Here is a 117311-nt window from a genome sequence, read left to right as displayed (position 1 = left end):
ATCGTGACCCATCGAGTAACAGCATTTACTTCTTTAGCAGTTTGAGCTACAGGAGTTTGTCTGTTGGATCGGACCACACGGTCCAGCCTTCGCTCCCCACGTGCATCAACGTGCCTCGTCCCCCCGCGACCCTGTCACCGGTTCACCGCTGTTCCTTCCTTGGAGCACGTTTGATAGACACTGACCACTGCAGACCAAAAAAATCCCACAAGAGTTTTGGAGATGCTCCGACTCAGTCGTCTAGACGTTACATTTGTCTAACTCTCTCAAATCTTTAAGCCCATTTCTCCTGCTTCTAACATCAACTTTGAGGACAAAAGTTCACTTGATGCCTAATAAATAAATCTACCCACTAACAGGTGCCATGATGAAGAGATAATCAGTGTTCTTCACTTCACTGCTCATAATGTTATAATGGCCTAATGTTATGCCAGGTGGTGTACACATAGTTCAGCCAAAAGTATTGAGACGCCAGCCATTTCTGTCCATATGCAATTCTTCCCCAAACTGTTACCACACAGTTAAAGGCACATAATTATAAAGGATGGGTGGGAATGAAGTTTTAACTTGAACTAGGAGCTCCAAACCTGTTCCAGCATTCAGCCAACTCCATGTAGATCCAATTCATCCCAAAAGTTGCTGAAGTCGGAGCACCTTTAAGTTGAAGTATTTCCACTTTTACTTTAACTTCGGTACATTCCAAAGTCAAATATCATTTTGTTTTCTCAACTAGATTTTGCTAAATCAGTCATTCTTTTTTTATTTATAAGCAGATAAAAACTTAACTGGCCTCAGCAAATCTCACAGAAGCTAAAATAGAAACATCAGACAAGCTTGTGGACATCTGAACCAAATAATCTGCGTTGAAGGTCAGGGGAAAAATGTACCCTTAGCATCTGGTTGTTCCCAATTTCTCGACCTCTCAAGGCCATTTTCCCATCCTAGTGAAGTTAAATATATCCTAGTGATGAGTACATTCGGCCAATCTGGCAACATAATAAAGCAGGTCTACATGGCAGGTCCTACATTCAAAGGTTTTACAGTCCCTAAGGGAGGCTGCAGTGGGGTGGGTTGCCATGTTGTGCGTTTTAAACGATTGATTGAATTCTGTAATTTATATAGCATTACCACGCATAATTAATAAACAAACAAATAATAAATACATTTAATAAATAATTCATTCATTCATTTCATAGGTTATTTATTTGTTAAATTATACAATTTATATTTATATGTTGAAGTGTCAGAAAAAGAAGAAAAAAAGGAAGATCTGGTTGATTTGATGTACCTCACAGAACCATAAAAAAGGGAACAAGGTGTGGGTTACACTAAGGGTTCCCAACCACAGGCCATGAACTAGTACCGGGCCATGAATTGTTTGGTTCCCGGCCAGACAGAAGAGACTCTCTGAGAGTGTCAGCAAAAAGAAATCAAAATTTCACAAAAAATACTAATAGATGGGTTCATCGCAACAGGGGATTCTCACGATCCTATCCTGCTCTGTATAATATGGGGCTCAGAGCTTCTACTGATTTTGCATATTAGGTTGACTTACAATTATATTATATATGTATAATAGCAATACAATTTGCACGTTAATTTGGTTAGTTATATGCGTGACACCTCAATCGCCCAGTCTGCGAATGAGCGGTCTTGGATAGAACTGGTCTGTGGTGCAAAACAGTTTGGGGACCTCTGGGTTACTCTGGAGTACAGGGGGTATGAGACAGTGCTCGAAGTGAGTCTTACGGGGTCCCAGTTGTTGTGTAATTCATATATTTATTAAATGAAATAATCTTGGGGGGAAGTCTTTTTTTTACTTGTCATGGGGGTCCCTAATGCCTTATGGGCATTATAATTAGACTTGTCATATATATATATATATATATATATATGATTTAAAATATATATATATATATGATTTAAAATATATATATATATATATATATATATATATATATATATTGAACTCACTAAACTTTTAAAAAATAAGGGAAGAACTGGTTGAGCTAATGAACCTCTAAGGAACCATGAAAGAGAGAAGATGGTGTGGGTTACACTAGGGTGAAAGAAGAGGGATTAGGGGAGAAAACTTGCCAACCCTATATATTGGCAATCTGGCAACCCTGGGTAGTAGGCGTGCACGGAGAATAAGGGAAATCTGACCCAGGTGCTGCTACCATTGCACTGCATTTCACTCCGGAGTGAGAGAGAGAGAGAGAGAGAGAGAGAGAGAGAGAGGGAAGAAAGAGGGAGAGCTGCTGCAGGAAACTCAGTGCACCTTCTTCATCACCATCTTCATCCTCATCATGCCCGAGCCGGAGGCAGAAACAGCAGCAGCAGCAGCCACTTCTTTCCTGTAGACTGGAGGATTTTCGCCCCGCTGCCCGCATGGGTCCCGAGCAGCTCCTGGGATTAATTTAAAGGGGAAAAAAAAGAACAGAGTTTCCCCTCTTTTACACCAGGTGCAGAGAGGAGCTTCTCCTGCCATCATGGCCGGCCAGGAGTGGACTGACTGGTTCGAGCGTGAGGAACTGATCGGTCAGATCAGCGACATCCGAGTGCAAAACCTCCAAGGTAGGTGTGCGGCACTCCATCCTTCTCCTTCTCCTCATCCTCATCCTCATGGTGGATCAGCGCACAAAAAGTTGCATGGAGATGTTCTCCTGCAAGCACAACCATCACCGCGGGCATGCTTCAATCCACAAGTTGTTATAACGTGTGCAAGCCTATCTTCAACTCTCATCCACACGCACACACACGCACACACACACACACACACAAAACACTCCGCACGTGTGATCGATATTACCGTTATTATCGTACTGCGATATTTTGACGGTATCTCGGGTGTCTAATTAGTGGTTGCCATAGAAACCTAAATTAGTGGGTGGAGGCTACTTTTGTCGAATCACATCACGTGCCCTGGGACCGCCCTTCACTCCTACTGGTAGTCGCAGCGGCAATTTGCATAAACGTTGTGACGTCACTCTTACTCTCAACAAATATAAGGTCTCGCTGCGAGATGATGTTTGAACTTTGATCAACGAGAAATCGTGGTCTGTTTTTTGGGCAACATTTCGAGAGTCGGATCACATACGCTCTGCGGTAGATCGCAAAAACAAATCTGGCGTCGGACACACCCATATCTGATGGGTCACGGTTGCTCTCGCTTGTGGCGTTGGATGTCTCCGGCTCTTGTCCGACGTCTGTTTTTGGCATTGAGTCGCTGTAGATACTTTCTGTAAACCAGAAAGTTAGATAAAGTGGCATGGTGTGAAATAGATCGTCATGTAATCATAAATGACTCCTCAAATGATACAGGTCATTTTAAATGACTCCTCAAATGACACATGTAATCATAAATGACTCCTCAAATGACACATGTAATCATAAATGACTCCTCAAATGACACGTGTAATCATAAATGACTCCTCAAATGACACGTGTAATCATAAATGACTCCTCAAATGACACATGTAATCATAATTGACTCCTCATTGAGTCGCTGTAGATACTTTCTGTAAACCAGTAAGTGTAAAATAAAAATCTAAAATAGATCGTCAAGAAGCCACACCCACTTTATAACTTTAAAGTTGGTTAAAATGATAATTTGCCACGTATGATAATATTGCGAACATTACTGTAGTAACAGTTTGAACCAGAAAGTAGAATTTTGTGTGTTTTATAGGAAATGTAACTATAAACATTTCCTAAAACGTTAAATCGACTTATCAGATTGCGGGACCGGAACTAACCATTTTCGGGGATTTTCTGTAAAAGAGCTGCTCTAGCAGTAGATTAAATGGCAGTACTGAAAAGATCTGGATACTAAGAGGTACATTTGGATGTTGTAGAAGTTAACTGTTGAGCTCATTTTGGATGAAAACCAACGTATGAATTCAGATTCGTTTTTCTACAGGACAAGCGTTTTACAAACGAAAACGTGCGGTTAACTCCTTAAACGACTCCTCAAATGCTACCCTTTTATTTAGATGCAACTTGAAAGCGACTCATTAAACGACACACTCAGAGTTGCTGAAACAGCACACTTTTATAGTATACGACTCCTCAAGATCGCAACGTATTCTCACTCGAATGAGTTTATGACTTCATAATTGATCCATTTGAAACTGTAAATGACTCTTTAAATGGCACACGTACATTCCCAAATGACTCCTGTTTTCTTACATTCCTCATGTGACACAGACTCACTTTTTGTAAATGATTCCTTAAATGAAACATGGACTTTTGTAAACGACTCCTCAAATGACACACGATTTTCGAAATTAACTTCCTCTAATGATCCTCTTACATTTCCAAACAACACCTCAAATGAAACCCATAGCAGTGTAAATTTGTAACCATGGCAACAAGACGGTTATGGACGGATGACCGAGGACAATCCCATTACGTACAAACATCCAGATCATATTTACAGTGTACTGATGAAGCTGTTTGTGTTATTTCCTGCTCTTCTTGATACACAAGCAGCACAATGAGCTTCCAAACAGTTATGACCCCATAATATATATATATATATATATATATATATATATATATATATATATATATATATATATATATATATATATAATAAAATATTGATCAGTGCTTTGTTTAAAGAGTTTTGCTTTCTGTGGCGTCATGTGATACAAGAAAAGTTTCCCAGGTAGAAATGAATCGGGCGGATTTTACAGTAAAGCTGAGTGTCTGCCGTGGCTTTACTCCGTCTGGCCTCCAGCGTCTAGCCTCCTTCTGTTGTTCGGCACGTAAACAAATCTTAAGAAAAATCCGGTCGCCCTCGCCCACTGTAGCTTCACGCGTTCGGTCTCACGTGTTTCATTAACGCCTACGGTGTTGCACCTCTGAGGTGTCGAGTTTGTGTCCGGATAAACTTGCGTAATCACTGCGGGAGTTAATCTGAGGATTTAGCTTTTGTTCGGCGTGCGCTTATAATCAGTTATACGATACGTAACAACGTTATTTTCATGGCTTCTGTACAAGATTGTTCCTCTGACAATCTTCTGTTTGGCGTGAGAGAAAGAAAGAGAGAGAAAGAGAGACAGATGTGTTGGTGAGATAAAGTCTGTGTAGGCTGCATGACTGCAGGAACCAGTCTATTAAGTTTCCTTTTTTGGACAAGTTTGTAGGAAGATCACATGCATCCCAAAGTCCAGCAAATTTTAATATGTAATTTCGAAAGGGCTCTGTTTTCATTCGGCTTTTGAACTATCATGAGGCTTGGATTAAAAACCAACATTAAGTGTCTGCTGAAGTGACCTTCCAGTTTCTTTTCAGGAAAATCAAAGAAAGTGTATTTCAGTAATTGCAGCTCTTTAAACGAAAGCGAAACTAAAATATCTTTTTCTTACATGAAGCATGAAAAGAGTTTGGAGCTGGGAATGACCTCAAATGATGCACGTTTAATCGTATATGAATCTGTAAATGATGCATGTATAGTCGATATGACTCCTCAAATGATTCGTGTAATCATTAATAACTACTCAAATAATACACGTGTTATCATAAATGACTCCTCAGATGACACACGTGCAGTCAAAAATTACTTTTTAAATGATACATGTAATCATAAATGACTCCTCAAATGACACATGTAATCATAAATGACTCCTCAAATGACACGTGTAATTATAAATGACTCCTCAAATGATACATGTAATCATAAATGACTCCTCAAATGATACATGGACTTTGTAAACGACTCCTCAAATGACACACGATTTTCGAAATTAACTTCCTCTAATGATCCTCTTACATTTCCAAACAACACCTCAAATGAAACCCATAGCAGTGTAAATTTGTAACCATGGCAACAAGACGGTTATGGACGGATGACCGAGGACAATCCCATTACGTACAAACATCCAGATCATATTTACAGTGTACTGATGAAGCTGTTTGTGTTATTTCCTGCTCTTCTTGATACACAAGCAGCACAATGAGCTTCCAAACAGTTATGACCCCATAATATATATATATATATATATATATATATATATATATATATATATATATATATATATATATATATATATAATAAAATATTGATCAGTGCTTTGTTTAAAGAGTTTTGCTTTCTGTGGCGTCATGTGATACAAGAAAAGTTTCCCAGGTAGAAATGAATCGGGCGGATTTTACAGTAAAGCTGAGTGTCTGCCGTGGCTTTACTCCGTCTGGCCTCCAGCGTCTAGCCTCCTTCTGTTGTTCGGCACGTAAACAAATCTTAAGAAAAATCCGGTCGCCTCGCCCACTGTAGCTTCACGCGTTCGGTCTCACGTGTTTCATTAACGCCACGGTGTTGCACCTCTGAGGTGTCGAGTTTGTGTCCGGATAAACTTGCGTAATCACTGCGGGAGTTAATCTGAGGATTTAGCTTTTGTTCGGCGTGCGCTTATAATCAGTTATACGATACGTAACAACGTTATTTTCATGGCTTCTGTACAAGATTGTTCCTCTGACAATCTTCTGTTTGGCGTGAGAGAAAGAAAGAGAGAGAAAAAGAGAGACAGATGTGTTGGTGAGATAAAGTCTGTGTAGGCTGCATGACTGCAGGAACCAGTCTATTAAGTTTCCTTTTTTGGACAAGTTTGTAGGAAGATCACATGCATCCCAAAGTCCAGCAAATTTTAATATGTAATTTCGAAAGGGCTCTGTTTTCATTCGGCTTTTGAACTATCATGAGGCTTGGATTAAAAACCAACATTAAGTGTCTGCTGAAGTGACCTTCCAGTTTCTTTTCAGGAAAATCAAAGAAAGTGTATTTCAGTAATTGCAGCTCTTTAAACGAAAGCGAAACTAAAATATCTTTTTCTTACATGAAGCATGAAAAGAGTTTGGAGCTGGGAATGACCTCAAATGATGCACGTTTAATCGTATATGAATCTGTAAATGATGCATGTATAGTCGTATATGACTCCTCAAATGATTCGTGTAATCATTAATAACTACTCAAATAATACACGTGTTATCATAAATGACTCCTCAGATGACACACGTGCAGTCAAAAATTACTTTTTAAATGATACATGTAATCATAAATGACTCCTCAAATGACACATGTAATCATAAATGACTCCTCAAATGACACGTGTAATTATAAATGACTCCTCAAATGATACATGTAATCATAAATGACTCCTCAAATGATACATGTAATCATAAATGACTCCTCAAATGACACGTGCAGTCAAAAATTACTTTTTAAATGATACATGTAATCATAAATGACTCCTCAAATGACACATGTAATCATAAATGACTCCTCAAATGACACGTGTAATTATAAATGACTCCTCAAATGATACATGTAATCATAAATGACTCCTCAAATGATACATGTAATCATAAATGACTCCTCAAATGACACGTGTAATCAAAAATGACTCCTCAAATGACACGTGTAATCAAAAATGACTCCTCAAATGATGTGTGTAATCATAAATGACTCCTCAAATGACACGCGTAATCATAAATGACTCCTCAAATGACACGCGTAATCATAAATGACTCCTCAAATGACGCGTAATTATAAATGACTCCTCAAATGATATGTGTATATCATTTTATCCCCCCATTTTATCATATGAAAAGTTGCAGCCTATCGAATCGCAGGTGAAACATCGCTTGTGCCTCTCGTGTGGATCCCATAGCAACACGACAGCTACCGATGGATGAACGAGGATAGACCTGTTAGGTTCAACCCACGTGCTACGTATAATAGATGGCAAACGTGTACATATATTACTAATATACAAATATATAATAACATTTCTAGTGTAATTTTTTACCTTTTTTATTAAGTATTTTCTCGATACATTATATTTCTATACATTTCACACAATTGCACAAGCTTATTACGTGCACACACACACACACACACACACACACACACACACTAGAGAAGTGAGAATGCTGCAGAGAACACTTGCCTCAGAGCGGATTGTGTAACCCACACTGCACACTGAAAGAGCATCAGCCTCTGCAAAAGAGCTGGAATTTCAGCGCAGTATGTTCCCACACACTCTAGCCTCTCGAGAGGAGGTTGGGACTCGGAGTCTGTACCGTGTGTGTGTGGGTTTATGTGGAACTCGGTCCAAAAAATACCCTCCGTGAAACATCAAAAGCTTATCACATGTTAGAGTTGTAAAAGATTTCTCTATAGGAATGCAGCCTCATCTAATGATGGCATTGGTGTTCCCATTTTCACTTATTTCACTTATTTACTTCTCAAATGATACGCATGTATTTGTAAATGACTCTCCAAATAATACATTTGTAAATAACACCTTTAAATGATACACATACATTTTAAATGACTCCTCAAATGATACGTCTATTTGTAAACGACTTCTCAAGTGATGCACCTATATTTGTAATTGACATCCTAAATGATGCACATACATTTGTAAATTACTCCCCAAGTGATAGACATACATTTGTCATTTGACTCCTCGAATGATACATGTGTATTTGTAAACAACTCCTCAAATGATACACACATTTTAAACGACTCCTAAAATGATACATGTACATTTGTAAACGACTCCTCAAGTGAAACACCTGTATTTGTAAATGACTTCCCGAATGATACACATACAGTGGTAAATGACTCCTTAAATGATACATGTGTATTTGTAAATGACTCCTCAAATTATACGCATACATTTGTAAATGACTCTCCAAATAATACATTTGTAAATAACACCTTTAAATGATACACATACATTTTAAATGACTCCTCAAATAATACGTCTATTTGTAAACGACTTCTCAAGTGATGCACCTATATTTGTAATTGACATCCTAAATGATGCACATACATTTGTAAATTACTCCCCAAGTGATAGACATACATTTGTCATTTGACTCCTCGAATGATACATGTGTATTTGTAAACAACTCCTCAAATGATACACACATTTTAAACGACTCCTAAAATGATACATGTACATTTGTAAACGACTCCTCAAGTGAAACACCTGTATTTGTAAATGACTTCCCGAATGATACACATACAGTGGTAAATGACTCCTTAAATGATACATGTGTATTTGTAAATGACTCCTCAAATTATACGCATACATTTGTAAATGACTCCTCAAATTATACATGTGTATTTATAAATGACTCCTTAAATGATACACATGCATTTGTAAACGATTCCTCAAATGATACGTGTAATCATAAATGACTTCTCAAATTATGTTTAATAGTAAATGACTCCTTAATTAATACACTTATATTTGTAAACGACTCTTCTAATGATACCAAACACCTCCTCAAATGACAGACAGACAGACAGACAGACAGACAGACATATAGATTTAGGGTTTCATTAAGGGATTCCTCATCTTCTCTGACAATTGTGGACCCGGATGTGGCCTTCTGCTCTTATGGCTCATCCTCCTCAAGGACTCAACATGTTCATTCTGAGATGCTTTTGATGCTCACCACGTTTGGAAAGCCTGGTTATCTACATTATCAGAGCTTTCCTATCAGCTTAAACCGGTCTGATTGTTCTTTTAGGTTATGAGATCCACGGTTTCTTGAACACTCAAACCACCCTGTCTAACATCAACAACCGTTACAGTAGCCGAAATCAGATTCTGATGTGTGATATAAATGTTAGCTTCTGGGTTGGATTTGGATGATCAGATAATTGCAGGAATGAGCAGGCTTACTGGTGTTCCTTTTTTCAAAGTGGACAGTGTATATCATGTTTTGACTTAAAAAAAAAAGATGTGAGAAAATATAAAATAGATGAAACCTGCGTGTGTTGATAGAGATCTTAAATGTGTGAATGAAACTTATGAGCTGTTTCACTGCAAGAACTGACTTGTTCAGCTACATTTTATCTTTACAACAACGATGAGACTGAAAAACACATCTCTTTTGAATGCTGTGAATTTGTGAGGTGATAAAAAAAAAAAGCTGACACTTAAAAAACATTCATAAAGACACACAAAACCAAATAAATAATCAATTTTGATTGGTAAAGAACTCCTTAATTAATACACATACATTTGCGAATGACTCCTCAAATGATATACGTGTATTTGCATATGACTGCTAAAATAATATACGTGTTTTAATATGACTCCTTAAATGATATACGTACGTTTGTAAACGACTCCTCAAACGATACACGTACATTTGTAAACGAATCCTCAAATGATGCATGTGTATTTGTAAATGATTCTTCATATATATTATTTGAGGAGTTAAGAATTATGAGTCGTTTACAAGCTTTCTATGTATTTTTTTATTTATTTATTATGTAAATGAATCTTCAAATGATACACATGTAGCTGTAAATGACTCCTCATTTGATACCATTAATATATAAACAATTCTTCAAATGATGCTCTTACATTTCTTTATCCTCTGTCTACTTCAAGATAGATAGATAGATAGATAGATAGATAGATAGATAGATAGATAGATAGATAGATAGATGGCTAGATAGCTAGATTGATGGAATCACTTTATGTATCCCAGAGGGAAATTTACCTCGTATATCCCTGGTATTGAGACTTCCTTGTATTGATCTGTAGATTGGGGTTAAATGCAGGCACTGTTTAAAAATCTGTTCTTTTGTCTGCATTTCCTCAGAGGATCCACACAAACGCGGTTTCCCCTTTGGATTGAATCATTAGTGAAACAACATTAAATTGGGTCGGAGAGCTGTTATCTGTAGGATTTAAGATGCTCTTCATCTGGGTCGTTAGTGGTCCAGAGGTTAATGCTCATCTTGGCTCTAGAGGTTCATTTACTCTAGAGCCTGTTTCACGCCGTGTAGTCTCGGTGTAAATCGAGGTTCGATTACAATGTGGGGTTTATATAACCAAATTTGTCATGACATCTATACTTTATCCTGGTTTATATGTGTAAATTAAGCTAGTTTGTTGGCTTGGTGTTGGCACTAGCTTGCTATTCCTCATCTTAATTGGTTGCTCGCTAGAACAGAGCAATCTGAAGCGACTGAATTGGAAGCAACTGAACTCAGCGCTCTGTTCAACTGTGTTTAATATGTCTTTCAGGATTTCCTTGTCGATGTGTCCTGACTGTTTAATGTTAGCGTGTATGTGAATCAGCAACGAAACCTGCTAATCATTGGTGTAAAATTGAATTAAAACTTCAACCACCCCCTCAGTCGCTAAGTGCTACCACCTCTTATCTGTGGAATAGATGTCATCTAGACTCGAACTCTGCCTTCTCATTTGCTTGCACATTTCACAGTCTGCTTCACAGTCTGCTGGGGAAAAGCTCGTGGACATCCTTTGTAGCGTTTGGAAGTCTGTCCGGATTGTAACGTCGGTCACAATAACTACATCCAAAATGACCTAGAAACATATAGAATTGAGTCTAGCTAAGTTGAAGGGGAAAAAAAACAAGAAATCCTACCTGAGAGAAAAAGCTAATTTGTCTTCCCAGATGGCAGGGCTTACAGTTTTTCATCTGCTAAATGTCACACTGTTGATTTGAAGTTTCAGGTTATGAATGTAATGTCTGTTATGAGATCCAGACATTAAGATGGCAGCTTTTTAGGAACAAGGACTTGAGTGGTCAGATTTGAAGGACCACTCAAGGATCATTGTTAATGCTACAACCACCTAAAGAAATCACCACTTAAATTTTCTTTCGATTCTCCTGCAACCCAATGTAAAGCTTTTAGCATTTTAAGCTTATGGGGACTACCTAGCCGGGAAATTAAACCTGTCCAGTGTGTGTGTGGGGTCATTTTGTAACCACCAAGATTTCCCATAATTCCCTCCACACACAATTTTTGGCTCTTAAACTATTTTTTTGTAATCAAAACAAGCTTTTTGGGGACCTTAATTGCCAATGCTTGTGGGGACATTAGGCCATTTTTTAAATATATGTAATATATCTCATATATATAAAAAGTCAAAATAAAAAAACCCAAAAAATAATATATATTATATATATACTGCGCTTTGTTTAATAACACTGGTTGTAATTGTGAGGACCAAAAAAGGTCCCCACAATGTCAAATCTGTCTGATATTCCTATCTTTGGGATGTTTGGTTCCCATTAAGATATACAAATGTCTTACATACTATTTGGCATAGTTAGTGTTTTTTTCTAGCTACAGGTATTTTTTGTTTTGTTTTTTTTACAATCAAAAACAAGTTTTCCTCATAGGCACATTTGGGTTGTTCCCACATGGAACAGGAAAAACAGTTTTTGTTTGTTTAAAAAAAAAACAAAAAAAAAAAACACCTGCAGCAGTTATTTACACAAAACATAAAAATGAACTACACCAATTGAGCTGAAAGGTGTTTGCTTGTTGTTGAAATATTAGCTATTGCCACACACAAAACATGGAAATAATACATTATTAATATTACATTTATACATGGAAAGAAGCAAAACCAAAAACTAAAGACGTTGGTTTTTCAGACCAATGTCCCCACTATGCTAAATATGTTATTCCTATCTTTGTGGGGACGTTTATTCTACACTGAGATATAAACACGTATACACACACAAACACAACCATACAAACGTCTATTCCGAGGGAGTTTTTCAAAAGCCAACTTGTAGTGACTGTAGGCTGCATTGTTCACGATTCTGGACTGCGTATTCGGACGAAGCCTTTCCACCCCTGTTTCTTCCACTCTCTTTCTGTTACTCCATCAATACTGTCCTGTGCTCCACACCTCCCACTCCGGTGTCCAGTCGACACTGAGCAAAGTCGATTTTCTCTTCCCGTCCTCCTCCAGAAGTGTGCAGTGTTTGTTTAAGTCTCGTAAAACCGCCGCCAGAGCGTAGAACTGTTGAGTCATCCACGTTGTTTGGACGGCATTGGGACACAGTTGTGGAAAATAATCTATTATCTAATCCTCTGCTTCTTGGAAGCACAAGGTTGTCTCAGGGGAGCACGGTTGAATTGTTCTTCCTGCTGAGATGCGATGGAAATCCCAGAGAGCTGCAGTGGTGCACGGTGCACTTTATCATTCCGAACCCTTCCAGTGCTACACGTAGTTACTGGAGAAATCTGTTGAATTTTATGATGGGAAAAAAAAGAACAAAACAATTCAATGAAAACTGTTGCTGTTGTATTGCGGTGGTCTTAAGAGACACTGGGACACCTGACTTTTTCAGCCATATGAAGTTCTTCCTCAAGAGGATACCATAAAGATGGAGGATGCCGAAGCGTGAATTTTTCCCTGAAGACTCAAACCTGTTCCAGCATGACAATACCCCCTGTGCATAAGGCTAGCTTCATGGAGATGGCATTTTATAGATAATTAGCTACTAAAATCAGGATTGAGGATATTGTCTTGTGATAGTTTCTTTTTTTTTACAAGCAGGAAGTCAGAAACACACTGACCTGGAAACACACTCACTAGCTAATTATCTCTCGGCCATGTGGATTTGACCTCATGTTGAATGTAAAGTCTGTCTAATTTCTAATACGGAATATGTGTGAGAATATATATAAAAACCTTTATACACACACACACGTACTAAATGCTGCATCATCATCGTTATCAGTGACCAGACGGAATTTCCCAGTGTCCATTAAGTGGGTGTGTCGTCTAAACATCTACTGCTCACAGCTGCATTAGGATGTGGATATGAATATGAAAACCTCTGTAGCAGAGCTATTATATAAGCTGTGTGTGTGTGTGTTTGTGTGTGTTATCAGACTGTATTTCTCCTCGTGTTCTCCCTCCGCCAGTTTATCTTTAACATCCACCTCCACACCGATGCAGACAAGAATTCACTTGAAAATGTACAGCCTGATGCCTTCTGTCGCTCTTTCGTTGCATTTTGTGCCATTTTAGCCATTTCTGTGCAGATTGTTTATGCTGTGATTGTGCTATCTGGCAAATTGTTTAATTATTGGCACCCTGACCCAGTGAATCACTTCACCCGAAAGCAAAATTATTCACATCAGGATCTTTATTTATATCATATATCATATTATTGAAATAAATGCAAATAAATTATTAATTCCTGAAAAACTACCCCCATGAACTCTGTTGTCTGTAATCAAGTTCTGTTTCCAGGGGGTATAAATACGAGGTTGCATACAAATGAAAAATCCCTTTGTTGTCCATTTCCATGTGGGGAACAACAGAGAACTTCTCAATAAAATATATATACTTATTAAACCAGTTATTCATAGCATTAAGTACATTTACAGAAATGAAATTTACCTCTACCATGAGGTTACAACTTGGGGGAAAATTTTGATTTGAATCTGATTAAGCAAAACCTTTCCAAAGCAACACAGAAATGCTTTTTGGGGACCTTACTTGTCATTGCTTGTGGGGACATTAGGCCATTTTTTTTTAAATATACTGTATGTAATATATCTCATATATATATATAAAAAGTCAACATAAAAAAAAAATATATATATATATATGAAAAAGGTCCCCACAAGGTCAAATCAGTCTGAACACACACACACTCAATGTTTTGCAATGACTCGAGTATTTGAACCCTACAGCAAATCTTTGGTGTGTACTGACCTGGCAAGTCGACATGCGCAAACCTATGAATAGGAAAGTGTTACACGGTTTAAACGAAAGAGTAAACAGAGACATTTCAAGATTTAAGCTAAAATGCAACCATTTTTATGTTTGTTTCTGCTTAAAATATCACTCTTCTTCTTTTATTTATGTGGTTCTTCCCCAAACTGTTAGCACAGCTCTGGAGGCAAACAATTGTATGGGATGTCTTCGGACTCTGTAGCATTACATTTTCCCTTCACTTGAACTAAGAACCCCAAACGTGACATGACAATGCCCATGTGCACAAAGCCAGCTTCATAAAGAGAGTCTTGAAAGGTCTGCTATTGCGCTCTAACCTGCACCCCAGGCCTCTTCACCCTACATCAATACCTGACTTTAATAACACCCTTGTGGTTGAATGAGCACAATTCTCCACAAGCACGCTCTAAAAATATAATGGAACATCTTCCCAGAAGACTGGAAGTTATTATAAGAGCAAATGGGGATTAAATGTGGAATGGGATGTTCCAAAAAAATCTTATGGTCTGGTGTTCACAAATTTGTGTTTATATAGTGTATATTTGACGTGCCAGAACATACAAATAATAAAACAGAACAGAACAAATAAATAAACTAAAAATACATTTAGATGTGTGTGTGTGTGTGTGTGTGTGTGTGTGTGTGTGTATATATATATATATATATATATATATATATATATATATATATATATATATATATATATATATATATATAATATATATATTATATATATATATTATATTATAATATATATATAATAAAATTTGTGTGTATGTTGTGTGTGTGTTGTTGCAACATGGAATGATTCAAATTTTCCTGAATGGTGCCAATAGTTCTGGTGGTTGATGACTACACCAGTGATCTCATTCTTAGGTACATGTTAATACGTCTTGAGCCTTTGGTTGGTAAACCTGTAAAGTCAGTGTGATGTAAGAGTTGCTGAGGTCAGCGTTACTTTCGGTCATGTGAGGACAACATGTAGCACTTTTATTAGATGCAGGTGTTTCTACCAGCTGGAGAAAAAAAAATGCTGTCAATGCTACTGCATAAGACCGAGCTCACACACTGGTGTGTTTTTCTCTCTCTCTCTCTCTCTCTCTCTCTCTCTCTCTCTCTCTCTCTCTCTCTCTCTCTCTCTCTCTGGTGTTTGTGTACACCGCTAAATCATTTAATTCAAACCAAAGAAACTCGTTGTAGAGAATATGTTAAGTTTGGATTTTTCATGGTGTCCTACTGATTCCTGTTGGTGTCAAGTATATACTTAAAGGCATCCATTAGGCAGAAAAATCCAACCAATCGAACGCAACCACTAAAACCAGTTCCACCACTAAAACCAATACAATTTCAATTACAACCATTACAAATTTGATAAGAATTGTTGCCAAAAGGTGTTCCTTAATGACATCAACTCAGCTTAAAATGTCAAAAAGAAAGGGAAACCCACAGGGCGATACCATTACCAATAAAATGACAACAACCAATGAAATTCTCATTATTAACCATTACAAATTCTATGGGGATTTTTCAGCAGGGATGGAATAGATTGTTCTGTTCCTCTGTTTCTTCTTCACTTGTTTTTTCCCTCTCAGGCCATAAACTTTTGCTTATATTAAAAGGCCTGTAAAGTTGATTTAATTGATTATCTCAGAGTACTTTCCACTTTACCACCATAATATCTCTCTCTGTTTTATATATAATTAGTAGGCAATTTATAAAAAAGTCTCACAGAAGAAACGCTGTTTTTTTCTTTCTCATTGTATGCATTTTTTTAACGACTTCACTATATCTAATTAGCCAGATAGCCACATTTTTTGCTGAATGAAAAAGTGGGTGAACATATAAAAAAAATAGGAATCACTAATTTTATTTGTCACATACCGTAATTTCCGGACTATAAAGCGCACCCATATATAAGCCGCACCCACTGAATTTTACAAATATTTTTATTTTTTACATAAATAATCCGCACCTGTCTATAAGCCGCAGGTGTCTACACTAATGTACTTTACACAGGCTTTAACGAAAGACACGTTACACACGGTGTAACGGGTGAAATATGTTGCGCTTCCTTTAGGAGCATAGCGGTATTTTGGGAATAGCATGCCACTGCATTTTTCCGCTATTACTGCGTGTTCAAGATGAGGATTATGTCCATATTATTTTCTGATGTTCATTTCTAAGTTTCTTTGACTAACCCGTAACGCTGTTGCCAAGAAAAATGAAAAAGCATGAGTTTTGGAAACCTGTCTGTGCTTATATGATTTCTGCTGCAACTGGAGTTAGCGAGCTCTCCCTTCACCCAGACTCAACGCGTTACAACGGCTTGTATCTAAACAGTAGCCTACCAAGAAAGTCATTGTTCACTGTCTTCCTCCTTCCTTTCACAACTATTTCTCTCGGGAGTTTATCTTTTGGTATCGTTGTGCGTTTAAAAATCACCCGATGGATGTTTTTCTCCCGATGCCGTGCAGCTCAGAACACAGGTGAGGTGCGTTTTTTTCTTTCCGTTCGGAAATTTTATTGGTCTAATGTTATGGGGTTCAGTTTTTGCTTGAAGTTTGTGCAAATGGGAAAAACCCAGGAAAAATCTCAACACATTGACTGTAAATTGTGGTTACTAAGAACAGGACACTCGTATGTAAACTCTTGTCTAAAGAGGCATTGTCAAAGTCCGTATTTGGATAAAAAGAATAGCAGGCTGAAAATGGCTTCCTCTTTTTCTAAATATGAAATAAGTGAGTGTCAAAACCAGAAAACAGGGAATCATGAAATAAGGCACGTTTCACAACAAACACGTTTTGGACTTAATTCTAGAAATGCATGGTAGGACACAAAACAGGTGAACACATTAATCATAAAATGACAGGATAATGGTAAAGATAGGACAAAATGGGGTGGAAATTGCGCCAATTATTTATGTAGAATGGCCTGACCCATTCTACATAAATAAAATAGCAAATAAAGATAGAGCTTATGGCTAGCTTTCTGTTCTTTGGCTTTCTCCCGCTAGTTTGTATTCACCCCTATGTTTAGCTAATGCTTGCTACATCATGCACGAAATGCGCTTGTATTTCCTTTCGCGTTGTAATTCATGTCTGACTGAAACTAATTATGGGAGATAATTAATGATTTTGGGTTTTTTCCATTCTTCGACGTGACTGGGTCAAATCGAGCTGCTTGTCTTTCCGTCAATCAAAGACTTGTCACCATTACCAGCACAGATGCCGAAAATCCCACTAGCATTGCTGCTTGCTAGTTAGTATCACAGTCCATGGAGTGTGAAGTGACTCAGCATTTTTTTTTTTTTATTTGATAATAGCTACCCATGCTTCAGGGGTGCCCAAATATGGATTAATACTGATTAATCATAAACAGTGAGGTCAGTCAGACTCACCATACACATCTTATCCAAATAAATCTTGTTTTAATGTGGTATTTCCTTAAACAAATTATGCTCTCTGTACACACTATGACCATTTAGATAAGACGGCACGTACGTAACCACTGTTTACAAATTCTTTTTTGCAGCAGTCATGTCAAATTTGTCTTATTTTTTATCTCGTACCAGTAGCAGGAAAGCAACAGGGAATATGCAGTGTCTATATTTGAGAAAGCATTGAGACAAAATCTTTTGTGTGCTTTGGTTGTATGCTCAAACAGCTCAGCAGAGACACTGTGGAACCGTCGTCGCTTTTCCCGCACCAGACATTTGCACGCACTTAATTTATTTTCCTTGTCCTCTTTTGAACACTCGAGTACATCCACTCAGCTTTCTTCCGCCTCACTTGGGCCGCTCTGCGCTGAGACACAGCAGGCAGGAGTGTTTGCTTGAGATTTTTCTTTCCTTTCATAAAGACAGGGATAAAGTGTCTTTCTGTCGAGTGCCAACTGGGCTTTGCTTTCTTGAAAGCACCAGCATAACACCAGGCCTGTTATTCCAGGGTAGGATCAGTACTACCTGTATATAATATTTATACTGGGGCACATTAAATTAAAGTAAATGTAATTGAAGTGGCACATGAGCTCAGAAGAAAATAATACACTACAACGTTTTTGGACACCTACCCAAAAGATTTATATGTGCTTTTTGAGTATTTGCTCTTTCAATAACTTCCCCTTTTCTGGGAAGATGCTCCATTAGATTTTGAAGTGTGCTCTTCTGGAGATTTGTGGTCATTCAGCCATTAGGATGTTAGTAAAGTCAGGTGCTGATGAAAGTGAGGTTGAGGTCAAAGCTTTATAGCAGGTTACTCAAGATCTTCCACACCAAAGCTGAAAAGTTTTGCTCAGGGGCATCGTCATGCTGGTAGGATTTGGGTCTCCTAGTTCAAGTGAAAAAAAAAAAAACATAGTAGTAATAGTAGCGCACCCAAATACATGCCTCTAAATTTGTCATAACAGTGTGTGGGGGAGAACCACATAAGGCTGGAAGATGCAAGTGTCTCAATACTTTTTTCCATATTGTGGATCTTAACCTGTTCTGGAACACCTCATGGTCTTGGAGAATGTATGTAACCAAAAAGCATCATGAAGACCAATTTCTGGAAGTAACAATGTTTGAAATGCATCCCAAAATGTGTAAGTTCAGCAAATGTGGCATCGGATCACTAAAAAATCCAAGCATTACAAATTCTATGAGGTTTTCTTTGTTTGTTTTTAGCAGGTATACAATTAAATCTAGATACTCAATGGTATCCCAGTGGTGCTTATTGGTGTCTGGTAGCTACTATATGATCTACAGGTTGCCAAACGTGTTTTAAATGCGGTCACCAGATGAACGCAATTCCCAGGAGATACCCACAGGTTTACACCAATACACTTTGCATTAAAACCAATACAATTCCCATTACAAAAGATTCCAAAGCAAACCAAATGCTATTATGGATTCTATCAGGATTTCAGTTTTTTTCCTTTATAGTAGTGATGGAATTGCGTGTAATGAGGTTATTGGTTGGAGCAGCATCTTTGAATCCAAAGGGTAACCTCAAAGAAGATGGAGAGATCAATAGCTTAGACTGGTCAGGCCTGTTTACAGAACAATCATAGACTGGACCCTCTACAAGTAGCATGTTGCATAAAATTTCTTTTGGAGATTTCGAAGAAGCATGTTGAGCCACAGGACAAAAGGTTTGTCTGGTCTGAGGAGAACAAATGTCCATGACTGGCACAGTGAAGCATGGTGGTGGAAGCGCCCTGCTGAGTTTCCTTTGGTTTAATCTCTGACTAATCCCTTCGTTACTCGGGCAATGACTTGTACAGCCAGCTGACTAATGTCATAGTAGCGTCCGGGCCTTTTTCTTTCCATCTTTGGAAGCAACTTTTTTTTTTGATCGTTTTCAGCTTTGGGGAACAAATTTTCCATTTTTGTCTTTGTTACACCAATATATATAATTACATCATCCCACTGAGTGTGTGTGTATGTGTCTGTTCCTTATTTGGAACAGCCTAAATTTAAGGAAGTGCACTTGGGCCAGAAACAACACTAACAATAGCTGGATTGAAATATTTAAACGCTAACACGTGTCACAGTCCTATAATGTTTTAACTATAGGCACTATCGCTATATATAGGCACAAGAGGACAAGACTTGGCATTTGGGGCTCAGGAGGGTCAGGCTGCGCATTAAAATGAAAGTTTATTTTATGAGTCATTCTGGAAACTTCTTTTTTTTCCTTCCTGGAAGAGTGGCATTTGCGGAGAAAGGGTTTGCTTTTTTCTAAGTAGATTTAAGGTAAAAAGGAAGAAAACACATTGGGGTATGGCGTAATAGGAAAACAATCAGTGGTGTGATAAAGCAGGGTTGCTGTTAATGCTCAAGTGTTTATTTTCTTGAATTTGAATATGCCAAATTGTTTGTTACTCATAAATGGGAAAGCATGCTGTTTTTTCTGAAAGACTTTCTTGTGGTGGAAAACATTCTCTTACAAAGCGCTGAAACTGGAGACTCCTTCCACAGCAATAGTATATCTGAATATTGCGCAATTCTAGATATAGATAGATATCGCTTGACTCCGTTTTTGTTTTTATTTATTTTCTTTTTCATTTATTAATTTTTTTGTACATCATGCACGTGTAACCCAAGTTTGCAGTTTCTCATTGTGTTCCCTTTTGGGAACCACCGAAGTGATCGAAGTGTTGTGAGAGCTAACAAAGCCCAGCGCTCGGCTGTGTGCGCTGCATGTAGGTTTTGTTAGTCTAATCTTGCAAATCATCACAGACCTCAGGCAGCCATGGTGAATAGAGTAGATTTAAGCTCAATGCAGGAAAAAAAAGGGGAAAAAACCTGCGTGTTGTTCCTGCTTTTAGGTCTTTGATGCAGATGTTTAATTTGCAAATGGTGGAACAGTTTTATTTGATACACAACATGGGGAGTACAAGTTTCCGAAGGTCCTGTTGGATAAAGATCCTTGCTTGTAGATGTCCGGATGAGTGCCTGGAAATACGTTTTAATGCTTTTTCCATAAGGAAACATCACATACACGTTGGTTATGTTTTTATACACACCAGTGATCTATGATTTCACTTTTTTACATGGACTCATGTTACTTTTTCTGTCCAATCATTTTCGAGCATTCTGTTTTCATCAATATTTTAGCTGAGTGGTTTAGGCTGTGGATTACTAAACAGAAGGTTGGGGGGTCAAGCCCCCGTACCAACAAGCTGCCATTGTTGAGTCCTTGAGCACGGCCCTTAACCCTCTGTGCTTCAAAAAAATTAATTTTTACTGTGATGTAATGTACATATAATAAGTAAAATCCCTCCCTCTTTCAAAAACACTTGCACTTGTAGGATAATAACCAATAATGAGTGGTTTACCTTCTTCTTCTTTTTCTTCTTCTTTCGGACTTATCATCTACCTCTTTCAAACCAACTACCTGCATGTCTTCCCTCACCACATCCATAAACCTTCTCCTTGGCCTTCCCCTGTTCCTCTTTCCTGGTGGCTCCATCCTCAGCATTCTTCTACTGATATACCCCATGTCCCTCCTCTGCACATGTCCAAACCATCTCAATCTCACCTCCCTCACCTTGTCTTCAAAATGTCCTACATGTGTTGTCCCTCTAATAAACTAATATTTTGTTAATTGCTCTTATTACTCCAGTTTATTATTTTACTCCAAACTCTTTAAAGTGTTTTTAAACCATTTTTGAAATATAATTAATAGAAAATGCTACACAGAAACTTCTATCATGAAGTTTACATAAAAGAATATAATAAAATCTGTATTAATAATTGAAAAAGAGAAGAAAAGGATTCTGGTGATGGAGTAGTGCTCTACAGCTATAACTATACAATAAATGTGCTATTAACTAAATGAAACAAAATGTATAATAAGCATTATATAAGAGAACTAGGGCATTTCAGAAATGCTACTGAAGAGAAATGCTGTGTGCTTTATAACGTCCTTGACGTTATAAAAGTTTTTGTGAGTTTCCACTCAGTGTGTGCAGCATGAGGAATGTGTGTACACTGTTTGTGTGTTTTGTAACTCTGTGTGTGTGCATGGCCATTAGCCAGGCCTCTCCTCTTGTCCGCTTGGTCATTGTTCCATCATGTCATTTGCACCAAGCTTATTGATCTCAACCAATGGAGCGTCTTTGGGTTTTTTTTTCTCCCCCATTTTTCTTGAAGCGAATAATGAACGAATGAAGGAAGCTCCGGCTGAACTGGTGCTCCCACGAGGATGGGTCTGTGTCCTGCGGTGTTATTTATTTTACATGCTCTGAATGTTAATGAGGAGCCTCTATAGTAGAGCGAGACAAAACTTGAGTGTCAACACACTCTATTAAGACGAGGACGGAGTGGACGGTGCCAGGCAGAGTGTATAATGTGTCGCATGGTTTCGGGTTTAAATTCAGATAAGTGCTGAATACACAAGGATATGACCTTTGCCCTCGGGGCTTGACACACTCCCAAACACTTGCTACAATACACTAAATGCTACATGTCTGAATTCAACGATGTTTCAAAGCATTTTTGGCATTCAGACTGACTCTGAGTAAACGAATTGTCATCAACCAATTGCTAGAGCTTGCTAATGATAAGGAATTACAATAATAATAATGACCACTTCCTGTTTATTTCAAAGCTTTTCCTATAAGTTCAAGCAGATTTTCTTCAATTCTTTCTATTCTGTGACATGTTTTTCTGCTTCCTGTAGTTGAGAGAGAAGTCGTTCAAAAGAGGACCTTCACAAGATGGATGAATCTGCATCTAGAGAAGGTTTGTATGAGTCTTATCCTGCATCTATAAATAAAAAAAAAGGAGACTGGATTAGATTTGATCAGCTGACATCATATGATATCATTACATTTGACCTAATGGTGGCTAACAAGCAAGACACTCAAGATTTTAGTGACATATATGGCCAAATGCTATATGTGGTTCTTTCCAACCACACATTTGGGGACATACAATTTCAGAGGATGTCTTGAAATGTAGTAGCATTTTCCTTCACTTGAACTAGAAGACCCAAAGCTGTTCAAGCATGACAATGGCCATGTGCACAAAACCAATTCCATGAAGATCTGCTTTACATGAGCTGGAGTGAAAGCTCTTGAGTGGCCTTGCTAGAGAACTCTGAACTCAACCCTGTTAAACACCTTTGGAATGAATTGGAATGGCTCCTCAGGCCTCCTCACCTCACCTTTATCAGTACCTGACTTTGCTAATGCCCTTGTGGCTGAATTAGCACCAAATCTCCACAAGAACACTCCAATATTTCCATCTTCCTGGAAGAGTGGAGATTATTATTATTATGGGGAGAAATTTTGGGGATTATTGAAATTATTATGGAATAGGATGTTCAAAAAGCACATGCTGAAGTGTCCAATAACTTTTGTCCATTTACTGTGATTTCCATAAAGCAAAATGTAGTTTTCGACTGGGAATTTCGAATTAGATTGAAAAGTTGACATATATAATGTACATATGTACATACTTTACCTCAGATTTACCTCAGATTTACCTTATAACCCATCTAGTTAGCTGACAATAGCAGTCAGTGGTGTGCCTAGCTAGCTGACTAGCACGTGTTGTATGTCTAAACCTTTAAGCAGTGTTTTATACTAAGCGGTACAACAAGGAGAAACTAAAAAGAGGCTAGCGGTGAGATCATGATAAAGTTTGTGTTTAAATTTAACACTTGAGTCCGACCTTTTTTGCCTCAGGGACACAAAAAATCAGGACGTCTAAAGGAGATGTAGGCCATTTCAGTCCTACAAGTGAGGCACAACTACCGCAGCGACACACAATAACAGGAAGTACACGTGTCTCTTCCCTCTGCTATGAATAATAAATGAACAAAATGGAATTGACATTAATGATTTATTAGGCGATTGGTGAAAGTTACATCTTTGACAGAATGCTGCGGTTTCTACTTTTTCCCCCTCTCCTCATTAGATTTCCATCGATCTTGTTTCAGGTTTTCCCCTCCCCCTCTCTCACTTTTTTTCATTTTCCCCCGCAACATTTGCATTACACTTTGCTAGCTGCGGGAAACCTCGTGACATCTCGTTAAAAAAACCCGGTCCCTTTTGTTCTCTCTGTCCATCAACTGTTCGGTTTCTAGTGTTTCAGGCGGTGTTGAGAAGGCTGCCATTTTACGCCATGCTCCAGACTGACGGAAAGCTCAGAGTGATGAATTCTTTGTTTTGCAGAACAATAAGTCTCTATTGTGTGGCCCGGAGCTTGGCTTCTGAACATGACGATGACCCACTAATTAACAATCACACATTTGTCTTTATTATTCTGTCTCTTGAGTACTATTCACTGCTAAAGATTCTGGAAAGTTCTTCCCAAAAAAGTGCCAGGAAGGGCACTAGGGGGTGCCACATTTAGCCTGAGGCGGCTTTAGCTGGTGCCTTGCGATGAACCAATGTCAAATACGATGTGTTTCACTTTCCTGGAATCCATTTGACAGGAAACAAAGCATTTACTAACTATAATAATAATAATGCTCTGTCCTCAATGGACATTTCTTGGTCAAACGATAAAGGTATTCAAATTCATTTGTGGCCATGTTTTTTTTTCCCCCTTCTTGGCCGTTGTTGCGTCATTTTTGGATGCCCCAAAGATACAACATGCAAAACTTTCAGCTTGCTTGGTTGGAACAAATATTGGCATAACACTCTGCTGGAAAACATTTGCATTAAAATTTGAAGACTAGGAATGGGTGCTAAAAGGCAGCTCAAGGTTTAAGACATTGGACTGTTGAGCCCTTGAATAAGACCTTTAACAAGCTCCTGCTTCATTGTATAAATTAGATTTTTGATATAGTTGCTATAGATGAGGGGGCATTTAAAAAATTTCTTAAAATGTCGATGTAAGTGTCTAAAACTAGACATTGTGTCCACATGGTTTAGATTTTTAAGCATTTATCTATTGCCTTGAGAAGTCTTTGCCCTGATATTTTATTAGTTCTTATGCCTTTTCTTGTGTGTCCTACTTATTATATGTTAAATTGTCTTTAGAATGAGCATTTAAATGTTTGTAAAAAATTTACTATACTCATTGTACAAACGGATTTAGATCATCACAGGTCACAGTGTACGTCTAAACTAGTTTTTCCTTACTAGCTTTCTTCCTGTTTAAAATCTAATTGAAGTGTTTTTCAGGAATAACCCTGTGTAAAACGGAGGGATAGATTGGTTGGTTTTTGCAGTTTTGTGGAGGAAAATGTAAAGTATATCCAAATTTACTTCAGGAGTTCAGACCTCAACATAAATACAGGTATAAATAAATGTTAAGAGTAGAGGAATGGACCAAACCTTTTCCTAAACCATGTGAGTGTCTAAAAAAAAACTTCTACTGAAGATGTTTCCTTCACAAATTATTGTTGTAAAAGTGTTTAGCTTTTGTTAGTTTTTTTTCCCTCTAGCTATTTTCTTAATGTTGGTTTTGGTTAGCACGTAGGAGGGAACCACATAAGTGTAATTTCGACCTAATAAATAATAACCTAGAATTGATGGAGTCCTGTGACTTTGTCTCACAACTGTATTGGTCACTACAATGATGGATCTCTATGATCACTGTGATGTATAATGTGGTTAGCAGGATTAGCTTCAGGGAAAAACAACAAGTCTTTACAAATCAAAGTGGTTCTTGGACCCCTAAAAACTGCAGTAGAAATTACTTTTTTTTATTTGATTGATTATGTGCTTTGCTGTTGGAAATGAAATGGAGAATTCTGACTATCCTGGGCAAACCCTATGCTATAATGTAGACGATCTAGGGTTTATAGGTCTAGATATGTGCCTGATTTAAAAAAACGGTCATTACATTTCCTTTCTTTTTTCTGTAGTGTAATCCTCCGCTGATTGTTAATGATCTTTTCCGTGACATCCGAGATGGCAGAGTTCTCATGGCCTTGCTTGAGGAGCTGTCCGGATGCAGGCTGGTGAGAATCTGGCTTAATTAATGGATTGGAGAACCAAAAACTAGCATATACGTCATCAACAAAGATAGAATCTTTAGCTCAAAAAATATATTTGATTGATCAATTGCTAGGGACATATTAAAAGGTTATTGTTTTTTTTTTCAGCTCCATGAATTCAAACCATCCGCACATCGTATTTTCAGGCTTAATAACATAGCTCGGGTATTGGCATTCCTAGAGGAGCGGAAAGTAAGTATTGAGTCACATAAGCTCATGAATAAGTATTTCGTAACATGTCGGTGAAAAACACCCTGCTGGCATGATGGCGTGTGATGAGTCACTTATCTGTTCCAGGTAAAGCTGGTAAGCATCGATGCCGCAGACGTTGCCGATGGCAATTCGTCCATTGTGCTTGGGCTAATCTGGAATATCATACTCTTTTTTCAGGTAAACAATATCATAAGCTTATCTCTCTTCGCTTTTTGGGTATCGAGTGGTAAATGAACATTCTTCATGTTCAGTGAAGTAAAAAACAACAAAAGTCAGACAGGCAGTATCCTAAAGTTCGGAAGTCCTAAAAAGCCATGCATTATAATTATAATTATAATTACATTATAATTATAAATATATGTCCTCTCATCCTTTTTTAGGGAGGTAGTAGCTCAGTGGTTAAGGCATTGGCTTCTTAGGACTTCCGTAGTAATAAAAAAGCTAATAAAAAAACAAAAATCTGCCTTTGTCTTGCTTTAATTAATAAAACATTTGATCGTTTATTTGATTTGACTAATGCTTTTTTTAATATTGATCAATGATGATATTTCATGCAATGTTTGAATGGCTTTTCCCCAGATAAAAGAGCTCACAGGAAATATAAGGCACCAATACCCGTCCACTTCCAGCCTGTCGTCCATCCCGACCAGCTCGGACTCGGACATGTCGCAGTCCAGCACGCCATCCGACGAGAAGAAACCTTCCGTCGTCGCCAGGGATCACGGAAAAGCCATAAAGACCCTCTTGCACTGGGTCCAGAGACGTACCAGGAAGTGAGTCTTCTCGAGTATGTTCTGTGGAACAGTCACTTGCTGTGTGTAGTCCAAACCTCACTACTATACTTCCTATCATGCTTTTTTTTCAATAGATATGGTGTAGCAGTCCAGGATTTTGGCAAAAGCTGGACAAGTGGTCTGGCTTTCCTTGCAGTCATCAAGTCTATTGACCCTAGTCTGGTGGACATGAGGAGAGCTCTGCTCAGATCGCCCAGAGAGAACATCGAAGAGGCCTTTAGGACGGCGCATTACAGCCTGGGCATCCCACGACTTCTGGAACCTGAAGGTACCTAAAACATTTGCTGTGATTTCAAAAAGCTACTGCAACAGTATCAATGGTTTCAGCACCTGCTCTGTAGTAAAGTGAAATCTCTTCATCTTCTCAGATGTCACCCTGAATCGGCCTGATGAACAGTCTATAATGACATACGTCTCCCAGTTTCTGGAGCACTTCCCAGGATTTGAGGAGGTAAGACCCTGTAAATATCATCGAATCAGATTCTAAATATCAAGTGACTTGTTTAAAATGTGATTTACGTGCTGTCCGATTGCTGTTTCTTGAAGGACGATCCTTCGGATATCCTGGAGAGGAATAGGATCAGTGCGCGGATGACCGAGCCCCCGGTTAAGAATGGAGTTCAGAGGAAGCGAGAAAACTCCAGTGTAGTGAAGAGGGACTGGGTTCCACCTAGGCCCAAGATTTTTATCTCTTCAGTGGTTAAAGAAGAAGAACAGAAACGTCCTCCTGTCCCACTTCAAACAGTAGATGACCGACCTTGGGACAGCGAGGACTCGTCAGTGGGTTCGAGCCCTAGCACTACAGAAAATCGACCTCCGATTTGCCCGCTGGGCCTGAGTAAAGGTTCTTCCTCTCCCATGAGCTCCCCTCAGGTGTCTCTCATCGACTCGGCTATGGAATTTCCAGAATCGTGGGCTGAAACGCCAAGTGAGCTTCCACAGTCATGCAGCAACGACTCTCTCAGAGATTCCACCTCAGCGGGCGATCTGACCTCGCTGGGTTCTCCACTGGAATCTGAGAAGGGCCTGCAAGATCAGGTAGATTCAGAGTTGTTCATTGATGAGGGAAACTTCTCGCTCAGCTTAGAGGCTAGATCCGCATTGCTCTCTGAAGAAGAGGATGCTTATAGGTACATTTTAGATCTTAAGGAAGAAGAGTCTGCCATTGACGTGCCCACTGACGACATCATGAACAACTCTAACGCTCAAGAACCCTGTCCTGAAGCAAATCAAGTAAAATCTTCTGATCCCTCTAATGGGGACGGTGACTCTGGATATTATCCGGATCAGAAGGATATCCCCACAACTCCACAACTGTCCCATGACCCTGATGAAGCCGTTGCTGTTGCTGAAAATGAATCCGAGCAAACGGCAGAAGATCTCCAAGAACTTTTTGAGTCTTCCGACGCCGAAGCCGTACAGAATGCCAATATTGAATCGGATCAAATGCACATTTTTGAAGATGATCAAGAATGGCCTGTTGTTCAGTACGAGAGGATTTCTATTTCGGGGAGTGAAGAGGACATCGAAGAACTCGGCATAGAGTTGCCTGAAGAACCTCTTGACGACGAAATGGAGGAAAGCCAGATTCCAGATGTGTTCAGTGCCCAGAAGGAGGACAGTCTTATAGAGGAAAATCACACACAGACTCAAGATGTAGGTCAGGTACAGCAACCAGGCCCAGATCCGGACAGCCCAAAGCCAGAAGAAAAAGCAGAGCGGATCAGTAGTGAATGTGAGCTGGATCACATCCTCACAAATGGCAGCCAGCTTGGGGCAACAGATACTGAGGCAGAGATCCAAGAGAAAGTGGAGCAGAAATCTGGCACTGAGGAATCCGGCAAAACCAATGAGCCAAAAACTGAAGATTTGAGTGAATCCTCTCAACAGGTGACAGATGGCCTGGTGGAGATGAGTCCCGATTTTGAAAAAGATAACCTGGAATCCAGTTCCAAGGATATCTGTGAGAACGTCACTGATGAAGAAAGAAGTCTAGGTGATTTGAACCTTGTGGAGGACATTGTTGCTAAAAGCAAGTTGGTGGATGTTGGTTCACTTCCTGAAAACGAGTCCGAGAGCATAAAAGAGGACGACGTCTCATCCACTCTGGAAAATTCCAGTAATTCTAACGCTACAGAAGATGCACTGATTGAAACTATCCAGATTGAAACCTTGCCTGGATCCCCGACCTCTCACAGTCATGCCCTCGCACCTGACGTCCTCACACCCGAGACCTTGGTCGAGCCGAATCCTGGCCCTCCGTCTTGTGAAGACGATCCGCCGCCATGCAGCATCGTAGACCATGTGTACGATGAACACTATGAAGGACAGTCCACTTGGGAGGAGACCAAGATCGCGGATACAGAGTGGGCGGATAGGTACCGTGCGGAGCTCCGGCTGTCGCTCAGCGTGACTCCCCTGCAGCCTGCACCCTCGCAGCCTGCGCTTAGCGACTCGGAAATTGCGCAGGAAAAGGTGATTACCGTCCGTAATTAGGGCCTTATAATGAAGAGATTCAGGAAATTGTGAACACACACTGGATTATCAGGAAATAGTAGCATCTCGTGTTTATGGAAGGCCGTAACCTCGCTGGATGTTGTTTTTTTGGGTTACTCGATTTGCTTTTTTTTTCTAGTATCTCACCGGACCTAGGAGGATTTTTTGAAATTTTTCTCAGCCTGGAGGAAATTATATCACTTTCACTGCATGGCTTATGAGTTTCCCACACACACACACACACACATGGAATTAATATGAAATAGCTGAGCTGAGGAGATAATTTTTCCACCTCGGTATTAAAATCCTACTGCAGTTATACAAAGTATCTTGTTATTGAGACCCTTTTTAGGTGCTTTCGGAGGAAACTTGGTTATTCAGTACAGTAGGGTTTCAAAAATCAGTCTACTACCAAGAAACTAAGCATTTGTTAAATGATTTGTTTGCGGTCACGATGTAATTCGGGTCTACGATATTTGTTAGCTTTCAAACGCTCACTTCTGATTGGCCAGTACAATTTTAATATCAATGCACACCTTTTTGTACGTTAACGTTTCCATTGTAACGACACCCATATACGTTTCTTTTTGGAAGGAGCCTCCGGTCTCTTTTTTCTGCCTTATAAAAGTCTTCTTTAGACTTTTCTGCCTAACGTGTGATGAGCGAGTACGACGTTCGGAGCTCGCGGGTTCTCGTTTGGAACCTAACTAACAGCAAGTTGCGGAAATTCGCGGCGGGACCGAATGTTCAGAAATGTTGGGAATAACATTATAGAAACTATAATTTTACAATTTTTCATAAACATTTTGTAAACATGTTATTGTATCAGTTATTTGAAGTGATAATTAAAGATTTATGTTCATAACTTTATATTTTCTGTTGAATATGCATCAAAAAGGAACCAACTAACTGAAGTAATGTGTAGATGAATTCAATTGGGTACCATTGGGGCTGTGGGGGTGCATTCAAAATCCGAGGATTAGAGAAAAAAATCGACTTTTTTGCTTATAATAAGAGAGAAGTTTTTATTCTATTTTTTTTATTATTCTAATTGGTGAATCGAATCATCTCTTGGTAGCGAACTCAGACTTTTAAACCCTACTGAACTGAGATTTAGATTTTTTTTTCTGAGGTTCACTAATTGTATCTAGATTACATAAGCATCTCTAAATAAACCTGTTTTTGGTTCCTACACTGTTTTTACGGGAACAATAATACATTTGAACTCCATACAGGTTGATTATGGGGTTGTAGAGTCTCCTGGACCGAGTCCATTTGGTCTTTGGGTTGCACACCCAGGAGAATGGGGCCTGGTGGAGACCGACCTGGACGCAGAGATTGAGCGCAACAACCGAGAAGAACTGAAGAACCGAGAGGCCGAAGCTGCTGCCAGAGAAAACATGAACACGCCGAGGTATCGCGCTATTATTAGAGCCCTTTTTTCTTTTTCCCTTTCTTCAAGGACGTAACCTCATCCAATTGCCCTGCAAAGCTTCCACTAAATGACCTTAAATGCACTTAATGACGTCTGGAAGATTTCTTTTTTAGATAAATTTCTTCCTGAGTTGCTCTTAAAACGGATCTTTTGTTCCATTAAACTAAGATTTACTCGTTAGATGTGGAAAAAGTTTTTTTCTATCACCCAAACAGGGAAGAAGGTGTCTATGAGTGGAGGACTGAAGATGAAAACCAGGTACCGGCAGTATCGAGCATACCGGACGTGGCGGACGTGAAAGAAGTGAAGGTGTGCATCGGAAAGAATTAAAACGCTTCCTTGTCGCTGTATAAATTGTTTATCTTTTGAGGGGCTTTTATAGTGTTTAGTTTATTTTGATGGAATCTTTGATTTTTTTTTTTCTCCTTCTGGTATGGTTCTGTTGGTGGGTGAAAACATAGCAGTGACATTTAACTGGTCACGTAGAGAAATGGAAATGACCTTGAAGACGTCATTAAGCCTGTGTGTGTGTGTGTGTGTGTGTGTGTGTGTGTGTGTGTGTGTGTGTGTGTGTGTGTGTGTGTGTGTGTGTGTGTTACCTGCAGGATTTATTTTTCTTTTCTTTTTTCTTTTGGTGCCCATCCTAGCAGTTAAAATAAATCCTAGTCTCCAAAACGCAAAGCATGTTTTGGTCGATTCAGAGAATTTAAATCACTTTTAATGTAGAAGAGACAATGTCTCCATTGTCTCCAGAAGACAAAAATAAACTTAGACCGGTTCGAGTGTATCTAAAATGTACTCTGCTTTAGTAAAAATGTGTGAAATTACCCCCCAAAAATGACTATCATTCCCAAAATCAGTCTTTATTCATCCTTAATATTGTAAAATCCTATCCTAATAATCCAGTCTTAACTCCTGTCTTTCAGCCCCCCAAAGAAAACGGAGAACCTGCCGCGCATGCCGTCACGACAAACCATGCGGATGAGAGGTACTAGTCTTACGCCGTGCTCTTCCTCATTTCTCACCTAGTACATGCTAAAATGGGAACGCCCAACCCCAAACCATTACTTCACCCAGCACAGTCAAAATCGATGCAAAATAGCCTCAGCGGCGAGCAGCTGTGCGAGACGGCGTAGTGGAGCTCGGGGCGTTCCTCCGAAGCCGCCTGTGTGAACAAGTCTGTTCCTGTTGCAGGAATCGCACCAATTACACTGTAATTATTGCATCACAATGGCATGTTTTCCTGCCAGTGTTAGGATAAAGTGGTGAGAGAGATGATGTCTCACGCCCGTCTCGCACTTTCTTTTTATGTTAATGAATTATAATAATAATAATAATAATGATAATAATAGAGATAAAAGGCTTTTAAGTGTGGCTCTAACTGAGATAAACAGATAGAGGCCATCCCTCCTTCACTGTAACTGACAGACAGGGAGGAGAAACCACTCCTCCTATACTTTCACTGACATCAAGGTCAAGTCTGCTTTACTGTAACTGAAATACAGACAGGGCCACGCCTTCTTATTTGACACTGACATGCAAAAAGGCCACATCACCTATTCGTCTTGGTGTAGAGAGGTTTGTTTGACTGTGACTGAAAACCACACCTCCTAGTTTGTGACTGTTGTACAGGAAAGGCCACGCCTCCTTTTTTAAGGCGGACTTACAGAGAGGCCACACCTCCTTGTTTGTGAGTGTTTTACAGAGAGGCCACACCTCCTTGATTGTAACTCATTTTCAGGAAAGGCCACGCCTCCTTATTTGATGCTAACTTGCAGAGAGGCCACACCTTCTTTATTGTGCCTGATGTACAGAGAGGCCACACCTCCTTGATTGTGACTTATTTTTCAGAAAAGGCCACGCCTCCTTATTTGAGGCTGACTTACAGAGAGGCCACACCTTCTTGATTGTGACTGATGTACAGAGAGGCCACACCTTCTTAATTGTGATTGATGTACGGGAAAGGCCACACCTCCTTAATTGTGACTGATGTACAGAGAGGCCACACCCCTTACTTGTGACTGATGTACAGAGAGGCCACACCTCCTTGATTGTGACTGATGTACAGAGAGGCCACACCCCTTAATTGTGACTGTTTTACAGAGAGGCAACACCTCCTTTAATATGAGTTTTTGAGAACTTTTTTTTACTGTGATTGACAGAAAGGCCACGGTTTCTTAATTCAGACTGACACGGAGAGGCCACGCCTCCTTGATTCAGACTAACATACAGAGAGGCCACGCCTCCTTAATTCTAACTGCCATTGGGAGAGGCCACGCCTTCTTAATTCCGCTTGCAATAGGTAGAGGCCACGCCTCCTTTAATATAAGTGAAATACTGATATCTCACATTTTTTCTGCGATTCTGTGACAGAGAGGCCACGCCTTCTTAATTTAGACTGACATACAGAAGGGCTACGCCTCCTTCAGCCCACTTTATTCCAGGTCGAGTGTATAAAAGTAAAGTGTGTCTTGTGTGATTTTGCAGGTGTGTGATGTGTAATAAGAAGGTGTGCAGTCCTGCCCACAGTCCACAGCGTGCGAATCACCCCGGGCTTTCCGAAGTCGACTTCCTGCTGCTCATGTGGCTCCTCCTTTACTGCTTCTTCGTCCTGCCTCACATGGACATACGGACGATTTCCCGTTTCCTGCTCAACCTGGACGAATGAACTAGCGCAGGATTGACTAACGCAGGAGCGTTACGAAGGCGGGATTGTGCTCGTTCTTCTCCACAGACGGTGAATGAGCATTCTGGAAGGACTGGCAGCACGTTGCCATATCTGTACATTTTAAATCTTTGTGCACAAGCATGGACTAATCGAAGGGTGTGTTTATTGTTAAGATTTTTTTTTTGCGTCGGCCGACAGGTTGCCAGGTTTACAGCGAATGCTTTAACAAGTCAATATTTTAATGAGAAGATTAATACTGATGAATGAATACTTAATAATCATTTTTGCAGTTTTGGTCTGATAATGCGTATGCTGTTTGACATTTCGATTGTGCACTTGTTTTATTTTTAAGCTCATAATTTCCATCGCCAGCCAAGATTTATTCGATACACCACCTGCGTTCAGGCTGTATGTATTCTTTTTTTTATTTGTAATTATTTCCACTCCTGAGATTAAGCCTGGTCCTTCAAGAACTTATTTTTGGAATGAATTTGAAAGAAATCCTTTAATTTTTATATTGAATTATGGACAGGAGCATCACTGTAATGGCAATTAAATGATTGTTAAGTGATTTATTTTGTCTATTAACTTTGCTTTTTAAAGTAAAATCCACCCTAAACCACTTCTATATTGATATTTATCATCAATGGTGTTTATTCGGATTTTGATTTACTTCTAATTCTTTAATCAGCTTTAAGAGCATTAAGATTTGATCCGCTTTAGTGGTTTATACATGACAGCCCTCAGGCTCTCTATATCTCTCTACAGCTCTCTGTATCTCTCTACAGCTCTCTATATCTCTCTACAGCTCTTTATATCTCTCTACAGCTCTCTATATCTCTCTACAGCTCTTTATATCTCTCTAAATCTCTCTATATCTCTCTACAGCTCTCTATATCTCTCTACAGCTCTCTATATCTCTCTACAGCTCTCTATATCTCTCTAGCTCTCTATATCTCTCTACAGCTCTCTATATCTCTCTACAGCTCTCTATATCTCTCTACAGTTCTCTATATCTCTACATCGCTCTATATCTCTCTACAGTTCTCTTTATCTCTCTTTACAGCTCTCTATATCTCTCTACAGCTCTCTATATCTCTCTACAGCTCTCTATATCTCTCTACAGCTCTCTATATCTCTCTATAGCTCTCTATATCTCTCTACATCGCTCTATATCTCTCTACATTGCTCTATATCTCTCTACAGCTCTCTTTATCTCTCTACATCTCTCTTTATCTCTCTACATTGCTCTATATCTCTCTACAGCTCTTTACATCTCTCTACATTTCTTTACATCTCTCTACATCTCTCTACATTTCCTTACATCTCTCTATATCTCTCTACAGCTCTTTACATCTCTCTATATCTCTCTTCATCTCTCTTCATCTTTCTTCATTTTTCTACATCTCTCTTTCTCTTTTTTCATCTCTCTCAACTTAATGCTCTGTTCCAGCAGTTTGCTGAAGCTCGAGCTTTCACGCTAGTAGTCCAAACCGAGTCTCCGGTCGCATTCTGGGACTTTGAGGCTTCACGAGTTCTACGTTTTCATCAATGTGAAAATGTCGAGTAAGAAAAGAAACTCTTGATAAAATAAAATAAATCACTAAATAAACTACTGCACCCGCCACAAGATTTACATTTCAGGGTGGAGTTTACATTTAAAATAACTTGCGCTGACTTGACCAGATGAAAACCTCATGGATGAGTTTGGGGTTTTTAGATTTTATTTAGTAAAAATACTAATAATAATTTCTTCCTAATTATAATCAGGATCATCGTCATGTGCCTAAATGCTGGGGGGATTTTTATGGATGTAAGATGAGTGAATATCCGAGCGGTCCTCATAAACCCGGCCTGATTTCAGTTTTTGATAAACAAACGCACTTTTACACAATCCATCACTTCTAGGACTTCGTGAATACGCTTCCCCGGGGTCGAGTTGCACTTTCCGGAATGTCCGAAAGCCAAAAAATGATCCCCCAAAACGATTTTCTTTTCTCCAAGTAGGGTCCGATAAAACGACGGACCTCTTTATCTTTTGAATAATGAAGTATTTGTAAAGTAACAGAGCTTTGGTTCTTTATTTTCCGTGTCTATTTCACGCCTGCGCTGCTCGGGTTGACCAGTAGGGGGTGACTGGCACTTTTTGAGATTTCTCGATTCTTTTAGTGAGGTGTATATGTATCTGGTATTATATTATACAACCCATTTCAGAGGAAGTGCTTTTTATTCCCTTCCTGTCATTGCATTTGTCTTGTTTTTCGTTATATGCCTAGAGAAGTTGTAGATAATCAAGTCCATAATTCTTTGAACTTTGTTGCACAGAATTGTACAAATTTCAAGCAGTGTGTGTGTGTGTGTGTGTGTGTGTGTGTGTGTGTGTGTGTGTGAGTGTGAGTGGGTGGGTTACAGTAAAAGGGCACATCGTGTTGAAATACTGTTCGTCTTCTAATCTGTCTTCATGTCAACCAGTTGCAAGAAGGTCCTCTTCCACAGCCTCCGCGTGAGGACTCTGTGGTTGCGGATAAAGTTTTCTGTTTCGTTAAATCGTCTCGTAAATCCCTACATCACTTTTGTAATGTGCGAATAAAATAACATGCCTCTAAAATCAGCTCTGGGGTTTTTCTTCTTGAAGCCTAACACCTACAGGGTTTCTGTTCTGGTTCAAGTTTTGCAAGTTCTCTCTGTGTCCATGTAGGTTTCCTTTTGGGTTGCCAAGTTCTTAGATTTTCTCCACCCTCCCAAAAAAACATGACAGTGGATGTGTTGTATACATTCCTACATTACACCAAGATTTCCATGGATGGATGGATGGATGGATGGATGGATGGATTGGTTGGTGGGTGGATAAATTGTGGGCGGATAGTTGGATGGATGAATTGTGGTGAATTGATCGATGGATTTTTGGGTGTTTGAATAAATAGGTGGATGTTTGGATGGATATATTGATGGTTGGATAGATGGATGTTTGGATGAATGGGTGGATGTTGGAGGGATGGATGGATGGATGGATGGATGGATGGATGGATGGATGGATGGATGAATGGAGGGAGATGTGAGAAAGGGGACAAGCACAAATCTGAAGAGTTAAGGGGGTTAAATACTTTTAACCAGCACTGGGATTTAAACTCATAACCTCATAACAGTCATATTATTGTAAAGGTCATGAGTTCGCTATTGTAAATATGCTGTAAATAAAAATAGATGTGCAAAAACCCTTTTATACAATATCTAGAGACTCCTACACGTGATGTAAAGAAGCAGTGGTGGAAATAAAATAAAAGATTTACGTAAAGGAAAGGGTTTTTTACGGCTCAACATATTATTTAAATATTATTGTATATATTTGAAGGTTGAGCATTTTTCACTGTTAAAGTAATCTAAGTTAAGAAACCGTGTAAAAGGATGATATTTTGTTTGTATATACTGCCACCAAGTGGCCAACAAGTAAAGTGCACGATGACTACCTTTTCTTACAGACATTTAAAAATATATATAGTTTCAGAGTTTTACTCTGAAGGACAGTGAGCTGAAGGACAGTGAGCTGCCTCTCTATCTGTCTGTCCTAAACACATCTTTTATGAACTTTTTTGTTGTTGCATGTATCCGAATAAGAAACATCAAAATGAATTCTTTATTCCACAGAAAGGCAATAATTTATCTACAAACTTAAATCATATCCTAAACATGGCCCCTTTATTTATCTATCTATCTATCTATCTATCTATCTATCTATCTATCTATCTATCTATCTATCTATCTATCTATCTATCTATCTATTGTTGTTTCTGTGTGTTAGAAAAGAACCACATATAGCAGAAAAGCGCAGGTGACCCAACACTATTATTTCCAAAATTATTGGGTCACCTGCACTTTTTTTGCTATATGTGGTTCTTTTTCTAACTGTTACCACAAAGCCAGAAACACTCAATTGTACTGGATGTCTTTAGATGCACTATAATAAAATTTTGCATTCACTTGAACTTGGAAACCCAAAACCTGTTCCAGCATGACAATACCCCTGTGCACAAAGTAACCTCCTTGAAGATCTGGTTTACATCAAGTCAAGTCAAGTGGCTTTTATTGTCATTTTTACTATACACAGTGGTACACAGTACACAGTAAAAACGAAACAACGTTCCTCCGGAACCCTGGTGCTACACTAAACAACAAAACAACATAAAGTGCATCGAGTGCAGCCTGGTGCAAACAGTGCAAACAAAAGAACAGTACAGACAGACAGAGTGCAGACAGACAACACAAGACAAGACAAAAGACAAAAACCAAGTATAGCGCCGACTAGTAAACCTACTGTATACTTACATATACAGTACTGTGTGAGGTGAATGTAAAAACTATACCCAGGAGAAAGTATAAACAGAACAGAGCAATGTAGTGCAAAAAAGACAGCAGCAAGGAGGTGCAAAGACAGCATGTAAACATGCTTTAAAGAGGAAGATCTTGAGTGTTCTGCTATAGAGTTCTGATCTCATCCCTACTGAACACCTTTGGGATGAATGTGAACGCTGACTGCACCCCATGTCTCCTCAACTACATTGGTACCTGCCTTTCATAATAACCTTGTGGCTGTTTAACACAAATATCTGTAAGCACACTCCAAAATCTAGTAGAACTTCTTCACAGAAGAGTGGGGGGAATTTTAAGAGCAAATTGGGACTAAATGTGGAATTGAATGATCAAAAATCACATACCAGACCAGATGACCTGATCATTTTGCCAATATAGTCTATTTATATATATATATATATATATATATATATATATATATATATATATATATATATGGGTGTGTGTATGTATGCATGTGAGTGTGTGTGTGTGTGTGTGTGTGTATATATTCTATGTATGTATGTATGTATGCATGTGTGTGTATGTGTGTGTATAATGTATGCTTGTACGTACACGCATTCGTTCACATTTCCTGTTTGCATTGCGTGCGCGCTCCCGCTCGCTTGTGCACGCTCGCGTAATCATGCGCGCTCGTCCCCGTATCAGCAGTAAGAGGAGGGAATGGAGTAAAGAGCAGGAGTGAAGTGATTCAGTGTACAGCGCTAAAGCCACACAATACACACCACCGGTAAGACTTCCTGCACTCACACATCGCCAATACGACCCATTTCTTGCAGGAGTTTAATGATAAAACATAAAAAGTAGAAAATTATATCGGTCCCCTGCTAGTTCACACGCTCGCGCGGTGACATTTAAGCTAGCCTAGCATAGCCCATCATAGCCTAGCATAGCCTAGCCTAGCATTGCCTAGCCACCTCCGTTAATTTCCCCATCGCATTTATTTAAATAAAATGCGCAGAAATAGACGTATATACAAAATTGCCCTATTTTTCAATATAGCATAATTATAATAAAAAAGAATTATAATAATTTGCTAATGTTTTCGTTTTTGGTTTAGCCTCTTTATGACCACTACGGTGTGTGTGTGTATATGTATATATATATGTGTGTGTGTGTGTGTGTGTATATATATATATATATATATATATATATATATATATATATTAGTTATCAGAGTGAGTGGTTATATTGTTCTACAGATATATTTTAGTGATGAACTCTTCCTGAACAACGCACACGTTTCTGTTTTCTCGGCTTGTGTACTAATAACTGCTCGGATCCCTGCCTTAGTGCACTCTCTAGGGTGTAACGCTGTGCCTCGTGCCCCGTATGTAGCACACTAGGTGAATAATCCAGCGCTATTTGGGACTACGCCAGAGCCGAGGTCGAATCGAGGCCTAAACTTGGGGCAGTTCAGGTTGCAGCTTTTCAGATCGACACTGTTTCTGAAGTGTGTGATTTTATATTTCATCCACACTTCACTTTAAGATGCCAGATTGATTTTTGGAAAGTAGGAAATGTATATAAGAATAGCGGTTAAATTAGGATGCAGGGAGGTGAAAATGCTTTGATTTAAGTAGACGTAAATCGGAAGGAGTCTCCAGTGTCAAGTGTACACACTTTATATACATACATACACACACACACACACACACACAGAGTATATGTAAGTTTGTAACACGCCTTCTCTTTCAGTCGTTTTCTTTCTTAATTTTAAATTTGTATTATTTTTCTGCATTGTACATTAATACTGAGAACTACAAAAGAACACGTTTGGAATTATATAGTAAACAAAAATGTGTTAAACATCCCAGAATGTTTTATATTTTAGATCGTCCAAAGTAGCCAGCGTACACCAGTATGGCAACCTCATGACATTCTCTCATCAGATTCACGAGGTAGTCACCTGGAACGGTTTTCAGTTCATGTGGTATGTTTCTTGCCTTCGTAAACCATCAGTTGGTCTCATGCAAAGAAAAGGATGAGTACAGAATCAAGTCTTCAGTGCTACTGCAACTACTGTACAAATCCATATTATGGCAAGAAACGCGCAATTAAGTAAAGAGAAACAGTTCATTATTACTTTATGAAATAAAGGTCAGTCAGTCTGGAAAATCTCTCGAACCCAAAACACTATGATGAAACAGGCTCTCATGAGGATTATTTTGGGAAAGGAAGACCAAGCAACATCTGCTGCAGAGGATATGTTTATTAGAATTACCAGCCTCAGAAACCGCCAATTTACATAAATGCTTTTTTCGGAATTAAAGTCGCAGACATATTTCAACATCCACTGCTCAGAGGAGACTGCATCAGACCTTCATAGTCGAATTGTGGCGAAGAAAAATCAAGCAGAAAGAGACTTGTGTTGGCCAGGAAACACCATGAATAGATGTACAAGTGGTCCTTTGGTCTGATGAGATTTTGGTTCTAACCGCCATGCGTATATACGGATGGAAAGTGTGGAGGAGGAGGTGTGATGGTGTGGGACGCTTTGCTGGTGACATTGTTGGTGATAATTCATGGCACCCTTAACCAGCATGGCTACCACAGCATTTTGCATCGACCTGACATCCCATCTGGTTTGCACTTCAGGACAACGACCCTAAACACACATCTGGGTTATGTAAGAATGTAAAAATGATTTGTTCAAGAAGGACAGTGATTAAGTGCTGCGTCTACCTGATCTACATCCAGGTGATATAGTTTGGAATTGTGTGGACTGGAGATTAAAGAAAAATCAGCCGACAAGCACTCAACACCTTTAAAGCTGTCAGAAAAGCATACAGTGGCTTCTTTGGAGATTTTTTTTTTTCTTGCTGTTTGGTGCATAATTCCATACGCATTCTTTCATAGTTTGGATGTTTTCAGTATTAACGTATATATAAATTATTGTATTTTTTTGTGTGTAGACACACACACACACACGCGCACGCATATCAGGGCTGTAACAACTCCTCGAGTAATTCGGTTACATAATTATTTTGCCTCGAGGCTTCGTTTAGTCCATTTAACTACACACAGAGCATTGTGTTTCCCATGGACCGTTATTACTGTCGCCACCAGCTAAACTCTGAAGCGCTCTGGACAGTTAACAAAGAAGATGCTGCATTAAGAAATCTGGGGGAACGGAGAGGAACAGTGAGGGGCGAGCAGAAGATTCATATGGAAGCCTGTTTCCACCACATTAAATAAAGTTTGCCTTATTCAGAGTTTTTTTTTTTTTTTTTTGTTTAGTTTTAGCCAATTGGGCAGCGTCACTTCCTCCTTTAGTGCCTAAAAGTTTTACACATTGAAAATGAAATGGGCTTCAATCAATAGATTCACCTGGTATCAAGCTAATCCTCTGAACCCTGGAGAGAATTCTGTCAAACAATCAATTCCAGGAAGACGGAACAAGACCAGAGGAGCCTCGTTCATACACCAACAGCTTCAAACTTCAGGCCCACAACACGGTTACTGGTGGATGCACCAGCAATGTCGGATGTTTACAAGAAATAAAGTCAGAATTGCGGAAACAAGCATAGGATTCAGGCGAAAGAAAGAGAGAAAGTTTCCAAAGTTTGGGATCATTTCAAATTTAAACAAAATAAACACCATACAGTGCGTTTTTAATTTAAAAAATATATTTTTATCTGATATGTATTTTTATGTATGTTTGTATTTACATTTTGATGTAATATTGCAATTAAATGCACTAAATGGGTTTAGTTTTCACAGATATTCTTGTACGCAATTTCAGCAAAAAGTATGTTTATATTTTTCTAAAAAAGGAAACAGTTGCTTGTTAATTTTAGGAGATCCGTCTTATTTTTCCCTTGTGTGTTTATAGTATCGATCTTTAATAAAGAAAAAGTGCTTCTTATCCAATTACTCTAATAATCATAGGAATATTCGGTTAAAAAAAAGGAATACTTAAATCCTAAAATAATCGATAGCAGCAGCTCATATATGTATAAAATTAGGGCTGCAACTAAAGGTTATTTTAATAAATGTATAGTGCAAGTGGGATTTCTCCTTCGAACAAATTCATGCATGCCAAGTCGTTTCTTTCTGTAAAAAAAAAAAAAAAAAAAAAGTGTATTACTTTCTCTCTGGCACTGTGTGCAGATAAAGTCTTTTTTTAATTGAAATGTATTTTTAAAGTGTAAATATTTTAGAATGATTTTAGTGGTTAGAATTAGTGATATATTTCCCAGAATTTTGTGTGTTTGTTTTAAATAATTAAAATAGCACACGCTTAAAAAAAAAAAAAAAAAACGCTACGCAAAAAAAACGCTATGTTGCAATAGTTATGTGACGCAACAAACAAAGAAAAATGCATAGAATTGATTTACTTGTCTCATAGACAAGATGAACGTAGTACAGGACAAATACAGTTTCCTCCACTAATATCGGCGCCCTTGGTAAATACGAGCAAAGGAGGCAGTGACGACATGAGAATCGCGGAAAAGAACAGGAAAGGGCCCAAGAGCGATCGGTGCCGTGACCCGCCGTTGTGTATACTAAACAAAACCCTACCGATCGACAGAAACCCAAACAGCATGTGGAGAGGTGATGATTATTTTAGTGATGAGGTCCAAACGCCCAATCATCCAGACTTCTCTTCAGTTTTTTCAGATTAAAGCAGCGTGTATATATATAACCGTGGGCCCACGTCTGTGCACCACATGTGCTCAACAAATGTTATTTCCTCCAGAATTGATGTGTCGCTGCCTTCAAATTAAAGCGACAGTAATGTAAGCAGGGATGAATTATTGATGAAGGCATGTGACACGCGTGTTGTGAAGAAGGAGGCCCTTTGACTTTGTGAATGATAGACTGCTTTTGTTTTTTTTTTTCCCTCTCTTTTTCCAAGTGGCAAGTAAATTCTTGGCCCCTCTTTTAGGCGTCAAGCCGTGGTGCCTGTGATTGTAGGGTGTCTGAACCGTACACAACCTTTACTAGAGAACGAGGACAGAAAATTCACGGCCTTTTTGAAGCCTCTTCATGTCGCTTCAAACCACACCAAAGCCACCCGGCTTTATTTTTCCAGTAATCCGTCAACATCTCTTTTGGCTCGTGTGCTCGAGGTGAAGAAGCCGTATATATATTTAAAGCGTTTGACTCGGGAATTGCTTACAGAACCCGCGTCTAATCTGAAACGATCCAGGGTTTGTCCCCCCCCCTCCAACCACACAAATAAAAAATCCGAAATTGCAATTTTTTGCACAAATAAGCTGCTCATCTGGAATCCAGGACTCAGTCGGCACCGAGCTCCATTTCTTCTTTCTTTCTTTTGAAAGTCGCATGATCATGAAAGACGGATCAAATCGCTTCTCTGCGCTCGTCACTCTCTCTTTCTGATGTTACTCGATCGGTCTGTCTCTCATCTCATCTCACTCTCTACTCCTCTTTCTATGCACTCTTCCTTTTCTTCTACTCTTTCTCTTTCTTTCCCTCCCCCATCATATTCTGTTTCTATTTACTCTTTTTTTTTTTTGTATCTTTATTTGTCTGTCTGCCCTCTTTTTCCCTCTCTTCGTTCTCTCTCTGGCTCTTTCTAAAGTATTTTGATTTGTTTTTGTCTCTGTTTTGTCTCTGTCCCTTTTTGATGTTTGTGTCCTCCTTTCTCTACTGCTCTTCTCTCTATCCTTTTCTCCCCTCTTTCTGCTGCTCATCTTTTCTATCTCTCCTCTTCTCTTTTCTCTCACTCCTTTTTTCCCCTTTCTTAGATTTTTGATTTCTCTCTTTTCCGTGTCTATTCTCTATCCCTACTTCCTCCTCTCTCCTTTCTCTTTTTGATATCTGTTTTGTCCTCCCTCCCTCCCTCTTCCTCTCTGCTCTCTATCCTTCATTCTTTCTCCTCTCTCTTCCTCGCTCCTGTTATCTTTCTCTCTCTCTCTCTCTCTCTCTCTCTCTCTCTCTCTCTCTCTCTCTCTCTCTCTTCTATCTCTACCCCCTCTATATTTCTGCTTGATTTGTATTTCTGATGTCTCCCTATTTGTCCTCTAATTTTCTCTCATTCAGATTTATTTATTTATTCAGTCAGTCTGATTTATAAACTTCTGAACTCGAGCACGTTTCCTCGTAATATCAGCACTGTTCCCTAATAGGACTAAAATATTAATTTACACAGTTATTAGGAGCTGCCTGTCATGGCCTCGCCCGGAAAAGTCAGCAAAAAAAACATAACTAGCAGATGCGTATAAGCCGAACTGATGGCAGTCCAACACCCAGAGCGAGAGCAGGATTTAACCCGGGAGGGAATGTGTTGCGAGGCGAGTCGAAGGGCCCTGACCAGATGTTTTACAGCTGCGCTCCGAGTGAATGCCCCTCGCTTTCGACACTGGAGCGCTGAAAACTTGTTGACAGGCCTGATGCAGATTCCTTGCTTTTCCCTGCAACAGACATGTTCATAATAATATTCTGTTTGATTTGATTTGATTTTTTTTATCCCCAGAAAATTGGAAAAAAATCAGCTCAAGCTGTGACTGAGCCGTGTGACGTAAATGTGTGTGTTTTTTATTTTTTTAGATTATTAAAGCATTTTGCATTCAATACTGTGGCTACTCGCGCCGTACTGGAAATACGATTTGTTTTGCACGTGCATGAAAACGTTAAAGAATCCATTGCACTAGTGTTAGCTAACCAGGAAGTGGCTAGCGGCTAATGCTAGCGCTATGGATCCTTCAGCGTTTTTATGTCCAGCTTCAAGAATTTATCTTAAAAGAAGGAATTTCACTTTGCATTCACTTCTTCTTTTGGCTGCTCCCCTTAGGGGTCACGATAGCGGATCATCCTTCTCCACACTACTCGGTCCTCAGCATCTGCCTCTTTCAAATTAGACATACACATCTGTATTAATCAAATGGGGTCTAACAAATGTAAACTTTATTACTTTTTCCATTCATTAATTTTCAATGTAATACATTTCAATTGTACCAATTTAATTAATGTAATAAAAATTGCTTTAATTTGATTGATTCTATTTTCTGTTTATAAAATATTATAAAGTATAATTTTATATATTTAACCGAACAGGTATTTTATTTAAAATTGTTTAAAAAATGTAAACTGTTAAAATTTCTTTAACACGTTACTGTTCCATAATAATAATAAACAAGTTTTCCATGATTTTGATGCACCCGATGTTTTGCGCTGTAGATTCTGCGGGTGTTGCCGAGATGAGTGAGGAGCGCTGATGGTGACGATGAAGCCCAGAATAAGTGCTGCCTGGATCCACAGCTTCGTGCCAAACACACACCCTGTATGTCCACTCGCAACACACACACAGGCCTCAAGAAGGCTTTATTAAAGAATTGTCCTGTTTGTTTATTGCCCCCACACACACACACCCACACACACAAATATAGTAGACAAGCAGTAGTACTATGTTATATATAGTATATAGTCCAGTAGAGGTGTTTGACATGACTTTGCCATAATTTGTGACTTTACGCCGGCCATATTAGACAATCTGAATGACTTTTTGTCCTTTTAGTGCAATAGAGCTAAACACTGAGAATCAGTGACTGTCATTCTTGTAATAGGAAATTCTTGTAAGTGAGAAAGTGTTTAAATTTACAGTGCCTTTAATTAACATTTGTCACCGTATTAGCCATTACTATGTGCCTCTATTTTCCAGTATAACAGCCTTGATTCGTCTCTTTTTTGGCTCTTGATAGGATTAAAGATTAAATGGCAAGGGATCGGAGATCGTTCCTTTATACATGAACTCCAGACTTTCTCAATTTGTGAACCTTTTGTGGTACATCACAGCTATATTCTTTTTGGGTTTTTTTTTTTTACCCATTGCGATGAATGATTAATGGAATTTGGCCTGTATTTTACCTCGTATTTATAATCATGGTCATTGGGGGCAGTGGTAGTCCAGTGGTTAAGGCTCTGGGTTACTGATCACAAGGTCAGCGGTTCGAACCCCAGCACAGCCAAGCTACCACTGTTGAGCCCTTGAGCAAGGCACTTAACCCTATCAGCTCCAGGGCGCCTGCACCATGGCTGACCCTGCGCTCTGACCCCAGCTTCCAGATGAGTTGGGATATGCGAAAAAAAACTAGAAATTTCCCCACTGTGGGACGAATAAAGGTTAAATTATTCCAGTGGGTTAATTTATACGTAAATACATTTATAAGTATAAGATATAAGTATTAAAAAAAAAAAAAAAACCCCAAACCTCTTCAAAAGACAAACTTTTGAAGAGAATGTAGAGAAATCGATGTGCAATCTTTTGCAGTGAGCTTTCGAAGAGCTGGACGAAAAATGAGATAAACACTGGACGATCGGAGTCTCAGCATGGCAGGACTGCAGCTGGTGACCCCTGCCTCCTCTCCCGTGGGGCCTTTCTTCGGCCTGCCGTGGCAGCAGGAAGCTATTCACGACAACATATACACCCCAAGAAAATATCAGGCAAGACGGTGTATTTATTTATTTTTGAATTTAAGGTACTAAAGATTGAGTACAGAACAGGGTTTCCGTGGAGATTTGAGATGTAAAAAATGTAAAAATAAATCAAGTCTTAAAAGTCTTGACCTGCTGAAACCCTGACAGACTGATGATGTAAAAATGGAGTGATTTTAGCCTGTGTAATTTGTACATCTGCGTCTCCTGTTATGTTCCGTTTGCTCGTCTTCTTCAGGTTGAACTTCTCGAAGCAGCTCTTGAACACAACACTATAGTCTGCTTGAACACAGGCTCAGGGAAGACGTTTATCGCAGTACTTCTTATTAAAGAGCTCTCCCACCAAATCCGCCAGGACGATGGGAGGAGGACCGTGTTCCTGGTCAATACAGGTATGAGGGGTCACCGGACTCCACTCGTACACTATATACAAAAGGAAATCGAAGATCCAAAGTATTCCAAACAAATCTTTAACATCGAAACCCTTAGTATATACGAGCAGTGAAGCCTGGGGAAAAAATTATTTATTGTTCAACTAAAAAATAAACAATGCATACAATTCGAGCATATTTAGCCTTTTTTCTTTTTATGAAATATTTACCATAGTTTTAGGCATCTCTATTAATTTAAGTAATATAATTTCCATTAATTTAACTTTTTTATATGTATATACAGTAAGATAACTAAATTTAGTTTTATCAGTGAGTTAGACCAAGAAATATAGCTGTGATGTACAGCTAAAAGCATTTTCAGATCCAGCAGCTGCTTTGAAAAAATAAAATGGTCTCTGATTCCTTGTCCTGTATTCACCATATATAGAATAATTAAATTTACCGTAATTTCCGGACTATTAAGCGCACCCAAATATAAGCCGCACCCTCTGAATTTTACAACGATTTTTATTTTGAACATAAATAAGCCGCACCTGTCTATAAGCCGCAGGACTGGCCTACACTGAAACTAATGAACTTTACACAGGCTTTAATGAAAGACAGTGTCTGTAACACAGCTTGTATCTAAACAGTAGCCTACTAAGAAAGTCATTGTTCACTGTCTTCCTCCTTCCTTTCACAACTATTTCTCTCGAGAGTTTATCTTTTGGCATCGTCATGTGTTTAAAAATCACCATCGGTAAAGCTTTTCTCCTGATGCCGTGCAGCTCAGAACACAGGTGAAGTGTGTTTTTTTCATGACCCGTTGTTTTCAGCGTGACGAATGATTCGCATTTCCTGTAGACAGTCCGAGTGAGCGGCAGGTCAAACGTCAGAGGAACATCATCCATATTTATGATGTAGCCCGATTCAGTGGGAGCGCATCTGATTTATTATAAAGAGTTTCATTGGTTCACCTGAACCCATTCGCAATTTCATTGGTCTATTATGGGGCTCAGTTTTTTATCTTGAAGCTTGTAAAACCGGAAAAACCGGAAAAATCCACATATCAGCCGCTTTGTTGTTTAAGCCGCAGGGGTCACAGCGTGGGGGGAAAAAGTAGCGGCTTATAGTCCGGAAAATACGGTATTATTTATTTAAAAAATTTCTGTTTGCAGTTGATATTCATTAAAGCAGTGTATTGTTTAATTTAATTAGTTTGCTTAAAGGTATAACATGAAGATGATTTTACAAGCTTCTTTGCTCATATTTACCAAGGGTGCCAATATTATTGCACTGTACTTGATGCCGAAAGCACTATATGTTAGTGTTCTGCTTTTCGCACCATCGCAAATCTCTACATGTTCTTGTTGCAGCTTCATCCGTGGTTCAGCAAGCCTCCACTGTGAGAACCCATTCGGATCTTCGGGTTGGGGAATACGTAGAGAATCCGGCATCATGGACCGAGGACACTTGGGAAGAACAGATAAAGGAAAACCAGGTGTGACGATTGTTTTGATTTTTTGTTGCGATTTTCTCTGGAAGCGATGAATCCTACCCTCCGAACATGCCGGAAGTAGAAGAATGCCAATTCCTTCCTCAGACCTTAAAGCTACAGTCGATCGTTAGATATTAAAGAAGAGGCAGAGAAAATGGGGCATGTGTTCAAACAACAAATTAGAAATAATAAAAGAAAGAAAGGTGCTTTTTACTTTGTCACATGTACTATACAGCATATTTCTTCTTCAAATGCTCTTGATTAGCTCAGTGTCCAAGTCTTGTCTTTTTAGTTTGTTAAGGAAGGTTTGAGGTTGCTGCTTCTATCTAATGAGGTTCTCCTAAGTACGCGAGTAATGTGATTGTGACTGGGGCGATCGTGCCGACCAGAAAAGTTTCCAGGCCACTTTTAAAACATTGATGAGTTTCCCTCATTACCATAAGCAGACCCGATCTGTCCACCGTCTGCCAAGCTGTAATCTTGGTCCGGACCACATGATAATTTTTTTCCTCGTTATCTCGCAGGTGCTCGTTATGACCTGCAACATCTTTCTGCACATGCTGAGCTTTGGGGTCTTGCCACTCTCGCAGATCAACCTGGTCATTTTCGACGAGTGCCACCTCGCAATAACGGACCATCCCTATCAGGAAATAATGAAGGTAAAATTAACCTGAGATTCACGTCCGCCCTCAGTTTAGCGAGAAACGGACGAGGGTGTCATTCTGTTCTGGAGACGTGGTTAAAAATAATGGCAGTCCGGAGTGATCGTCTGCAGTGTGAATATTAAACGTGACATTGAATGCCTGTATTATTATACGATACTGTCTTCACTTGGGTGTAATGTTTTCCTGCCTGGTGTGTAGAAATGTGAGGACAGTCCAGGCTCCCCACGCATTCTTGGTCTCACCGCTTCCATTCTGAATGGCAAATGTGACCCCTCTGACCTGGAGGAGAAGATCCAGAACCTGGAGAAGATCCTCAGGTGCAACGCCGAAACTGCCACAGATCTTGTCGTGCTGGACAGGTGCGGTTATTCAGTCAGTCATATAATCATGATTTATATAATGTCGTATGAAAAACAGCCGGCCAAGTTGTTTCAGTGTGTAAAGAAGTCAAAACAATACACTTATGCTCCAAATGAATTTTTTTATTTTTGCCTTGTTATTGATCACCCAGGTATGCTACCCAGCCTCGAGAAGTGGTGCTGGACTGCGGCCCTTATCAGGACAACAGCGGTTTGTCCGAGAGGCTCCTGAACGAGCTGGACGACGCGCTCCATTTCCTCAACGACTACAACTTATCGACGCACAGGGAGGATCGAGACCCCACCTTCATCTCCAAACAGGTTTCATTCTCATCCTGAAACACTTGTTCTTTGGTTTTATTTTTAAGGGAGGCAAAACTCCAGGAATTTTCAAGACTGGAAACTTTCCACAGGAATTAATATGAATAAATTGGGAATTTACAGAAGTGCAGGTTATCTTATAACAGGGAATTTAAATGTAGTTTATCATACCCATCTTGATCTTGCCATGGAAACAGCCAGCGATGGTGGCATGGCATTAAATATCAATAAATAAACAATAACCGAACAAAACGTTTGTATTTACATTAGTATATGATACAGTTTATATACTATTTCCTGTTAAGTTTGGAATATTTCCTAAATTCCCTAGATGAATTTCCCATGGAAATTTTCTCGAAAATTTTCAACCCTTTTGCAACTCTTTATTTTATCATTCATTTTAGCCCTTTTTTTGAATTACCACTTCCCCTAATAATAAAAAAAAAAAAGTATTGAGGCAGTGAATCCTCATCCCCATGACTTGTTTTGCGCCTGTAGGTTCTGACCGACTGTAGGGCCGTCCTGACCGTGCTCGGCCCCTGGTGCGCCGACAAAGCCGCCGGCATCATGGTGCGCGAGCTGCAGAAGTACATCAAACACGAGCAGACGGCGCTGAACCGCAAGTTCCTGCTCTTTGCCGACACCATCCTGAGGAAACTGCACGCCCTCTGCGAGGAGCACTTCTCCCCGGCGTCGCTCGACCTCAAGTTCGTCACCCCCAAAGTGATCAAGCTGTTGGAGATCCTGCACGAGTATAAACCGTTCGAGAGGCAGCAGTTCGAGAGCGTCGAGTGGTACAACAACCGCAACCAAGACAACTACGTCTCGTGGAGCGACTCGGAGGATGATGACGAGGACGAGGAGGTCGAGGTGAAGGAAAAGCCAGAGGCCAACTTTCCCTCTCCCTTCACCAACATCCTCTGCGGCATCATCTTTGTGGAGAGGCGGTACACGGCCGTGGTTTTAAATAGGTTTGTGTTGGATGGGTGTCTGATTTAATTTGACCATTTTTGTAGGATACCTGAATGCTTTTAAATGTTGGCTCATAGCCAACATACTCACTCTTATTCACCGATAACTGACAAGGAATTAAAATCCAAACGGACACACGTCTGCTGTAATATGTGCCATAATTGATACCAGTGATGTCATGTGTTATCCTACATTTCCTTATATGGGCTTAAATTATGAAACACAGGCTTATAAAGGAAGCAGGGAAGCAAGATCCAGAGCTGGCCTACATCAGCAGCAACTTCATCACCGGCCACAGCATTGGCAAGAACCAGCTCCGCAACAAGCAGATGGAGGTGGAATTCAGAAAGCAAGAGGAAGTGAGTAAAACCTTTATTTTTTTGCATTACGTTCACGGTTTTGTCCTCGTCAACACCTCCTCCATCCCACCTTCCTTCAGGTTTTGAGAAAATTCCGGGCGCACGAGACCAACTTGCTGATCGCCACCAGTATCGTCGAGGAAGGCGTGGATATCCCAAAGTGCAATCTGGTAGTCAGGTTCGACTTGCCCACAGAGTACCGGTCCTATGTGCAATCCAAAGGCCGGGCGCGTGCTCCAGTCTCCAATTACATCATGCTGGCTGACAGCGAACGCACAAAAGCCTTCGAGGAGGACCTCAAGACTTACAAGGCTATTGAGAAGGTCAGATTCGACTAGACACGTTCGTGCGCGCGCGAGGTTCCCTTAAAGGCGTTCCATTAACGTTGTTTGGTTTGGGCTTTAGATTCTCAGGAACAAGTGTTCCAAGTCGGCGGAGTGTAAAGAGTATGAGGTGGAGTCCATACTGGATGATGACAACATCCTCCCTCCGTATTCGTTACGGTCTGACGACGGAGGCCCCAGGGTCACCGTCAACACGGCGATCGGCCATGTTAACCGGTCAGTGTGATCGGTCACAAGCGCTTGCACAATACACACGTTTTTGTAAATTGCTGTAGATGAATCGATGCTCATGTAGCATGTTGTAACACTTTGGTAAGGTTAATGGAATGGGCTTTTTTTTTCTATTTTATTTTTTATTTTAAATATTCATTTACATATAGTATATTTCAAATAGTATATAATGACATGCAATTACCTAATGTGTTTTAAGTATAAATTATATTTAAAATTTCTTGCACAGTATTACATAGGAGGGTGTGTGTGTGTGTGTGTGTGTGTGTGTGTGTGTGTGTGTGTGTGTGTGTGTGTGTGTGACGGTACTCAGAATTCTCGAATTCAGAATTTTTTTATACTTCTGCCATTGTTGTGTTTTGTTTAATATTACTAATAATGAATACTAATAATGTCTGCCGCATTCGGACACGATCGAAACCCGAAAGCCCTGTAGCGAAACGGCTCGATTCGAATATGAGTACCTTTACACCGTTAATACATACACAAGAATCAAATATATGTATGAATACAGTATAATCTATACATCGATCCTCTGATTACTTGTAGCAACAAATTCAGAACTTCCTTCTAATACACGTTTAACCTGGAATGGGGCTTTTTGTCATGCAGATATTGCGCAAGACTTCCCAGTGACCCTTTCACTCACCTGGCACCCAAGTGTAAGACTGCAGAGCTGAAAACAGGAGTGTATCAGTCCACACTCTTTCTGCCAATCAACTCTCCCCTCAGAGAGCCCATTACTGTAAGTGTGCTGTATTTATTTATTTATTTTTTTAAGGTTTAAACGAATACGGATGCAACAAGAGTAATCGACTTCGCATTAAGCAATCAGGAACATCATGGAACATTTTATGTAGCTCTGTTTTTGTTACTCTCTGCCAATAACGATCTCCTCGTGCCGAGTATTATATTTAAGATTTTTCATCTGAAACAACTTGAATATTTGGTACAATGTAATTCAAGACATTGACGGATAGTTAAAATGGTTCTTGGGTGGTCATCAGCTCGGAGCTGCCCTGGCGGCTGTGTGAACCGGCTACGAAAGCTCCAAATCCTTATTTTTTTTATTTTGTAATTTTTTTTTTTAGAAACCACAGACACTCTTTAAGATACGACTTTGCTCTAAATAAAATCTAAATAAAATCTTTGCGCTCACGATGGATCTTTTATTGTCGCAGGGACCCCCGATGCCCTGCGCGAGGCTCGCCGAGAAAGCCGTCGCTCTCGTGTGCTGTGAGAAACTTCACAAAATAGGTAATTCTTTTTTCTTCCTGCAAGCTGGCGAGTGAGAAGATTCGTAGGCTAATCCCGTCTTTCACTTCCTTTCTGCCTGGCTTCAGGCGAGCTGGATGATCATTTAATGCCGGTGGGAAAGGAGACGGTGAAATATGAAGAGGAGCTGGACTTGCACGATGAAGAGGAAACCAGCGTCCCAGGAAGGCCAGGCTCCACTAAGAGGAGGCAGTGCTACCCAAAAGCTGTGAGTGCACCAGAGCGTTTTGTTGAAGGTCATCAGAAACTTTTTGCCACTTCTCTATTTCACAAACTGCTGCTGCTTTAAAACGTGTGTTTTTTTTTTTTTTTTTTTTTTTTTGTGGGACAAGATCCCAGAATGCCTGCGAGGCAGTTACCCTGTGCCAGAGCAGTCCTACTACCTGTACGTGATTGGGATGGTTCTGACCACACCCCTTCCAGATGAGCTCAACTTCCGGCGGAGAAAGCTGTACCCCCCCGAGGACACCACCAGATGCTTCGGCATTCTCACAGCTAAACCGATACCTCATGTACGTCCGTTTATTCAAATCTGTCCTTATGGTTTTAGACGTTGTGAATTCAAAAAGATGTACCATGATGATGTATCTATAATGTTAGAAACTTGTATTTCTTACTAAAATGTCTCTCTCTTTCCTTAACATTTCAGATTCCTCATTTTCCTGTGTATACCCGCTCCGGGGAAGTGACCATCTCCATTGAGCTGCTGAAGTCAGGCTTTAGCCTGAGCTCGTCGCAGCTGGAGCTCATCACTCGCCTGCACCAGTACATCTTTTCTCACATCCTCCGCCTGGAGAAACCTGCACTGGAGTTCAGGCCCACCGAGGCTGACTCGGCCTACTGCGTTCTACCTCTCAACGTGGGTGAGTGCACTTCCTTTCCATTTTTTATTCCTGCCTTTTTTTCTTCCCCTTCCTAGGAATGTGAACCTAAAAGGATTGGGGGGGGGTGTTTATTATTTATTCTTTTATTATTATTTTAGTAATTGAGTATTCTACCTATTATTCCAGTGAGAAGTACTTCGTCTTAAATATACAAGAGTAAATTTGCCATATTACATCAAAATGCAAATAAAGAAAATGTAAATGCACTGTACAGTTGTTTTTCTTTGTTTTAGATTTAAATGATCCCAAACTTTGTCGTTTTCCTTGGCCTGAATCATCATCTCGCCCCCCTCGCTGTGTCCTCTCCATTCCTTCATTTTTTTTTATTCTGTGCAGTCTACTGTGTTTAGTTTACTGCAGTCCAGAGATTAGCGGGTGGTGTGTCAGTAATAACGGCCCGTGGGGAAACGCAGTGTCCCCCCTTTTTTAGTTAAATGGACTAAACGAAGCATATAATTATAATTTGCCTTGTCTTTATTATTATTATTATTTTTTTTTTACTCGTTTTCCCAGTTGCGGATTCCAGCACATTGGATATGGACTTCAAGTTCATGGAGGATATTGAAAAATCCGAAGCGCGAATCGGCATTCCGAATACTCAGTACACAAAGCAGAACCCATTTATTTTCAGACTGGAGGACTACCAGGATGCTGTCATCATTCCAAGGTAGGCAAAAAAGATGACGTAGTTCTACAATTCAGTGATCCCATCTAGTAATGAACTAAATGTGATTAATAACATGGTCTGTATACTTTCTCCACCACTGATCCTATATATAAAAGCTCACTGTATATGTATTTTAAAAATAATTTATTTAAATCTTTCTCAGGTACCGTAATTTCGACCAGCCGCATCGCTTCTACGTAGCCGACGTATACACGGACCTCACGCCTCTCAGTAAATTCCCTTCGCCCGAGTACGAGACGTTCGCCGAGTACTACAAAACCAAGTACAACCTGGACCTGTCTAACGTCAACCAGCCGCTATTAGACGTCGACCACACGTCCTCCAGGTGCGATATTTTCCCCAGAACGTCAGTTTCTTTTATTGTGTTAGGGAACTCCATTAAGAGTGCACGCTTGTTTGTTTTTTTTCCCCCAGACTGAATCTTTTAACCCCTCGGCACCTGAATCAGAAAGGCAAGGCGCTCCCTCTGAGCAGTGCAGAGAAGAGGAAGGCCAAGTGGGAGAGCCTGCAGAACAAACAGGTATTTAAGCGAACAGGGTTAGGCCTCGAGAGCTCGGGTTTTTCCTGCTTAATTATACAGACGAATACTGTTCATGATTAGGGTTGCAAAGGGGTGGAAAATTTCCAGTAAACTTCCAGAAATTTTCTATTGGGACCTTGATCTAGGGGGAATTTTAAATTTATGGCAATTAATTGGAAATTTGAGTATTTATATAAGCTGTGTTCTCCACAAACATATAAACATTTTAGCTGCATGCATGCTAACTAATACAGATTTTAAAAACGATATTTTTGACTTGATTTTGTTGCAAAATAGCTTTCAAAAATGGCTTATGTAATATTTGTAATTTATGTGAATACTCTCCAAGATGGACAATTTCTGATGTGCAGGACATTTAAGTTCCCTTTCATAACACTGCAATTTAGTAAATTCCCATTTTGTTCCTATATAGTCCCATTAATTTCCATGCAAAGTTTTCAGTCTTGAAAATTCCTGGAGTATTGCAACCTTATTCATGATAAATCATTTATATTGATTATAATGATTTATAATCTCTTCAGATTTTAGTTCCTGAACTGTGTGCCATTCATCCAATCCCCGCTTCTCTGTGGAGAAAAGCCGTGTGCCTTCCCAGCATCCTCTACCGGCTGCACTGCCTCCTGACAGCCGAGGAACTTCGGGCTCAGACGGCCATCGATGCCGGAGTGGGCGTTCAGAGCCTGCCACCCGGCTTCAGGTCAGTGTCCACACCTCCGATGGACATCCTACAAAATCGTTAACACAAGCGTGTATATTTGTGTAGGGAAATTGAGCTGAAATTGTACATAAACATTAGAGGATGTAATCCAGTCCATCTGGCTTTTCTTTATGCAGATTTTATTGTTTGTAGATGTTTTCGTGTGCCAAACAGCTATAAAAAAAAAACATTAACGAAATCTTTTCACGTGCTGAGAAATGCCAGTCAGCCGTCTTTTAGACAAAATAAGTCCTTTTTTGCAAATAAATTATATTGATGACCTAAAAGTAGCTCGGTTTCGGATGAACAAAAGCCTGGATTTTTGATCCTTAAGTCAATTTATGTCCATGCAGATATTCGAATCTAGACTTTGGATGGAAGAAATCCATCGACAGCAAGTCCTTCATTTCCTGCCCCAGCACCTGCACAGAGGATGACGACGACGACGAGGAAGACGATGGCGATGACGATCACTGTAAAATCGCCGTGAGCTCAGCAGTCCCAGATCTCACTGCCCAGGAAGACCTCAGCACAGTCTCATCCGAGCCCATAGAGCGTGCCGTCTCGCAGGAGAACTGTAACGCACCGGATGTAGCGCCAGAGATGTGCGCCCACAGAGCCCAGCTATCGGAAGAACCCGGGAGCCCGTGCGAGCGCTCCAGGAACCTCAGCAATTGCCTAAACTGCCAACTAGCGAGTGACGTATCGCCACAAACCACTACCTCAGTTCCGAGCGACGAGCCCCAGGACGGCCATGAATGTAACCCAGATGGGAAATCGGATTTCCCCGATGGACGCGTGAAGAAACCTACCTCAGAGCGTTGGCTCGCTTGTGGAACGCCAACCAGCACCGAAGCACCTTCTACAGCGTCGTCGTCGGCACAGCTCCAGACCGTAGCGTTACCCGGGGACTGTGTGAAAACTCTGGGCCCCAACCCGGGGCTCATCCTGCAGGCCCTGACTCTCTCCAACGCCAGCGATGGGTTTAATCTGGAGCGTTTGGAGATGCTGGGCGACTCGTTCCTCAAACACGCCATCACCACCTACTTGTTCTGCACTTATCCCGATGCCCACGAGGGACGGCTCTCGTACATGAGAAGCAAGAAGGTAGGTTACCTCCTGAGAATTTGGAGTACCCCCAAAAAGTACTCTGTACCCCGAACTGTTTATTTGATTTAATCTTTTATATGGAATGAGATGACTGGTTCAGGAACAAGTCAAATTCTGGCCACAGTGCCTCTATTTATTTAAACTTACGATGGAGATCAGTGTTAAACAGCTGCTCCTAGATATAGATGTTATATTATATAGATTCTAGTTATATTTATAGATTTTCGCGCCACACTTATATAATTGTTTCTATCTTATGTGCAATAAGTCTTATTGTCTGACTTCTTCTACAAATTGCATTTCATGCTGCTACACTTTATTTTACTTAATATAGACCGTAATATGTATATTTATATATATTTTCTTAGTAACATTTTTACGTTTGATCTTTTCTTTGAACTTTTTGAAGTTTGCATCAACATCTTGGTATGAATGATGACGATTTCTTTATTAACAGTTAATTTTGAAATTATGCATTTATTTAAGAGGGAAAAAATATTTTATAAATAGTAATTTCCCTTGGTTTTTTAGGTCAGTAATTGTAACCTGTACCGCCTCGGGAAGAAGAAAGGTCTGCCCAGTCGGATGGTAGTGTCCATCTTCGATCCCCCAGTCAACTGGCTTCCCCCAGGCTACGTAGTGAACCAGGACAAGAGCACCACTGACAAGTGGGACTCGGATGAGGTCGGTCTCCCACAGCTCCCGCCGGTGTTTATTTTGTGCTGCAAGCTTCGCTTAACTCCATATCAACATGCATCTTCATGCGCAATTACCCAGCTGGTTTCATGGGTCCGCTCAGGGCTATTAAGAACATCTTGGCTTTATTTAGAGAGTAGAAGTTCCTCCGGTTGCCACCAGGGGGTGCATTAATCCTTTCTGGCGCTCTTCAAGGACCAAGTTTTATTTCTTCCTCTGTGTTGTAGATCAGGCGGTCTTAGTGAGACGTTTAACACACAGTTTAACACGCGTCTTTATTAGAGCCAGTTAAAGACGCCTGGCGGTCTGCCGCACGAGCGGTCAATAAATTTCCACATAAGTACTTAATATAGCTGGATAAAACGAGACGATCTGGAATTAAGAACTGATTTATTTACGTTTTAAATGAACTTGATCAAATCCTGATGAAGCAGTTCGTTTTCAAGCATGCGTTACATGTTACAGTCGAGTTTTGAACATGTGTTATTAATCAGCATGCCTAAAAAAAAAAAGGGGGGAGAAGAAAAACGCATTCGTCAGAAATCAGTTGGAAAATGTCAAACATTCACCCACGCTTTGAGTGGGCGTTCGAGAGTTGGCTTGTGTGTTTTGGGTCGCTCCGTGTGGTTTCGGCTGTGCATGTGTCGGCTAAGATTATGCCGGCTTTGCCTGAAGCTGACTCATTCTCAGCGTCAACTCTCCGTATTATTACAATATTGGATGTCAGGGCTGTTAACGTTTTAATGAATATTCATCAGAATCTTTCCCACATGGTCAACTTTATGGCGTACTAATGCCGTAAAGATGATATTCAGGATGCTTGTCAGCTATTGGATCGCGTTCGAGCCCGATGACTCATCGAGCGGGACGTCCAGGCTCGGCCTGTACGTTTAAAAGCCTCCGGGGTTTATTTAACGCAGCACTTTTTTTTTTTTTAAACCAGAACTCTAACTGTAATCATTGCAAATCCCTCTCTGTGAAAGTTGTTGTTGAGTGCAGGTTTTCGGTGTCGTTGGCCCGTTGAAAGGGATATTCCATTCGACGTCTTTCCGCCACATATTTTTAATCCCTGTTTGTTTTTTGTTTTTCCATGAATCCTTTCTAGGCGAAAGAAGACCTTGCCAACGGAAAGGCCGCCAAGGACGACTTTGACGACGAGGACGACGTGGACGACGACGAGGACCTGATGTGGAAGGAGCCCAAGGACGAGGTGAACGTCGAGGACGACTTGGAGTACTACCACGAGCACATCAGGTTCATTGACACCATGCTGATCGGCTCTGGCGCCTTCGGGAAGAAGTTCCCCCTCGGCGTGTTCCCGTCAGAACCCAGCTGCGACTGGAAAGCGCCCAAGAAGGCAATGTTTCCCTCGGACGGCAACCACGACGACTTCGACTACAGCTCCTGGGACGCCATGTGTTACCTGGACCCGAGCAAAGCAGCCGAAGAGGACGAGTTTGTCGTGGGTTTCTGGAACCCGGCCGAGGAAAACTGCGGCGCCCAAACGGCCAAACAGTGCATCTCGTACGACTTGCACACCGAGCAGTGCATCGCAGACAAGAGCATCGCCGACTGCGTGGAGGCCCTGCTCGGCTGCTACCTGACCAGCTGCGGAGAGCGAGCCGCCCAGATGTTCCTCTGCTCGCTCGGCCTCAAGGTGCTGCCTGTGAAGAAGAGGATCAAGTGGAATACGGATGGCGGCGACGGGGAAGACGAGTACGGTTGGCTGCAGATCCCAGCGCGCTGCATGTTCGAGCACCCGGACGCCCAGCGCACTCTCAACCACTTGATCTCGGGCTTTGAGAACTTCGAAAAGAAAATCAACTACGTGTTCAAAAACAAGGCCTATCTCCTGCAGGCCTTCACGCACGCCTCCTATCACTATAACACCATCACAGGCGAGTGTGACAAACATTTAGAATATTCAGATTTACATTGTTATTCAGGTTTTTGTGTGTGTTCTGATTGCGGTGCAGGTTGTATGATGCTTCATCAGTGGGCTTCCAAGCTTAACTTGCTTCTTAGACACATTAGAAAGATATGTTAATAATTTATTTATTTATTTTTTAACAACACTGTAATAGTTCCGTTCGTCAGGTCATACTCTTTCTCCCAGCTTTGCGCAGCAATTTATTCCCACGTCTCTCCTCCGTGTGATTGGCAGATTGCTACCAGCGGCTGGAGTTCCTCGGTGATGCGATACTAGACTACCTCATAACCAAGCACCTTTACGAAGACCCGCGCCAGCACTCCCCCGGCGTCCTGACCGACCTGCGCTCTGCGCTCGTCAACAACACCATCTTTGCGTCGCTCGCGGTGAAATACGACTACCACAAGTACTTCAAAGCCGTGTCGCCCGAGCTGTTCCACGTCATTGATGATTTTGTGCAATTTCAGCTGGAAAAGAACGAAATGCAAGGAATGGACTCTGAGGTCAGTAGCTTAGTGTGTGTGTGCGCAAATTTAGTCTTTATCAGTTCTATTTGTATAGCACTTTTCACCAATGTCCCAAAGAAGCTTTACAGAAATAAATAAAACTAATTTATTGAAAATTCATAAATTCAATCAGTCTCTATACATTTTTATGTAATGATTGAGTCTGTGGTGACAATGATGAGGGGAAGACTCTGAGATATGATGTAAAGGGACATTTGGAGAGGAAAAGGGGACGCTGAATGTCTATTCATTATTATCATTGTTGAGGTTATCAGCTGTTCACTCTGTTCTCTCTATAATTTAGACTATTAGCCTGTTAGTCACACTAATGTAAAAAAAAAAAATTATATAAATATATATATAAAATTGCCTCATGACCATTATTTTATCATGTAGTATTAGTCATTTTAGCTTGATTGCTGGAAATATCAGCTGAAGTTAGTTTTTCCGGGTTGCGCCTGCACTGGAGCGGCTCCGAAGTTAGACTGCCATTATACAAAATGAGAGCGGCCTCTAGAGGCGAATCACTGACGCCACGTGCCGTTTGTTTTGAGACGTGCGACTATGCGCTGGACCTCGTTCGTTTTTGTTCATAGTTCTATAACTACAGTTAACAGATACAATTAAAATAAACTCATTTTTAAATGTGTTAATAAATGTTGAAATGAACAACTAATACTTTAAGGCGTTACTATCGTGCATAAATCCAAACAGTCAAATCGCAAATGTCTTCACAAAGGCCAGAGCATTGAAACGATTACAAAAATAAATGTATATAAAGTTTATTACTATTAAAAATGTAGTTTTGTGTCGTGTTCATTTTTAAAATGAATACTGGATAAAAAAAGAAAAATTAGTTGGTCGGTTTAAGATGGCCATCTTTACATCTTTTTTTCCACAAAGGACAGAGCGTTGAAATTACAAATGTAATGAAATTAAAAAAACTATCTGTCGATTTCCCGGTTATCGGCAAGTATGATCCAATCGAGCCATCTGGATTGGTTGACTTCTATAAATAATTTTGTTGTTGTTGTTGATAATTGATAAAATTCTAAATTTTTTTTTTTGCATTTCACATCACTCAAATTCTCATATAAAGTGCTTTTGTATTAATTGTTTCTTAACTATATGTACTACTCGAGGGTTTCCCCCAGCAGCAGCTATCGATAAATATATTCCTCTGATTGACCTAATAAATCTCATGCCAGCGTTGCCGGTATGAATCTGTTCTCCGTTTTTTTTTTTTGGACAAAATGCAGTTGGATTGAATTTGTTTCGAAATGGTTATTTTGGCACTGAATGTAGACTTGCTTCACTGGAAACCATTTCATGCCTCGGGGACAGCATTGGATACCGTACGAGGAGAAGTAAAATTCATTAAAATAACTAATGTTGCACTTAATTACATAGCCGAGTAGCATCGTCTCTGGAGCACAACAGACAGGGCTCTTTGTTAAGTCCGATGTTAAATGTAATTGAGGACAGACCGTGTTTTGGCTTGTGATGTATGACCAATTCTGAACATGAGTGCTTATTTATGGGGGTTGGGGGATGGGTGATGGGGTGTGTGTTAAAGTAAAGTAAGAAAAAAAAACTTTATTCGAGCTATTCACTACACATATAACGTTATCTATCTATTTGTTGTGTTCAATTATTTAAAATGAGTCTGCCATATGTGTGTATGCAGTTCTGCTCCTGTGAGAAAACGCTGCCACAAAAGGAAAAAAAAAAACCCCTTGCAATCACTTTTCTCCCTTTCAGCTTCGCCGATCCGAAGAAGACGAAGAGAAAGAGGAGGATATTGAAGTCCCCAAAGCAATGGGGGACATCTTCGAATCACTAGCCGGGGCAATTTACATGGATAGCAAGATGTCACTCGAGACCGTTTGGCAAGTGTATTATCCAATGATGAGGCCGCTGATAGGTGAGGACGCGCCGCATACAGTCGTCGAATCACGTTTGCATTTTGTATAGCTTGATTGTTCGTCAGCTCATGCGGCGAGGGCCTTAAACATAGTTACCTTTCAAATGTACTGATTTGGTCGTGTGATGAGATGGTGATATTGAAATGTCGGGTTTTTTTTTTTTTGGTTTTTGCTTTGCAGAGAAATTCTCCGCCAACGTCCCTCGCTCGCCTGTGCGAGAGCTGCTGGAGATGGAGCCGGAGACGGCCAAGTTCAGGTGCGGTTCTTTAGTGCTCGGTACATACACAAGGCTTTGTTTGAACATGTTGGGAGCGAAACATCATTAGGGGCAAAAAAGGAAAATACCGGTAAAGATTAGAGGGACTGTGAGTTTGAACTGAGCGTTGGGGTTTATTGTTAGTAGCAGGGGCATGTGAGTGATATGGGCAAATGCACGGTTTTAAGTTTTGGCTTAGACGTCTAGCGGTATGGGGTACGTTATTATGGTGTAGGGTGGTTAGGGGGTAGATGGGTAGAGTCGGGGTTGATTGGGTGGTTAGGGGAGATGGGTAGAGTCGGGGTTGATTGGGTGGTTAGGGGAAATGGGTAGAGTCGGGGTTGATTGGGTGGTTCGGGGAGATGGGTAGAGTCGGGGTTGATTGGGGGTTAGGGGAGATGGGTAGAGTCGGGGTTGATTGGGGGTTAGGGGAGATGGGTAGAGTCGGGGTTGATTGGGGGTTAGGGGAGATGGGTAGAGTCGGGGTTGATTGGGGGTTAGGGGAGATGGGTAGAGTCGGGGTTGATTGGGGGTTAGGGGAGATGGGTGAGTCGGGGTTGATTGGGGGTTAGGGGTAGATGGGTAGAGTCGGGGTTGATTGGGGGTTAGGGGTAGATGGGTAGAGTCGGGGTTGATTGGGGGTTAGGGGTAGATGGGTAGAGTCGGGGTTGATTGGGTGGTTAGGGGTAGATGGGTAGAGTCGGGGTTGATTGGGTGGTTAGGGGAGATGGTAGAGTCGGGGTTGTTTGGGTGGTTAGTGGGAGATGGGTAGAGTCGGGGTTGATTGGGTGGTTAGGGGTAGATGGGTAGAGTCGGGGTTGATTGGGTGGTTAGGGGAGATGGGTAGAGTCGGGGTTGATTGGGGGTTAGGGGAGATGGGTAGAGTCGGGGTTGATTGGGGGTTAGGGGAGATGGGTAGAGTCGGGGTTGATTGGGTGGTTAGGGGAGATGGGTAGAGTCGGGGTTGATTGGGTGGTTAGGGGAGATGGGTAGAGTCGGGGTTGATTGGGGGTTAGGGGAGATGGGTAGAGTCGGGGTTGATTGGGGGTTAGGGGTAGATGGGTAGAGTCGGGGTTGATTGGGGGTTAGGGGTAGATGGGTAGAGTCGGGGTTGATTGGGGGTTAGGGGTAGATGGGTAGAGTCGGGGTTGATTGGGTGGTTAGGGGTAGATGGGTAGAGTCGGGGTTGATTGGGGGTTAGGGGTAGATGGGTAGAGTCGGGGTTGATTGGGTGGTTAGGGGAGATGGGTAGAGTCGGGGTTGATTGGGTGGTTAGGGGAGATGGGTAGAGTCGGGGTTGATTGGGTGGTAGCGTCGGGGTTGATTGGGTGGTTAGGGGAGATGGGTAGAGTCGGGGTTGATTGGGTGGTTAGGGGAGATGGGTAGAGTCGGGGTTGATTGGGTGGTTAGGGGTAGATGGGTAGAGTCGGGGTTGATTGGGTGGTTAGGGGTAGATGGTAGTGTCGGGGTTGATTGGGTGGTTAGGGGAGATGGGTAGAGTCGGGGTTGATTGGGTGGTTAGGGGAGATGGGTAGAGTCGGGGTTGATTGGGTGGTTAGGGGTAGATGGGTAGAGTCGGGGTTGATTGGGTGGTTAGGGGGACATGGGTAGAGTCGGGGTTGATTGTGTGGTTAGTGGGAGATGGGTAGAGTCGGGGTTGATTGGGTGGTTAGGGGTAGATGGGTAGAGTCGGGGTCATTGTGTGGTTAGGGGTAGATGGGTAGAGTCGGGGTTGATTGGGTGGTTAGGGGGTAGATGGGTAGAGTCGGTGGTCATTGTGTGGTTAGGGGTAGATGGGTAGAATGGTGTGCCTTAATCATTAACAATTGTGTGTTTCTCTTTCGCAGTCCGGCTGAGAGGACGTACGATGGGAAGGTTCGCGTGACGGTGGAGGTGGTGGGAAAGGGGAAGTTCAAAGGAGTCGGGCGTAGCTATCGCATCGCTAAATCAGCAGCGGCACGGCGCGCCCTGCGCAGCCTCAAAGCTAATCAACCTCAGGTTCAGAACAGCTGAGCTACACACACACACACACACACACACACACACACACACACACACACCGGCCCTCTGCGACACACCAGAGAGTCTTTGCCAGCCTTCCGTGTCCTCCGCCGAGAGAATCTACCACCCACACACAGAGGCTACACACCGAATTTATGGGTTCCATTTTTGTTTTTTGCGCAAACACAATCCTTACCTTTTATTTCCTCCGCTTTATTCTGCAAGTGTTAAAGGTCAGGTGTCTGCTCTTTGTCCTGTCCTGTCCTTTTTTTTTTTTTTTTTTTTTTCGTTTTTTTTTTTTTTTTGGTATAATTTCTTTCAAATAAACTCTGCTTTGATGGTAGTGCGTGAATCAGTATACTCTAGATTAGTGTTGGATTGTATATAGTTCAAAGAAAAACTATACATTTAAATAAGAGAAGGAAAAAATGGAAAACGCTAAACTCCTCATTCTGTGCACAAGAGAGAAAGAGAGAAAGAGCGTGTCATTGCACCTACTTCAACCCGTTTTGCTCACGATCGTTTCAGCGGATTGGCACAAAATTCGTAGAGCGTAGCGTTTAAGAGCAAAAAAAAAATATCCTCCTTCAACATTCCCACTGACTGTAATTTTTTTTTTTAAAGACGTCAAAACCGAACGGACGGAGTATCGCGCGCAGCGCTAATCGGTAGCCGTTCCCTTTTAGCCGCCGTTATCCACGAGCATGATCTTTTTCCTGCACGATTTAATAACTGATAGACGGAAGGATTCTATCAAATATTAGCGTCAATATTGCTATTATACACCGTTATATACACAGAGAACAATATCAAATGTTTATTACTGTCTCGGGTTTCTGGCTTTCAGCAACCTCTTTTTGATACCAGGAACGATTAAAATTTTCGGTTCAAGTCGGACGATAGTCGCGAGGATCAGACGCCCCTCCACCGGCCGTTCCTTAGTTTTAACGTTAGGACACGTGTTAAAAAAAAAGAAAAGAAAAGAAAAATGACATATCACTCGGGAAATATGCTGCAGATTTTTTCGTAAGAAAACAGGAAAAAACGAATTCTTCTGAAATAAAACGCAGAGCACCTTTATGTACCGACGTCGCAATCGCGTCCCCTCACCTCACCAAAGTCATGCCGCCGCGTCACGGGTCCTCCGCGATTTCACTCGGCTCGAGACGAGGAAAACCAGCCTTTTAGTTTCTCGCATATTCGTCTTCATATTAATAGGCGCTTTTTTTTTTTTTTTCCTTTTTTTTTTTTTTTTTTTTACTCGAATACCTCAGTTAATTGCATGCATTTATTCTTTTCTTTTTTTTTTTTTTTTTTGGTGCTATGTTGTCTTTTTTTTTTTTTATTATTATTATTATAATTGTTATTATTATGCTTGAATTTCTCCTCTTTTTTTGCACTGTAACTGTAATACCTCTTTATTTGACCTGAATTGTGGGAACGTCTTGTTTTTTGGAGGCAGTCAAGTTGTAGAGGTCAGCTTCATCAATTTCGTTTTTTTTTCTTTCCTTTTTTCAATGCTTGAAATTCCAAGAGACGTTCGCTGCACATAAATAAACTTCAGCTTTTTTTTTTCCCCTTCTTTCTTTCCTGTAATTCGATGGACAAACCTGAGACATGTGTTTTTCCGCAGCACATAAGCTTCAGCTCAGTGCCTCAGTGTGGGTGGGGGGGGATGATTTTTGATCCAACCAACTTGTGGAAAAGAACAGATTGCACTCGTATCTGCTTCCTAACCCTGTATAAGGCATTTTATCCAATCCTCCCCCAAACCCCTCCATTTGCATGTCTTACCTACCTGACTGATTGAACAGGATCACCCCTGGTACCTCTTTGGTTCTGTGTGCTTCTTTATTTTTTTTTTTTTATTATTTTTTTCTTCTTTGGCTGGAATTATCCCTGAAGTGAAATTTCGCAGGTGACGCTACCTCACAGAAAAAAAAAAAAAAAAAAAACACCCACCACCTTGTGTGAAAACGATAGCAAGTGTTATATTGTGGATAGAGCTGTAATTTTTGCGACATGGTTGTATTCGCTCCTGTGCTCCTTTTGTGCACCTTAACACACGGGGATGCTTGTACACACACACACACACACACACACACACACACACACACTACAATTTGCACTAGACTCTATTCCCATTCAAATAATTGGTTTAAATGAAAACAATAAGATGCTCATCAACTGTGCCTTTTTGTCTTTATAGTGTTCTGACGTACCATCTATAGTGTATAGTGATCTCTAACTGTAGCAGGTGGCATGTGATCTGAGCGTTTGTTTGGGGGGCCCTGAGTCACACGAGCATCACTGCCTCGCCCCGCCTTCGCCTCACCTAACTATTGCTTCTCTCAGTGCAATCTTTATTTTAGTAATTTTTGGGCATGAGTTCAGTGACCCTGCAAGCATTTTCCTCCTCAGTTTAATCCTACACACTTCTGTATTGCCACACATGATCTGATTGGTTGCCTCAGAAAGAAAGGCGGGACTTCGAGGAATAGTTTGGGAACAAAAAAAACTAAAACAAACGGACGCATTGTATTTTCCCCACAAATCTGTAACTGCGTCAACTTTTTATCATGTGTTTTTTATGAATGCACTCGCATGGCGGATTCAAGAAATTCTTTTGTAAGGAAACTGTAATTATATAGAAAGGAAGGAGTCTCCAATGCAAGTGGGCAAAACGACGTTTCCTGATTCAATGCTTCGTTTAACGTTTATGAAAGAGGATAAAAATGAGGAAAAAGGATTATAGCAGCTGTAACGTGCTCGAGAAACGTGTTTCTCTGACATTTAGAATAATAAAAAGCAAATCGAATGAAGTGTTTCATTAACGTGGTGAAAATGGAAATTCCTGGCCTTCAGAGTGTGTAGAATTGAGCTTCGTACGCTTGCAAAAAAAAATGTCGGTTGCATTGACAGATAGCTAAAGGAGGCCATTAGCTACGTACATATCACAACGCACATACGCTAAATTTATCCTTGCCACTCGACTTGGCTACGTTTGTCGCAGGCAGGTAATGATGGGGCTTTTTTTTGTTGTTTTTATTTTGCACCAAACTATTCCTTCATACGCTTTTTCTATCTTTAGAACATTACTGCATTTCAGCTCCCGTCGTGAAAAAGAAAAGTTCCAGCGAGACCAACGCCGCGCACTTCTTTATCTCAGCACCGGATGTTAACGAAGCTCTCCTGTAATCAATGTGAAATCGTTCGTAAGGTGCCACGCCCATTTTTATGACATCATCCAGCACTGCGAGGTAAAGCTCCTCCCACCGCATATATACAGCGATGTAATCCTTTATTGCGTCTTTGCGTTGTTGTTTTTGTTTTGTTTTTTTGTTTTCTGTGAAAAGGGGTTTCGACGTCAGGTTTTTTTTTTTTGTACATGTAGCACAAATGAGCATTGCACTTGGGCACCATACTTTACCTCATGTCAGAAAGGAAAAACAAAAGTGTATATATTACCGTTAAATAAAATAAAATCGTGGTTTTGGCCTTTGCTGCTGTTCCACTGCTGGTATTTTGCAATTGTATGAAAACAAAAACAATAAAAAAAAAATCAATGATCAGAATGATACAATGTATAACGTGCCTGCAGGATATCAGAGAATTACACTGTAGAAATTAAAAAAAAGGTAAAAAGCTCTACAATCTGGGGCTAAATGTATGTCCTGTGTATACCTTCATGTCCTGCCTTAATGTAATATCGTCTATGAAATTGTAAATCGATCGGAGGCATGTCTCGCATTCATTTCAGCTTTCTCTCTCTCTTCACTTCCACGTGTTGCTCCATATCGAGCGGTGCATGTCGGAAAGGAGAGCTCCTCCCCCTGTTCTTCATATTCTTCATATATTCATATTTTAGCCCCTAAATCTGTGAAAAAGTGCTCGAAGTGTACATTTTCACTCTTTTTGTTTTTGTTTAACACCCCCTCTTTATGATCTAATCAATAATAATCAAATGCACTCATATCAGCATCGAGCTGGTTCCAGGTTGTGATATTGTGATGTGAATTTTTTTATTTCATTTTTTTGTGTGTGTGGGAACGTGGCACCTTTAAATAAAAATAAAAAAAAAAGAGAGAAAGAAAGAAAAGGAAAAAGTAACAGCCAGCGTTTTCCTCCATAGACGTTTCCAGCCCTGCATCACGAACTGTATCAAGGGACACGAGCGAATACTTATTCATACTGTAAAAGTGCTGCAGTGGATTATGATCTGCACCTTATGGATCACAAACACCTTTACTGCTCTTTATTCCTCCCCCTTTTTTTCTTTTTATAATTGTAGTTAAATGTATCTACAATAAAGTTATTGTATGGTCGTCCAGTACTTGTCTTGATGTTTCTGCTTATACATGTATCATTCGGGAGGGGGGAAAAAAAAGAAATGGCCGAGGTTTGAACCCTGTGGTTTTTCTCATAATTTTTCCCTTTTATTTACATTTACAGCATTTGGCAGATGCCCGTATCCATACATCACCACTGGTATACCTCCAGCCTAAACCAGGGATCCCCAAACTATGTAAAAATCCCCCCCGTGCCCCAAACATTTGGAACGGCCCTCTGAACAATGAAATATTTTGACAATGTAAAGACATGTTTTACTCGTACATCTGTATTTGTTAATAAAGGTTGGCTTTCAAACTACAATTTCCCTTCTTTATTAATGTAGACTAATTATTTGTTTGGTTCACCTAACAAACCAACAGAGTGGTACATTCCACTTAAATGTAAATATTTTGATTTGAATCGAATTTAAATCATTATGATAGTAAATAATGCTATTTTAATACATTCTATTTTTAATCTTTTTAAAACTGATGCTTATTTGTCTGTAGGGTGCAGAACAAAATAAACTTTAGAAAACATTTGATTAAAAAAGGAAAAATAATGTCCCACTCTCAAAATTTTTGGGGACCCCTGGTCTAAACCCTCATGAGGAATTATAGCGCTTACAGCAAAAAACAATTAGCAGATGTAGAGGACAAAGGGGGTTATGGAGGCTATGGCAACCATGGGAGAAGCCGAAAGAAGACCAAAAAAATAGCAATTTTTTTTTTTTTTGTATATATAATGTATGTTATTTTTTTAAATACGCATAAAACAAACAGGGAAAATAAGTTTTAGATCAAGTGTTTCAGGAGGAACTAGGTCTTCACCCATGGTTTTGGACATCTAGGGTGCGCTCATTCCACCCCCTGGTGGGAAGAAAATATCTGAATGGCAGTTTATCAGATTAAACCTAATTCCACTGAACTTCTCTTCCTAGCAGGTGCTTTATCTCCAAGTGAAGATCTTGTGATTTCTACAGACAGCTCGGACCACACCTTCAGTCGCTGTATGTAAAATGCTAATGGTGATTCCACACAGGATACTCGGGTGCATTCAGTCCCTTATCACCTCAAAACTCGATTATTGCACGGAAGCTCTGCCTCTGAAACTGCACCTGATCCAGTGAGGAATGCAGCCGCTGATGCTTAACTGCAAAGCCAAAAAACTGACCAGCAGCCACTGCCTGACAGCACCACAATCCCTCCGATCCTTTACCACTGCTCAACTGGTTCCAGTATCTTTTGGGGTACAAGGGCGGCATGCCTCCAGCGTCTTTTGAATCACGGTATCTCATTGATTGGACATCTGATCCTAGCAGGGGCCCTTGCGAGACAGTTGTAAATCACTCTGCATAACAGTGAGCACCAAATACCATAACTGTCTTTGAGAGATCCTAGATTTACCACTGCTCCTTTGTCTTTTGATTATTTACGTTGATTTACGTTACATATACAAAGGTTTGTGGATACCCAAACATAAGTTTGTGTGTATATATACATATTTAGTCCCTATTTGCTATTAGAATGAGCTCCACTCTTCTAGGAAGATGTTCCACTAGATTTTTGTGTGCTTGTTCGTTTGACGTGTGTGCGATTCAATCAACCACGGGCTTTATTGAAATCAAGTCCTGATGTAGGTGACGTGAGAAGGGCTGGGGGTTCGATAGGGTTTATAGATCTGTAGCAGAAGATCTTCATGGAGCTGGCTTTGTGCACGGGGGCATTGCCATGTCATGCCATTGCATTCTATACAATCTGAAGACCTGTGTACGAGATGGTGTCAAAACAATTGGAGAGTAATGGCACTAACTGGTGCTGTTCTGACCATGTGGGTTACGGAGGGCTGCGATTTCATCACGGACGACAAGTTAGAACGAAGAGCGAATATGAAGTTCGGCGTGAAACTGGCAAATCTGCAACGGAGATGTTCGATACGACATACGTTGACATAGGCGTTGACATTGGCATAGTTGTTCAAGGCGTTTTGAGAGGCTTCAAGATCAAAGAACCACTGGAAGACCTTCAACGAGCTCAACCCCCGAAAACCATTCAGCGACTTGTGCATAATGATTGTCGGAGAACAATCTACATGATCTCACCTCCGCACTGAACCTTCTCACCAGGTTTAGCAGGACACATTCCAGAAGTGGCAGGAACACTATTGTTGTGCAAGGGGACTATTTTCAGGGTGATGGTGTGGAAATGTTTATAAATAATTCACAAAATTTTAAACCACCTCATAGCTGGAAACGTCTGGTACAAAAAAATGACTTATCGTCCTTTTTCTGTTGTATTTCTCCGATTTAATCAAATGTGTGGAATTGTTGTGATGTATTGCTGTTTGATATCAGATTTATTATACTACAGACCATAATAATAATCGGCATGGCAGCCCCGGGGGTCAAGGGTCAGGTTTTACGGCAGCATTTGGGCGAGCGAGCGAGCTAACGTACGCCGATGACCTCAGTGTTTTTCTACCCGAGAGCAGAGCGAGAACTTTACAAGCGTTCCGAGCCTGGGCTTTAAACTCGCTGCGTTTTAATCACCCTCTCCTCCGCTTTTTGCATTGCCGTGCATACACACACTGTGTGTGTGTTCGTTTGTACGCCCTCAGAAAGCCACTTCTTTTATGGTTTCGCATGTATCCAATTTGGTTCTCGCTCTCCTGGTGTCGTTGGGCCTTTTTTTTGCATGAGATGGAAAATAAGAGTGGCTTGTACGGGACTCGTGAGGTGAGAAATTACCTCATGTCAGCTGTGCAAGCGTTCTGGTGCTAACGCAAGAGCGGGGGATTTAAACTGAAAAAAACAATGCTGATTGATGCAACGCTAAAAGTGGTCATTATGTTAAATGTACGATTCGAAACCCTCGGCTGGTGATTTACGCGGTGAGTTTATGCAGCGAGGGTTGAAATCTGTCATTTCTCCCTGTGATGGATCAGGAGGTCGGCCAATGTGTGTGTGTGTGTGTGTGTGTGTGTGTGTGTGTGTGCAGGTTAATACGTGGCATTGTGGTGATTTGGGGAGAAATGGTTGGCCTGCTGACAGACATGTTGAAGATGTGTTTAATAGGAAAACGAGGGAGGGAGAGGGTTCGAAAGGGATGGAGAAAGGAAAGGGGAAAAGGGAAGGGAAAGGAAAGGAAAAAGGCAAAGAAAAATGGGAAAGACAAAGGGAAGGGAAGGAAAAAGAAAGGCAAAAAGGGAAAGGAGAAAAAAGAGAGATTTAAAAGGAAAGAAAAGAAAAGAAAGGGAGAAAGGGAAAGGAAAATAAAACTGAGAAAAGGAGGGAATGGCAAAGGAAAGGAAAGGAATACGGCTTATGAAGAAATATCTGCTGCCATATACACTCTATGGACAAAAGTATCGGGACACCTGACTTTTTTCTTTTAGTTTTTTCCGTTTGTGGTTTCTCCTCAAACTTTTACCAGGGAATTCTGTAGGATTGGAGTGGAAAATCTCTTGCTATAGCGCTCCGACCCTCAACCCTATTGAAGACCTTTGGCATGAATGTAAACGCCGATTTACCTCCAGGCCTCCTCAGATCACCTACATCACTACCTGACTTTACTAACAGCTAAATCAATCTTCACAAATCTCCACAAACACACTCGCAAATCCAGTGGAACATCTTCCCAAGAGAGTGGACATTTCATTCCACTAAAACAAATACATATGTCCAAAAACGCTTGTATATGTATGTATGTATACGGAATGCAAATGGCGGCTCTGGACTGGAGTGTGGGAATAAAAGGGCAACGGTGACTTATTACCTGTGTTGACAATGTGCAGACTCGTGCCGCGTCATTCGAGCCATTTATTCTTTGCGCTGTAAAAACAAAGCGATGACAAATAAATATGCAGTTGGGGCTCGTTGGGTTTTTTTTGTGTTTTTTTTTTTTTCCCACACTCGTACTGCTTTGCCAATTTTTTTTTTGACCTCTGGCCCAAAATAAACCACATCTCAATCAGCACTTGTCCAAATCATAATAAAAAAAATCGGTTTTATACACTGCTTAGGCGACAAACTAAATTACGCCTAACAGGCATTTTTCATTCCCTGCCTGCTTTCGTTGTTGTTCGTCGCCGTTTGTTTCTTTCCACACGAGGATTACGGGGCGTTCGCAGGCAGCCTGTTACAATGGCCAGAACAGGAACGGGGTTATTAATGCGCAGCCTTACTGATGGGCCTTCAAGCTGCACGGAGTGCGTCTGGGCTTCCTCATGCCTAATTGGATCCAGCTCCGTGCACCCTGTGTTAAGGGCAGGCCGGAGAATAACCCCTGTGCGTACGGGGAAGATAGCGATCACACACACAGACGCACACATGCACACGTCTGAATCAGCAATCAGACCCACTGTCAGTCGATCAGTCAGACTGTTTCTTTCCCCTGTGGTTCCTGCTTTAGCAGCATGTGCATTAGGTGCAGCCAAACATGCTCTCCATTGAAGACGTGGGTTCTGCGGTCGTCGCTGCAGCTTCACTCGATTAGTTCAGTGCCCACAACACTGATTTTTCTCATTTGTCTGTCTGTCAGAAAACTCAAGGCTCATTTTTTTCTCCTTTAAAGTCTATTGGTAGAGAAATAATGATATTGGGGTGCTAATATTAAATAAACGTATTTTCTTCCCTGATGATCAAACTGTAAAAGAGGGGTTCAGGGAGCATGAGACATCAGTTTCACACATGGATTGGACACCACAGAGTCCAGACCTCAACCCCATTGAGGATCTTTGGGACGTTCTGGAGAAACTTTACGCATGATGGTGGGATTTCCTTACCTAACCTATAAACACTAAGGCCAAAAGTTTGTGGACACCTAAGCATAAGATTCGTATGTGTTTTTAAACATTCTGTTCCCCGTTTAGTACTCATCGTCCCTGTTTAATACCTCCCACTCTTAAAGATGTTCCGCTAGATTTTGGAGTGGCGTTCTGGAGGTTTGTGCTCATTCAGCCGCAAGGTGTTAGTAAAGTCAGGTACTGATGTAGGTGAGAAGGTGAGGAGGCCTGGGGTGCAGTCAGCATTCACATTCATCCCAAAGGTGTTCCACTCCAAGCCATGTAAAGTATATCTTCATGTAGCTGCCATTGTGAACAGGGAAATTGGAAATCATTGACGTCCTCCAACTTATGTGTGTCGGAAGAACCAGATGTGGCTGGAAAAGTCAGGTGTCCCAATACTTTTTAAAGGAAGTGTTTCGGTAAGCTATATTTTCCTCTTTTCTGTCTTACTTTCTTTTATTCTCATTGTTTTCCGCCAGACGCTTTTCTCCATTACAATCGATTTATAATCTGATCTCAAAGTCTTCCAGGTTTAAGACCCTCTCAGAACAGGCGTCCTCCTCCTCTCTACCACGGAACACAGAAGAGCTGAGCTGCTCGCTAGGAGAAAGCAGATTATGCGTGTTAGTGAAAACACAGTGTATCGATGCGTTCTAAAAGCACGCGGCAAATACGCGTCCTCACATTGTCATGCGTGACGTCTCGGAGCTGCTTTAAGCCTCAGGCTTGCTGAGTCTGGGCGTGAATGTGAAAGGTCGGGCCAGGCCGTGGTTTAATTCTCCCTGGAGAAAGTGTTAATGGAGCGCTGAGAATAAACACGCTTTAATCCGACCGTCTTTTCACTCGTACAATTAGGAAGTCGCTTGTTAACTGAGCTGTTGCCTCTTCTTTAGCACCTCATTTAGGAGCAATTGGCTTATGCTAATGGATCTCATCTCATTATGCGTGAAGGGATTTGAGCACACGAGAGCGCCATCGTTCCCTAGCTATTTGGGTACTTTTTTTTTTAAGGCTGATACACAACATTTTGCCTAGCGTTGTGTCGACACGTTCCCGAGGCCCCGTCCGAGGATTTCTCGATTAAACGAAGCGCGCGTGCATTTTACAAAAAAACGTTACGTCGGTAATGAACGCGGATGCAGATCTAATCCTTTATTCTGTGATTATTAAAGGATGTCAAAATGGAATGGCAATGTTTTCACGCGCCAAAATCCCTAAAGAGTCCACCCCTTGTCGCGTGCCCTGATTAGTAATGAGAAGGAGGCGGGAGGTCTTATGTGCCTGTAATTACCCACGTTCGGGCCTTTCAACAAGCTCTCGGGTGCGCTTGATTTGTCATCAAGGATAGTCTCGAGCTCTCGCGTCTCCCGTTCACTTCTCGCTTATGAAGCGCTCGGGTGAACGGAGGAATATTGAAATGAGGTTCGGCGCAGGGGGTTTCGGCGAACAGCGGGTCGACTCGAGGAGCAGAGATGCAGAAATAATTAAAAGAACCGGTTTGGGCCCCGTGCTTATTTCCATGTGCAATAACATTGGTTTAGTCTTGAGTGGTGTCACTAAATAGCTCCTGCTGTGTCCAAGCGGCGATAATGAGAGAGGCCTAGGCGAACGGTCATGTCTTCCTCGTTTGCATCAAATGGGTTTTATGCTTTTTTTGGGGGGGGAAACGTTTTGCTTGCGTTCCGAAAAACGTTTTTTTTCCCCTCGCTTTTTTTTCCTGTTTGAACTGCATATCATTAGTCGGCCGGCTGTTTTCGTATTACAAGAACGCAATGAAATAACAGTTTTACGTCAAATGTAGTCAATCAACAGGGGCATCCGAAGTTATGACTCGTGTTGCCGTTAGGATGATATAGCTACCAGATACGGGAAGATTACAGTTGCCTCGAACAAATTGTGTCAAAATCGAGTTGTTTAACTTCATTTTTGATGCAATTTATTCATATGTATTTTTGAAAAAATAGAAAATCAGACAAAATGTCCTCACAGAAACCAGTTGTTCTAGGAGCATTAATTCATTTATTATTTTAAATAACGCTGTTATTGGTTATTTATTACCACTTGGGGTCCAATTTTTTATTACTTCCTCTTGGCAGAGTAGCAGGAAAGTATTGCATCTCTACTATACCACAAAGTCGGAGGCACACAAAAGTGTATGATGTCTTTGGATGTGGAACATAAAATTTTCCCTTCACTTGAAACATGAGACTCAAACCTGTTCCAGCATGACAATACCCCTGTGCACAAAACCAGCTCCATTAAGATATGCTTAACATTGATTGGAGTAGATCTCCTGCTATAGATAGACACGTCTGGCTACGTCTAGACTGATCCAGATACATTTAAAAACGGCGTTTTTCCGTCTGAAGACGCCCCACGTCCACACTTTTGTTTTCGATCGTTTCCCAAAAGTTGCTCATCCACACTAAATCGCTTCGACCTGCTTCATTTATGCCTGGCGTTTATTTACTTACCGGCTTTTTGAAATGTCGCGGCAACGTCAAAAATCGTCTGTCATTTGTTCGTTGTCGTTTTCCGTAGTACACAGCAACGGAATGCAGTTTAGCATCTACCAGAAATGCTAATATTGCTAATATAATCTGAATTAATTTGACACAAATCTTTACAAATTCTAGTGAAACATCTTTTTGAAAACCCCCCAAATCGAATGCCATGAAGTCAGTGCTCTATCGTCTGAAGGCAATTACTGTTGCATGTTTGAGTCCCAGAGCATAAGCAGAAATGGTGTGTTTTTTTATCGCGAGGTGATGCTGCGCAGCCGTGGCCCGATCTCCACCCGGTCGTAACCTCGCCCCTTCTGTCCAGTGTTCGTGTCCCTGTGAACCTCCAGCGGATGGACAGGTCCACCCAGACAGCTCGTAAGTGTCTCGTAGCTGTTCTCACACCTTCATGTCCCACGACTCTATCTCACATTCCCACATTCGCATTCACATACACACATGCAGCAGCATGATGTCCTTGAGAAATAAGTGCTTGCAGATTTCTCGCTGTTCCTAAAAGAATTTGGATTGAATGACATTTAATGCTTTTTTAATAATAGGAAGTGGAACGTAGGAACATTGATAAAAAAAAAAGAAAAAGAAAAATGAAGTGCACTCTGTCGATCTGGATGTCTGTTCGCTCCAGATGTTAAGATGAGAGATTTGATTTTTATTTATCATAAAAAAAAAGGAAAAATAGAGAGCAAAAACATAGGAAGTGAAATTTTGTGCAAAATGAATTACAAATCCAATATACATTATAAGGACCAATCTTATGTCCTTATAATGTATGTTAATAAGGAAGGTGTTAGTAAAGTCAGGTCCTGATGTACGTGAGGTTGAGGAGGCCTGGGGTGCAGTCAGCGTTCACATTCATCCCAAAGGTGTTCAACAGGGTTTATAGCTCTATAGCAGGAGATCTTCCACTCCAACACATGCAACTGGCTTTCGGGGGTATTGTCATACTGGAGCAGGTTTGGGTCTCCTAATTCAAGTGAAAGGGAAAATAATTTTACGCCACCACATCTAAAGATGTCCTAGACAATTGTTTGCCTCCAACTTTGTGGTATCTTCACAACCTCACTCCAAAAGTCTGGTGGATCTTCACAGACGTGGAACAGAAAACGGGGAGTGAATATGGAAATGTAATGTATGGACATTTCATGGAATCTTGTGCTGAGGTGTCCATAACCCTTCGTCCATACATGTATCATTTAGTGATGGGATCATTTTAAGTGAATTGGTTCTTTGAATCGGTTCCCCCCAAAATGAATGACTCTTTTGAGTCATTTAGTTCATTTGATCGGAAATTAAATAAAATGTTCAATAAGCAGAGACGTCTAAATGCACAAACATGGACGATAATACAAAATTCTGTATGTATATATAACTGCACAGTGTTTATGTGAGGCACGCAACAAAAAGGACGAAAGACTCGGACCAGAGGACTCAGTCGAGAGATGAACTACTCAATTCTGTTTCCTGTACAGAACCTACGTAGAATGTTTTTTTGTTGCTTTGCTCATGCTCGTCCAGTCGAAAATGACCGAATCACTACTCGTTCTTTGGAGTCACATCAAAGACTTGTTCCAAACGAACAAATCGTTTATGAAGGACTCATCACAAGTATCTTTATTGTCCTCCAATGAGCAGGATAAAAAAAATTCTCAGGGAATGGCGTCACCGGCAAAGTCTGAGATAGTGGAGGTGCGTGAGTATGAATGTGACCCTAAGTTCATCTCTTAAAAGATAAATCAATTTCAATTTTTTTCCACAGAAATTTGCACCATCAGTGATTAAGTGCCCTGAAGGGATCAGTTTCATTCCTGTGAGTTTCTGCTTAGCCGTGTCTCCTCGGCGTAGCGATCGAACAAACGGTCGCTCTGATTAGATAAAAAAATATCGTAACCCAAACCGCCCCCTTTTCCTGCCCCGTCCAGCTTTCAAAACTCTGACCACAATGGGTGATTAGACGGTTTTGTCTTAAAAAAAAAAATAAGAAAACGGCAATTATTGAGTCATCTTCTTATATCCTCGACGATTGAGTAACTCGAGACGAAACGGTGCGCTTGATTGGGCCATCAGACGGGCATTTATTAAAAGAGCGATGGAATCAAATCATTTTTTCATTTCAACTTTTTAAGCCCCAGCAATTTGAATGTCTGTTTGAATTAGGGATTGATAAATTTTCGTTTCGGCCTCTGGCGTATCGGATTCTCGCCCCCAGACCGAGCCTAGCCTGGTCTATTGCAAACAACTGGAAAAAGATGTCATATATAGCTCTTATGATTTTCGCCCTACATTTTGTCGAGTTTTGCTCAACAGCAAAAAAAAATTATAATTTTTTTCACCTCGCGTTTCCGAACAGCAGGCCACGAGCCTTTGGCGCCTCGGCAGAGCGCGGCACGTTTGCTGCTCTGACACGGATATGGATACGTGGAAGATTAAACCTCAACTTCGCTCACGGTCCTTCCGGAGGATCCACAGCTGCCTCGGTGTGCAGCGACGGCGTGATTGGTAATACAAGCCAGCTGTGACCATGAAATCGGGACTTAGCGTAATGAGGCACTTTGAAGCCGAGCTTTAATACCAAAAATCAGCGACAAAATACCCGAGGATCTTTCACTACCTCGATGATAATCTGCTATTTAACTTCGGCTTTGTGTTTTTTCGCTCCGTTATAAAAACACGTCCAGCAGATTGCGAACCTGGGTTCGATTTGGCAACCTCGATTTGCAGTCTAGACGTGGATACACACACTCGCACGGCCTCCGCTGGCCGGCGAGCCTTAACGCGACACGTGCTTTATCTGCGTGCGGGAGGGGGGCGGGAAAGAAAAACAAATCTACTGGATAACATTACAGTACTATTAAAGCACTTTTTTCGCTAGGCTAGCATCGTTCTTTTTTTTTTTTCCGTCATAGCCACGATTGCATGAGAGCGGTTCGGGTCGGAATGTTGGTTCGAAGAAACGGTATACGGTTCACATACATCCAAATAGAAATCGGAATCTATGTACTGTATGGTGTCACACTGAGGGATGGAATTAGGAGAAACGTCACGAGTCGAAATTAAAACTGTATCTGCACAGTTTAATCTTCTGGGCAACCTGGAACTAATTCCTAAAGCGCACATATTCTTATTTATTTGTATTTTTTGGAAAATCCCGTTTCCACGCTCAGCATGGATTAAAACAGGCTTCAGTCAGCCAGTGTTTCTTGGCTTTAAGGTTCACTTTATCGGGTGTTATGAAGATACAGGACATTATAGGATGTGTATGTAGGTTTAAAGGCCATTATGAAGATATGGGACATTGTAGGAAGTTTGTATACATTTGTAGAACATTATAAAGGTCTATGAAGATATGGTGTACATGGGTTGGAGTGGAAAATCTTGAGTGGCCTGCTGTAGAGCTCTGACCTCAAACTTATTGGGATGAATTGAAACATAACCATTCCTAATGCTCAAAATACAAAAATAAATTCCAAAATCCCGTTTGAAACAGGTTTGAGTCAGCCATCGTTTCTTGGCGTTCAGGTTGACTTTATAGAACGTTACCTTTTTTCCCCCCTGAAGAAACCGTATAGTGTGTGTTCGATGCTGTAATCCCTTTAACCTGGTGACTGGTTGTTTATGCAATTATTTCTAAAAGGCTTCAAGTCCTTTCTGAAGAGTTCCTGCTTGCTTGCTTGCTTTCTTTCTTTCTTTACGGGCAGCGTTTTTTGGGTTAAGGCCGCAAAACAGCTGATGACGAGAGGAGACTCGGACCAAACCCTTTCCATACGCACCACAACAAACTCCCCAGTCGAGCTATTTAATGCCTCTTTGGAGCAGAGGGCATGATTTGGGGGAGAGCTAATTAAACGGTTTCAGATGTTGGGGCTTTTCAGACGGGAGTGCTGTGTACCGCTGTGGCCTCACAACCCAATATGACAGAACTGTGTTTTTTTTTTTTTTCCTTAGCATGCTTTTGGGTAGAGTGGTGTATTTTCTCAGGCATGCAACTAGTAATAAAACTATGATATATACATATTTCAGAGCTGGCCAAATCTGGTCTAATCCCACCCTTGATAATAAGCAGCACGCATTAAGTTCAACGAGAGTTTTGTTCAGGGTGTTTGGAAGGAGTTAAGACCCCTGGGGCTATTGCTGTGTGTGGACAACTGAGTAAACCTCATTTGCACTTGGTGTGTAATGCAGAGCTATAAATAGAGCAGTGAGTTAATTCTCCAGGCTATGAAGAGCCGGTGTGTGTGTGTGTGTACCTACAGAGCTGTGAATTGGCCATCGCCGGAAGGCCGAGCCACGTGAGCTGTAATGAGGCGTTGCTGGACTTGTTAAAGCACTCAGAAGACACAGAATCAGTCGGAGAACACTTCCAGGAACTGATTATTCCACCAGTTATAAAACAATAATAATAATAACACAATATATTACTTGTTTTACCCCAATAAGTGAAAGATTTTAATCCGAGACTAGACTTTAATGGTTGCACAATTGTGGGTCCAGTCACCAAAATCCTACAAATTCTCATTAGTCAGAAGGGATTGATTGTATAATTTCTGCACATCAGATCATTTTTCAAGGTTTCCCTGAGAAGATTCATTACTTCTTTCTGCAATTTTTTTCTCCAGTGACTAAATAATGCTGGATTCCATGAAGAAAGAAATTCAAACCATTTAGCAATCATCAGTCTGAGAAATGTTTCCACACGTTTTCACTGCACCACTCACAAGCAAGCAAACCGTCGATTTTAATGGCTACTGATCTAATTTTTTCCACAACATTCAAATATAACTATAAATGGATTAAAAAAACACAATATGTCGATAGACATGACACGGAAAATCGTGTGAGAGGATTAAACCACCTCAGAACAAACAGAGGAACATAATATCTGTGATATTGTCATACCACTCATGAAGTACACTATACTGGCAGATGAATTGGGACAACTGACTTTTCCAGCCATACGTGGTTCTTCCGACAAACAAAAGTTATGAGAACCAAACCTGTTCCAGCATGACAATGCTCCTGTGTACAAAGCCAGCTCCATGAATATATCCATGATGTAGATTGGAAGATCTCCTGCTATAGAGTTCTGACATCAACCCTTTGGGGTGAATTTGAACCCTGATTGCACCCCAGGCCTCCTCACCTGACTTTACTCTCTGACCGATCATCAGATTTTAAAATCTAGTAGAACATCTTCTCAGAAGAGTGAAGGTTATTATAACAACAAATTGGGACTCAATATGGAACGGCATGTTCAAAAAGCACATACGAATCTTGTGCTCAAGTGTCTTTTGCATTTAGTTCTTCATATTCAAATCATACAATTGACTTGCCTTAATGGTTATAACCTCTAACTCCCTCTAGATTAAATACCTCCACCCTACACTTTGGTGCTTTTTCCACTGCCTCGTTTTCTCTCTGTATGGACTGTTAAGAATCAACAAAAGCTGATTGGCTGACCTGTGCCTGAGTTGAAACCTTTCACACCTGGAGTGCAGTCAATCCCGGGGACCTCGGCTCTGAGAAAGAACAGAGACCCTTTCTGGAGGCTGTTCAATGCCCCTTCGAGGCACCCTGTTTATTTTCACCCTTGCACGCAGGAATTTTAATTTATTTCTTCATTCTTTAATTTTGCTAGAAAAAAACCCTTGTTTAAGAATCCCCTCCTCCTAGACTTCTTCCTCTCTTTTCCCCACCCTGCAGCTGTCTTGAACCCAACCTTCCATGCTTTTTTTTTTTAGGGGGGGTTGTTTTATTCCAATATATAACTAAAATAAATAAAAAATAAACGCATATCAATAACGATCTGTACAGATAATTTTATCGCTTGAAATGAAGCGAAATGAATAAATCATGATACACCACAAATTCCAGGTACTAAATCTACAAGAATGTGCTGCTGGCTCGTTTCAGGTCAACCAACAGCTCCCGGGATGAAATGTGGCCCAGGGATCGTTCGATGATAAATGTCGCTTTATTAAACGCATTACAGGTTTGGCGATTTTCAGGAGATATGCTTTTAGGTGCGTGCCTTTGTTTAAGCCGTGCTATAAGACGCAGCCGGTGGAACGCACATGGCCAGTGTCAGGCGTAATTATCCCTGACAGGAGCATTTAGTGGTTGTAATTCAAATCTAATTCAGAACATCTTAACCTTCAGTCTGTCAAAGGGGTTTGAAACGGGCGCTGGAAACGGCTATGGTCCCAATCACGGCTTTGTGTGGCAGCACGTTGATGTGTCAACATGCGTGGTTAGAAAAACAGCTCTGCTCGACCGTAGAGAAGTCGTTTACAGTAACACAGCCCGGGAGAAGAAAGCGTCAGGAGAGCCAGTCATGGCCGGGGTTAGAGGCGCTGGGCTTGTAATTGGCTGATGCTGTTTAAAGTCACAGGAACGTAAGGTAAATAAAGGCAATCTGTTTCAGATTTAGACACTGCCAGGCCGAGCCGCTTTAATGCTGGATCTCCGAGTGGCAGCGCCTGGGATCAGCCAGATCTGGGAGCCTTGGATGAGTGAACACTTTATACACATGAAACAAGGAAGAGAAGCAATTTTTTAAAGGATGCCTTTATTATTATTATTATTATTATTATTATTATTATTATTATTATTATTATTTATATTTCAAACATATTTATTCATTTATTTATTTATTTATCCGAGGCTTGGGATGATTAACCAAATCCACAGTAAAATTGATTATTCAGGCTTTAGGTCAGAAAAAAAAATATTTCTTTATTTCTTTATTTATTTTTGTATAATATAAAAAAAGTAGCACTGATATATTTATTAATACATGTTACCTAACATATTTCTTTATGTAAAAAAAAAAGAGCAAAAATAAATAACTTTCTAAAATGACTTTATAGACACAATTTTAAGATATTTTCTAAATTTAAAAATTGGAGAAAAAGAATTACTTAAAAATTATTTTATAGATATTATTTATCTATGTATTTATTTATATATAATTGGGATTTTTTTTTTGCATTTTTTCTTACCACATATTAAAACATTTTCTCTATATAAAAAGGGGTTGGACAGATTAGTAGAAAATGGCAGTTTAGGTGCAAATGGGGAATGTAATTGGAAAGAAAGTAAAGCTGAAGTCAGTAGACCAGGTTTCATGGGAGATGATGACAATAAACTGGTCATGTCTGGGAAAATTGTTCAAATCCACTGCATCATAGACTCTATTAAGTCCATGTAACTGATACTACCTCTGCCATGGAATTACAACTTGGGCCATTCTTGCATATTGTCTAAGAGGAGTTGAGATTTTCTGTATTTTCTGCACTGATTTGTCTTGGCTTAAGTATTTGGACTTGTCTTGAACTTGGGCATTGATATCACTAAATACGGTCATGCGTGAGTTTAAAACCAAAATCTCATCTCAGCTTTTTATCCAGCATGCACAAACATCGACAAAAAGTGTTTTTTTTTTTTTTTTTTTTAAGAACACAGCTTTTTAGCAGCTCATTGCACAAATGAAGTCAACAAGTTGAACTAAAGGCTTGGCCTCAATGGATTTAAAGGTTTTTGGTCTCAAGCATTTCATTCAGTCTCTTATCTTGACTTCCCCCCTAAAGATTTGGTCTTGACTGGATCTTGGCCTTTGCCTCGGATTGGATTTGACAACCGTCTTGACTATGACCCTTGCTGAATTTTTCAATGATTGAAACATGCACAAATGGTTCAATAAACTTTTGAGACGGTCATTCCATCCTTTAACTAAACGTCTATTGGATCAGCTGAGATTAACCGGACCGAAAAAACCCTCGCAATCTTTAAATAATCATTTATTTCCCTGTAAAGAAAGAGAAAGAAATCATTCTTGTTTGTCACTGAGTGAATGAGCGACAAGTAATAGCATTTAGATTTCCTTTCAGGATGCTGGGTTTTTTTTTCTGGGAACAAATAAGCTACCAGAGGATTCGGCGTAATGAGCTTTCCAGTGCAAACAGTGAGCGCACGGTTAAAGCAGAAACGAAACGAAAGCGTGCGTATGAGTGTGGCCATTTAGCACGCTCGTATTTTCCTAACTCACAGGCTATAACACTCGGCCTAAGTGACGGATGATTGATGACGGTGAGCCGAGTGGCTTCTCGAACCCGGTAAGTGCTCGAAAAACAAATTAAAGCTTTCATCATGGTAACACGTCAATTACGAGATTCGGTAATAGGCGACGTTCGATCAAATTGTTTGCGTGTCCAAACAAGTCGAAGAAATTAAACTATTAATCATGCGCGAGGTGAGCTGGCAAAAGTATCACGTATTACCGGCCGAACGTGCGGCCCCCTCGTCCCCCACAATACACTTTGTGGCGTTTATGGCTTATTCTGTGAAAATTGGCGTAATTACTTAATTGGCGCTTCGCTGTCACTTCGGCGTGGGGAGCGCGGATGTTAGTCGTGGCGCGGAATTATCGAAAAGTAAAACCAAATGTTGCTTTGGGGTTCCTTTGAAGATTATTTTTCAGCGGAAAAATATTCGATATTTAGCAAATCATGTATTGTAATAATAAATATTGGCCCACTAATTTTTGTGTCGTTTAGTAAAGAAAATATGGGTGTTTTTTATATATATATATATGTGTGTGTGTGTGTAATTCTTTTCACAGAGTATATCATTTTTTTCTAAGGCCTGGGTGGAGTGCTGAATGAGCCCTGTGGTTTTCTTCAAGCACAGAACCGGAGAGCGGCAACAGCAGCAGCACGTTGTGTCTTTAATGATGTTTTCAGTGGCTAACCGTGTTAAAAGGAGGATCCAGGCAGTAGAGATGGTGAGATTGTGTGTGTGTGTGAGAGAGAGAAAGAAGGGGAGGGGTGTGGGTGTTTTAACACACGGAGGTATGCCGAAGTGTCAAAAACGGCTTTAGTGGAAAGGAAGAGAGCGGCAGGTCTGCTCACACTGCTCTTTGTTATTAAGCAGGTCCAATGAAAACACAAAGGGATACTGTTTTTTGTATGAGTAATGCATTAACCTGCTCGGGAAAAAGTTCACGTTGAAAGTATGGACTCGGACAGCACAAGATTTATGGCAATGGCTGCAGAAATTATGCTTTTTTTTCCCCCCATAGGCACTTTAATTATGTAATCATTTCCAGCTGTTTTTCATTTGGGCCGGGTCGTTAATTAGGGGGTAAGGGGTCTGCGGTTCAAGTGCTCTGACTCTTGCGATAAGTTGAGAATTGTCCGGGGGGCTCCGAGGCTCGGGATGATTAGCCAAATCCACGGCAAAACTCATTTGTTATTCAGGCTTTAAGTCAGGAGCCTCCTGCTGGGCCTGGAGAAAGAGCCCCGGGAGCGGCATTTCCTCCCTGCGCTCGGCCTCCTTATCTCCCCCAGCTCATCAGCTACAATTGTGCTCAGATAGGACACAGGCATATCTGTGTTTGCTTTCCTTATTAGGCCTCGAATGCAGGGTAAACAGATAAGTACCGGGCCCGTGCACCTGATAATCTTAATTAATCTCTCCATCTCAGGGTTATGGGAGGCCTTGAGCGGGAACAGCAGGAGACCAGGAGGCCCCGGCCGATCCATCAGAGCCAGCCGGCTGCCTAATTTAGGGATTGAGATTCAAGTCAAGGCTGGTCGAGTCCAAGCAAAAGCAGGTAGGCACTTAGGGAAGGCCGTTATCACAGCATCGGCTTGGGAGCGTACAGGAACAAATGCATTTGACGTTTTAAAAGTGAAAAACAACCTTCGCATAATGGCCGTACTGTACGTACAGATCCTGAAAAATTTATTGGGATTTTTTTTCTTTCCCCCTTAACATTTTTGCAGGATTGCAACACAAACGTGTGCATTATGTCTGTCAGCACCGATTATGAATTTAGCTCATTTCTAGTCTGCGAGAGAGCATGAAAACATTTTCTGTTGCCGGGGTTAATTCGGTGAAAAATAGCTGCAGATTAAGTGCGTTACTTTTGCGGGGGTAAACAGTTCGTTTTTTTTTTTCAGAGAAGTATTCTGAGCAAACATTGCAAATTTGCTGCAAAGTGCCTCCAGGGATGTGGTGGGGGCGGGTTGGCGGGGGTGGTCAGAGAGGAACGCCGTTCATCACAGTGTATTACTTTTACATAATGCAGTGTGTACACGGGGACGAATTACGGGAGGATAGAAGTGCACGCCTTGAGACTTTGGAGTGTTTTATTTCAGCAGTTAAATGACCTCAAGTTAAACGATGAGAAAGTGAGAAGGTTAGCTGAAGATTAGTTGATATCCTTACACACACACACACACACACACACACACACACACACGTTGAGCAGCATGTCCAGATCAAGAAGGGGGTTCTATTAAAAATCTAAATTAATAATGTTCTCAATCGAAATGAATTAGCTATCGCGTTCTCACTTCTGATTGGCCAGGAGACGGTGATTCATTCTCTGCATCTGGCTATAAATCATGGGTTTGTATATAAGTGTTGTTATAGACTGGTTCTCATAGTAACACTGAAATCTGAGGGAAAAGTTGATATGGTTGTGTTTGCTGTAAGGCTTACATTTTATTCGGCTTTATTGAGAAGGAGTCTCCAGTACCAGAGCTCCAAAATCAAACTGTTTGACTTTTCCATCCATGTGTAGTTCTTTCCCAAGCTGTTACCACAGAGTTGGAGGCACACAATTGTATAGGATGTCTTTGGATGTTGTAGCCTAAAATTGTCCTTTCACTTGAACTTGGAGACCCAAACCTGTTCCAGCAGGACAATACCTCTATGAAGATATGCTTTACATGGGTTAAAGTGGAAGATCATGAGACCTGCAATAGATCTCTGACCTCATCAAACATAATGAACACCTTATCACCATCAGTACCTGGCTTTACTAACACCATTGTGCCTAATCTTTACAAGGACACAAGGAAATTCTAGTGGAACGTCTTCCCAGAAGAGTGAAGGTTATTATATGGAGAGTAAATGTGGAATGGGATGTTCAAAATGCATCTTATAATCAGGTGTCTGTCCACTTTTATCAATATAGTGTAGGGAGAACAGGATATTTAGAGCTACTGTAACATAAGAGATAACAAGAAATAACTCTGTGGACATTCCACAACATTAGATGTAACTTTAAATGGATAATAAGTACCACGTGTGGTGCTTAAATAAATAAATCGCTACTGAGATTTAAAAAAAAAAAAACAAAGACAGCAGGATGTCATGATTTATGCTTACATTGATCTGTTAGATGCTCTCAGGGAGCAGTGAACAAATCAGGGATGCTCTGACATACCAAAATCTCCCCTCAGGTAAAAACCAGGCCTGGAGGAAAATACGTTTACAAATCTCTCCAGCCGCACACTGCTGACTGACAGGAGCTTTTGTGGGAACCGAGGCGGAGTGCTGGCATGTTCTCAACCATACAGGCTGCACTAATCCTGACACACAAGGCCATTCTGCCTGCTGCACTTTTCTTTTTTTTTTCTCAGAACAAAGCATTTTTCTTGCACTAACACTTCAGTAGTACATAGAGCTCTTGATGAGAGTTACAGGAGGCGGTGTGGTGCCACCCTGAGCTTCACCTGCCCAAAAAAAAACATGCTTTGATAATGTCTTTAAGCATCATTAACCGAAGACTAACCCCCCCACCCCCTTTTTTTATTTTTTTTATTTATCCCTTTTTTTCAGACGGTCAACATTTCCAGTGTAACTAACACCAAAAAGTCTCGACGTTATGTAAAAATCGAGAAAATACGCTTTTGTTAAACGGATGAGGTCACGGCGTCTCTCGAGGGAAACAGACCGTAATTAAATTCGGAGAGGAAATAAATATTGTTTCTTTTACTCTCCGTGGTTGTTCCAGCGTTCTATTTCCTTTCTCATTTTTTTTGTCTCACTGCTCCCTGCTCCTCTCTCTCTCTCTCTCTCTCTCTCTCTCTCTCTCTCTCTTTCTTGAACTACCACTGCTGAAAATGAATGTGAAGAAAGAGGGAGGAGAAGAAAAAAAAATTTACTCCAGGAACCAGATCTTGATTTTTACAAAACCCAGGCCTCGGAGACTGAAAGTTAAGAGGAAATGCCCTTGATACTTCATTTTACGAGGGTTTGCAGTCCCTCGTTGTGTAATAATATATAATACCTGCTTCACTCATGTGTGCTGAAGCCACGGCCGTGACCCAGGCAATTACAGACAGGCATCAGAAAGTTCTGCCGTCGTCCAAGTCTCGTCTCGAGTCTTATGACGGCGCGCTTTATTCCACTCAGGGCGGCGCGGCACCCACGGGGCTTAGGCCAAAGCCTATAACTTGCTAATTCTCGACTTTTTGGGAACGCTGGGGCCTTATAAATCTAAACGGAGCGCAAACACTCGCGGCTTTGAAATGGATCCGTTTACTTTGTCACGCGCTGAAACCCACCAATCAGCGCAGCTCGCTTTGGCTCGAGCCACAGGTGCTGAGTTTGGAGTTGGCACTCTTTGACAGTCTCTCTGAAATATATATATGTTTGTGTGTGTATATAAGTGTGTTTGTTAATTCTGTGAAAATACTAAAAAGATTCTGACTATGTGTGTGTTTTTCATGGCAGTTCTGGCGAACGCTGAAGTTTCCACCCTGAGATTTGATCAGCGGGATTTCGCAGAGGAACCGAACCATATTCCAGTCACCGTGATAGATTGATGGAGTAAAAACGAGGTGGCCAAGACGTCTCCATTCTCGAACCAAATGAAATAAAAACAGCTATTTGCGTTTTCGGCCAAACCCGAAGTGTACCACGCTGCGTGTCGATCATCCAGAGCGTCGTCCTCGTTGCTTTACGTCTCTCTCCCGTGCTTAACCCCCGAACAGGAACTTGTAATGGTTTTATGGGGTTCAGCAGCTGTTTACGGGCTGCGCCTGCCAGAGTCCATAAATTTTTATGACATGTCAGAATCTTCCAGCCATGTTCCTCGCAGCAGAGGAAGAGTTATCGCCGGGCCGGCAGCGGCAGGGAGGCCCGAGCGCCGTGACACCTGTTATCAATCTGCAGCGTGGCACTGCTGCTTTCGCTTCGGCGGTGCGAACAAATCAAGACGTTATTGCTTTTGCTGTTTTGTTTTATCGGAGCTGCCAACGGTCGTGTCACCCACGTCAGACCTCACAACGCTACAATCCAAACAACACAGAGATTTTTCTCATCTGATCAGTCCAAGGATTTGGGATGAGGAACCGCAGGCGTCCTGGCTGCAACTGATTTTGGTATTTTATTTTCACACAAAAGCCTGTTTTGAGAAAAAAAAATGAAAGAAAAAGAAAGAATGTCATATTAAGGTCATGTTCACTGACAGAAAGTGTACACACTTTACCATTTCACAATCATCTCTGTGGCATGAACAGGCTTTTTTACAGTGAACTCTGGATGCACTTAATCACTTCTTGAGTGGGAGCATGTCCAAAACCAGGCCTCTCCACTTCCCTAGTGAATAAGAGTCCATTCCAATTAATAGTGTTTAAGCGTTCTGATTGAGCTTCGAGCATCGGAGCTATTTATGTCCTCTGGCAACCTCATCCTGAGCGACATAACGCTCGAGATTTCCGGTTATCGTCCCCTCGTCTTTCCACCTCTCTCTTTAGGCCTTTTGGGTGTTCTTCTTTCTCACACCCCTGAAGCAGGAAACGTTAATCATGTCCTAGTTGTGGGTCAGATTGTAGATGTCAGGTGTATGTCCAAGCCTCTTTCGGTGTTTATATATATCGAAAGGATAAACAGAGAAAACCGGCTTTCTGTCACGTCGTAATGAGGCTGCAGGGACGCGGTGGCTCCATCACCACCGTCAAAAAACAAAAAAAACAAAACGAATCAAACGCTCCATTCTGTACGTCTGCCGTCCCCTCCCATCGCTGTCCTACTGATTTGTAAGTAAATCATGCCTGTCAGTATAGTAGCAACCCTGATTAAAGTTCAGGGGTTTAATAGATCATTTTAAATAACCCCAAATTACTCGGCTCTCCCCTGTCGATCCACCTGGACTCCTGCCCTCGGTGCATGGCTGTTTTGAGGCAGCGCAGCTCCGGCCGTGTCCAAGCTCGCGGTTCCTGCCTATTCCCAGAGGGTCGCGCGCTGCGGGCCTACACCAACATTCTCAGCTGTATTTAATCTGCTCTGAGACAAGCTGGCTATGAGAAAATGCGAAAAAGCAAAAAAAAAAAAAAAAGAAAAAGTGCACCAGCAAAGACGTGGAAAAATCCTGGACAGTTGGTGCGCTTTGTTCGCTTGGTGAATTGGAGCACGTCCCGATTTCTAGGGGCCCCCGGATCCCCTGGCGAACGCTCGTCCGTTCCAATTAATCCTGTTTAACCATTCTAATCACACTTTAGCACATTAATCCTATTTTCGCTCCAAAACACATCTAAATTGGGCAGCATGTGCTGTTTTTTTTCTCTATTTTATTTTAATATTGCCACTGCAAATCAGACGAAACTCAAAAAAACTGGGGCCCGAGTTTTAACTTGCACTCTGATTGAACTTGGACTTCATAAAACACAGAACCGCACGTTTGTGTGTGTTTTTTTTTTTTTTAAGGTGGAATTTATTGCAATATGATGATTCCACGACAGAAGGAAAAAAAAAATGGATCCCTACAGAATGTCTGAAAATTGCCTCGCGATAAAAGGGCAGTTAAGAAGCGCTATTACGAGAGGGGATCAGGAGCTCGTCGAGGCTCGGCTGCCGTTATTGCGCGTGACATAAATACCGGCAGACACCGTAGCGTGTCAGACGCACATCCAAAAACACGCAGACAGCTACGCTCGGTAAACCCGATTCGTCTGTTAATGAAGAACTCCCGAGGCAGGCTAGTATATCCAACCTCCTGTATTTTCTCAGAAAATATCCAAACCAAAGTTTTCCATCTTTGATATTGCTCTTACAGCACGGCTCCAGTGTCAAAGTAATAAAAAAAAAAAAAAGAAAGAAAGAAAGCGAGTGTTGCTTGAACGGCTACGTGCTGGATGGAGCGACGTGTCGAGTTTACCCTCGAGTCTCCTGCAGAGAGATTATACATGCAGGACTGAGAGGCTCTTAAATTTTACAAGCTGGATTATAAATAACGCCGCATTGTTAGCAAAGACCCAAGAAGCGAACGCGGATAAAATAACACCCGTGCAATAAAGTAGCTAATGCTGAAAATCTTATTTGAAAGTAGAGACGTAAAATAGTTTTTTCACTCCAAACTCACATTACTGACATATTTATTAGAAATTAAAAGTTGAAAGATCCTAGTGTCTGGGCATTATTGCTATGTTTTTACAGCTCTTTCCTGATCAAATGAATTCAAAGTTTTAGAAAACATATATTTAGAGTTTATTTACAATAAGCAAAATAGAATTATTTAGCTTTTGCACATAACATGACATTATTCCCCCACAATGTTTTGTCTAGTTAGCTAAACCAAGTCAGCAAATGTCTTAGTTAGCTATAATCCGCTAACCTGTCCCCATTTCTGCTAAATTCTTGCATCTTAATCCTTTCCTTACTTCTGCTAGCTAGCTAGTCATCTAACATGAGCTCACCTGACCTAGAAGTGTTTATTATTTCTTTGTTGCTAATGCTAGCTAGCTAGCTTTTTGGTTAGACCGAATACTCACAAGCTAGCTAGCATGGTAGAAGTCTGACAATGTATTTTGAAAGGATTTTAAAAATAGAAAACAAATGCCCCACATGTTTCTGGTAATGCTAGCTAGCTGGCTAGCATGAATAAGTTGGACAGGATTTCTGAGAAATTTTTCAGTCCTACTTATAAGTATTTACATTGTTCATTGCTAATGCTAGGTAGTTACCACGAATTAAGCTAGCCGGGCTAGCACAAACCTATTTTTTTTAAAGGGATTTCAAGTTTTTTATTCATAAGGTTCGACGCTGATTGCTAGTTAGCTGGCTAACACAAGCAACCATGACATGATTTCTGAGGTGATTTTAAGTCATATTCTCAAATATTTAGAATGTTCAATGCTAGTGCTAGCTAGCCGGCGAACTAATCTGACAGCACCTAAAAGGATTTGCAATCATATTCGCAAATATCTATGATGTTCACGGCTAAAACACGCTAGATGACTTTGTGGCCCTGATTTCCGCAGGGATTGTTTTTCATTTAACAAATATTTATTATGTTTAATTTATAATGTGCTAGCTATCTGGAAAAAGTGAACTTAACCCGACATGATTTCTGAGATGATTTTAAGTCATGTTCTCAAAATAATTTTCAAAACGTAAACATAATGCTAACGATCTGGCTAACCTTATGTTATGTTAGAGGATTTCTGTCAGGAGTTTTTTTTTCTCAAACGTTCGTAATTTTTACTAGCTGGCTAGCTGACACGCTCAAACCTGACGGGATTTAAATAATACAGATAAATGTTGAGCATTTTTAATGCCAGCAAAGAACGCATGCCTATAAATTACATTAAAACGAGCAGACATTTTTCTTCAGAAGAGTATTACAGAAGCGAGATTTATTTATGTTAAAAGTTCATTTCTCAGGGGTTATTTATTTTTTATCTCTTCAGTTACTTTATGGATTTTAATAAAAAAGGTTTACTGGTAATGCTAGCTCGCGAGTATCATCGAATCTGACAGGATTTCTGAAGGGATTTTACGACGTATTCCCGAATGTTCATAATGTTCCTTGTTAAAGCTTAGCTGGTCCTTTTTTATAAATATTTATGCTCATTTTTTTTTTTACTAATGCTAGCTTGTTAGCAGGAACAAACTTGGCATGATTCTATGTCATATTTATAAATGTTCATTATGATTAGTGATTTCTAGCTAGTTGGCTAGTACGTACACCTCTGAATGGATTTCTGAGGGGATTTGAAGTCGTATTACAAGTATTCTTACTGTTCACTGCCATTCTTCTTCAGGGTATTGCAGGAACATGTTTTATGTGTAGGAGTTTTCTCCCTGTGTTTTATTTTCAGTTTTGGTGAATCTGAATGCGGTAGTGAATCATGCTATAGGTATTTTACCCAAGCATGGCAAGATAGCAGTACAAGAAGAAACCTGAATCTGGACTGCTCATCGGAGTGTGTGTGTGTGTGTGTGTGTGTGTGTGTGTGTGTGGTAGCTGCGTGGAGAGGCCGGCTGAGTGTGTGGTTATGAGCGCTGGTGACCTGTCTCCACTCAAGCTTTGATTTATTATGTGAAAGACGTGTGGAGACCTTGTCTGGTTGGACAAGGCTTTTTCCAGCTGGTCACTGTGGTTACTGCAAGAAACTATTTTCTTGGAGATGTAGAAGGCCTTGGAGCGAGCAATACACCTCTGATGTGCTTAAAACTATAATTCCGGGCTTATATTTCTAAATATAAATATACCAGATGACCGCCAGTTCCCCTTTTTGTGGCTCTAGCCTGAGTGAAGAGATAAACAGATTTCTTTCTCTTTTTTTGTGGTACATGGCTGACGGTTTAGCCTTTTTGGACAAGTCTGGAATGTGAAGTGCCTTGTTGTACTGTAATACGCGACCGCTAATGGCTGCGGGTGCCCCCTGTAGTTACAGGTCAAATAGTCAGAAAAGAGATTGAAAGCAAAATCTGACCGTAACAAAAGTTGCTTGAGATTTTTTTATCTAGTCTCATAAGTGCTCTTTTCTGGAAACTGTGCTTGAGAACGTATAGTTTTCACGTTCGCACCGACTGTTATGCAGTGCTGGTGCTGGGGGGGGTGTCAAACATGCGAATTAAAAAAATCTCATTTAAAATGTACGAAAACCATATCACTAATGACAAGGGCTGAGCCATACAAATCCTTGCATACACACTACAGAAACAATAACAGATTAAAATAAGGCATTTATAGAAACCTGTTGATTGCCGTGCAGCAATTGCTACTGTCTGTAAGAAGAAATATTATTATTATTATTTTTATTATATGATAAATTCTGAAATTGCTCCAGTGTTTTCCAATTAATTACTTTTGTGACTAAGACTAAAAAACCAAGCTGTTTTTTTGACCAGCCAGAATAGCCTTGGAACAGTATTATTTAAATATCAATGGACCTTTATTCAGTGATTGATTTGTCGTGTTTGAAAGATCTTTGGTCCTGGCAGAACGTCCTGCTATACAACCCAGAAAAAAATATTTCAGAAAAAAAAAAATTTACAAATTTTTTTATCAATGGTCACAGGAAAATGAATGTAAAAATAATTTATTTATTTAGAAAAATATGAAAAATAAAATTTCAAATACTGTTTAAAACATAATAGATAAATTAAAAATCAATAAATAATAAGAAATTCTGACAATCAAAGAACAAAAACCAAACAAACAAATTAGAAACTAAAAAAAGAACAAAAAGAAAATGAAGCAAAAAAACATTCGAATCAGATGCAAAAATAAATGAAAATTTTGTAGAAAAATAAATTACATTTAAAACATGCATTACTATTTAATATATATAAATAAATTCACACAAAATGTAATATTTAATGCTATATGCAATATTAAATGTGTACACATCTAAATTCAAAATGCCATTATAATTATAATAAGAATAATGGCATTTTGATTATCAGACTGTGATTATTTGGCCTGAAATAAAATTACTTTACTTGCCATTTTTTGTCCTAGCTAGACTGTAAATATAGATGAACATCCAGCGTCACATATTTGCCAACATATTAAATAAAACACAGTTTTTTTCTTTGCAGTCGTAAAATAAAGCAAACTCCGAAAAACAAAGTGTGATATTCCCTCACTCGGCAGAAGGTGGGAAAAAATGATATTAACTTTACACATGCTTACAGAGTCTTTGTTCTTATTTTTTCTCCTCTCTCCACAAAGAAAGTATAAAGTAAACATGACAGCGGTGTTGGGAAACCCAGCGAGGCGGATTAGCGAGAGCTTCTGTCCCGGCTCGTGAGGCCTTGTGAGTGTGAGCAATCAGTGAAAATTATATGCTTTTAGAAGGATTTGATACCAAATATTGAGACGCTCGGGGATGTTTGGCAAACTCGGATGATGGAGAATTAGATTCAGAGGCACGATGGGTTCGGAGGAATCCCATATTTTCCAGCTGTTTGCCGAGATGAATTGGATCCTGGCGGATTTGTGTAACAGGATAAATACAGACGTGGAGCAGGGGGCTCGTGTTTAGGCACCACATGGCAGCATGGAAACTTAATTTTCAACCCAAAACAGATTCCAGCAGACGTCTTCGGCAGGAGCGTCGCAGGAAATTGAAGAGCGCTCTTTCTTCATTTTTTTACATTTTTTTTTTGTTATTATTCGACTCCTCCGGCTCACGACTGGCATCTGCGATCGTCTTGGTGCACGTGTTTAGCGTGTGAGACGGGACGGTGCACTGTACCATCAACTCGCCATCTAATCAGGCCTACATTTCAGGCTTGGATTACTCCACGTTGTCTCGTCGTGATTTATAGGAAAGCACGACATGGGTTTGTTGTATAGTTTGTCTGAACCAGAATGTAATGTAGAGATGAAGGAAAATCGTACTTAACTACTGAACAAGTTCATTTCTTAATGAGCAAAAGATTTAAAGATCATAGGTAGTTATAGTGAAAGCAATAATTTGTTTATTTAATCAATGCAATTTAATTATGAGATGCAAAAATTTTAATAATGAGCTGATCTCGTTATATATGTTGTCTTATTATTAGTAGTTAGTTAGTAAACTAAATTTAAATATGTATAAATTTACTACTTCTATTACTAACGACTACCGTAAAAATAAAATAAAAAAATATATAGTTTTTCCGCACATATAAACATACATACTCAGACACAGACACACACACACACACACACATTTCGAACAAAGCACAATATAAAACAAATGTGTTACAGCACCAAAGAAAAAACACGTCCATAAGATGTTATACATTACAAAATGTCAAAAAAGGAGCAGAATGATGCAATAATACCATAATTGAAATTAAGGATATATATGTTAATTAACTTATTTTCATAGGTTTGCTCTCATATATGGTGTCTTCTTATTATTTGGATTATTATAATTTTTATTATTATTAGTCACTTAGTCAGTGTTTCTCCTAAGTGAGTGCTGCAGCTTTTCCATGCCTTGTGCTTTGTAGGTATATATATATATCAGTCAAAAACGCTAATCCATTTTACTGACCCAAATTTTATTAACGCGCAATTCCATTTGACCATTTTCATAAAAAAAAATCTAAATAAATAAATATAAAAGAGGCAAAATATAAAACCTTCAACGCAACAAATTTATTTACGACGTCTTTTCTTTACTCAGGTATTAAAAAAATTTTTACTCCACTGAAAAATTACTTTTAATCGAAACATTTGTTTTATTGATGCGTGAAGCACCAAAATCTGCCATGGTGCACACATCCGGCAATTAAATCCGTCCGTGTGGAAACATAGCAAATATTTATTTTGGTGTCCTGATGATTTACATAATTTAAAACACCACACATTTTATATAAGGAATCCATATTTGTCCATGGCCATGTTGATTAGAGTATCAAAAACTTGAAAAGTTCAAAATGAATGCATAATAAAAATGTGAGTTTAAGTTGCGATTAATCACAAGTTATCTCTTGACAATTATTTGGTTAATTAAATATTTTACTTAATTCATATAATAAATAACTTAATTCATATATATATATATATATATATATATATATATATATTTATATGACCATTCTAGTATATTTTCTTCTCTCCCTTCAGCAGCACTACAATAGTTCTGACCATAATTCAAAACAAACCTATTTGTTAATGAACTTATTTCTGTAGGTTTCCACAGCAATGATTCATCATTTATCTATTAAGCTAAAGAAAAAAAATCTAATTTCTTGTTAGTTCATGCCTACTGCGAAATGAGTCTCCATTGCCAGTGCTTTTTCCCCCAGTCACAGTGAGTCCTACATCTTTTCCATGCCTTCTGCTTTCTTGTAAACATGACTCGTTTAATATTTTGCTGTTTACTCAAATACCTGTGCGACATATCAGTCATCTCGATTGAAAACTGACTCTTGATTGTTCAACCAGAAGAAGAATAAAACACGTTTGGAGAGGTGGTGTTAGAGGAAAATATTCCACACGCACACCACCATGCTGTTGATTAATTTTCTAAAACGGCACGTTGGATGAAGCGAGTGTATCGTTGCTTACACGTTGCGTCCTGTGAGATACCCTGCGCGGTACCCTTCTATAATCTTTTTTTTATTATTCGACCTGATTTCCTTGTACGATGACGCTAAATGCATTCTGTTCTGTTTAGTCCGTTTTGCATTTACGCCACGATTCCCCCGGCTGCGTTTTCCCCTGATGAGCCCGGCAACAATCAAACCTTTAACAAATCATATATTAGAGAGGTTTTATCAAAATGGCTGTGCGGAGTAAAAGCCTCATCGCGAGTCCGGACCGGTTCGACGTTTAGCATTAGACTCGCACGGATAGGTGGTAATGTAAAATAACAGACATAACAAATCAGCGAATGCAGTAAGAGAAAACACATGCGACGGGAACGCGAAAACAAATTAAGGGTCGTGCCACGAGGAAGCCCGTTTAATTTCCAATCTCCAAATACATCTTCTCTATCAATATAATCTAATCTGTTGGACGCTCGGCCAAGAGTAATATTCGCAACGAGACGAAAATTGCATATTTTGGATAGACAGGCAGCTGTGTTCCTAGTCTTGGGGGAAAAACAGAAAGTGGGTGTGGGGGGTGCAATTGGAAAGCTTTTATTCATCAGTGAAGAGCAGGATTGGACTCAAAGTGTGTACTCTCTCGGAAACGATGGACGTCTGATCTCCACTTGTTATTTCCAATTGGGGGTGGTGGAGTGTCCACCAAACACAAGCCAGCCCTGTTAGCATTCCCGTTGCTGCAGTTGACATATGGCTAGGGTTTGAAATGTCATTTCCTTGTCAGAGTGATCCTATCTTTGTAAACTCCGCCTCAAATGATTTCGCCCGTTCCATTATCCAGAGAGCTCTCAGTGTTGGTGGATATGTGACCCGGAGAGAAAGGGTTTATTTGTATTTTTTTTGGTGATAAAATAAGGTTCTAATTGCCAGAAACATGACAGTGGTGCTTGATATATAAAGACGCACAAGTTGATTACATGTACTGATTATGATGTGCAGATCTATTTCATGTCAGTTTGTAATCAAAGCCTGACATCTTGTAATTACTTTCGCATGCAGGAAGAGGAGGACGAGGAGGAGAAGCAGCAGCAGTACGAGGAGGAGGAGGAGGAGGAGCCTGGACACTTTTCATCACTTGTGTTTCTCTGTCAGGTAAGATGAATTGAAGTGTTGTATACGAGGAACGTTCGCATGCGGCACGGGATCACGTGCGATCCCGGGGTTCACTCCGAGGTGAACTCTGACTTCCTGAATTCCGCAGGCCAGAGATTCACCTCATCTTCCTGTTCTACTATTGTAATTACGGCCCAACGCGTGCCCCGGGGACTACCGAATGTCAGCCCGCAGCGGCGGCTGATCAAGTCTTCGTTTATTGCTGTCGGATTTGTTTTGTGTGCGCCGGGGGGGGGCAGGCAAACGATTGACAGGCTAGTTTGTATTTTAAGCGCTCCTAATCTCCTGTTTAAGCACTTGTTTGATTTTTTTCCTTCCTTGAAATGACTCCGGTCATTCTTCAGCAGCGTGATCCGCAAGGCCAATGTGGTGCGAAGAAGATTTCCAGATCCGAGTGTGGCCGGGACGGCACGGACCACCCGTACGGATCAGATAGGAGCGTGGAAAGCCTGGGCTGAATCAGCCTGGCACTGGAAATTACAGTGATGTGTGCGGGACAAGAAATGTTCTCGTCGTCCTCATTCTTTCTCCCCATAACCACACTGTTCTCGGTAATAGATTTCAGGAGAGGCTTTTTTTCTCTCTCTCTCTCCCTCTCTTTCTCTCGTCTGTGGTTGTTTATTATTGTTCCAAATGACAGACTGCAGAGTCGGCGCGAGGGAGGGCATTGAAAACAATCATCGTCAAACTCGAGCACGCCGACTGTCACTCGCAGGAAAGGCCTTCGGAGTGCTGAGAGAGAGAGAGAGAGAGAGAGAGAGAGAGAGAGAGCGAGAGAAACGATTTATAGCGTCTTAAAAGACGGATTAAAAAATTCAGTTTGTGGCCTGAGCGCAATTTCAAGGGGTGCGTTTACTTATGTAAGGTGAGAAATAAGAGAACCTGCTTCCTTTACATTCACACACACTTTATGTCAGGGTCAGCGGGCCTGCCTTTGTATATGTGTATGTATGTACCAAATCCAACACCTGAGATGCCCGAGGAATAAAAAAACGTAATGTTTCAACCCCCCTGGCCACCTGATCGCTAGCTGAGTTTGACTTCGCTGTACTGGGAGATTAGCCGCGTCACATGGATTCGGTTTGCGACCGCAGCCCATTGAGCAAAGTCAATTTACTGCAGGAGATCACTGTAAGGGGTTTATACTCTTTTATTCTCTTATTCTATTATTTATTCAGCGGCCAACATAAGGATTCGATTCGCTGCACCAGATTACGTTCCACCTCTTTAATAAAAGACGGGTCTGTGCTGCTGGTTTTCACTTTAATTGATGCAGTGTGTTAAATACTTTTGTGTGTGTGTATGTGTGTGTGTGTGTTAATTTTAAGACATCTGGCCTGGACACATGGACTGATAGAAGAATAAAAAGATGCCTGACTTTGATGTGCTTGATTCCTAATACTTACATAGCTACTGACTTCATATTTAATTGCTTCCTCAATGAATTACTGACTACATATTTATTATTATTATTATTTATCGGACTGTTTTTATTTATTTACCAACACATTTCTTACTTGCTTGTTTACAGATTGTTCTCACTTGCGTATTACTTCCTTCCCAATTTCCTTTACTGACATACTACTTATGTGTATACTGAATTACTTTACTTTACTTTCTTACTAACTTTTATATATCTCCTTAACTTCCATCCTTTCTCGCTTCTCTTCCTCCCTCCTGTGTTCCATACTCAGTTTTTCTTTCCTAAATTCCTTCCTTTCTGTGTTACTTCCTGATTGTTCCTTCCTGAGTTCTTTATCTTCCTTCCTTTCTTCTTTCTCCTTCTCCCTCCTGAGTTCCATCCTTTCCTGAGTTTATTTCCTCCTGAGATCCTTCCTGAGCTCCATTCCTTCCTTACAGATGTACATCTTAACTTAATTTTGAATCTTTACTGACTTACTATTTCTTTCTTTTCGTACCCACTTTATTTGCTTATTTTTTTTTTATTTCTTCTTTATTTCATACTATTGCATTTATTTATTTATAATTTAGTAACAAATGTATTTCCGTACTTATTCCTTTATTTCTTTCTTTTTTCTTTCTTTTTTTATTTCCTTATTTACTTCTACAGTTATTTCCTGTTTCTTATTTCCTCAGTTACTTCTTACCTACGTCTATTATTTTAATAATTTAGTTCTTATTTTCTAATCTACTTATTCATTCATTCCTTTCTTCTCTTCTAACTTCCTATTTCTTTTCCTATTTCCTCTTCCCTTAGTTATTTCTAGCTTATTTGGTGAATTACTTAAGTACTCACTTGTGTAAAAATGTGTGTTGGTCTCCAACATGGACTCTTTTTCCACTGAATACAGAGAACCTCATGTAGCTTGTTCTCTTTTCTGGCACCGAGCTTCAGAATCCTAGAGGCTGCGATCTGATTGTTTTTTTACACTTACAGTTAGTGGGAAATAATAGGGCATGCTTTCTGACAGGCTACAGGAAAAAGAGCTGCAGTTGGTCACCTGCCATGTGGGTTAAATAACCTCTTTCTGTGGATGGAGGCAGCTCTTGGCAGCATTTCCCCATGAAAAGTACCAGACTCTATAGCAAATGCTAGCGGTCTGGCTTTGCGGGACTAAGCACACAAGACATGCAAATGTGTGAAAACAAGCTGGATGTTGGAGATGATTCATTTTATTTATGTAATTGGTAATTTGTTTGCAAACAGAATTCATTTTACAGGGTGTATTTGAGGTGGGTTTGTCGACCAGCCTCAACCTGATTAACTACTTGGTGCCTAAGCTGTTTGGGGGCCCATATGAAGGTAGTGCTGTTTTGTTAAATTACGAGGTGTGGTACTGCAGCTAGCATTGACCCCCTCACAGCTCAAGAGCGCTTGATTTAATCCTGAGATCAGTTTACAGTTGGAGTTTTACATGTTTTCCACATTTTGTCTGGGTTCTCTGGTTCTTTCCACCAAACAAATTCAGGTGAAACAACTAATTGAATTGCCTTCAGACGTGTGCACTTAACTGGCATCCCATTCAAGATGGATTCCATAGTCTGTACCTATGATACAGGAGAAAAATTAAACCAATTTAAATAAAAAATCATCTACTGCTGGTCCACTCATCCCTCCATCATCTACCACTGGTTCATTCATCCCTCTATCCTCTACCACTTAACCCTCCATCATCTACTGCTGGTCCATTCATTCTTTCATCATCTACTGCTAGTCCATTCATCCCTCCATCATCTACTGCTAGTTCATTCATCCCTCCATCATCTACCACTGGTTCACTCATTCCTTGTTCCTCTACCACTGCTATATTTAACTTTTCATCTTCTACAACTTCTCAACTAATCCCAACATTCTCTACCACTGATCCCACCATCCTCTACCACTGCTCCACTGATCCCTTATCCACTACCACTGCTCCACTGATCCCTCCATCCACTACCACTGCTCCACTGATCCCACCATCCTCTACCACTGCTCCACTGATCCCTCTTCCACTACCACTGCTCCACTGATCCCACCATCCTCTACCACTGCTCCACTGATCCCTCCATCCTCTACCACTGCTCCACTGATCCCTCATCCTCTACCACTGCTCCACTGATCTCTCCATCCTCTACCACTGCTCGAGTGATCCCACCATTCTTCTTCCACTACTCCACTGATCTCTCCATCCTCTACCACTGCTTCACTGATCCCTCCATCTTCTTCCACTGCTCCACTGATCTCTCCATCCTCTACCACTGCTCCACTGATCTCTCCATCCTCTACCACTGCTCCACTGATCCCTCATCCTCTACCACTGCTCCACTGATCCCTCATCCTCTACCACTGCTCCACTGATCTCTCCATCCTCTACCACTGCTCCACTGATCTCTCCATCCTCTACCACTGCTCCACTGATCTCTCCATCCTCTACCACTGCTCCACTGATCCCACCATTTTTCTTCCACTGCTCCACTGATCTCTCCATCCTCTACCACTGCTCCACTGATCCCTCTATGTCTCAAGGTACAAGGAAAACAAGGTAAAAATCTTCCCCTTCTTATGGCCCTGATTTGAAGGTTATGTTCAAATCCCGGAACCACCAAGAAGCCATGTTTCAAGTCTTGACCATTAACTCATTACTTATAAGGGACTAAAGTGTCCACCGAAAGACAAAAACAGTAACTCATAAGGGTTCTAGTTTAGAAAGCTAAACTACAAACCCTCCAAAAGAATCCCCTCTTTTTTCACCTAAGAGTTCAAACTTGAACCTTACAAACTGCGTCACATGATTTGTTCCGAAGACCGACAGATGCTTTCACTGCCAGTCCAAACCCAGAGGTTAAAATAATTCTTTATCGCTTAATGTCAGTAACTCATACACATAATTAAATAAGTTTTTCTCAGCAAAGATAGAAGTGCAACCTGAGCACGAGACTTTTTTAAGCAGCACTGGAGTTTTTGGACCCGCCATCGCTCGTCACCATAAAGCTGAAAGCTGAGGCCTCTTTAGCTAAACACGGCAACACTATCCGAGTTCTCCGTCCTCGCACGGAGCATACGGTCACATTTCACTGTTGATTTAATAGAAATGGAACAGGATGGATTTGAGGATATTTCATTAATCTTTCTTTCCTTTCACTGGGCAGGAAATTGAAGCAAACAGAACTCAAAACGTTGTTCCACTATTGTGCTTTGGGCTGCCAGTGTTCTCTTTCTCTCTCTTACACACACACACACACACACACACACACACACACACACACACAATCTTTCTTTTTCTTTCTTTCTCTGGCAATGTAGAGGCCCATTAGTCACACACATTCCTCTAAATCTCTCATTCATTTTAATGCCCCACTGCCCAATTACAGCAGGTGCAAAAAAAAAACCTACCCCCCCTTGATTTTAGACGCTGTATACCTGTCCAAATCTAAAACACACCTTCACTTGACCTTGAAATAGCTTCAGAAATCATTACTTCAGCTTTAAAGTTTTAAAGTACGAATCTAAAGGACTTAAAACATTCTTTTCCTACAAAGTACGTTTTAGTTCCAGAAGGAATTCAAAAGGAAGTAGCATCATCTATAAAAGTAAGTATCTATCTATTTAATTATTTTTATTTTCAGTGATATTGTGATATATTCTGATTTAGAAGTCACTTTAAAAGTTCAACTATGTTGCCTGAATTATATACTGAAAAATACTGAAATTATTAACGGGGGAAAAAATGGGATTATGATTAGAAAGTCCATGCTAATAGAAATTATGATAATTATTTTATTATATTTATTTAATGATAATTATAATTTATTCTAATGTAAAAACACTCTTACTTTTGTTTTAGTAAATCTATCTATCTATCTATCTATCTATCTATCTATCTATCTATCTATCTATCTATCTATCTATCTATCTATCTATCTATCCATCCATCCATCCATCCATCCATCCATCCATCCATCCATCCATCCATCTAACAAATCTCCACAAGTACACTCCACAATCTAGCAGAACATCTTCTCAGAATAGCGGAAGTTATTATAACAGAAGTAAAGACTGTGGAATGAAATGTTCAAATAAATCACATACAGATCTTATGGTCAGGTGTCCAAAAACTTTTGTCCATACAGTGTATATGCGTAGCATGTAGTATTTAACGACAAAATATTTTCTGTATTTTTTTTCTGTATTTTTTTCTTTTGTTAATGAATGCAGTTTGTTCTGATTGAATTAGCTTCTGATAAAAATCTAGCAGAATGGAGAGCCAACAGCAACACACTAAAAGCGGTCTAATGCAATAGCTTGTCGTTTCAGGCTGTTTTTGGGGGGTTTTCCTGCATTACCATGCATTTTTTTTTTTTACTTACAGAATAGAGTTTTTACTATAATTGAGGGAGGCACATTTTCAGCCTGGATTCCCGTGATTGAGGAAATGTGTCCACCTCTACAACCAAGAATAAATAAATAAATAAATAAATAAATAAATAAATAGTGTACAAGCTTCTCGGTCATGAGTGATGTGATAAGTCATGAGGAAAAGTCAAACGGCCAGCTGGAGAGACCTGGGAAGGAATGAACCCTTCAACTCTGAGGGAAGAAAAACCCAGCGTTCTTCAGCCGCATTGCTTAAGGGCGAAATATTGACGGGTCAGAGGCAACATTAGTACGTGCTTCCAGGATTATTGAATTACGTTTATGATACATTTCCTGAAAATGCCCCCCTTTTCCCCAACCCCACCCCACCCTATTTCTCCTCCATGCTCCAGTTACAGCTAATGAGGGTAATTATTGAATAGCTTAACTGTAATGCTGCATCGATTCCGCAGCTTCAATAGGGTTAATACCTGGCCGTATCAAGATAGGATTAGGGCCTAGTGTACACAACAAGCGGGAGTGCTTTCGTGGACAAAATATGCGCCTAATTCCATCCTGTCAGCGGTGGATATTAAAGATTATTAACCAGCACTGTTGGGTTATTTGTAAGCGACAATGGTGGCAGTGTTTGATTCATCCTTAATTTCCAGAGGCAAGAAAAACCCTGTGAAAGGTATCATATTGTAGTAAAGCCCTCTAACCTCATTATGGTATTATGAAGTTTCTGTTAGCTTAAAAGTTTTAAGGAGCATTGTGCATGATGGGATTTTGATGATGATGATGTTGTTGCTATTGCCATAAATGGCATATTTTCTACTTATACACTAAATAGATAATATATTCGGAACATCCCGTTCCATTTTCTGTTAGAATAACCCCCACTCTTCTGGGAAGATTCAGCAAAAAGGGTGTTAGTAAAGTCAGGTATTGATGCAGGTGAGAAGATGAGGAGGCCTGTGGTGTAGTCAGTGTTCACATTTCATCCCAAAGGTGTTCAATAGGGTCTCCTCTATAGCAGGAGATCTTCCACTCCAACTCCTGTATTTTAATGGAGCTGGCTTTATACACAAGGGCATTGTCATGTTGGAACAGGTTTGGGTCTTCTAGTTTAACAGAAGGTAGAATTGAATGTCCACATATCCAAAGACATTCTGTACAACCGAGTGCCTCCATATATTTATACCAGCAGTTTGGTGATGAACCACATATGGCTGGAAGTCAGATGTCCAAATACTTTTTCATATATTTATATATAAATTATGTTCTCCTAATAAAAAACCCATTCATCATTATTATGATAGGAAGGTAAAGACGAATATGGACGTAATAAAGGAAATACAGAACTTAATAAATATTTATAAATATGCTCGAGCACTCAGGAGTCTTTAGCACCTGTGCAGGATTAACCTACGCCAGACCACCGGCAGCTCAGGCCCGAGTTAAGCTTTCAGATTGGGTTACTGCTCTGTGTTAGCCATGTTGGTCCAGGTGCTCTCACTCTCTCTGCCATTCCTCCTCCAATCCAACAATAAGCTCCTGTGTTTGCAATCACTGCTGAATTATCAGATGTATCTGAAGCTGATTTTAGCCGTGCTGCTTTCATTTTCCTTTGCTGTTGGTCTTCATCCAGGCTGCTTCGCGCATCCATGTGGTACGCTTTACATGCGCAGTGCACCCAAAGTGCATTCATGTGGTGCGAGACGAGAAACGAAGCAAAAACACAAACGCAAATCCATCAAACACATCCCGTCCGGCATCAACACACTAGCAGATCACAAACACAGTGACAGAAAGCATCACAAACACAACAAATCACAAACACAACACAACAGCAAATCACAAATATAACAAAAAACATCACAAACACAACACAACTGCTAATCACAAACAAAACACAACACAACAGCAAATCACAAACAGAATTAAAAAAAACATTGCAAAATACAACAAAAAACATCACAGACACAATACAACTGCTGATAACAAACAAAACACAACACAACAGCAAATCACAAATACAACAAAACCATCACAAACACAACACAACTGCTAATCACAAACACTGACAATAAACAACATCACAGACACAATAAAACAGCAAATCATAAACACAAAACGAAAACCATCACAAACAGAACACAACAACAAATCACAAACACAGTGACAAACACCATTACAACACAACACAGTAAAGCTAAAAATACAGCAGCAACAGAACAACACATCATAAACCCAATGACAAAACAAAACAGTGGTAACACAATCATAAAACTTAAACTGCAGCAGAATCAAGATTAACGCAACAACAAATCAGACATAACTACAAAACAAACAAATAAAAAGGCAAATCACAACTTTGACATAAAAATTGAAATCCAAATGACTACAGCAAAACTAAACACACAACAAAACTCAAATCATGACAACAAATTAAAACCAAGAAACCAAAACCACAAATACAACAAAAACACAAACTGCACAATTAAAAAGCAAAAAAACAGAAGAACAACACCAAATTACAGGCGACGACAAAATTAAAAACACAACTATGAGTGCAAATCAGAATTAAAGACACAAAAGCAAAAACAACCATATATCACAACAATAAAATCACCATAGCACAACAAAACTGAAAACACAGCCATACATTAACAACACAACAGTAACACTTTTCCATTGTTGAATAAACTTTAATGATCACAATTTTCCATAAGGACATTATTTGATCACCTTCTGATTTAGTAAATTTACCTCCTTACAGTGAAATGAACAGTCTAGAATTTTTATGGTTTATTTGAACAGAAAGAGACAGAATCTAAAAAAATCCAGAAAATCCAGTTCTGTCCTTTAGGAAAAAACTTCTAATATCAACTAATTATGTGTTTGAAAGACACCTGTCACAGAATCAACCTCTTCCATTCAAACCTCTCCACCACCATGGGCAACACCAAAGAGCTGTCAAAGGACATCATGGACAAGATTGTAGACCTGCACAAAGCTGGAATGGGCTTCAAGACCATCAGCAGGAATCTTGGTGAGACAGAGACTACTGTTGGCGCGATAATGGATCTCCATGCAAAATCTCACCTCATTGGGTGAGGATTGTTCTGAGAAAGGTGAGGGATCAGATCAGAATTACATGGGAGGAGCTTGTTAATGATCTCAAAGGAGCTGAGACCACAGTCACCAAGAAAACCATTGGTAACAAACCAAGGTCTCTCTGCTCAAGACTGCAAATGAACAGGCCAGTTTGTTAATGAACACATATATGATTCGGAGAACACTTGGGACAATGTGATGTGGTCAGATGAGGCCAAACGTGAACTCTTTGGACATCAACTGTACTCACCATGTTTGGAGGCAGAGAAATGCTGAATATGACCCCAACAACACCATCGCCACTGTCGAACATGGAGGAGGAAACATTCTGCTGTTTCTCTGCTAAAGGTACTGGAAGACTTCACCGCATGAACAGGGTCATGCACTGCAGAATCTTGGGTGAGAACCTCCTGGTCTCAGCCAGAACACTAAAGACAGGTGGTGGACGGGTCTTCCAGCATGACAATGACCAAAAAACATACAGCCAAGGCAACAATCTGATGGTCTCGTAGCCCATTCCAGCCTTGTGCAAGTCTACAATCTTGTCCCTGATGTCCTTTGACAGCTCTTTTGTCTTGCCCATGGTGCTGGTGGTTTGAATGGAAGAGGTTGATTCTGTGACAGGTGTCTTTATACACATAACGAGTTGATATTAGGAGCACTAATACATTTACAAAACCAGTACAAATAATTATTTGCCACACTGTTAATACACAATAAACTGTCGTCCCAGAGGAGGGAAGTAACGGAGTACAAATACTTCGTTACTGTACTTACATAGATTTTTTTGGTATCAGTACTTTACTCCACTATTTATTTTTCAGACAACTTTTTACTTTTACTCATTACATTTTTACACAAATATCTGTACTTTTTACTTCTTACATTTTCAAAAACGGCTCGTTACTTTAGTTTTAATCCATTGATTTGGTGAAATATTTTTTTTTAATTTTCATCTTTTTTAATCCGCTGGTGTATAAAGTCCTGACTCTCACTCACCACAGATGTAGACTAGTTTATGAAGATAAGAATCAGCAGGCAGAAGGCAGTAAGACGTTTGGGGTTAATGTGGATGAGACAGAGGGAGTCAGTGATGTAAACATGACTGAGAACAGACACATTCCTGATCATCATCATCTTTTCTCTGCTTGTGTTCTATATGTGGATCTTCAGCCTGGATACATTCATTAGAGAACAACATTTTTAATTCGTTTTGTATTAATGGCTGTCAAAATGTAAATTATTTTAAACGGCACAGAATTTTATTAACGCGCTATCAATTCAGCGCGCATTTCTGTTTCACCATTTTTATAAAAAATGTAAATACATAAATAAATAACTAAATAAAAAAGGCGAAATTAAAACCTTCGGCGAAAAATACGTTTATCCACGACGTCCTTTCTTAGATATAAAATAAATAAATAAACTCCAGATAAAAATATTTTTAATCAGTAAACTTTTGTTTTATTTCTGCGCCAAGTCTCAAATCAAACACCAAATCCGCCATCATTTACACAATTAACCCTCTGGGTGGCGTTTTGTGGGTTTTTCCCTCATAATGGTGACACAAACTTAAATTACTGTCTTTATTGATCGTACAGATAAAAACAATACATCATTCAAATCTGTAAAATGTCTATAATTTTATATATATAAGCTTCCTGACTTGACTTGAAGAGGTGCATTTTCTCCGGTATCACCTCATTAACTGTCCGTGTGGAAACATAGCAAAGGCTCTTAATGATGTCCACAAATCTCTGCACTGATATAGCCTTTATATTTTATCACTGTACATATGCTTACATACATATCACATGCTGTAAATATGATACATGTTTAACACCTCCAAGCTGCCAGTTTTGGGCACCTGAGCAAGCCCTTAACTCACTACTGCTCATTTAGTAAATGAGATCATTAAGAGTCGCTCGAGATAAACACTTCCAACAGGAAGTGGCTATATCTCGCTATCTTTGTCTCTCTATTCTCTCTATCTAATTGTCTCTGCGTCTCTTTTAGTTAATGTCTCTGTCTCACTGTATATGTCTCTCTCTTGCAGTCTCTGTGTTGTCTTATTGTTTCTCACTCGTTCTAAAGCTGTGTCTGTGTGTCTCTTTGTCTTTGTCTCTGTCTTTCCTGCTTATTTACACGTCTAACAAAGTTTTGAGTTTTGAAGTAATGCCATTAGCGATCTATGTGGAAAGACTTCCCTGGTTTGATTCTTACCTCTAGTTTCATATTGAACATTATAAGAAGTTTTTAAAAACAGAACAATAAAAGGTCATTAAAATTGGTTGCTGGTAAATCATGGTATATCAGTGGTGCAGGTGTTGGAGATGTGGTTCTTGTACCTGAGTCACTTCCTATAGACTTCGAGTAACTGAGAGAATGTACAGGAAGGAGAAGTTTTGACCCTCTACCATCATGATCTAAGAGAAAACGCTGGTCCCCTAACTATAGAAAAACCAAGAGTCCAAAAAGCAAAGCCTTGTTTGCCACCCTGTGGTAGTGTAGTGTTTAGTGATGCAGCCTCTGCTATCTGACTCACCCGGTTCAATTCCTACCGCTTAGCTTTCCTTTAAATTGTTTAAAAGTTTTATTTAAAAAAAAAAAAAAAAAAAAAAAAGGTCCTAAAAATCAGGTTCTTGCAGGAGATCCTGTGGCTCAATTGGAAGAGCTTTACCTCTGGGTTGAGAGGTTGCCGGTTCAAACCCCGGCCAGGGCTCAAAGTTAAGAGTGTGGAAGGTTCCAGTGACCACACTGAGGAAGGTGTCAGAAATGGCTGCGTGGAAGGTCAGATGTGGATGGTTTCAGAGGGCGTATCCTGAACCAGGGGGGCAATATACAGGCGTGTGCCCCCCTGGCGTCTGAGAAGGTGAAAACAGGGGGTTATGAAGCAAAAACATGCAAAAAAGTTTCAACATAGGCTCCGGAGAAAAATTTTATTCCCACTTCTCTCCTCCACCCCAAAAATACAAAACCTTTTAGTCTCTTCTGTGTCTGTAACCAAGCAGGTCTTCACAGCCTTTATTCACAGTCACCCACTGTATTGCTCACCACCCACTAATTTCCACACAACTTACCCAGCATAGGGACAAGCCAGATTTGAACCAGCAACCTCTGAGCTCAGAGGCAAGGCTTTTACCACAAAGCCATCAAGTCCCACAACTCACCTTCTTTTTTTTGGGGGTTTATCCTTCGTTTCATGCTTCAAAGCAAGAAATTCAGACCAGAAAGAAACACAGAAAGCAGGATTCGAACCCTGAACCCCACCAACAGCAAAATACCAGTCTTAACCCACTGAACCATACAGAAGGACAGGCTGCAAGGATTTTTTATAGCAGATCTATCTTTTTTTTTCAAACCATCAACACAAGAATATAATGCTAAAGACAGACTTAGGAAGTAAAACCATATTGTGACAAGCAGGGACAATTTAGGATTTGAACCCTGATTCATACTATTAGCGAGGTACCAGCATTAGCCCCACTGAACCATCAGGAAGGACAAGCTGAGAAGCTTGTTTAGAGCAGATCTATCTTTCTTTTTAACCCATCAAAACAAGAATATGGAGATGTAGGGATCAGGAATTTAACCTACCTCATAACTAGCAGACAGAAAGCCAGGTTTGAACCCTGACCACCAACATTAGCAAAGTACCAGCCTTCAGGAAGAAACCCACTAAGCCATCAGGAAAAAACAGGATTGGAAGCTTGATTAGAGCAGGTCTATCTTTCTTTTCAAACCATCAACACAAGAATTTAACACTAAAGAAAGATGTAGGAAGCAAATACAGATGTAAGTAGCACAAGTTGAACCCACATTGTAAATAGCAGGATTCGAACCAAGATCCACCACCAGCGAGACACCAACATTAACGCAATGAACCATCGGTGAAGACAGGCTAGGAAACTTGTTTAGAGCAGGTCTATCTTTCTTTTCAACCCATTAAAAACAAAAATATATCACTAAAGAAAAATGTAGGAAGTGAATCCTGATCGTGACTGGCAGGCAGAAAGCGGGATTCGAACCCTGAACCCCACCAAAAGCACGACACCTGATTTAACCCACTGGACCATCAGGGAAGAGAGGCTGGGAAGTATGTTTAGAGCAGGTCTATCTACCTTTAAACTATCAACACAAGCATATAAAGCTAAAGAAAGCAGGTACATAACCTACATCGCAACTAGCAGGCAGAAAGCAGGATTCAAACCCTGATCCTCACCATCAGCGAGTCACCAGACTTAATCCAATGAACCATGGAAGAGATCAGACTGGGACGCCTGTTTAGATGAGGCACAAGCCTTAAACCACTGAGCGACCACTGCTGAAAAGCATGTGTGCTTTTTGGAGGGTTCATACTTTGTTTCATGTCAGGGCAGTAAGAAAGAAGGCATGTAGGACTGGTTTTGAAACCTTATCACCAGCATGGACTATATTAAGGACCATGTTCAGGCACAAGCCTTAAACCACTGAGCTACCACAGAAGTGCTTTTTTTTTTTTGGGTGGGGTTATCTTTCATTAAAGACCAGGAAATCAAGAAATTAATACAACACAGAAAGGACAGAATTGAAATGTTTTCAGAGCAGACAAGGTCCAGAAGTTTTATTTACCAACACAGCAACCAGCTCGACCAGGAATCGAACTCTTAAACTGATCCTTGTGGGGACCCTGACATTAACCCACTAGGCTATCCCACCTATCTATCTAGCTATCTATCTATCTAATATGATGTGAGGTCCAGTTAACAGCTAAAACAGGTAGCAGTAATAACTACTTTTTACTTAAGTACATGTCTGAGCCAAATCTTCTTTACTTTCACTTGAGTAAAAAAGTATAATCAGTACTTTAACTTTTACCCGAGTATTTTAAAACGTGAGGATCTGTACTTCTACTTAAGTAAAGGATGTGTGTACTTTTGTCACCTCTGTGTCATCCAGAGAAGTACATTTTCCAGAAAACAGTGTTGCCTAATAAAATGTATTTACCCATTTATTTATATATATTTATTCACCTATTTATTGACTTATTTTTTGTTTCCGCCGTGCCTTTCGTCTCTTGAATGGCGATCCCCTGATTGATCACCTGAGCTCGTTCTTGTCCCGGCCATTTGACCCCCCTTCTGCAGTCACGATTGTGTCTGACTTGCCTTATATCACATCAAGTATTTGAGAAATCAGTCTGCTCCTGTTCACGTAAACACTTTAACTCATGTTCCAATCTGGAGCAAAAACATGAGATGATCAGAAAGACTTGCACTGCTCTGTCTCTTTCTGTAGTGGGTGTGAGGATCTCACATCTCCTTTGTAGTGCTGCCATCAATGTCCAAAATGTATTATCTACCACGTATCTACCTATTAGTATGCTCTCTCTATCTTTTTTCTTTTTTTTTACATGGCATAAATTTTTTTGTTCAGTAAAACCCATTTTCTTTTTATAATTAGGAGTGATATCTGTTTATATACACACACACACACACACACACACACACACACACACACACACACACACACACACATACACACACCTCGACTTGTTCCTTCTTCCTTGAGTGTTTTGTAGAAATGTATTTTGACACCAATTTTTTTTCCAGTCATATGTGGTTCTTTCCCAAACTGTTACTACATAATGGAAGGCACACAATTGTATAGGATATTTTCGGATGCAGTAAAGGTACTTGAACTAGGAGACCCAAACCTGTTGCAGCCTGACAGTGCCCCTGTGCACAAAGCCAGCATCATGAAGATATACTTTACATGAGTGGAAGATCTTGAGTGGCCTGCTATAGAGCTTTGACCTCAACTCTTTGGGATGAATCTCCATGAATTTACTAACACTCTTGTGGCTGAATGAGCACAAATCTCCACAAAATTTAGTGGAACATCTTCCCAGAAGAGTGGAGGTCATTATAACAGCAAATGAGAACCGAATGTGGAGTAGAACGTCCAAAAAGCGCATACTAATCTTATGCAGGACCGCTATAATATCTCGAAACGTAACCCATTAATATCAACAATTTCGAATTTCTTTGAAAGAAATCATGTGTGTGTAAATGTTTATGTACAGGAGCCTCACTTTTACACAAAACTGGTTACGATATACTCTTCAAGTGTGTAACAGAGACACCCATATATATATATATATATATATATATATATATATATCTACACACACAGCGCATCAGCTTGTTGTTGATTAATTTCCCAGAATGGCATGCCCTGGTGTTTTTTTTATCCCCCTTATCTTCCTTTACTGAGGAAAAATCACCTAAAATTACGGCCCTGGAGGTTCTGAATGTCATATTAAACAAGCATAATAACACATCAAGCTGGAAATTAAGATGAAAGAATGAAAGAAATTAGAATGTCGCTGGACATTAAGAGGCCTGAGCTCAGGCTGTAAGATGCTACATTCGATTCAGCGGTGTCACGCCCGGCCCCTCGACTCACCTTGATGGAATGATTCTAGGTTCTATTATGATTCTGCCAAGTCGCGCAGCCATTTTAACATTTCGGTGCTCTTTTCAAAAAAGCACGCTGACAAGAGATGGAGATGGAGATGGAGAGAGATGGTGGGGGAGAAGGAAAGGGAGGAGGAAGAGGAGGAAGAGGTTCACATTTTCCTCTCAAATGCATGAATGCGTGTCTGATCTCTCATCTTGACAACGCAGGTCCAGATAACAGGCCCGGGAGTGCACTTCAGGCTCACTGATGCCTCTGAATGCTTTTAATCAGTAATTGCTGGGACGGCGTGATGGCTTCACCGCTGTAACTAATGATCGAGCCTCGGGCTTCTTGACGCCGGCTGACATGTGCACGTGTTGGACTCTTCAGGAAGTTTGACGATAAAAAGTAAAGAAAACCGTTTAAGTAGAAAATGGCCACCAATGGCTAAATTGCCCAGTTGACTTTTTGGGGATCGTTTCGAGAGCTTGCGTGTTTGTTATCAACATTTAACACATAAAAAAAGAAAAGACATTTCCGGTGGCACATCAAGAAAAATCTACCATTTACCTTTTATTGCTCTTTTATTAGCCATTTTTAATAATATAGATAGATAGATAGATAGATAGATAGATAGATAGATAGATAGATAGATAGATAGATAGATAGACAGACAGACAGACAGACAGACAGACAGATAGATAGATAGACAGATAGACAGACAGACAGACAGATAGATAGATAGACAGATAGAAAGATGTATATAAGAATATGAATAAGGAACAATATATATAACAAAAAAATTGCAACAAGAAGATAAAAAAAAAAAAATGTGTAGTTTGTGTGTGTGTGTGTGTGTGTGTGTGTGTGTGTGTGTGTGTGTGTGTGTATATATATATATATACACATATATATATATATATATATATATATATATATATATATATATATATATATATATATATATATATATATATATATATATATATATACATATATATATATATACAGTATAATGTTTTTTTTGTTTTTTTTTACTATTTTAACATAAAAGGTTCCAATTTTTATCTGTAAAACCCTCATTTCTATTTGACCAGGAGTTGTATTTGCTTCTCACACTTTTATGTATTGATCAGGTTTCACCCCCAGATTATGAGCTGCTCACTGATTTTTTTTTTTTCATTGTTTGTTCAGATTTTTTTATATTTGTTGTTCTGCTGAATTATTTAAGCCTCTTGTTAGAGGCAACCAGATTTAGTTTGGAAAAGAATTCAACTGTCAATGAGCCTCTTCTTACATTCATTCTTATTCTTTAAAAAAAAAATTCATTTGAAAAAAAAAAGAAAAGATAGAAAAAAAATATATATTTTAATTTACGTTGTTGTTAGTTATATAAATATGAACAGACCATTGCATCGATATGATACTTTGAGGAAAATGTTGGTTATTCAGAAATATCCAAAATATTGGAGGAAAAGTAGATAAAAAATAAATTTTTAATTCTGTCAGATTTTCTCTTTTTTTCTTTTAAATGTAAGCCACATGGTTTAAACATTTCAGGCATCACATATACTGCGTGTATGATTCTGCTATAGAATCGTTAAAAGTGCACAATAATGTTAATTCTTTCCAGTTTCTCTGAATAAAATGGTGTGTGTGTGTGTGTGTGTGTGTGTGTGTGTGTGTGTGTGTGGCGTGTTAAATGCTCGTGTACAGGAGCATTACTTTAACACAGAATGATTGAATAATAAATATTACAGTGGGTATGACGGATCCTTTTAGTAGGAACGTTGCTCTGTTTCTGCAGCCTTACTCCAAAGCTTTCCAGATCATAATGTGGGGTCTCACACTCTTTCTAACTCTCTCTCTCACACACACACACACACACTGTATGACAGCTTAGACATGAACAATAAATATACAATCTACCACGCCACCATTCCGCAGTGATGGATTAGATTTGGTCTTTTTAATCCCAAGCCTGGCTTGCCTTCACCTCGCCGTCCCTGCTCGAATACACAGGAAATAAACACACACTACAGTCTGGCACCGGCCGCTGCTGAGGCTGCACCTTCGTCTCTCACTCCAAACACACACACACACACACACACACACACACACACACACACAAACTTTGCATGCATAATTACTGGCACCCTCACTAGAATTGAGCACAAATGAACTACATGGTTAGACTTTAATATTAAACACTCATATTTAATCCTTTATATTTGTGTAGCTGCAAAAAAAATATTGGCACCCCTTTATTTAAATAAAACCCCAGAAATTATTTTACTCACATACAGCCCAATGATAGATAGATAGATAGATAGATAGATAGATAGATAGATAGATAGATAGATAGATAGATAGATAGATAGATAATCTTGATAGTTTTGTTCATAAATGTGTGAATATACACTCTATCTATCTATCTATCTATCTATCTATCTATCTATCTATCTATCTATCTATCTATCTATCTATCTATCTATCTATCTATCTATCTATCTATCTATCTTTTCAAAGACCAGATAAATGACATCTTTTCTCCATCATCTCTTTCACAATCCTTAGACATTTTCTTTTTTTTTTAACCTCTCCGGTTTGTTTACGCCTGTTAGAAAACACTCAAGTTACATAAAGTCTGCTGCATTAAGCTAGATTTGAGAGATCAGGCCCATGGCGTCTAATGGTTGCTGTGCCATAAAGATGGCGGCGTGTCGAGGTTCCATTGTGGAGGCCTGTCAGTGTGCGAGCACAGAGCCGATCATTTAGCCTCAGTGATTGACTGCAGCTATTCAGGATGTAAGTGCTGCCTTCACACCTCTTTGGAGGCTTTTCATTTCAGACGGCCATCTCAATTTTGCCAATCCTTTCTTCCTGTCTCCTTTTCAACAGCCGCTTTTGAAATACATACATAAAAATAGGAAATAATAATAAAAAAGGTGCCATTTATTCCTGTTTTTCTTCCTCGAATTACAGGGAAGGCAAAGTGCATAAAGGGGATAAAATGTTTGTTTCATCTGGCATCAATGGAATACTGCATCAAAAATGATAATCAGGACTGACATTGAAGCTTCAAGAAGCTTCTAATGTGTTGGATTTTGATGCCTTTTTATATGACATTAATAATCATTCCTCATGTTTCATGTCGGCATGAGATGATAACTTTCACTCTGGGTACCAAAAAAAATACAAATTAATCTGTATGTATCACCGTATATCTACTAGATGTATGGTGTTGAATAAAAGTAGAAAAATATAATAATAATAATAATAATAATAATAATAATAATAATATATATATATATGTGTGTGTGTTTATTAATTTATGAAACTAATTATGTCCTAATTTTTATTTTAAAAATACATGTATAAACAAATAATAATAATAATAATAATAATAATAATAATAATAATAATAATAATTAAAAAAGAACTCAAAACCACAGGCAATCAAACAATTCTATATTTTTTTCACTTTATATGTTGGATTAAACTAATTCATTTTACACATTTGAGGTCATATGTGATGAGATGCATTTATCTCTATCTTCCACCATTTTTACATGTTCTGTTCGTTTCCTCTATTTAGGGATTTATTAACATTTAATTGCTTCATGTCTATTTAATACATTCTTCTAAAAATATATCAGTTTGCTCTCGTCTGTAGTCATTAATGTAATAACAGCTTTTATGTCAAATGGTAAAAATAATGATAATAATAATAGAATTTTCTAGTTGCATCCTGGGAAGGTTAAAACCAACCACCTTCAATTCAGTTGTAGTCTGGATTCCTTTGTATCAATAAGTGCAAATTGAACTTCCTGTACATGACTACACACACACACACACACACACACACACACACACACACACACACACACACACACACACACTGCTCCTTCCTGCTAATGAGATTGTTTAAGTAGCTTAATAAGTCTGTTTTCAGACTTTGCTAATGGGTGCTATCTGAGGTGTGTGAGTTTATGTTTATTAGAGGTGTGTTCAAGTGAACACGGGTGATTTGCAGCAGCTCGTGGTGGTAGTGGTGTGTGTGTGTGTGTGTGTGTGTG

The 117311-nt window shown here is 40.2% G+C and overlaps 2 protein-coding genes and 1 long non-coding RNA gene across 5 annotated transcripts; all 3 read left to right on the top strand.

Annotated features, from left to right (window-relative positions):
* The first annotated feature begins 2059 nt into the window (after positions 1–2059).
* clmna (calmin a) lies at positions 2060–34218 on the top strand. Its single transcript, XM_046855741.1, has 13 exons — positions 2060–2577; positions 22718–22779; positions 25859–25954; positions 26099–26182; positions 26288–26380; positions 26783–26976; positions 27072–27265; positions 27366–27448; positions 27544–29472; positions 30729–30907; positions 31144–31237; positions 31855–31916; positions 33416–34218. Exons 1-13 carry the CDS (start codon positions 2493–2495, stop codon positions 33594–33596), a joined length of 3336 nt encoding a protein of 1111 aa, XP_046711697.1. The 5' UTR covers positions 2060–2492; the 3' UTR covers positions 33597–34218.
* A 4344-nt stretch (positions 34219–38562) lies between these two features.
* Positions 38563–68649, top strand: dicer1 (dicer 1, ribonuclease type III). Of its 3 annotated transcripts, XR_006926681.1 has the most exons (30): positions 38563–38694; positions 45114–45216; positions 46204–46376; positions 46606–46759; positions 48115–48239; positions 48761–48895; positions 49100–49260; positions 49413–49581; positions 50080–50552; positions 50780–50912; positions 50993–51235; positions 51318–51472; positions 52100–52232; positions 52669–52744; positions 52831–52970; positions 53095–53274; positions 53412–53625; positions 54160–54313; positions 54477–54659; positions 54749–54854; positions 55397–55572; positions 55926–56679; positions 57214–57366; positions 58484–59276; positions 59543–59811; positions 61576–61738; positions 61920–61995; positions 63843–63993; positions 67088–67256; positions 68449–68649. XR_006926681.1 is itself a non-coding variant. In XM_046855700.1 (29 exons), exons 3-29 carry the CDS (start codon positions 46263–46265, stop codon positions 68581–68583), a joined length of 5718 nt encoding a protein of 1905 aa, XP_046711656.1. In that variant the 5' UTR covers positions 38563–38694; positions 45114–45216; positions 46204–46262; the 3' UTR covers positions 68584–68649. The 3 variants fall into 3 exon arrangements, 2 of the variants coding, with proteins under 2 accessions (XP_046711656.1, XP_046711657.1); XM_046855700.1 differs by lacking the exon at positions 67088–67256; XM_046855701.1 differs by lacking the exon at positions 68449–68649 and having other exon boundaries at positions 67088–67571.
* A 15627-nt stretch (positions 68650–84276) lies between these two features.
* Positions 84277–88863, top strand: LOC124390456. The gene is made up of 3 exons (XR_006926746.1): positions 84277–84411; positions 85114–85242; positions 88158–88863. It is a non-coding gene; the product is annotated as an uncharacterized LOC124390456 (long non-coding RNA).
* The last annotated feature ends 28448 nt before the right edge of the window (positions 88864–117311 follow it).

The sequence above is a fragment of the Silurus meridionalis genome, chromosome 8 (genome assembly GCF_014805685.1).
Source record: "Silurus meridionalis isolate SWU-2019-XX chromosome 8, ASM1480568v1, whole genome shotgun sequence".
Taxonomy (NCBI): Eukaryota; Metazoa; Chordata; class Actinopteri; order Siluriformes; family Siluridae; genus Silurus; species Silurus meridionalis.
This window is presented reverse-complemented; position numbering and strand designations above follow the sequence as displayed.

Bases quoted from the DNA above. Each gene is read 5' to 3' on its own strand.
- clmna (XM_046855741.1), top strand. From the start codon at position 2,493: ATGGCCGGCCAGGAGTGGACTGACTGGTTCGAGCGTGAGGAACTGATC. The intron at 22,780-25,858 runs GTTTGTATGAGT...TTTTTTCTGTAG, and splicing joins TGAATCTGCATCTAGAGAAG to TGTAATCCTCCGCTGATTGT. The intron at 26,183-26,287 runs GTAAGTATTGAG...TATCTGTTCCAG, and splicing joins CATTCCTAGAGGAGCGGAAA to GTAAAGCTGGTAAGCATCGA.
- dicer1 (XM_046855700.1), top strand. From the start codon at position 46,263: ATGGCAGGACTGCAGCTGGTGACCCCTGCCTCCTCTCCCGTGGGGCCT. The intron at 48,240-48,760 runs GTGTGACGATTG...GTTATCTCGCAG, and splicing joins AACAGATAAAGGAAAACCAG to GTGCTCGTTATGACCTGCAA. The intron at 52,745-52,830 runs GTAATTCTTTTT...GCCTGGCTTCAG, and splicing joins TGAGAAACTTCACAAAATAG to GCGAGCTGGATGATCATTTA.